Source organism: Polyodon spathula, chromosome 14 (assembly GCF_017654505.1).
Source record: "Polyodon spathula isolate WHYD16114869_AA chromosome 14, ASM1765450v1, whole genome shotgun sequence".
NCBI lineage: Eukaryota > Metazoa > Chordata > Actinopteri > Acipenseriformes > Polyodontidae > Polyodon > Polyodon spathula.
Window position 1 is genome coordinate 9,395,794 of NC_054547.1, and position 115,120 is coordinate 9,510,913.

The following is a 115,120-nucleotide window of genomic DNA, read 5'->3' on the forward strand; positions in this document are numbered from 1 at the left end:
TCATATAACGGTGTTTAGTTTAACCACTACAGCTTTGAATAAAAAAAAAGTTTGTTTAAAAAACTGTACACATTTTTTGTAATTCAACAAAATGTGACATTATTGGTAGGGGGTTAGTACTTCTGCAAACCATTGTGTGTGTGTGTGTATCACCGCTTGGAATAATAACATCCTCTGATTGGTTAAACAGCATCACATGACTGTGAATATATATATATATATATATATATATATATATATATATATATATATATATATATATATATATATATATATATATATAGCATATACCGTGGCTTGCATACTAATGAGCGCTGTTGACAATGAGTTTGAAACCAACAAAAACATACTCCTGTCAGTCATGAAAACTTACAAGTTATCAAAAGTACCCAGCTATTTAAAGTAGCTTGGCATGTGTTTTTCAGGCACAATAAAAGTGGATCAAACTCATGAAAGACACAAGCCAAGTTAGTAGAAACAACTGGGTTCAAATATGAAATGTGCTGGGAAGATGCTCACTCTTCACCTTGTATCATCCAATCTGTGTTTAAGTGCCAGCAGAATGAATGTACTGTACACAGTTCTGTCCCAAGAGTGCCAAGCTAAGCAAATCTTTGCATTTCTAAAATGGTAGATTCAAAATATACTGCAATTAGCACATCTATTTAAAACTAGGCTCATCACTCTACACCGATACAGCTGTTTGAGCTGCCTGTTATGACACGACTGTGGATGGAAGAAGAGGAAGAGAACATTGAAGTGCAAGAAGAAAAAAGAAGGTGCAAATATAAAGATTGCATGTGCTAAAATGTTACCAACACATCTTGTGGCAAGCTGTATAGTGCTCAGTTTTCATATTCACACTGTAGTTTTTAAAAGGCTTCAAAGTTACATTTTTTGTAATACTGTTTATTCAGTTTTTGTTCTTGTGCAGCAATAGAATTTTCATCCCTATTTAGTATCACATCAAACAGAACTAAACTGCTAAGTGCCAGAATGCTGGTTCGTGCAGCTCATTTGTGATTGAAATTAATACTTCCTAGTTTTTTATGCAACCCCTTAATCTTTTGAAAGCACCTGATATGAACTAACTCTCTCTCTCTCTCTCTCTCTCTCTCTCTCTCTCTCTCTCTCTCTCTCTCTCTCTCTATATATATATATATATATATATATATATATATATATATATATATAAAATGGGGCAAAATAACCTACATAAGGAGAAAAGATGTTCTTAATATAATATGTAGTGGGGATAGGCAAACATCTAGTATCTGTGTTTGGTATCCAACTCAAGATTCTTGTCCAGGCAGGTGTACTATCTGCAGTTACTGCAGCTGGTTTGTATTGAGCCTGGTAGTTCTCCATAGTTGCTATGGGGGAGGTGTTTGAATGCAGAAGTTTGAATCAAGAAAAAACAGATTTTGTTAGTTAGGGTTAGGTATATATTAGTCTTTACTTCATTTTATCTAACAATACATCACATTCTTGTTCATATGTAATTGCATTTAACTCGCTAATATGTATTCATCTCTAGTGTCATAAAGCCTTTTTTTTCTAGTAAACAAAAAAAAAAAAAAAAGCCTGGCCAGCGCCCATTAAGCAATTTGAGATAAAATAAAATAAATAAATAAATAAAAATAAACACAAGCAATTTAACAAGTTACAATGTCAGTCATTATCTGAAAACGCATTTCTTTCACAATACATAAATAAATACATAAATAATAAACTGTTGGCCGCTGGTGGGTGTGCTATGATGTACTGTAATTTAAATTGTTATTGTAAAACCATAAACTAAGCCCTCCCACTTTGTGACAAAAACTTCAGAGAAGAACATCGCCATGTCAGATTGAGCTTTCTTATTTAAATAAGCATTTCAGGAGAAACGCTACTTTGTCTTTTTGTGTTTATTTGGCCTACCACATAAATAAGAAACACGTCTTGAGTGTAAATAACACGAGGGAACCACTTCCTGGGCAATGCTGAATGCTGCGTCTCTTTTTTTAGGTTTTTTTTTTTTTTCCTGAACTGAGTTGACATTTTTTTTCCTACCGGTGTTTTCTATTTTTTGTCGAGGAACGCGTTCATTAAGCAGGCTATCTTTACTTATTTCATCTTGCAGTTTGAATAATTGTGACTATGTTTCAGATTGTAAGGAAGTTTGTTTTCAGCGATGCGTCCTGTGCGGGTGTAGATAACGGGAAGAGATATGACGATCTCTTTGAAAAGCTGGATACCAACAAAGATGGGAAAGTGGACATCTGTGAGCTGAGACAGGGCCTGAAAGCGATGGGCTTGGGTTTTGGTGAAGGTGCAGCACAGGTAATCGCAAAGTATTCTACTACTATGTGTGTAAATAATTATGTTTAAAGTTGAGTTGTCACCACCTATACGTCTTCCGATGAGCCCTACCTAAATCAATAATTTATAGCAGGCTAATTGCGTACAAGCAAAGGTTGAGAAGTTAAATATTAACAAGTAAGGATTTATAATTGGGAGGGGCGGTTTCTATGCAATTTGTAGAGGATCCTGTCACGCAACTGGCATTATCCACTCATCTTGTTTCCGTTTCTTAGATATTGCAATAGCATTAATTTTAGTAAGTTTAAAAACAAAAATACTGCAAACAGGTCTTTAAGAAAATTCCCAGAACCCTTTGTGCAACATTCAAAGGGGTAAGAGGTGTGTTTGGTACCTGCTCCGCCCACAGAATCTTTTAAAGTTGATGTCCAAGTGAACATTTAAAAAAGGAAAGCCAAATGTGTAGAAAATATTGCAGCTGCAAACTCGATACTATAAACATTTCAAGTGAGAAGATATATATATATATGCCACAGTTTTAAACATAATGGCATATCTATCTATAGATCTATTCTGGCAAAAAAGAAGAAAAAAAAGCACGAATAGGTACTATATGAACTGTGGGGCAAGGTAAAAGCCACATCATCATTAACAACTTTTTATCAACGCTGACTTTGGTTTTATGCTTATTCTGTCTGTCACGTGAATGCCTCTCAAAATTAAACTACTGAATTCAATACACTGAAACACAGTGCGATGTTTTGGACAACATTAGCTTTTTGAAGTATTGTACAAGTTGCCATACAACCCTTAAACCTAAATCAAAATCATTATAAGAAGCCTTCATAATGTTTTTTCTAGTTACCAATTAAAAAATAATAATAATAATAATAATAATAAATACATCTTGTTCTTAAAAAAAAAAAAAAAAAAAAAAAAAAGTCCCCTGTTGGGCGACACAAATATATATTATATTATATATATAGATATATATATATATATAATATATATATATATATATATATATATATATATAGATATATATATATATGAACTTAGCCACATGTGCTGCACCAGAAAAGACTCAGAAAAGCTGATTTTCTGAATTGAGGCAGGGAAGTATATGATGCTGCACACATATCCATATATGAGTGCATATTCACAGCAGTGTGCTACACTTATACCCTTCCCCCTCCAATCAGCCCCAGGATAAGCATATGCATTGTAAATACTTTCCTAGTGGAAAACTACAGCAGACAACACATATACTAACCATGTAAGAAAATAACTATTGTGTACATTTGGCTAATGTGAAGAACCTCTTAAAATGGTTTATATAAAGGGTTGCTTTTATATAAGGTTGGAATACATAATCACTGGGCTTCAACAAAGGGTTCACTTTAGACAGTTGGTCCTTCTGTACAGGATTAACTGCAACTTGGTTTATTTAGATTTTTTTTGTTTGTTTGTTTTGCAGTGTAGTCTAAGGAGTGTTTTGAAGGTCTCTTCAACTATAAAGGTTCATTAATTTTTCACAGCCACGAGCAGCACTGACAGAGATTAAAACAGCAAAAGAATGTCCTTAAAAAGTAGCTAGGAGACACATTCACTGTTAACATGAAACCTTTAAAGCTACAGTGTCCTACAATGAATTTCATTTGTATACTAAAATATAATTGTTTGTTGGTTTACTACTACATTCTTCTACAGTTAAAAAAATAAATACAAATCTACATTTTTAGAGCATTTTTTATAATATGTTTTTCTAGCATTACAATAAAACCAAACATACATGAAACAGACAGGTTGATACAGCATTTAAAAATTAAGAACATCAAAGTAATTGTTTTGTACATTTTGTGTATGATAAGACTATAAGTGTATTCTGTACTGTGTGAAGTGAGATAGTAAACTAAATTGGACTTTAAATCCATAGCTGGGAGTTTTCGAAATTTAAAAATAGAAGAATCTGCTGTCTGATTTAGTGGTGGTAGTTTTTACTTTGTGTTTTCTTTAGTAGCATACTAAACTTTAGTCACAATATATTTATGTGGCACAAGTAATTTTAAACCATATTCAGAAATAAACAAATATTGAAAATGTACACTATACACAATACTACTGGCTTAACTGGCAAATCATAAACAGAGTAAAGCTTGCTGCTACCTCAATTCAGTAGAGAAGAAGAAAGATTTCTCTGCAATTTAGTTGTGTTTGAACCTCCATTTCTAGAGCATTTTCATATTCACAGAAGTACAATGCATTTGCCAAGTGGTGTTTACAATGCTGTGTGTTTCCAGCTTTCCAGATCTAACAATTAGGCCTGTATTAACAGTTTTAAAGTCGCTCTGAAGATCGATTTGTTTCAAACTGGATTTGTAATGTTCAAAAACCTGCCTGGTGATTTTTCCAGGTAATTTGCAGGGCGTTCCTACAGTGTAAATAGAGCAAAACCTCCAGACATCCCTTAACCATTATTCATGGTTAGTTTCCATGGAAACCACTGCTTAAGGATCCTTGCTGTAATACACTTCCCCAAGCAGAGTATTTGTGTACTGTAACTATTGAACATGCAGTTGTGAAACAGTGTTTTGTAATACTAGTAGTTGTTTCAGACTGCAATAGTTCCACCTGCTGGCCACTTTGTGTATTGTATGTCATAAATACTTTTAACTTTATTATGAATTAACAAAATGGAAAAGATTGCTACTGTACACGATATATAGCTTTGCTGTCATTGAACATACAGGAAAGTACACATTGAAATGTGTCAAAACGTTTATGCATATGATATGTTTCTGTTCTTTTTTTTTTTTTTTTTTAATTTAGTCGTTGCGAATTATTGTTATTTTCTCCCAGTTTGAAATGCCCAATTATTACTTTGACTCAGCTCCGCCAACGCAAAGCCAATTGAGCGCCGCCTCCTGGGAACTCCCGTCCACAGCCGGCTGTGGAATAGCCCAGACTTGAAATGTTTCTGTTCTATGCATGTTCAGAAAAGGGTATTTCAGACCGTATTTTATTTTTCCAGTGTCAAATATATCAATTAAATAAATTACATTTAAAAAGTTATGTTTAAAATGCAGGCACATACTGAAAAACAATAGGATAATGAATTTTGAATACTGGTTTTGTAAAATGTAAAGTCCTCCTCTATAATTCTTTGTAGGGTTATTTTATGTTTTATATAGACTTTTTGATGAAACTTTGGACAGTACTCCCAGTCAGATACCGAGCATTCTATCCACGTCATTCACCATGTTTCGTTGTAGGTACACATGCAAGTGTAATTGGGGTTTATTATCTGTAATATAAAATTAAACCTCAAGTTGATTTCTACTTTAATAAAGTGAGTAGGAGATGTGGCAGGGCTTGGTTGAATGATTCTTCACATTTTCACAAGGAGGGGCGCTACAATAATAACCCATCAAGATCACTGTCCAGCTTCCTGAAAGAGCCTGAAGTCTGAAGAAGCACAGTGATGTGTTCCATGTTTGCCCAGCACTGGAAAGCTGGAAAGTTCCTGCCTTCTACATACACTAGTTCCCTGTTCCTAATCACAGCACCAATGTTGCTAGTGTTCACTCAAAAGCTCCGAATTTACACCCTGGTGCACAGGAGGTCACCTGTCCAGTTTTCATAACCCTGTACTTGGTATCTGGTTGCACTACTGACCCTTGTTATGCAAACATTGTGTGTTTCAAACCTGCATATTTCCAGAATGAGAGATGCAGTTCTTTTTCCTGATTTATTTTGTGGTCTGTGTTTTTTCATCAGAAAATAGTTTCTGCTGGAGACAGTGATGATGATGGAGAGCTGGACATTTCAGAATTTTCACAGTATCTCCGAGACCATGAAAAAAAAATGATGTTGACCTTCAAGAGCCTGGACAAAAATAATGATGGTACAGTTTTTTGTTGTTTCTATTGCAGTTTATTTTGTTTGTCTGATGCTTTGCAGTAGGTTTTGTTACAGTACTTGGACAAAGATTTTTGCTTGAATAATAATTCTCAATGATCTGAACACAGTAATTAATCCCACCATATGAAGGCAGACAGTGGAAGTTAACTTTATTTTTATGTAAATTCTCGATCTTGGATAAGACTTTGTTTTTGGAAGGTCCCAAAACACAGTGCTAGAAAAACAAAAGCATGCTTAATAGAGTTGTGGAGTAAGCAGATAGTGCTGCTGACACTTACTGGCTGGTTTAACAGGCCATTATTCTTAACTTGTCTTTTCTAGGTCGTATTGATGTTTCGGAGATTAGGCAGTCACTTTCCAAACTGGGGGTCAAATTAAGTGAAGAGCATGCGCAGAAGATTCTTTCAAGGTTTGCACACGTACATGTTTTCATTCAACACTGAATCCCATTGACATGTCATGTAATCCCGCACTTCTGTACCTTCTGGCTTAATTGGCTGGCCAGTGGAGAAAAGCAAGACACGGCCTGAATCACACTGACATCCTTTCATCAATATTTTTTTTACTGGGACCCAAAAATCATGACGAATTATAGAGAATGTTGGCATGAAGAGGGACTGGATTCGACAGGTTTTACTGTACGTTTTATTGCAGTAGGATTTTTTTTTTTTTTTTTGAAAGTCTTGCCTTAATTGGCTGTGCCATGTATGATTAAAAAGTCAGTCTGTTGTATTGCTTCTGCAGCTAATCTAATTGGCTTCCTGTCAGTTGCTAAAATGCCTCACACTGCTCTGCTCTCTCATTAAAAAGCTGACAGATAAACAGATTCCTCTGACAAGGAGAGCTAGCTTCGCCTTGGCTCATGTGTCTGTAGGTATCTTTTGAAGCCAACTACAGCTTCGCTCAAAATCTCAAATAGCGTCTAATAATGAAAGGCTGTTTGCAGAACTGCTGTATAAGCAAAATGTTATTCAAGTTATATTAAAAAACAACAAAAGTGTTTCTGAATATTGTCATTAGTCTTTTTTAATAATGCAAGTTATTATTTACAGAAATGTTTTTTTTTATTATTTATTTTTTAACAGATGGGATTGGCACTCGCATTGCCATTTCTGTTAAATGTATAAATATTCTCGGTTTGGAATTTGGACAGAAAAGGCATTCGTCTCTCACTTTTATTTCCTTTTAGTTTACAAACTAGGAGGCCTATAGTAATGATATCTATATGCTAACGAGCAATATGTTTTAATACAATTTAGTGGACCATTTTCATATACGGAAACATCTGTAACAGCCTGCTGATTCTGCTTTCGTTGTGCGTTGCTGTAATGCTGTGCAAAGACTCTTCTGTTTCTCATTTTAAGTGGTTCCAGGAATTTGCCTTTTCATGTTTTATGGTGTTTGTCAGGGGTTGAGACCCCCTGAGTCGCATGCTGTTTTTAAAGTGGATTTGCAGAATGGCTGATAACGCACAATCAAGGAGTTCTGAACATTTATTAAAGTGGGGAGCCACAGCGTATCACATCATATATCTTTCACAAGTAGCGAAATGGCAGTGTGGTTTCTTTTTAGCTGTCCTATAGTTAGGATACACAAGCTAAGACGAGACACTTTTTTTAGTTTTTATATACAAGTATTAGATTTATATATGATTATTTCTAATTAGAATTATCCGGACTCGGGTATAGGGTGAATTTTACCCCCATAAAAAAAATAAAAATACATATCAATGCATATTATTGTGTGTAGCTCCACTAACACATATTTATATAAATAAAATAACATGAATATGTTTAATGTAATGGTACAATAAAACACAGAGACATAATTAAATAACATAATTATTGCATATCTAAATATTTTAATGAAATGGTGGCCATTTCAACATGTGGTGCAATAAATACTACAGTATATTACAAAACTGCAACTCAGGAGTTAATTTAACAAAAATAAATCTACCAACACAGGCCCAGCAGGAATGCTTATCCCATTAGCAGATGGGATTTGGTTTTACAGCAGCGTGGGACTGATGCCAAACGATGGAAAGTAATTTGTTCAGGATCCAAGGAGTTGGCTGGGCACCTGAGGGGATTTGAAACGAGAACTCGTGATATCTGCCCACAGAGTTTGATCATCCCTTATATGACTAGATTTGGATTCTCACCTGGAGCACAGCTTTTTAAAAACCGGTGGCTGATAGGGATGTGGAGGGTGTATTTTTTCACACAACTTGGTTTTGTTATTACAAGTGCAACGTAGGTTGAATTTGTAATTGAACTCCTGCCCCAGCAAGACACTGCTGTGAAGTAGTAGGCTTAGTAAGTCAGTTCTGTTTTATTTCTTCAAAATTGCGTCTGCCTGTCAAGCTGTGCATTACATTTAAAGAATATCTTTGATTTTATAAGCCGTTTACCTACACTCTATTACGCTTCAGTGCCATTTTCTCTTCCCCTGCTATACGTAAGCAGTTTGATCTTAAAAGTGAAAGGAGTGCTAAAGTTTATTCTAGTTAGAAAGGCTTTGAAAACCTTAGTTTATTAAACCTTTTAAGCATCCATTGTATTCCATCTCCAGAAATTAGCATAACAGATATATAATGCCTCCCTCATTTCTTTTACTTGCAGTATCGATGCTGATGGGACCATGACAGTAGACTGGAATGAGTGGCGTGCCCACTTTCTCTTGAACCCGGCCACCAACATTGAAGAGATCATCCGCTTCTGGAAGAAGTCCTCTGTGAGTACTGCCTTTGGTTACTGTCAAGACAGAATCTCATGTGCATGCACTGAATGATAAGGAAATCAATTATTAAGCGCATCATGAATTTAAAACTGTTATCATGGTTAACCTGTTAGTTACCCAGTAACCAGTTAAAGTTTCAAACCCCCGTAGCCATTACATGATCGACTGAGAGAGAAGGTCAGAGGCAGAGAAACAGCTTGTTGAGCAGTTTGGCATTCCATTTGTAGTTGTTGATGAGAAAGACAGCAGGGTTTCTTCCTTTCAATCAAACGTCGCTTCCCTGCAAAGGTACACTAGTATGGCTAACCGGGTATCAAAGGTGTTACCCTTGTATGAGCTTGTTAGCTTTAGTCTCATTTTCACTGCTGCTCATCCTGTGTGTCATTGTGCAGTTAAACTTTTTCTGTATTTCTGCACTTTGAAAGATTTTAAAAGTGTAACATGGAAGAGAGCTGCCCTCTCTTCCATGTTGGTCCACACTTAACGGAGCCCATCAAAAAATGGTAGCTTCATTAGCAGGGTCATGTGTAGCAGCACAATTGTAATTGCACCCTTAATGCTGTTTTTTTTGCCAGGTGTTTTTAAAAAAAAGAAGTACATCACTGACCATCTAACATAGTTGAGTTTCCATGTGGTTTGAAGGCCATAGGTTTTATTTATTTATTTTATTTAAATCTATGTAATCTATTAGAGCTTTGGGAGGAGATTAAAGACTCAAGCAAGCTTTAAAAAGTTTTTCCCGATGCTGTGGTAGCACTGACATTGCAAGCACAGCCCAGGGTATATGAGCCAGCAAACAAGTAGGGTGACTGTTCTGAACCAGGATGGCAAATATTCAGTATGAGACAGGCCAGTGGTTCTTCGTTGACTTTGTGGATGACGGGGCCATGGTAGGTTTAGCATTATGCATAATTAACTCAATTGTTAATGTAACCATGTTGCATGGTTAAATTAAATGTGCATCCTTTTTATACATGTTTGGTTGACAATACATTTACACTGGCTGTTTGTTTCAGGTATTGGATATCGGGGACAGTCTTTCGATCCCTGATGAATTCACGGAGGATGAAAAGAAGACAGGGATGTGGTGGAGACAACTGATGGCAGGAGCGATGGCAGGAGCAGTCTCTCGAACGGGGACCGCTCCCCTTGATCGAATGAAAGTCTTCATGCAGGTACTGCTAATTTACTACCAGTCTAATAAAAAGACTGATGACACAGATGGCATGGCATACAATAATTAAAATGCTGTTTTTGCATATTGTAGGTGCACTCTTCCAAGACCAACAAAATAAGCATTTCTAGTGGATTCAAGCAAATGGTAAAGGAAGGAGGGGTCCGGTCACTCTGGCGAGGAAATGGAGTGAATGTTCTTAAGATCGCCCCTGAGTCAGCAATTAAGTTCTGGGCTTATGAACAGGTATGGAATATTGTTTTTCTTTATTCTTTACTTTTTGGACCTTGTGCTGCGAGGCAAGAATGAAAAATATAAATAATTCAACCACATCTTATTGAAAGAAAAAGAAGAAAAAAAAAACATTATGCTACCTGGACTGCTTAGCAAACTGTCCACTGTGCAGTATTCAATTAAATATAGTATTGTTACAGTGACACTCAACTGAGTTTGGCAATACACAGATTATGCATTAGCATTAAGTTTGTGTAGAAATGCAGCTAAATCAAAATACTTGCTGTGAGCTATGATGACGTGGTAAATTAATCTTCATTAAGAATTAACCCTTTGCAGTCCATTTATTCAGCGCTTGTCAGGCACGTCAGGTACAATTTATTTTCACACGCGCTGTTTATTTTACATGAGCTGTTTAATTAAAAAATAAAAATCCTCTTCTGATCACTCTTTTTATCACCAAACTCCTCAATGGTGTGATCCAAGTTCTTATTTTATTACTATAACATCTCAAAAAGCTCTGTAAATGTCTGTGATATTCTTTCAGCGCTGGATGCGGAAGCAGCTATCTCCTTTATGTGTCTGTGTTATCTCTGTGGTGCAGGGGCTATCTGTGTAGCTCAGATCCGCCCCCTTTTTTTATGGTCTCACTCTGCCATTGAAAGGTTTTCTCTGCTTTTTCCGGAGAAAAAACGACTAGAGACTTGTACTTTATGTCTTTTTGATATTGAACTGGAAAGGGAAAATTTTAATGTCGGACCTGGTCCGACATAGGACTGCAAAGGGTTAAACCAGATAAGGAGTTCTCGAGCAGTCAGATACTAATCTAATGTGTGGGAACGGAATAGAAGCATTGGCTTCAATACAATTCCAGGAGCTAGTAGCTATCCAGCTTCAAATATGCTTTTTATTACATGCATTTATAGATTACTGAAATATCTGGGAAGTTACATTGTGACATTAACCCTTCTAGAACCCTTGTGTTCCAGTGTTTGCTTACAACTGTCTCAAACTTTGTTGTACTCTAATGATTGACTGAAAGGTTTGTGTCATTATTCTGCCTTTTCTTTTCTTCGAATAGTACAAAAAGCTCATTGCATCAGAGGGAGGGACAGTTAAACCCCACGAGAGGTTCATGGCTGGATCCCTTGCTGGGGCAACAGCACAAACGATCATCTATCCCATGGAGGTAAGGGAAGTTATAATTAGCAATGGACGGGAAATGTATCATTTACAACATTATAAAAAGGCCCAACGTGCCTGCCCTTTATTGGTTGATCTCCTCACCACCTCCTTGTGTTTTCACCACAATCCTCTTACCCTCTGTCCTGTAAAGATTCTATTTTCTTGCCAGCATGTATAAAATACATACTTGTACAAATAGTACAATCATTTCCCTAATTATCAAGATGCTTACTATTTAGCCAAGAGTATTGGGGAGCAATTTGGGGAGCTATACTGCACAACAAACACACTTTTAATTAATATTCCAAATACAATTTACAGCAAAACTATTCCCTCCTCTATTGATAACAACATTTTTTTTTTTTATTCCCTGCAAAGTGGGCCAATGAGAGAATGTCCTAATCATGTAAACGGTTTGAGTGTACATTACATCTGTTGGGAATCTTTGATTTCTGTCAGGTCATGAAGACCAGGCTGACCCTGGGAAAGACTGGGCAGTACTCTGGAATGTTGAATTGCGGGAAGAAGATTCTGCAAAGAGAAGGAGTGAAAGCCTTCTACAAAGGCTACATCCCCAACATACTGGGAATCATCCCCTATGCAGGCATTGACCTAGCTGTTTACGAGGTATGTTTTTATGAACGGCACTGACTCTGTGTTGTATTGTAATGTCTACTGTAAGTTAAAACCTTGAAATTTAGCTTGTGTTTGCTAAATATAGGTTGTTTTATTAATAGTTGTTTCATATTGAGTATTTTAGATTTTTTCAAACTTGTTTCCCTTTCTTTCAGAGCTTGAAGAATTTCTGGCTGACACGTTATGCCACAGACTCTCCAAACCCAGGGATACTTGTTCTACTGGCATGTGGAACCATTTCCAGCACTTGTGGACAACTAGCTAGCTATCCTCTTGCCTTGATCAGGACCCGTATGCAAGCACAAGGTAACTGCAGATTTTTAAATTCAATACTGAGCAGAATTCAGTTTATTAGGATTTACTACTACCAGTATGTCAAGCATACTATTAACCATTTCCAGTACATATACAGTACCTGATTGGCTGAGTTGTTAAACGCAATAACCGTTTGAGAACAGTTGGTCAGTTTTTAACCATACATTGACCTCTCGGGGAAACATATTTTACACATGCAGTGGATGTAGGTTGTGGCAACCTACTGACCTACAATACTGACCTGTAATGGGTTATTTATAACCTCAGTATGTTACTGACCTACCTTGTTTATACTCTAAATTGATTTATAGTAATAATTATTTTTAAAAAAGTAGATAAACAAAAAAAACCAAAACAAAAATACAAGTATGTTGTATTTATTTAGCAGCAGATGACAATGTGCAACAAAATGTTTTAATTGTTTTTTATTTGTATCGGTTTCCTTTTCAGCATCTGTGGAAGGTTCCCCACAGCTTTCTATGGTCAACCTTATTAAGAAAATTGTTTCCAATGAGGGCTTTTTTGGACTGTACAGGGGTATAGCCCCTAACTTCATGAAGGTTATTCCTGCTGTAAGCATTAGTTATGTCGTGTATGAATACTCGAAGACAGGTTTGGGGGTCTCTTCTAAATAAACACAACAGACAGCATCTGTTGATAATTGATGATAAACCACCCTCCCAAGAAAAGGCTTAAGGTGTAAGATTTGCCCCAAAGCCTCTCGTTTTAGAGACAAAGGTGATTTTTTTTTGATTTTTTTTATTTATATAAATCACAGACAAGATAAGTTTAAGGTGCTTTTTAAAATCATTTTTTACACATTGTGGCATTATGGCATGTTTTTCTTCTTCTTTTTTTTTTTTTTGTAATCCATTCCCACTGCAAGATGTGCTCATTCATCAAGCAGTAGAGTTATAATTTCAACCAAACCATCTGGTGACTGCTAGCAACAAGGAGTAAACCTTCAGCTGTATTATTTTTTTTTTGCCACTTTCTTTTTTTTCCGCTTTTTAATTCATGTCCTATGCTTTTAGTTTACTCTGAACAGTAAAATGCTGGAAGCTTGAAGTTTAACTGAAAGGATAAACTGTAGAAATATTCTTTATGCTGTATCTACTCTTTATCGTTTGTTTCTACAACTCCCAGAGACCAGCACTATCTGCAAACATAAATAAGAATTTACTTTTGCACGTCATGATAGAAAAAAACAAGTGTTAAGTCACTTGTCTAAGGACAATGTTTTGACATACCCAATATTAAGTAAAACGCAGGAGAATTGCCTGATTTAGATTTAAATCATGACCTTACAAGTAATCATGTGAGGAGCAGTTGTTATTATTCTTAACAGTTTAGAAAACCAAATGGAGTGTTTGATGTGTGCAAGAAATATAGGAGTATTTAACTTGTTTAGACTTACCAGATGCCTTACACTTCTGGGGCCTGAGGAGCTACTTTTTTATAAAACGTTTGGCATTACAAAGATTTACTGCAAGACATATGAATGTTTTATTATTATTTTGATACCAGACCTCTTATTGCATATCGTTTTTTGCTTCAAATTGGTATTCTCTCTCTCTCTCATATATAATTTTTTTTTTTCCTCAGGGGATTTTGTCTGGGATTGAAAATAGCTTTGCACGTTTACATTTTTTTTGTTGTAAAACCTGAATTTTCAGAGAAATGGATAACGTAATTGTTGTGAAATAAACAACTATGGCCAAAAGTTTGAGATCACCTATAGAATTAACACATTTTGTTTAATAAATTTGAATTAACCCTGCTGAATGTTATGTGAACATGTTGAATTAATACCGCTTTGTAGTTTTCCATTTTCTGGCAGCTGCACAATTTGTATTCCATCGGTTTCTGAAATGCAGTATTTGTTTAAATGTTGCTGTGGGAATCTGTATTTACAGAATGTATACTGTATGGAATGTACTTTTAAAATGCAATCTGTTAAAAAAATAATGGATGTCAAAGCAATCATTTTGCAAAAAAAAAAGCACAAACATAATAGCAAAAAAGTGGTTGCTAGTTTACAGTAGTTACTGAATTCAGAAATAATGCAAATTACAAACCTTGTATTCAGTTTAAACAATGTTTGACAGCTCTCTCTCTCTCTCTGTGTGTGTGTGTGTGTGTGTGTGTGTGTGTGTGTGTGTGTGTGTATATATATATATATATATATATATATATATATATATATATATATATATATATATATATATATATATATATATATATATATATATATATGGATGAAGGCTATATTTGCATCCTGAGCCATTAGAAAAAAGGGCATAATACCACAGCAGTGATGTCAAAAAGTGCTCTAAATTCCTCTAGAGGAAAATATACTTGAAGTTTGACCTATTCGACTTTGAGACCGTCGTTTTCAATTCAAACACAAAATATCTCATTTTCAATCACTCCAAACAAATAAATAAATCAATCAATGTATCTCTTTGTATCGCTGAGAAACTGGAGAAATGGATAAGGACGTAGAATGTTTGTACAGCACCGAAACACTACGTTTTAAATAAACAAATAAAATAAAAAAAAAACTATTGCCGAACCTCGTCGTCTTTAATATTAGCATCACAAGTGTATCCATGTATTACAAAAGAAAAAAAAAGATATCCACGTACTCTAATATCCATGTATTTTTGCACTCTTCTTTGCAAGTTCCAGCAACATGGGGTATCTGAATGTTTTATTCTTCCACAAAGCTGGAATTCCTGATAATCCAAGCTAAAACATAGTAAATAAATAAATAAATAAATAAAAAAACGACAAGTTGCTTTATCCCCCTCCCCCTCCAAAAAAAAAAAAAAAAAAAAACCATTATATATATATTATATTTGATTTTACCCCCCCCAGCGCAAGGTGTTACGGACGGCCTGATCGAACGTGCTTTCAGTCAGGACTCCATGCAGCGCTGCCTGGAATGCACCGGGCAAGGCTAGAACAAAAAACAAAAAAAGTTAACACAAAGCTAACAATGACGAATCTTGTGGTGTGTTTCAACTGTCTCAAATCCGGTTCTGGAAACTTGTTCCAACGATGCCCCTTATCTTTGCAAGCACACAGTTAAAAAAATATTTAAGAAAAGTACATTTACCTAAGCACATAAAGACTGGGCAGTGGAAACTAGTTCAGTTCTGTTCAACAGCTAAAGCTCATGACAATTAATTATGCTTACCTCGTGTTTGTGAACACTTCAGGTATCACCTTTTTGGGTGATTTGAGGTTGTCCTTCACTTGCTGAAAGTGTCCTGAAAAAAAAAAAAAAATTTAAGTGCTTACAAATTAATTTGCTTTCTAATATGATGTACACTAAGTAAGCAAAATTTTCATCAAGCTTTTCCTACTGTAGACATTATATGTTCTCTGTAACAGACTCCCACCAAAGCTGTCACAAAGCAGTTTTCAAAAGGAAGATTTAATGTATTTAATTAACTTCAGCTACCCTGTACAAACACTACAGAACACTTATTATATTAAATATGCAGCAAGAAAAATGATTCTATTACTTAGCTCCTTAACCAGCTGCTGCTGAATTAATATACTTATAAAGCATTATTTTTCCCCAAAAATAATTAAAAGGCATTTTAAATTTATGTTTTGTGATATTTCAATAACGTTGTGAGTGCATTGATTTTACTAATGAAGTGGAAGCACAGATATAGCCGCATTACTGATTAGTGTTTTACTAACCAACCACAGCTCTGTCTAGATCCTGTGGGTTCATTCTGTTCTTGTCCTTGAGCTGCTCTATCACATTATCCAGGGCTTTCTCATCTGGACCATGCAGGATGTAATATTCCAGGAGTCTCTAAATATAATTAGAGCTAAGACATAAACCGTCTGTGATGCGACAGTCTTTTTCATAGCTGTAACCTATTTATATAAAATACAGAAAACGCTGAATACGATATATACATTGTACATCATAAATACTCTAATTAGATAACTGCAATGTATTTCATGTTATCTAAAATTATTACCCATATAATTTTTCAGCTTTGCAAAATTCATAAATACATTAAAAACTAACCTTGCAGCAGCCAATGTCTCTGCCACACAGGTATCACTGTTCTGTGTGATTCGAATGGCCTCCTCAGCTTTCTCAAACATTTCTGATTTTCCGGCATACAGCTACAACTGCAGCCAACTTTGTAATGCCATCTATCTGTTCATCGTTGATGCAGCCTATAGTCAAAACAGAAGAATTTCCAACTATCCAAGCTCTTATTTGCCCTTGGTTTGTTTTGAGATAATTTGCCAACAAACATAATAAGTGTGATATGTCACCTCTTATCCTAGAAACAGATGTATGGAATATTTTTTTAGAAAAAATAACAACAAAAGTAGGTCAAAAGTAAATAGCATAACACGTGTGATCTTATTATTTTATCACACTATTATAGCAGCACTTCTCAAGAACTGTCAGGAAAAGACAGATAGAGACAAGCTCCACATTAATCCTTGTTGGTACCTCACATAATCTTTATCAGCACCCACCAGAAGGGATACCCGTTTGTATGTTTATCTTATTTGTTTACAGGCGCACACAGATATACATAAGTCTATAAAAATAAAGAAATTCCACTACAACAAATATATTTCACAGTCATATGTAGCCTACTACTGTTTATAAAATGGGTCTTTTAAATACTCTATCCTGATTGGTCAACACAGCTCACATGGGGGTGTGAATATTACAGTATATTCTCATGGGCTGAAACGTTTTTTCAAAAAGGGGCGAATCATTTGTAGATATACATACGTCACTAAAATTAGAAAAAAAAAAAAAAGGTAGTCACATTTAAATTTATATTAATAAACAAGTCTCACCACATTTAATATATAATTTCAAAAAATTATATAGTATATAAATCGTGAAAAAAGTAATACTGCTAGGCATCAAAGTTACCAAAGCATAGCTTCTGAACATAGAAAAATAAAAGGAGAAAAAAATAAATACACAGAAGTCTACTGCCTGGGCATCGGGTGTCCTTTTCATGCCACTGTTCGAGTATTTCAAAATGCAAACAACATCTTTGTTGCCACTGTGAAACGGTACCGCAAGTCTGACATGGATTACAAAGGACGATTAAAATTAATAAAATAATAATAATAATAATCTTCCCCAACACTGTGACCTGACACTGCCACAGGTCTTGTAAGAAAGGTTTGTTTTGATGTGCAACAAAATGTCCAGACGTGGCAAAGAAGATCTGCCTGATTGTCCTGCTGCACTTCCTCAGACAACGAGAAGGACAACAATGATTCAAACACCATGTTGCACGAAATCGCTTGCTGCAGCTCTACCTAAAAAAAGGGCCCGTAAATCTTCAAAGCTGCAATTTCAATGGCAATGTTCAATTGAACAAAATAGTGCTTCTTGTTTTTAATCAGTTCAACATTTATTAATAATAATAATAATAATAATAATAATAATAATAATTTTTTAACTAGTGCATTTTTGTTTTTTGTTTTAAGGGACTATTTTTTAGGTCAGAGGCGGAAGTATATCTAATAAAAAATTACTTTTTTGTTAAAATTAAAACATGTTTAAGTTTATTTTATTTAGTTAGTTGACCCATTTTATAAGCACAATAAGCCTTGTGACTTACAACACATCCGGGATGTGTGGATATTAGATTAGGGGCCTTATTGCTTACATATACAACGCTATAAACACAAAATATTCATTGACTAACCATACCCTTGAGGTGCATGTACTCTGTATTTAGTTTTAACCATTTCACAAGCTTATCCGTTTCTTTCTTCCCAGCTTCAAAGTTCTTTATGAAGCTCTTGATGCTAGCATGTCTCCAGGGTCCTTCAATGGGGAGCTGGGGTCTAGGACCTTATGAATACACAACAACAGCAATTACTGTACATAGGGTGGATATATTAATATTTGTAAAACTGACCTGCACAATCCAAACTACAAAAAATCTATGTATACAATATGAATATACGTTATGCAGATGCGTGGTAGGCATCAACATGTAAAAAAGTAGTAAAGAAAATAAAGCTACGTCCATTATAATTACTCAAATCTTGTAAGCAATTCTTGTTGTTACTGATAAATTAAGTTTATCATGTTACTGATAAACTTAATTTATCAGTAACCTATCAATGAGACAGCCTTACCTCCCTTGGGATGATCAGGATTATTAACTGGAGTGTCATATTCAGAGCCAAGTCCAAACATCTTGTATGTGCGTTGTGCAAGATCCTCCACATTAAGACCTGATAATGGAATTTTTAACACTTAATGGTGAAGCCCCCATAACCAACGTCCGTACTTTTTATTAGCTTCAGTGCCCCTGTGCCCTTTATCACTGTACAGTTTACATTTCATTTTACCTCCACATTCTGCTAAAGACTCAGCTAAAATGTAGGCCTGATCCCCATAGCAGCTCTGCTGTCCAGTTACCCTACGGTAGAATGGGTTGGCAGACTGAGCCCGGAATTCTGGGCAGGGGCATTCAAACAAGAGGGCATCCAGCTTCTGAAGATCATAAATCCAGTGATGAGGCTGGGCTGTATTAATACAGACATAGCATTAACAGGGCCCTATCAAGTATTTAGAATTGTTAGAATTGTTAGAATTGAATTGTTCAGGATGACAATTTGATTTGATTACAAATTCACTACAGATGCATTATGCTGATCATATGTACAGTAAACTGGGATATTAAATATGCAATACAGTACACACTTTACATAAACTGTTGTTACCTGCTGCATCTGCTATTGCCGCACCAATAATCGCTCCAACAGCTCTGTCTTCAACACTGAGGGCCATCATTTATTATCTTAGGAAATGGTAAACAACCGTTTAAAATCGGGTTTGCACTATCGCCACCAAATGTGACTATTTGCCTCTTTTACAGGTTTCAGGTTTAAACACAGATAATCAATACAGAACCAGAAAAGAAAACGTAAATTGTTGCAAAAGATTGTTGCGAGTTCAGCAATTATGTGTACTATAAACACAGAACTGAAAACACTGTGTACAGTCAGTACTTGGTCTAGTTCTAAAACTCTTTGGCGTCCATGTTGTTGTTACACACAACAAAGCAATGAGTAATATCATACCTTTACTTGTCTTTAACAACCACTAAGAAATACAATTTGAATAGTAAACATCACAGTATAACCCTAATTCTGCTTGTGCTAATCCCGCCTTTTGTCCCTCCTGCCTTCAGTCATCTCCTAGTAGTCCTACGACTAGCAGTGACAGCAGTGAAATACACGCCCATTGATAATGACCCCACCTCCAACCTGATGTGATTGGGGTTGAATGACTGGCCCTGCTACCAATAAGCAATTTAGTTTAACCGTGACACGGCGTAAACAGACGAGGTTCATATGAGTTTACGTTCCAGCAGCTACTAAGGTTAGTTGTATAGGAAATACACTATGGAGAAAAGCTTTAAAACACAATTGACTATAAATCAGCGTAAGACACGATTTCCGTTCCAATGTTACAATCTAGTAATTCCAGAAGTTCGTTAAACAGCACTACGTATTAACTGTTGTAATTTTAGGTGTAGTGCTGTTCCAGGTCACTGTAACCAATTCCGTAAACAGGCATTGTGTTTTAACAACGCCTCACAACAACCAATGCATCGACACAGTAGCACGTGTACCAAGCAGTAAGTATGCGGATGACACATTCTGGTAGTGAAATTTCTCTCGGTCAAGGAGCCAAATAATTTTTTTGGTTTGTTTTACTTACGTAAATACAAGCCGCACTGCACATGACTTTGTGCCAGTAACAATATATAGTTTATATTATGTTGTAATTTGCAGTGTTTTGTGGGGGATCTTCAATGATTTAAGCTTATTATTTTGACAGTGAAAATGTTAAATTCCCTATGGTTGCATTTAAGCAATTACGAATATGTTAGACGATACATTGCCCAGATCTAGGTCATTGACATTTCATAAACAGAAAAGACCAGTCGAACCATTTATGGTAAGTTTTTAAAATGTTTGGTAGCAAGTAACACGCAAATGGATGATTTGTGTTTAAATGAACATGTGTTTCAACTCCACACCCGGGAGGCGAACTGTGTTATCTGGAGGTTATTTTGGAGACACTAAAGATGCTCATTTATGACATGAATGATGGTTACACATGCAATATACTGTACCAACTAATTAACAAACGCTGACTTATTGCATCAAATTCACAAACACCCTTTAAATAACGCTGTTCAAATACAGATCAAAATTATAAGAAACGTGGCTTTTCTTTTTTATATTGGAAAGCACTCTCATAATTATATTGCAATACTGTATATCGCCAGTAGAGGGGTTATGTATATAATAATAAGCAGCTTGTCTGGCACCGAAAAATAAGGTACAGAGAAAAACATGAAACATTGCACAATGCATACAATTCAGTAAAATTACCATTCCTATTAGTTGCACATGATGAAAACTCCTACTATTTGCCTTGTCCTTAGCGTCTCTTCTTGCATTCTCATCTCAACCCTTTCCTGCAGGCAGTGATTTGAACAGCAGCAGCAGCAGCTAATCCCAGTGGGATCCTTGGTTGGTCTATAGTGATAGAATTGAGGCCTGGTAACTCAGTTGAACTGTGAATGTTCTATAAACCTCAAAACATGACTGTATTTAGCCCTATACAGACAGATTTTGGAGCATGACAGTGGTCTATATCTGTACTATTGGACTAAAGTCTTATATGAAGGGGTTACCCTAGTACAGTAGGTGATAGTGTGCAAACCATCACTGTTACTTATAATTTACGGCATTCTTTATTTTGCAATTACTTGAATTTGATCTTGCTGTACCTTCATAACTGCTCTTATCTGTATTTTGATATTCTGTAATGCGATACTTTATCATGCGATACTTTGTACTGTGATATTTTGTGACAATTGTAAGTCGCCCTGGATAAAGGTGTCTGCGAATAAATAAATAAATAAATAATCTTTTAAAATTATTATTGTTACCTAATCTTCAAATGTGTACAGGCTACAGTGCTTTGTCATGGTTTCAGTGCTTGATAGTTCACATGGTTAGTAGGTTATAAGTACCTCCTGCAAGCATTGAAACACGGTGTTGCAGACTGGTTAGCTTCTTTGTGAACATGCTGTGGCTGATTAGGAATTCATTTACATAGCCAAGGGTTGATAGCACCAGCATAATATTTTACTTCCAGCTATGCATCATACAATTAGGGCTATTTGTTTTTTTTTTGTTGTTTTTTTTTAATATTTAAAAATGTGAAAATAAATTTGATTTTCATCCTGATTCAAAACTGATTCTGACCAGTATCAAGGAAGTAATGTTTCCCTTTTTTTTTTAGCAGACATTTTGTAAAGAGGAAGTGAGTGATAATAGATAATACCACTAGTTGTTTAGTTTAGTGGTCCAGTAACTGCTATTTCCAAGAATCAAACAGAAAGTATACCAATAGTGGGTCGTTTGTATTGTGCTAGGATCACTAATGCCACAAATACTGCAAAATAGAAAAATATTAATAGAAAGACTGCTTAAGTCTTTAGCCTGTGTTAAATTGCAGTTGACTATGCTTCTGCAATGTGCTGGATTTACCATGAGTAGCCATGGTCTTTACAGTGCTAGCATAGTTATCTGCAGTTTCACTATTCTTACTAAACTGTGCTCTGCTTTTGCTATATCGGATCATCACAATTGATCTGAAACTAATTTAAACTAATTTGATTCAGTAACTGCATGTGGAATGTGGAACAAGTATTATAATATACAGTAAGAACTTATATGTTATTTATCACCTATTTAAACCTATTTTATACAGCATTTTTAAAAGAATAATGATTCTAGTTGTTTGACAAAAAAAAAATGTTATATTAAGGAATGACAGAAAGAATATCCCATTAAAGTTGTTTTTAAATAATTGGTTTAAACACTTGCTGTTTTATTTTTTCCATATATATCCATATTAAAACAAAAAATGTTTAACGGTATATAACCCCATCGTTTGTATAGGATTCCCTTTCAACTACTATTAAAGAGTGCATTACAAACCACTGCTTGCCTTATGGTATGTCCACTATGCCACTAGCATAAACACTTGGTAAAGCGCTCAAGTTAAAGCTTTGATCATCTGTCATCCCAGCAGGATCGTGCCATCTTGTGCCAACTCTTTAAAATAGCGGCAGAGGAAGTGAAGATTGACAATGACCTCAAACACATTGAGCTCTGTGCTTCCTTTCTGCACTGGTCTGCCTTATCAGGTTTCCTACATACTTCTTCTGACACATTATGGTCCAGTTGAGGCTTGTCACTGGGGATAGGTGAAATCCTGCTTTTCTGTAAGACCCCTACTATATGCTGCTGTGTTTTCCATTATAAAAAAAGGAAACACACGTTAAAGAGATTGCAGCTTTACTGTGGGCGTTTTCAAAAATAGCTAGGTTCCATATCAGATCAAAATCAAAATGAAATGCCAGTTTGTGGAAACATTTTATAGTATCAACATAGGATGTTGCTAAAATCTTGTTGTGAATCGGCAAACTGCTAAAAATGATGTAACTAGCATGTTTAGTTATTTCAAATCAATAAACTTCACAGCAGCATATGCAACACTTCCTCCTTTTGCATTTAGGAGTTGCTCAACATGAGAACGGGATATCTGCCAAATTCCCTTACATCTATTGTTGAGGCAGCCTTGTGTATACAGCATGCAACTTGGACGAACAGCTGCCTTTAATTCTCTTTTCCATCCCTTCACTACTCTTTTTGATAGCTTGTAACAGTAAAGGGGGAATTGCCCCTTCCCGCACCCCAAGTGATTGAGAAATAAAATAAAATGACATGAACACAGTGCAAACAAAAGCGGGTTCACACTTTTAAGTGAAAGTGTCTTTAATAATCACCACTTAGCAGCAGCTGGACCCTTTTGCAGGGTCTACAAAAAATACAAATTTAAAACAACAGTTTAATTAAATCGTGAAATACAATGTAAATGCATACACAGCGGTCCGATTAGTTTCCCCAACCTAATTCTTAGTAAATGATGCCTGGTTTCTAATAAGCCTGGCTCATCTTCATAACGAAAACCTTTTATGAAAGGTTTATGAACTCTCCTAATTAAAATGTGAGTGGTGGACCAGTCTTATAGCAAGGGTTTGGCAAAGGTTAAATGTATATGAGTATTTTAATATTAAAAAGAAATCATGACCTGAAATAAAAGCTTGTGCCATATATTTTTGAAATGCTTGCTACTAAATTTTTAGAATTAAAGCTCAGGATTAGAATGGAGTGAATTCTTGGTTTCAGTGGATTGCAAAGCTTTAATTCTGCTGGAATGTCAGACCTTCTGGACCTGGAACCTTCTGGACAGAAGATCTTACTTTTCTCATACAGTCTGTGTATCTAGAAGTCCCATTTGACAAAAAAATCAGTTAAGAAAAATATTAGGTTGAAAGCTTTATTAAAGGATAGATTTAGTTGGTTGTCTTCTTATTAAGGCTATTATTAATTACACAATTGCTGACCAAAAGAAACACAACGACTAATCAGAACAAGCTTGTATACATTCTCTTTTACTTTATCGGTCATGCCGTTACTGTACTTGTCAGTTTAGTGCTCTGCAAAATGTTCCAGCTAAAAGGTACAAAAACATGTGTCTTCTTTGGCTGCTCAGCAGACAGATATAAGTTATAGTGCAGGATGTCCACAGCGTTAACTTTGCTCTTGACATCTTGCCTTGTCTGGCTATCTTGTTCTTGATTGTAATAGAACAGAGGTTATGTACTTTCGTCAATATGCTACCCCATAAACTGTGTCAATTTTTAATTTTTTTTATTTATTAAAAACGGTACATAAAATGTTTTTATATAGAGTCAGGTCAGGCACATTGCAACCCGGTTCCATGGACGCTTCTTCTGACAGCGCTGTGAGCTCACCTCAGTCCCCATGAGAACACCCCTGGCTTTTCAACCCAATTGAAAAGAAACTGCCAATTGTGTGAGGTGATTCTATGAGTTGCGCTGGCTTCAAACCCAGCTCTCCAGAGTGGAAAGCACAAGAGGCTACTTAATTAGCACTCATCACACCTAGTTCTATTGGGGTCTCCATCATTAATACACACTGTAGTTTATTTGTAAGTGTGTATGAACATGAATCAGCAAAGCAGCCACAACATGCATTAAACTGAATGTACAATGCTATCACAGAAAGACGTGAAATGGTGATGCCTGTTATACAATATTTATTGACACTATGATGTCTACAGCACTTGGTTTTATCTTACATGTTAAAGGTAAACCCTATTGGCACTTTATAGTTAAATCAAATGGGCTTACTTAAGAACTGTAGGAAAGATGAACAGTGGTCCTGCAGCATTTTGTGTACAAAGCTACCTAATCCTTTGTCATGTTTGCCTCTTCTAAGCTTCGCTATTCCTTACCACACTTCATTACTTTATGCTTCTACGATGGTATGCTTTTATAAGGATTTACAACTCCAAACTATTTAACAAACGTGCTTATAAATCTAGAGTGTCATTCAGAGTGATATGGTGATACGGATACATGGGCCCAAGCTGATCTAATTCTCTAAAGGTAAAAATGGTTTTAAATCAGAAGGAAAATAAAAAACAAAATTCCACACCATCATTAAAAATAATTGATCATTACAGCAGCTTGTGACACCATGTCTTACTGAAATACACCCACTCGCAAATGTTCGTTTTTGTTAGTTCTAACAGCGCTACACCTTACTAAACACACATTTACACAAAAAATTAAAATAAAAAACAACTAACACATTTTATTTTAAATTCCTTGTAAAAATACGACCTGTGCTGCTTGTTGGGTGTCTAATGGTGGCATATATATATATATATATATATATTATATATATTATATAATATATATATATATATATATATATATAAAATGCCTATGAGTAACTCATATAACTTCAGAGACAGGTGGTCCTTATACTATAATACAACTAGTGCAGTATTCATGATATGCAAAAGTATTTTTGACAAATCAATATATCCATATAATGGTAACGCTGTCAAACCCAAAGGCACATTGCCTAATTTGGACGCCTACGTTATCAAGGGCCTGCGTTTGTTGATAATTACGATTTTCATACTAGCGTCAGGGTTTGTTCTTATTTTGCCGTATTTCACACCCCTCCTCATTGCAGAACGCTCGCACTCGGAGGAGTCGCTGCTGCTTGCCACAAGGCTCCTGTGTGTATACGAACATGTGAGAGTAACAGACGGAAGAGTCAGACCGCAGCGAGCGAGCAACAGCAGCGAGACAGAAAAAGAGCTAGAGGGGCAGAACAGGCTGTCAGCTGTGTGCAGCTAGCTCGGCGCTGCACACTCATAAATCGATGTCTATACGTTTGTGTGTGCGCGCAATGCAAAACAAAAGTGGGAAGTGACACTGCAGTTCTCTTTTTAGGTTATTATACTTCCACCAGAGAAGACTGATCGCGTAAAACAAACAAAACAATCTGTAAATAACTTGATTTCGAGCTGCATTTATTTTATTTCATGTTATTTTTTTATAGTTAGCATTACATTGAATATAACATGATGGAGCCTTGGAGGCAATGTGCGTTGTGGCTTATCAATTGTAAGGTGCTGCCACCAAACCATCGGGTTACATGGGAGTCAGCCCAGGTATTTGATTTAGCTCAGACCCTAAGGGACGGGGTTCTGTTGTGCCAGCTTCTGAACAACCTGAGACCCCTATCTATCAATCTGAAGGAGATCAATCTGAGACCGCAAATGTCACAGGTAAGGGTTTTACTTAACAGTATACTGTTGGATTCGCTTTGAAAGGAAGGACATCGCACTAAATTAAGCTCGTTTTTGAACTACCATTGTGTCTGCTTATATATATATATATATATATATATATATATATATATATATATATATATATATATATATACACACACACTATTAATCAATGTTAAAAGGTGCCGATTTTCGATTGTGTTTTATTTACCGTACAGTTTTGTGTTTACTGTCTTGTTGATGTGATTACGGCAACACATCGGTAGCAGTCTTAAAAATATATAAATGCAAAAGTTTTACAGTCAAATTATAACATTTCAAAACATGTCGATCGTACGCTAATTCGAGCACTTCTCTTTGAACAACCACAATAGCGTTTGGTGTATATTTTTGTTTTAAGAATGCATCGCTATAATAAGGAAGTTACACTATTCTCGGTCGAGTACCGTTATCCAATCTGACAGACACAAAACGCTGCCCTCTAGGTGCAACCATTGATGTGTGAGGGTATTCTACACATACTGTAGTTGTAGATATAGGGCAGATAGCTGACCTTCAACACTTTTCCCATCAACTTGCACCTGCGGTGTCCCGACATTTTCACCCAGACCTTAAACAAAAAAAGCCCCGTGAGCAACGGCGCCAGATAGCACTAGTTACGTGAATTATTAACCATAAAATATTTCATCCATTTACTGCACTAAGTTGAAAGGACACAAAAACAGGGTAAACACATGTATACTTTATTATATATATATATATATATATATATATATATATATATATATATATATATATATATATATATATATATATATATATATATAATTGTTATAATATATAGTTAAACATAGCCACAAATTCAAAAGGGATATGGTGTAGCAGTACTACATGACAACAACACACTGTAGTTTAATGCAGTTAAATACAATTGCAAGATGCTTTGGGTTTACTATTGTAGCATATCATGAATGAACAGTTCTTCCTGACCAGCTACAGCAGCAGGAAGACAATGTCTGATATCTATCATCCTCCATCTTTTACTTTTAACTATTTATATGCATTTTTAAACAAGTAATATTCACAACTTGCTCCAGATTGAGTTTTATATACTCCCTTAACATAAACATATTTTTTTTAAACCATTGGTTCGAAAATGTACATAATTGGGGATCTAGTAAATTCCAAAATGAATAATTCATTAATTTGGAGACAGCTATTTTATCATCCCATTTTCTAGGAAACGTGCTGGGTTTACCCTGGGGAGAAAACAGCACAAAAGCCTGAAAAAGCACAAATGGACAGTGCTACAAACTGGGATTAATTAACATTTAATTCAGCCTTTACAAATGTCCTATGCAAAGGGCAACCAGTAGTTTAATTACATTAGTTGCTTTAAACATTACTTAGTGCTACTTTTTATGTACATGTATCCATATTAAAAAAAAAAAAGAGGAAGCATCTGAGTTTGGGTTGAGTTTAGCATCCTGCCTAATTAAATGGATTGATTTATCAGAATGGGATTACATCATTGAAAACAAGAAAAGGGCTGCATTTCCTTAGCACAAGGGCCCAGGAGGGTACTGGAAGAGAGGAAGGAGGTTTCTGTTAAATGCCAGGCCAGAACAGAAGTATACTCATATATGCTTTTTATCTGGGTAGTTACTAATTGGGAATTTATACACACAACTAATATTTAAATATAGTGTCAACCTTATACATGCTTTCATTTTAAACATACAGTATAATACGCTACCTGTTCTACAGCACACAGTGCCATTAGGTAATTGTATGTATAGCTGTATATTTTGAGATGTTGTCTTGTTATTAGAGCACACCCTAAATTATGTTGTTACTTGAGGGATGTATGTACACTTTGTTCTGAGTACTGAGTCTGCTGAAAACTTTAGAAGTGAGGTGGGGAAGAGTATTAGCCTTTCACAATTCACAGTGAGTTCAACTCTATATGCTTCCTTTGCACACTTAAGACAGCTGTTTCTGAAGCATTTTGTGCTGGGATAGTTTTTAAGCAAAGCTGAAACAATGATAGAAAACCATACAGCAAACCAAACTCAAGGCCATGTTATGGCATAGCATTTTTGACCTCCCTCTCCCCCTCCACCCTTCCCCTTCCCCCAGCCTGGCCCAAATTATCTGTATCAGTGTGTGTAAACTGTAAACTCATATGGTCTTCAGTTCCTGTCAAGTGGTCAATGAGTCAGGTAACCCTGTTCCATCAAAACTGACTGACTGTGCTGAGCAGAATCTTTGTTCTCTGTCGGTAATACATGAACAGTGTTCCTGGCAAGCCCTTCTTCAATCTGTGACTGGGAGTTTAGAGCACTGCAGAACAAGTCCACTTAAGCTGGAGATAAAATAAAACCAAAATCTGACACTAAAGTAAGAGGATGTTAGTGGTAGTTATTGCTGTGCACATATAGCTGTAACAGCAGTGAACCTGTGGGCATTGGTATGATAACGTTAATCAAAACCTTTTATTAATGTGCAGTGCACAGTAGCATGAGCATAAGGCCATGTTTTGTAGTGCTACTTCCAGTTAGAAGAAAGTTATAGTGAGGTCAGGAACAGCTGACACTGCAGTGATAAAACAATATACAGTAAGTCGTGAGAAGGTGTTAGTTGAGACGGGTAAACTCTCATAATATCCTATAGTGTGAAAAATAAAATCTTATTGCATAATAATTTGAACCATTCTGGGTTTTAGTGTGAGGCCAAAAGGTGTAATTCTTAGTCTAACCCCATTTCACTGAATCCCAAGTGTTTTTGCATCATTACCTAGCAAAAGATGCAGGGCTTCTAAAATTTAAAAATTAAAAAAAAAAAAAAAAAAAAAAAACAACAAACCCCCCCCCCCCCCCCCCCCCCCCCCCCCCCCCCCCCCCCCCCCCCCCCCCAAAAAAAAACAAATTAAATGCCAACGCTCTCAGCGTCCTCTTTGGCTTTCCTGGTTTTCCCTGTTTTACTTCTTTCAGATCAGTTTTTTAGTCAGGGGTTGAATTTGACTTTATAAAATATAGCATTTGTTTTATTTAGCAATTTTGACCCTTGCTTTAACATTTTGGATGGAATTATCATAAGCAATGGATTACCTTTGGTCACATTTGTATACATGCATACTTAAATACAGACATACAGTACACACATACAGACATACATACTGTACATATATATGTAAAATGACCAATATCAAGACTGCTGACACATGTTAAACTGCTTTTAAAACTTTTTGTGAATGGGTACTATTAGTAATATATTCACACAAGAGGAAACATGCAGTGTTGTATGTGACAACATTAACTGTCTTTATAAGGAAGTAAATACTTCCTGGTTACGAATTGTTTATTTTGAGTACCTCTAGTTAGCAATGTGCTGTCAGTTGTTTTGTACATTACAGTCTTATTGCTTTCCCCAGTCTTTGGTCTTTTCCATGTTTTTCCACTCTTCTAATTGTATTTCAAAGCCCATCCCCCCTTCCTTCACCTCATGTACACACACATACAGATGTTTGTGCCCCTGTCAAGAAGCTGAGCACCTTTCTGTCAGTTATTTCCATTCACTTAAAATGTCAAATGCTATGTATAATTAATAATCTCTGCAAATAATAAATGCAAGCAAAACTTTTTTTTTTTTTTACTACTACAGATCAAGGTTCCAGTATGAATGGTAAATAAGGCCACACACACACGCACACACACACACACACACACACACACAGTGACGTTTTACTCCATCACCAAGGAGATTGACCTTCAGTCCTCCAGGGACTGATGCAGAAGGCAATGTAATATCGCGGCGGTTGTTAGTTTCTTAATTAACAGAGCTTCAGATGAAATGTTTACAATTCCACGCACAGTTCAGCTCCTATTATTCACAATACATACACTTTAATCTAATGTTCATTTAGCTGAAGATGCATGTCATATTTAGTGGCCAAAAATTCTAACTGTGACCTTCTAAAGACAACTATCCCAATCTTGTACAAAATCCAGTGGGGAAATGCCTTTTTTTCCAGTCTGTCTGGAGATTAGTATTGAGATAATCTGAATCGAGGAAATCCTGGTACGACAGTTTATATGCAGAAATGTCTTTATTTATACAAGGACACATTCTGATGTAATAGCCATTGACCTAATTAAAGTGAACATTAGGATAGGGTTTGTTATTTACTTGTGTGCGTATGTTTTACTGTTATTATTGCCTAAAACATTAATGATTGTCTTTATAATTCTTATTACATATGTGGGTACATTGAATTTCTGTGAGATATGTCTATTTATCTAAGCAACAAAATCATTTCTAAATAACAGCAAGCTTAACTAGCATTTACAAAAAGATTCACCCATTATTTTCTTAGGGATACAGGTTTATTTTTTTCGTTTAAAAAAAACAAGAAAAATGATTATATATAAAATCCTAGCCAATATGATAATTGTGGTCTTATAAGCAATATTGTCCATGAACTCTTATGTCGCTGCGTCCAGGCATTCACTTAACGATCTGTCAGTGGCTTGTGTTCTTAATAAATGGAATAAATTGGGGACCATAAGGTCCCTGTTTAAATAATCTCTGTGCATTAAAATGGAAAGACCTAAAGATTCGCAGAAAATCGATTTGGATTGTGTGTAAACTGTTTTTTTAAAATTTTATTTAAATAATAATATTACTGAAAAAAAACAAATACCACAAACATGTCTGTTATGATGGAGCTTATCTCAAATTCTCCCCCCAATCTAATGTCAGCCATCTGTTACAAAATTAATACTGTTAAGCAATGACATTGGAAACTGGAGCAACACTCCAAATACTGAGGCTTACAGTACACCATACTAGTCACCCTCGTATACAGTAAAACCCTCTCATGTTTCAATTGTAATTTAATTAGCACCACTGTTTTCAACCCTCTGTAACCTGTCATGTTGTGTGGAATACTCTTCTGCCCTGTTGTTTACTCCAGCAAATTACACACAGGACATCACCTGACCTTTCTAAGACATGAAGGGTGCATTTTCAGAATTCCAGCCCTGGTAGATTTGGAGGTATGATGGGAAATACAACATTTTTGTTCAGTGAGTGTGAGAAGCCACCTCTCTCCCTTGATTTGAAATGCTAATGTATTTTTTAAAACAGAGTAAATATTTTTAAACACTAAAAGGTGTTTTGACAGTTCAACAGCTTGTAAAAATCTCAACAAGACTGCTTGACATACTTTTTTTTTTTTTTTTTTAAATAATTCGATTAAAAAGTATTCTTTAGTTGAATTGGGTACCGGCAGTATGGTTGCTTGATGAACTTAGATATCTTTTTCTTGCAATGTCTGTCTTCCCACATACAGTAAGTGGTTAATGGATTTCCCATGCTTGCCCTTTTATTACTGAAAATGGGTGGTCTACCTGAGAACATACAGCAGAGAAGCAGCATGTCCCATTGACAGTTCTTTCCCATATAACTCACAGTTCTTAGTGACTGTCACTGCAACAGCTTGTGTGAGGAGACCTAACACATTATTGTATTTGTTCCCAATGCAAATCCAATCTCACTGAGGCGCAAGAGGCAGTGTTAGTTGTACCAGATGGACTACTTTCTATGCATTTCAAGAGCACACATTTCTGAAGTTAGATTGTCAGTGCACAAATACAAAAGTTTTTACTCCAGCCTCCCAGTGTTTTATTCATAAACCTCAAGCATTAGTAAGCATTCAGTATCTCTAGAATGGGGATTATTTAAATCCTGTTGGTCGAGTGCATTTGAATCAATTTTTGTCATGGCCATTTTTGAAAATATGGAAAGTTAATTTTGGTTTGTTCTCGTATCCCTCTTGTATGAAAAAGTTTAAACCCAGCCTAATTTGTAGCAAAACTACACTGATACAATAATACATTATATATGCCTACCCTCTTATGTGAGAGTGGATGGGATTTTGTAACATATTTCAGGTATTTAAGTATTATGGTAAGCTTGTCATGAAATTTATTTTTTTAAGCAGTTATTAAGGCTAAAGCAAAGCAGGATATCTGTAACAGTATAAAGCCAGCAAAAAAGACAAATTAGTTGCAGAAAGAAGCAGTTAAATTGTTGTTCTGATTAGCTCCTCTCTAGTTATTGTTAAAATTATTTTATTTCACCTCTGCCTATACCCACTGTGTTTATCATTAATGAAAATCAATCTCCGTAAAATAACTGGCCCAGGTATAGTCTCATAACTGTCCCGCAAGATCTGTTTTTATATGCATTAGTATTTGTTTGGGGTGAATTTTTATATTTTATCTGCAGCTCAAGTGGAAGTGCCCACACATGCAAGTGCCGGCCAAGATACATTAAAGATTAGTATTTGAACCAAGTCAATATCTGACAACCATATCTCAGGTAAAGCAAACTATAGACTTAGCTGGGGCTTAGACTGCTTTGAATGCATCTCTGTTATACATTAGTTACCCTAGCTAGACCAGAATGGGGCATTCCACCCCCCAAGCCAAAGACAACACCACCACACCAATCTGTATCAAGAGTTATCTAAAGTTGAATTCAGAATCAAGACAATCTATTCGTAGATACTTGACACACAAATAATTAGTGCTACTGTATTGTATACTCCTCCTGAGCAATACTGTTTGCCATTAAAGATATATCACTTAGATGTTTCAATAAAAGGCACTTAAATTATATAGTATATAAACCAAGTGCATTTTATCAATGCTGCTGATACATTACTGAAGTCACTTTACTCTTAATTAAATCTGCCCTTAAGACTATTTATAGTGATGGAGAATTGGCAGGTATATTTAATCACACTTCTCCTGTATGTTGACTAAAAAATAAGTAATTATATATTCCTGCAACATCAGATACCAAAAAACGAGCCAGTTTCCTTAAAAACAAGAGTTTACTACTTCTGTTTTTCTTTCTTTCCACAAACCTTAACCTTAACATTTGTAATGTCAGCCTTTCATGCTTAGGTCAGGGGCACTGGAGAGGGCTTTTTCTTTCTCTCTCTCTCCTTCGCTCTCCCTGTTTACTTCCAGCTCAGGCCTAGCGCTGCCGCGGAAACCAACCAGCATAGTTCCGGGTCAGCACTGCTCCTCCCATTCCACCTGGGAGCTCTATCTCTCTTAACTAGCTCTCCAATAGCCTCGAGCCCTACATGCTATGTCAGCCTCCGGGCCAGAGTGGGGCGGGCCGGGGCTCCCCTCTTCGCTGTCCCATCTGTCAGTCACTCCCTATTCTATATATATTCATGAGCACAACTTCCAGTCTTTGACTTACATTTGTTTCTCCTCCTCCTTCCTCCTCCTCCACTTCCTTTTCTATTCAGCATTGCCTAGCACAGGGTTCCCTCTACGGGGGAGGTTTGGCTCACTCCCCTGTCCTTGGGGCTCGATTCAACGCCCTCTGCCGGTGCATCTCAGGTTCTCCCACGGAGTCAGAGGGGACCACTGGCTACAACTGTTCTTTCGCGGCTCATGCGCTTTGCCTCGCCTGCTGGCTCTATCCTAGTCCTACACTTGCTCTGCCTGAGCTCAGTTCCTCACCTCATCTGGCCTTCTAAACATTTCCCTTCCTCAGGTCCCTGTGGGTACCTCACCATACCCAGCCTTAGAAACTGAGCTTCACCTCGACGATGAGGGCGACTCCTGGTGACTACCCTTTTCTTTTCCAGGTTCTACAACCATACTCGAGAATGCCTGTTCCCTCATGGGTAGACCGAGTCTCCCAGACCGACTGAGAATGCTTCTCCAGTCCTCTGAGAGTGAGGGTCTGTCCTATGCTGTCTGTCCCGTCTCTTAACACCCCCTAATAAAAGCCCCTCAGCCCTTGCAAACGCCTATGAATCTTCTATTAGACCATTTACTGTGCTCCTCAGAATAGCAGATTTAATACTGGAAGAAGTAGAATTGTTTTTCCTCTTTTTCAGTAGAACTTTAGATAATATAATATGTATGTAATTGTGACTTTCCGGCTGGTATTCTCACATATTTAGCTGAGCTCAGCAGTCCATAAATTCAAAAATCAAATGTTTATATTTGACCTCTCTCAGATGTTCCTGTCCAGGAATGTTGTTGTAAAGAGAACACAAGTTGGCAAGCTACACTGCATTAAAGAATGGTAAGGTAATTACATCTTTAGCTCAGTGGGAGATAGTTCAGTTAAACTAATCAGTGGAAAAAGGAAAAGGGAAAACTTATTTGAATCAGCACTATTTGGATCTTCATTTAAACTTCAAAGCAATAAACTATATATATATATAAATATTTTTTGTTGCATTTGTATGCTGCACCGTAGCACATGTGGATAAAAATGTATTAGGTGCTGGTATAGACATGCTGTACACAATTTAAAGCTACATCATTAATATATGAACAGTATACCAAATCCAAATTGGGTCTCAGTGGTTCATGGTTCACTCTTTTTTTACATTTACAAAAGCCACCCACTCCTTAGCATATTTCAGAATACATTCACACTCCCTTTCCTCTGTGTGTCGTCATATGTCAATAATAATATGGAAGCAGCCTCTGACCATGCTGCCCTGCACTGCTTTAAAGCTGCTGTCATCAGTGTACAGCATCAGGTAGAAATCAGTGCCTCTTGGTAGGTGTGCTGTTGACAGTAATACTGTATGCATACACTAATGTATTACATCCAACCATTATTGAATTAACCTCTCAGTATTTGATGCTTGGAACTGTCTTTTTAACTTTCCTTTTTCTTAACAGTTTTGATATGCTATTAAAGTGCTGTATGTCGGCCACAAGCAGCTTCAAGTAAGGTTAACAAACTCAAATCTGGCAATAGCAAGTTGATTCAGATTCAATATGGGTTGTGGGCCTTGATAGTTACATACTGTAATGAGATTAAATAGATGTATTATGTTTCCTATCAATTTCAATAACATATGTAAAAGTGACATAACAGTTCATTCATCAAGTGTCTGACTGTTTCCTGACATGTAGTTTGTAAACTACTGTATATGGAGATTTCTCTTCTGGGCTAAAGAGAAAAAAATAGGACATTACCATCTGCTGATTATGGTGCATTGAACAGTAGGCTAAATAGGTGCAATCTGTTTTAATGTAATGTGGGTTCTCATCAAACATTGCATTTCCTGTTAGTACTCATTTCATGTACTGTAGGCTACTGCATGGCACATCCTCCTCTGAACAAGATAAAATCACCCTTTCTTATACTGAGTTCATCTAAGATATGGGGTCATAATTATGCTTTAGCAGCAGTGCTGGAAAGTTTGTTAAAATAAATAAATAAATAAATGAAATGTAATTTTTTCAAATTCAAAAATAAGCAAGCAAGACCGTTGCATCAGCATTACTTCTGAATTCACCCACTTTGTTTCTTACTAGTTCAGAAACCCTACTAGGAAGAAGAAAGCTTGGTATTTCTCTTTTTATTTCTAAGCCTTGTTTTCAAAAGCAACCAACATTCTGCTGTACAGGGTTGCACAGTACACAAGTGACTTCATTGCTAGTGAGCTTTCAGACATTCAAAGAGCTTGTCTCATGTCATGTCTGATTCCTTTTTTCACTACAGCTTTTTGGTCCCTGCATAATTGTTGCCATGAACATTTATTTACACCTAGACCACAAGGGATTACGTAGAACTGCTAAAACCTGAATTCGCTTGTTAAACAAACCTATATGTGGTTCATGTCGCTAGACTGCATATAATTTGAACAGTTATAGTTCAATTTTGTAACTTATATATTAAAAGTCGCAGTAAATAGTCTGTCTACTGACAAGAGTATGTCTGCTAAATTTATCAATAGCTTTTAATTCACTTTTACTCATGATGTTAACTATATTCTTTTCCCTAGTTTTCTTGTTTAGGTTATGCTTATCAGGTTCCTAATAGATACATATGGATTGCGTTCTTTTAGCCATCTAGCACCGACACTATGGAACATTAGAAGCATCCATTCTCTTCCCTTTTTTAAAACAGATATAAATCAGTTTTGTTTGATCAGGTTTTTACTTAAAATTCTTGTAGTATATTGTTTTTTCTCTGTTATTTTATTTTTTTGCAGATTTTGTAAAGTGTTTGTTTTTTTGCTTTTTCCTTTTCTGACTATGTAAAGCGCCCCGAGACGCTCCCCATGTATACGGGGTGCTATATTAAATTTGATTGGTTTGATTGATACTCCTAATCAGCCTGTGGTTCTCTTCTACATTAATAAGATGACTGACGACAGGTAGGATTGGCTTATTGTGACAGTCATTTATGCTTTACTATTCTGCAACAGTTTGTGAGGTATAGCGAAGGCGATTGTGAGCAAGGGAAATTGCCTGAATATTTGATAACCATTGTTTCTGTTAATAACCTTTGCTTTTATGTGATGCTTTTTCTATCTGTGAAAGTTCCAGTGGGAACAGTAATTTCAGAAAGCAAAGCCTGGTTTTGGCAGATTACCTCAACGTCGAAATCAGGGGTCGTTTTTAATATTCTTCTCATATAGAGACAAGGGGAATTGGATGTATCACCCTGATAAAGATTTCAGTTTTTATGTGCATTTTCTTGAATGGATCTGCTTTTGCTGTACTACCATAAACAACATAGTTACCTACATTGTGGATCTTCATTAGGACTGGCTGTGAATTTGCACGTAAAGTTAATTAAGATTATCAAAATGTATTAATCTAAACCTAATAAATAGTTTTCTCTCTAGTTTTATGGCCTTTTCTGGCCTCGTGTTTGAAACTAAACGCGTTGGTGTTGGTCGAAGTTAGGAGGAAATCAGGTGGGTTTCTTGGTCAGTTCCTTAACATTTGAAAACGTAAGAGGTTTCTACCAAACTGAAATGATTTCAGTGGGATTAGTTTCACCTTGGCACTGTTATTGATTGCTCTGTTTTTTTTTGTTTTTTTTTCAGTTCCTGTGTTTGAAAAATATAAGAACATTCCTTTTAGCGTGCTGTGAAATATTTGGGATGAGAAAAAGCGAATTGTTTGAGGCCTTTGACTTGTTTGATGTTCGAGATTTCGCAAAGGTAAGATCATTTTATACATTTCTGTCTCACAATACAAAATGATTTGATACATTTGCACAATGTTGCTGATGCATGTGTAATTGTATATCATAATTACATAATAAACAATTCATATGACAGGAATTTAGTTAGGGTTTAGAATGAGATAAGTTGTGTTGGTTTGCAATATTTGTTTTCAAGAACATTATTCCATTTCCATTATTAACATAACATAATTATTATGAAACTTGAACTGACATAGACGTGTTATTGTTAGCTGTACCCTTTAACAACTTATTCTGACCTTTACAATTGTTTTTTTTTTATACTGCCTTGAAAAACAAAGTATAATTTCTAACACTGTCTGCTGTGTAACACATTACCTTCGTCTACCACCTGCTGGCATTTTAATGAAGCCCCAGGTAAACATTAATTAAAGGTGGCTGTTCTGTTCTGTAAACAAGTTCTCTTTTGTATGTGCCAGTTTATTTGATGAGCATGGCTTATGGTAATACAGACTGGCTTGTGGGAGACGTGGGCTATGTATCGGTTTGATTCCAGACAGCCAGCAGAGAGGTGGATGGGTACAGATTTAAAGGGGTGGGACTGTTTTAAGTGAGCCCATGTGACTTATGAGTTATAGCAGCTTTGTGGTTTGGGAGGACAACAACACTGGCCAGCACAATCAATGTGGTACCCCAGCTGTAGTTTGTAGACTGCCATTGAGTCATACAAATGATTTCTTCATAGATCACCTGTTTCCTATGCCTGTCTGAATGAGGGTCTGTCATACCCAAAGGGGATGCCCTTTGTCTATGGCTGGGCAGATTCATGTACAGCTGGGGCCCACATGTATCAGAAAAACACAAAAACTCTATAAATGGCATCCATGATTATGTTTCAATACTGGACAAATGGTCCTGGATATATACAGTAGAATATTGTTTTAAACATATAGGAGTGAATATTTATTAACATTTTACTCCATACAAGCTGATTATAATAACAATTCAGTTTGTACTAATAATGGCTATCTATCTCAGTTGGGTTGATTTTGCTCTAACTATTTTAAACGACAAATGAAACACATCCTTAAAATGCTGGGGCTTGTAAAAGTACGTTATACTGTAGTTTTATGCTGTCATAAATGTCACATTTTGGTTTTAAATAAATCAAATACACAAATGATGTTTTGAATTTGGTTTTAAACACTCATACATGATTTTTTTCCATCTGGTTAATTTAAAGTTTATACAGAGTAAATGACTGTATAAACCCCCACCTACTGAGTGGAATTACAGATTTCCTGTATTATATTATCAGATATAACACCACCTACTTCAACCTTTCTAAAATATAATTGGTTTCTATTGCAGCATGCTGTAAAACAGACTTGAATGCCAAATTATGCATACATCTACGAATATAAACATTACTGCGGTGCTTAGGAGCTTTAAAAATGAAATGAACTAAAGCTATATATATAGTCATAATTGTTTTGAATCAAATCATGTTTTAATTATTATTATTCTAAGATATGCATTGCTTATATATTTCAACACATTTTTTTAGATTTTAATGCTAATCCACTATTTCAGTGTTTCTTTCAGCTAATTAAGAGCTTTCCGACTATTCCTTTTCATAACAGCCAGCTACAATAATGTGATAGGCTTTATTGGATTGTGATACTGATTTACTTGTATACACTTTGGCACCCTGTAAAACAATTGTTTGATAATATACATTTTAATGAGATGATTGGAGTTTTAGGTATTGAGTCTTTTGCCAGTAAAACTATTGCAAATGTATTTTGAGCAACATATTCTTAATTCACTGCTTTTTTATTTTAAATGAATTCATAGATCTAAATAACTATGGGTCATTCATTTTACAAGTTTGAAAATATTTTCTATCTATATTTTTATACTTTAAAAAAAATGTTTTAAATGAATCAAGGTTGTTTTGTGTTTGATATTCACTGTATTATGACCTTTTTTCAATCAGGAAAAACATTTCTAGTAGCATACATGTTTCTACGTGTACAATAGAAGTAGAAAATGGTGCCTGCCCATGTCCTCAGTTCCCAGTACTGACTACATGTAATGCTGAGTTATGACATTATTTTGCAAAAGAGGCTGTAATCTGCAAATTTTTTTATGTATGCCACAATGTGGCCATATGTTTTCATTCTGAGCATTGTTAGATCCACACTGAATTGAGAAATCTGATCTTGCAGTATGTTCATGAAAATCAGATTGATAATGATGACTCAACAGTGGTACCTGATTTTGTATTTTGGTATAAAAAATTGAAATACCAAGTTTCAAAAACTTGCATGCAGGTTATGATCATTTACATCCAGAAACTTTTTGGCTTGCACATGCACACCTGAGGTGCTTTTTGTCTCTTGGCGTTGGTGTGAACACTGCGTCACCGCTTTCTGCAGTACAGGCGCTTCCCCATCCTAAGCACAAGTCCTTGGCATGCATTGTAATGGTGTTTGATACAGCTTTGCCATACTTAGCTCTGCAGCTAAACAAAGCCAGCTCAGCCAGCTGTTCATCAATACAAAGCTACTTCATGCTTGGGTTCTAGGATTTCCATGGCTGCTCCAACGTGTCAGCTGGTTAAACCTGCATTGGGTTCCATCTGATTAAATAAATCATCATAGACGAGAATGGTTTAATTGAAAGGGGAAGTATGTATGGCAGCAATTCACAGTATGTGCATATAAAAATGACTTACCGTATGACATGGTCGATCACAGTGGATCAGTTACTCTCGAATGTTTTTGTGTTCAGTTTCTCAGGGTATGTGCAGATGAAGTCTTGTTTAACGACCTAAAGGTTATTATTTTCAATTATTCTGTGATAATCTTTGCCAGTATTTGCACAGGTGAATTGTGTATGTTTTTAGACTAATGTTGACTGGGCTTTTGTTTTTCTTTTGGAGATATAGTATATACATTGGGCTCTTTAGCAGGTGCACCTCCTTTGTTATTTATATCACTCTTTCCTTTGATTTTGTGAAATAAGGCAGAGGATGTGAGACAAAAAAGCGGAACTCCCATTGCTGAGCCACAACTGGCCTCTTTAAAAACATTCACCCAGCTATTTGCCATCGTTTTATCCTTTTACTTTTACAAGATTAGTACATATGTCTTCACTCCAGTGGGTAGACAATAGAAAGGCATAGTAATCTACCTCTCTCTCTTGAACTTTGTATAAGCCAAAACCAATAGTGTCCTGACAATGGTCAGCAATAAACATCAATATTTAGCAGGAGTGAACAGTTCAAGTTAATGACACCAGCATTGGCATTTCTGGATCCACAGTGCAGTCATTATTTCTTATTTTTATTTATTTATTTATTTTAATGCAGATCTTGCAACCATGTAAAGAACGAAGCCTTTAAACTACAATATGTTGCATAACATTAAGGGTACTTTAGTCTTGACTACAATGCAAAAATACTTTTTTTCAGAATCACAGACACTTGGGTATTAGTTTTGGTAGTAATGAGCAGAGGAAGGGTCTGTGTTTTCATGGGCCATGTGTTCTGAGGAACTTCGTTGTTTTAGTTACAAAATAAGTGAATGGTAGAACAATATGAACAGAAATGCTCATAACATAAAAACATCCATATGGCCCAATGATACCCTGTGGCAAAGTGCCCGCCTCTGTGCTATTTATTTGTGTTATGTTGTATTCAGTGTGTTAATGTTTGTGTATAGTCATTGGTACACAGGATATAATATGGGTTACGAGCATGAGCATTCAAAATGTATATTTGTATTTAGGCACGAGGATTGCACAGCACTTCATGTGCAGGTAAAATGTAATAATATGTGAGCACAGGAAATTGCACTTCATTAATTCACGTGCAGTTGTACCAAGACTCCAATTGAATGATTGATTAGCAATCGAGTCCCGGTACAGCTGCATAAAAGCAGCATGTTTTCACTCACTCGGGGGGTTGTGTGTTCGTGAGTGGAGAATGGGTGTGGAGGGGAGGGAATTAAAAACAAAGAGAAAGAAAAGTAAACATAAGGAGTGCTGGAAGCACCAGCACCGTACCTGTTTTGTTTCAGCATTAGTCCACCCTGTTTGTTAGTGTCTGTTTGTTTTGTTTGTCTGTTTAATTTGGCCTCAAGTGTCATGTTCTGTTTTTTTTGTTACAACTTTCTATTTTCTGTTTGTTCATTTATTAAGTGCTGAGCGCAAGGAAGTGCTCAGCTTCACCAAAACTCCACGTCTGTCCTGTGTGTTGTTCTTCCGGGTCTGACGTCACCACTCAGCCAGCCTTGTCACATACCCCTTGCCTTTTCAATAGCTCTCCTCCCCCCCAGACTATTTTTTTTATTGGTTTTTGAATGTGTCCAATAGTAATTATTCTTTATAAATGAATCTTAAGATCAATTGATTGTACATAAATATATGCTTTTTTAAAAACAATAGTACACAAACAGATGTTTGTGGAACTTGAATTTTACCAGTGTGTAAACAAAATGAGCAAAAATAGTGTTTGGATTATCTTCTCTAGTACAGGAGCATCTGGCTATAAATACACCACCTAAGTTGGCATTATTTCATATTTCAGTACAACAGACCCTACTAGCACAGTTAGCAAAACCAAAATTGATTAGTATTAAAGCTTTGGAATAACTCAGTTTAGTAACCATTGTTTATTTTATGTACAAAATACATTTACAACAACTGAGCATCCAACAGTTATCTCAATAATAAGCCTTGATCCAGAAATCCTTGCTGCCCAGCACTTGTACATAGAGCATACAACATCTCACTCCCGGTATAAGCTGCAGTGCTCTAAGGGTTAAAAAGTGAAACATCTGCTCAACCATTTTATTTCCACAGTTAAGCATAATGTAATTAGTGAAGGGAGTGGGGGGGATCAATATTTCCTCTTTTGTGATGGATGCTGAGTGCTTTTCAGTGTTCCAGTTCTATGGATGTTTGATTCACCTTTTACTGTTGGATATCTTATAACATATAGAGGGTAATGGATACGTTCAGGAAAACGGGTCATTTTATGTGTGTCAGGTTAATTGAAGGACTGCTGGAAGAGACCCTAATGCTCAGCTATTGGCTGGATTTCTCCAGGCTGATATCAGCAGCAGTACAGAAAATGACAAAACAAAGATGATCCTTTTATTCTGTTTATGCAAAGATTATTCTAGTGAAGACAATGCTATATTGAAATAGGGTTCCACAGGTCTTTTTAAATACCATTTCCAGTCACAATGGGGAAGACAGCATATATGACATACTTTCACAAAGGGCTGACTGTTGACACTCACACATTACTTATGTCTTACAAGGAACAGAATTCAAAATGAAGACTGGTCCATTCTTAAGAATGTTTGTGACTGCATATTTCTATTTCCAACTTGAAATGAATAGAGATTCATGGAAGTGTCATATTCCAAATATAAAGTACTCTGCAGCCTTGTCAAAACAAATCATTGCTGTCCTGGCAGACCATGCTGGCCCTAGACCTCACATATTTTTTCATGTCAGAATTGAATTTTGCAGTTCTTCCTTGATCATAAGAACCAGATAATCGGAGTGCAGCGATGTGTTTTTGCCAGTTATGCTTAATACCTGAGCTAGCTATTATGTTATGGTAACACCTGCTAACCCACTGAAAGCACAGCTGAAATCCTGTCAAATGACTCTATTGCCACATACTAAAAGATATGGCACATTTTTTTTGACAATAAATAGAAATATGGAGACTTTCAAAAGTCTGACTGGGTAGTTGATAGAGAAAATATCCAAAAGGATTAGACTTTCTATAAACTTTGTACTTTATATAAAATAATTATTAAAAGCTTGTGGACGAACTGTGTTGTGTGATTCACTTCTATTACTGATTCTGACTGTGGCCTGTCAGTTCAGGTTAAGAGAACTATATTTGTCTCTTGGGCAGTGGGTATTACACATATTACACATACTGTACACATATTACACATATTGTACACATATTACACATATTGTACACATATTACACATATTGTACACATATTACACATATTGTACACATTAGTTTGCACCCAATCCTTTCCTCTAGCTTTCCTTTAGCTTTACAAGATATAAAGAATTATATGTGTGCTGTGTTTACTTGGCGTAGCAGAGGAAAAAAAGAGAGGTTATGTTTCCTTTTCCCTTTCCTCCAATCAACCACTGAAACCTGCACACATGTGTGTGTCATGGTCTCACTCATACTTCCTGTCACGTTCAACTGGGCAGAGCAAACACCACCAACACATCTCTTTTGCCATATTTTCTTTTATGCTGGTATTAGAAATTGTAGATTGTAATGGTATAGTTTATTGTAACATGCATATTACTGGTACAGTACTTTACTATGGAATTCATATTTCTAGTACATCGTGTAGCTTTAATTTCATTTTGTAATGATTCAGTTTTTGAGTTTACATTTTAGTTATATGCCTTATGAAACCAGTATTTTATGTATTTTAAGGCTGGGCATAAAATGATCGACTGTCTCTGCTCTCCAGGTTGAATTCCCTTGTAAGCTAATTGCCCAGACACTATATTGTTTAAGTACAGTACATGTGGGAACATAGGGGGTACAATTGCTACACGTTGTTTTAACTTCAACCCAATGATTACAACAAAACCAATGTATACATAACAACTTACCCACAACTGCTCAAAAAATAGACAGTTTTTTTTTTTTTTGTTAAATCAGAATGTCACTACTGTAAGTAACTGATAAAAATTAGTATGTGATTACTGGTGTAGAATGTTATGCTAACAAAACCATTTTATTTTTAGTATTGATTAAATGATTGTAGCCTTATGCAAATTGCCCTGCCAGACTAAATTAAACTCTGTGCCAGCTGCTTTTAGTAGATTCTCTGTCCCAGCCTTATCCAGCTAGTATCAACAGAAAAGTAAATACCACATCGGCATGACTGCATGTCTGGCTGTACAGCAGCACCTTATACCAGCATATACATCAGGCCTTCATATACATGGTTTTGAGATCCAGTCTTAATTAAAACCCTTTTGCAAGATTAACTTTTCAATATCTTCAGCGGTTGTCACATACCTATAACTGCCATGTATTTCTACTAGCTACTTTAAAGCACCCAGAGAACAGTGTACAGTACCTTGCTCACAGAAGCATCTCAATGTACCATTAACATCTCCAGTTGTGTTTTGTCATCAAGCCATTTAACATAAGTGGATATCACTGAGTTTGCTCAGTTGTTGGGTTTGATCTGACCTTCTGTGTGTTTTGCACATTTTATACCAAAATAGTTGACACCTCTTTCACCTTTCCCTAATATCTAGTAAGCCATTCCACTATTAGTTATGAATGCACTTCCATGTATTTCCAGTGGACATAAAAACATTGCCCTCCAAGATACTCCTGCTGCAGACTGATAATTCTGTGCATGTCAGGGTACATTAAAATATATCATCATTTTGAAGATACGGTGGAACAATATGGAACAATAAGAGGTAGTAGGGTTTGATTTAGGGGACAATGATATTGCATGTTCATGCTGACCAAAAAAAAACATTTTTTTTAACTTGGTCAGTAACTGAAAGGACTTGTATAACCCTTATCTATTTTCAGAAACATCTCTTAAAACAGGAAATTTAATCTGTTGGTTACACTGCCCAGTGCATCTTAAAGTATCTTCTTCATCGGGACCTGCAAACCACATCTTTAAATGACCAAATGTCCAGCTAAAATGGGTTCACCATGACAGTGCACACACTGCCCTTATAATCATGAACTGAAATGCTCATGCAATTGCTACAGATGTGCATTTGCCTTTTTAAAATACTGGTGAAGCAAAATTGGGGGCTTCACGTGAACCACATCCTGAGGTTGAAAAGTAAATTGAGGATTACGTTAAATAGCTGCTTTTTGTAAATGTTTTGTCCCAATGCACATTCTCAATGGAAATGCATGTCTGTTGAGGTTGCAAAACTAGAAAAAATAGACAAGACCTGACATTTTTGTTACCATTTAAGAAACTTTGGGCCCGTTATTCTATAAGGCACGGAGCTTTCAAAATGACATTATTTGTGCATAAAAAATCACTCTTTGGTTTTGAAAAAAGAGTGACCAGTGTGTTTTTATTTTGCGCACAGATGTGTCTTTTTTTTTCTTTATAGTGCTATTCAAAATTAGAACATTTAATAGAATGTCTAGCTTAAAAATGCAAAATGAAAGGAAAGCAAAACTTTGAATAGGTGAATTAATCTGTGAAAATTTACAACAGCAATAAAAGACACAGTTTCCAGTCGCAGAACACCCCAGATTATTACATTACCTCTGTAGTTGACCTTGTCATAAAAACTGCTTGGATTCTCTACCGTAGATACTGTATACCATTGCACATGTAACTATTTTGAGTGCCAACATCATTTAGTGTACTGTATATAAATTGAATAAAAATTGCAGTCTATTTTACCGTAACAGTGATATTACCTGTATGCATTTCTTTCTAGCACTACGTTTTCATTATAAGAATCGGAAAAAATGACATGAGGAAGGCAGAAATTTCTTATGTTTATAGTAAAATACTTATAACACTAAAAATGAATGTTATGACACTGTCATCTAGAATTGTGGTTATGGTTACAGTCACTGTGTATGGTACCATTAGTTCAGGGATGGGCAATTCTGGGCCTGGAGGGCCGGTGTCCCTCCTTGTTTTTGTTCCAACTGTACCCTAAATTACTTAATTGCACCAATTAAGTTCTTATTATATGCTTTGGTTGGAAATTGGTTTGAACAAGCACCAGAAGGGACACTGGCCCTCCAGGACCGGAATTGAGTTAGTAGATCACATTAATATGATGTTCTACAGTTCTGTAGCCCACTGGCTTTGCTTCCCAATCTTTGACACAGGATGTCAATGATCACACCACTGTATTGGATAACAGGTGCAATATGTGGAACAGAACCCATAAATGGATGCTATAGAAGCCACACCAAACAGCACTGGAAGTCTTGTTTCATAAGGGATTGGGCAGTACAGCTATAGAAATGAGTGCAGGAACCCTTTTTAGTCAATAGGTTTTAAGATATAGTTATATGCTGTAGTATTTTGGGATGGAATGTTCAATGTCTAGCAGTAAGATGGGAGTAATCATAAGCAGCAGTATGCATCTTTATTCCATAGTTTGTCCATTGTTCAAATAATACACATCATTTATAAACATGACTATAAGAAAACTGCAGTATGCTTTGGATGGTTGTATCTATTAATGTTTGTTAAATCAAGAAAACTTTGGATAATAAAACAGTGGGAAAAAAAAAAAAAAAAAAAAAAAAAAAAATATATATATATATATATATATATATTATATATATATATATATATATATATATATATATATATATTATATATATATATATATATATATAAGCAGTAACATTTGTGTGAAAAACTAAAAGGTTGAGGGTGGTATGGTAAAACTATGCCGGCAGTGGGATCACAAAGGAATGGAAATGTTGCTACCATTTTTAAGGAACTATTACAAAATGAAGTAGGTACATCATCATGGGGCAGTGTAATTCTTAACCATGTGATGTGTATACCAGTATACTGCAAAACAAAACATAAACACTGACATTGCCAACATCCAGGACAGTAAATGACTGAAGTACATTCTGATTAGTAGTTAGATACACTAAAAAGGTGTGCACACAGAGCTCTTTATTAACACTAGAACCGACTCGGCAGTCATTTTGACGTTTTTCACTTTTCAAATTTAAATTACTCTGCATGTGTGAAAGATACGTGGTTGTCTGTTCTTGACTTTTCTTAAACATGTGTATTGAATACCCTGATAGTGTTTGAAAGGCAGGATCGAAAAATTTAATAAAAAGTTATAATCCCCTCTACCTAGGACCACCAGAGCAGTCATTTTGACTGTCTTTTACAATACATTTGTTTTTATTTTGAATATAACCTGCAATATTCTATTTTATTTTATATACAAGCCTGTTGTTATCGCTACTGGGCCTGGCAGCCGTCAATTATTTTGTTTTGTACAAGGAATGTACCAGGGAAAATATCAGTAGGAGAGATTTAATTTTAAAGCTTGCCACAGCACTTTGCAGAAACATTTTCATCAGAAAACTTCAAAGCAGCAGCTCAACCTGGATTCTGTTCTGCACCGAGTGACACCCGCAAGAGAAAACATGTTACTTTCGTTTTAAATTAAAAACTACTTTCGTTTTTGCAGTTTTTTATGTACATATACCCGTTTACACCTTTTTACACACTAGCTTATTTTGAAATGTTTATTTTATTATAGTTTTTCATTTTATGAAGTAGTACTTTGTATGTGGTAAGTTATAAAATAAACCCCTTTATGTTTAATTGTTCATTTAAATATGGCATTTCGGGTGTGCAGATGTTTGATTTGATGTACTTGAATAAAACTTTTGAGTTATATCTGATAGTCTTTCATTTTACAATTGATGTACAATGATAAATGCTTTCCTGTTCCTTGAATTAAATGACAAGTGTACTGTAACAATATATTTTAAGGTGTATTAACCATCAGTGTCATCACTCCTATTAGATGAACTGCCACTAGTATTGTTCAGACCTGAAGATTATGTTAAAACATGGCTTGGCAATGGTTGTCATGCAGCTACTGACACCAGCAATAAGACAGATGAGAACTTGAAGAATATATAGAAGCCACTGTTAATCAAGGTCAGGACATAAGGTGTATAAACAAAAATGCTATCCCTCTTCCTTAATTATAGGCTCTGGTACCTTTATGTTTATAAATTAACCCCTTGCCTGGAAATCAAAGTAAAACATCCTAATGACAACAGTCTCTTTGAGGTTTCTACAGAGCACAAGTGCTCTTCTTGACCTCAAAAGTGGGGAACAGGAAGTATGTCATCAGATCAATGGAATCCGGTAAATGTGAGCAAAGTATTTATATTTATAAATTTGTCAGCTTTATGGGAAAACACACTTCCCTTTTTTAAATTCAACATGTATTTATATTTTTTGTATTTCTTGTACACTAGTTTGAGTTGGATGTGCATGTGACAGTGACTGTCACACATAAGTGGGTGGAGTGATAAGTCAAACTAATGGTTTGGCTAATCAGTGTGAATCATTCAGTGCTCATCATACTGAAGTAAGCCAAAATCAAAGCCTATGACTATTAGCGGTCACTAAAGTGCAATGAAACAAACTATCCCCAGATTCATCTCCCTGACCTTGTGGTTAGCTTGGATAGTATTTGTATATATTAAACATACTGTATTACATTTGATCAATTACATTTTTGTTTCTAAAACATTCATGTGCCCTTGTTGAGCTTTATGCACACCCGTTTGTGTCTTGGTTCTTCTGCAATGATATATGTTACACTCAAGTGGAATAGGCTGAACATGGCAAGGAAAACAGTTTGTTGGAGAGAATACTTAGTGGAATAGACCGCGCTTTGATGTGCTGAAAGTGTACAGTAAGGTCAATAGCTGATAAAGGCTTATAATGTAATTTGACTAAGAGACTTCATCCATTTGTAAAGTGAGTACTGACATCAATACCGGACCCTTCAAGTGTTCAGCCAAGTTGTTGTTTCTATACCTGAACGATTGACACGGTCCTTTGAATAGACTGGGGCCTATTTAGTTTACATTGCTGCATATTTTCACTTCACTTAACTGAGTTGTTAAAGAAAGCTTACCATCTGAATAAAGTTAAAGTTGTCTGCATACTTACTTTAAGATAAAGAACCTTCTCTGGTAAACAAATGAATAGTCATTCAATTGTTTTTATAACTTTCATATGTTTCTGTTGAATGCTCAATGTAGTAGACCTTTGGGGATCTTAAGACAGTGGTAGTATTCTTTTAACTCTTCATAGATATAACTGAGTATACATGTAGTGTAAGCAAGTGTACATTTTGGTACATTCATATAGGTACATCTAACCCCAATGCTAGCAGATGAGTTGGGGAAGCATTTAAATATTTCACAACCTTCATTGCACAGTTCATCACCTATGGGCATCAATGTAATACTGATTTGCTTATCTATCTCAATTCAGAACATCAACCTAGAGGAGTCTTTTTGGAAGCATTCTTTGCTGGAGTAGTTTGTAAAGATGGAAGACAATAATCTCATTGATTACTGAGTGAATCCTTTTAAAACATTCACTTAGGACTTGACATAAAACAAAAACAATGTGACTGTCTTTTAAATGCCAATGTGTGGCTAATAGAACAGACTACAGTACATGTAAAGTGTGCCATTCATGAATGAATGACCAGATTGGCTGTGGACTTCATTTTCAGGCAGCACAATAAGGATATTAAGAACCACTTGTGAGAGAAATGTAATGCTGTCATTGTTAGGTCAAATACTGAACTTTAAATAATATTGACACAACAACAGCAATATTTCAAACAAGTGGTTTGAATTTGCAGAACTATTTGACACTTCAAAGGTTATCAAGTTATATATGCATATGCATTTATATAAGATTTAATACATAATAACTCATTTTTCTTGTATTGTATTAAAAAAAAAAGTAGCGTATTTTACTAGCTTCAAATCTCAATGTGAAATTAGAGCAATGTTTTCTGATTTTGAAATCATCTCATACATGTTCATTGATCAGATAATCAATTGAGGGAAATCAAATATTAAAACCACTTCATAGAATGTGATCAGAGAATTATTATTATACATATAATATCCCCCTTCTAGCTCGGGTTCAATATACATTACAGTCTGGAGTGTAATTTATTATAAATGAGATCATTTGGCTTTGTGAGTATTTTGGCATGTCTCTACATTAGGGATATATGTTGAGTGTCCACTTCTTGTCCCTTCTGGACACAAAGCAGCCAAATACATGAGATGGCATGTAGTAGGAATGTCTGTTTATAAATGACAAGCAGGTTTTATTAATATAATTAAAATCCACACATCTGATTTTAAAAAATGTCCTCTGCCCCTGATACAATAAGTTTCTTTACTGATTTTAGACAAATAGAAGATGATACCTTTTATTGGACTAACTAAACAATAATTAATCGCAAGCTTTCAAAGGTCTCTTCTTGAGGTGAAAGTAGGAAAGAGAGGTTGATGTTTTTTAAATGCTTTATTGTTGTTCTATAGAAAATTATAGAGCCCGTACTATTAACAGGATTTGCACTAAAGATATTGAAAAACAACACATCTTTAAATATTTCAAATTAAGTTTGAGTTTCAGATTTTAATTACATTGTTGTATGGCACTGGTCAGCGGTCTAGCTACTTTTAACTGATCCCCAATTGAAACAAAAAGTAAAACAATATTGTAACTAGCTGAAGCATGATTTCAGGTTTCTAAATGTTATGTCTATGTTAAATATATGTCTAAAATATGCCAACAAAGATGTGTATGTTTTGACTTTAAAAGTAATTAAATACAAGTGTTTGAATTGCATTGTTAAGAAAATGTTGAGTGCTGTTCATTTCATAAGGTTGTGTCATTGTCTGTGGCTAGCTTTAATGAAGCCTTGTGGTGAACATGCTTGTGAGAGAAAACCAACCTGTCTGTAAACTTTCTAAAATTAACGGTCTCTTGTTATGTCATTATCTGGTGTACATGATTAATAACTAAGGTGGTTTGGTATTCAAAGTTTCAAAGGAACTAAGATTATTTTCCATCAAATTCAAATGAAGCAATTACTAATTCATGACAAATTCCATGGATCTGAATACAGCGCATGTGAGTTTTTCTGAAATATAAAGCTGAGCATTTGGGTGCTCATATCCGGTTATTATGAATTCAAGATTGTTTCATTGGAATTTAATAGCAGATGATGCTGTAGTTTATAACAATTAAATGTCCCCCTGTCAGCTGCTGTAAAGTGTTAACTAAATAGGTTCAGTCCAAAACAGCTGCTATTTATACGTATTATATATATACGTATTTATATATATATATATATATATATATATATCTATATATATAATATTATATTAAATATATATTAATATATAAGACAGTGGTCATAGTGTGAAGAAAGTAGGATGTATGCTGTATGTTTTATATTTTTTTTATTTCATTATTGCAGCAATGCTTTGGTTCTTAGTGTCAGAGAAAAGTATATTTTGTGTGGAGAGTACTGAATATAAAACAGAAAGCGCCGTTGCATGGGGAAATAAACACGGTTCTTGATGTTGATTTTAATATAGGACCCAATTCTCAAACAGAAATACTTTTTAGTTTCAAAGCTTTTGTTTCAATGCATTTGAAAGTGGTGGCAGATATGCCACTGTTTACCCTTTCACTGCACATTAGTCATTTTCTTAGTGAAAACAGTGAAAAGATAAGAGCAGTGGAAAGGTAAGCAGTATGTAATACTAATATGGTTTTAATACATATAATGGAAAAGCAGCTTACTACTACTATATTTAGAATACAAAACCAGTAACAGCTCCTAAACATACATACATTAACTATCAAATCTGCAGTGCTGTACTTAATGGTATATTTTGCTTTGCAGACTCTGAATTTACACTTTGCCAAAGAGGCTTATAAATGAGGTATATTGACCATTTGGACCTTGTTAAATAATCCATGAAATAGACTTCTAAAAAAGGCCAAAAGAGTAAAGAGGATTCACTGTGGTTACTTCTGTATGCTGTTTTCTAATAAACATGTCAAGATCTGTTTAATCTGTATATATTTTACTATAATCTGGCATAGTCAGCATTCACATTTTTTTATATAAAAATGCTTGACTTCACAATGTCCTTGTTTTTATTGTTGCTTTGAAGCCAATTGCTAGATTGGAGTTCATTGCTTGACAAATGTATTATCCTGATCAGATACCTAATATTTCAAGCACATACATTTTAGACTGCTTGGTGTTGGCAGCTGATATATTGAAAAGCATGCTTTGGTACAAGTTTAGTAATCAGATCTACATGAAAAGAGAACATTTCAGCTGCTTAAATTACTTTGAGTGTTTATCTTATTGATAGTATGTGTGTGGTTAATACAGATGTACAAGTTTAGTCAGTACTGATCTCAATGACATTTTAGTTTTGCTATAGTTTCTGTCTGTAACACTCTACAACACAATTTGTTTTTCTTTACTTTAGCCTCCCATAGGATTGCATTTGTGTAAAATCTGAGGAACTGTTTTATACAAATTTGTTTTCCATTTCTAATAGTAAAACAATGTACCTTAGCTTGAAATTATACAGTATATGATAACTATAAGCTTAGCTGTACAAATAAATGTCTAGTATCTATGGTCCTGCATTATTTGTTGGTGAAGAAAGGAACAATATAGGCAATTGCTTGCACTCATTAAACACACACACTAAAATGCCTTCTCCTGTATTGTAATCAGTAATACTTTGCTACACTGCAATGATCTGAGTTATAAATGCGTGTAGTTGAAGTGTAACTACTTTCAAATACAGGTAACATGTAATGTGATTACATTCTCATTAATGCCTGTGGCAGGGTGCCCAGCCCCTGTGCGTATTTTGTGTTTTATGTTGTATGTTTTATATATATGTATGAGGTGGTGCATGGAGTGTGGGTTATGTAGCACAGGTGATGTGAAATGTATATTTGTGTTTAGGCATGGGGATTGCATAATCACTTCACTTCAGATTAAAATGGGTCTTTGTCTGGGGGGCACGTGCTGTGGATCAAGTGAATGATTAATTAGTAATTGAATCCTGGCACAGCTGTATATATAGATGCACAAATCACTCACTCAGGGTTGGGTGTATTGAGGAGGTACAGGAGAGAGAGAGAGAGAGAGAGAGAGAGAGAGAGAGAGAGAGAGAGAGAGAGAGAGAGAGAGAGAGAGAGAGAGAGAGAATGAATTAAAAAAAGAAAACAATTGCTACTCGTGCTGGCTCAACACCAGCATTATACTTGTTAGGTTGATTGTTCGTTTTGTTTGGTTTGTTCAGTGTTTGTTCTGTTTTGTTAAACCTTTTATTTTGTTAATTTATTATTTACAATAAACAGGCGCACTGACGTCACCACCAGCCTGTTCACAATGCCACATACAGCAGAGTGTTGCCACGCAATCAACAATTATTGAGTGTACTGGTTCTAGATCACCATGCAGCTTACTTGACATATTTCTTACAGCACTGCAGAGGTAATAACCAGGGTCCTTTGAGTCTAGAACGTTGTGTGTAAGCTGCAGCACAAAATGTTCAGCATCTGCTTTTGTAAGTGATATATTAGAGTCTGAATTGCAGTGTTATACATTAACTGAAGTTGAAGTCATCGTGGAACCTGCATTGTATTTATTGGCCCCATTTAGTGAGTATAGAGAAAAGATGGGTTTGGTATATGTACCGTATGCTATTAAAGAAAATTAAGTTAAGCACCGTATTACAAGGTACAGTAATGAGAGTCTAAAAAGGGCTGGAGTCTACCATGACAGTGCTTAACTGAAAGAGATTTGACAATGTACCCTTTCTAAAGATATACTAAGAATTTGTTTTTCTTTTATCTCTCGATTCTTTTTCTTTGTTTTTCTTTTCTTAAGGAATGTTCTGGAATGTATTATTATCTGTTGCAGGCACAGATAAATCATTAGGTAATGCAGTGCACCAGGGATCTGGAAAATATCCAGCCTATTTAAATGAGCCAGATGCTTTCACTCAGAACTGTCAATTTCATTATTTCAAGACTTGGTAAATTCAATGCAGGAGACTTATTCCATAACAAGATTGTTTGGTTAAATAAATTTTAATCTAATGTTGTTTAGACGAAGAAGCTAGAAACATTTGTTTCCTTATTTGCACATGCATTCTACATGTGGAGAGTCACCTCTACGCCAGTTAATTTAGATAACACAGTAACTACATATACCCAAAAGCTTACAATGACAGGACACTCCCAAAACATGTGTAGGTAAGTAACTACTGTCCCCTGAGTGCACCCATGACAGAGAGGATCGGTAGTTTGGAACCGCCTATATGGTGTTGCATAAAATCTGTGTGTAAATCAATTGGTGTGGTAGATTTTTGTAGAAATATTATCCCACATCCTATTCCCGTTGAGACTGACTCCCAGCTTGCCAAGTTCTATATCCCAGGTAATAGTCACTGGGAGGAAATTAGTTTTGTGAGATATAGACAAAGAGAAGGAGATGTGATACCTAATGAAACAATAATTAATCCCAAGCTTTCAAGACCTCAACGGTCTCTTCTTTTTGTGAAAGTAGGAAAAAGAGAAGATGAGACCTTTGATGTCTTAGAAGCTTGTGATTAATTATTGTTTAGTTAGTCCAATAATAGGTATCACATCTCCTTCTCTTTGTCTATCATCTCTGGACTAATATGGCTACCATTTAATCTATCAACTATTATGAGATATGAAATGGCTATATAGCAAGGATACAGGACCTCTTCTAGTTGCTGTTGAACTAAACAATTGAACTACAAGGTGAATGGGCAATGTTACACGCCATGGACCCCCATAGGCATAAAGGGCTGAGCCAAGTCTAAGATACAAAAAAAAAGAGAACCCAGGGAGTGAGTAAGTTTCCTTAAAATTTTGGAACGTGCGTCTGCCTTTATCATCAACAATATCATTTAAAATATGAATATTTCTAGTGCACCAGGGTGGGTAATTAAATAGCTGTGAGCCTTTCAAAAGAAGGAGGTTATTCCAAATGTGAGAGAGTTTATGAAAGTTGAGAGAGATACCAAGGAATCTTTGCAGTTTCTTCCATATGGCTAAAGAGTGCGCAATAAAGGGGCTCATATGCAAGAAAAGAGCCCAGTTTTTGAGGCCAGAGAATGGGAGATCCTGAAGTCTAATTGGCTTAATCATGGTCTCTTCAATTGAACGCCATGAAACCAGGGCACTTGGGTACAGACAGGTTTTAAAAACCCTCAGCTGTACCCAAGCCCAGTAGTAAAACTTAAAGTTTGGCACAGCTGAACCACCAAGTGTTTTGGGGTGCTGTAAAGTCGCTAAACGAATTCCCGGAAGCTGCCATTCCAAATAAAGCCAGCACAAAGAGTTAATTTCTTTCAATTTTTTTGTGTGGGAGTGATATGGGTAGAATGGAGAATAAAAAAATGATGCAAGGAAGGACATTCATTTTTTATAATACAAATTCTACCATGCAGTGTAAGCTATAGGCGAGACCATGTAGCCAAATCAGTTTCAATTTCAGTCAAAACAGCTGTCAATTTGTCTTTACGAATCTGTTGGAAATTAGGGTGTATTTTAATACCCAGATAAGTGAAGCCCGTAGACTGCAACTGAAGAGATGGGGCAGGTTTAGCCGCAGGATTTAGGGGCTTTAGGATCAAATTGGACCAGTTTATTTTTTACCCAGAAAGTGTGCCAAAGTCATCAAATAATTTCAGAGCCTGAGGAAGTGATTTGGAAATATCAGAGAGAAATAACAGTGTGCCGTCAGCATAGAGGGATATGTTATGCTTAGTTCCTTATATATCATATTGTATAAAGTATGTATCATATTAATAAACGAGCAGCCAGAAACAAAACTGCCCATAAGTAATTCCATTTCAAACGGTCAAATGTCTTCTCAGCGTCTGAAGAGAGCACCGTACATGAAACTGTTTGGTGGGGGGCCGAATCTAGGATATGCAGAAACCGATGCATGTTGTCTGCCGCGAGCCAGCCTTTCATAAATCCTGTCTGATCGTAATGTACTAAATGACCTCGGCAGAATTCTAGTCTTTTGCGAATAATTTTAGATCTTAAGTTAAAAAGTGAGAGGGGTCTGTAACTAGAATATTCAAGAGGACCTTTGCCTTTTTTAATTAGCAGTGAGATAAGAGTCGATTTCTGATCTCTATGAAAGGAACCAATTTTAAATGAATAATGAATAGAATTTAAGTTTAATGGACTGACCTGATCCCGTACCTCCAGTTGCAGTTCAGGTGGGATGCTATCTAAACTAGGAGACTTGCGCATCTGCATAGTGAGCAGCATCCTCCAGTTCCAGTGCATCTAAAAGCTTGGGTTAGATTAGATTAATCCCTAATTTTATTCAAATTTGTGGCAGCTTCAGATTTATAAAATTGTGAGTACAATTTTAGAAAAGCTTTGAAGAGTGCCATTATAGTCCTCAATAGATGCTAAGCTTTCAGATTTATTTAATCTTAAAGCCAAAAGTCTGCTAGGCTGCTCATTGTGTTCATAGTATAACTGTGTAGTCTTAAGTAGCAAAAAATCAGCTTTTATCCTGGTCACTTTTTTTTATTCAGCTTTCAAAGCAGCGAGCGGCCTTGTTCTGCTTTCCATAAAGTTACCTTTTTGCTCAATTTCTAGCTGCAGTATATGAGCTTCTAATTGGGAAATGTTCTTATTGAGTGTTTTATTCAAGTTTGAGGCCGAAGAAGTACAGCTTCCTCTAATAAAACACTTTGTAGCCTCCCGTAGGAAATTCATTTTAGGGTCATAATGAAATTCATTTAAATGTTTTTAATTCACGGCCAGATGCTTTAAAAATTATTTGTTCTGGAGCAGAAAAGAGTTTTTTTAGCACAGGCTGTTCCGGGAGTACAATTAAATGAAAATAAAACCAAGGCGTTATCTGAAATCAGAATAGGCAATATATCACTGGAGATAATATACTGAAAGATACTTGGAGAAATAAAAATATAGTCAGTGCGGGAATATGTTTTGTGTGGAAGAGAAAAGAAGGAAAACTCTTTAACACTGTAGTTTTTCAATCTCCATGCATCCCATATATTCAACTCCTGTGCAAAACTCTGAAACTACTTGAAAGTGGGGGAAGGGATAGGTGTGTTTAAACAATGCAATGTAATGGATAGACATTAAGGAAATCTGAAAGATTCAGCCTAAAATAACCCACTCGCCAGAGTATCTCTACAATATATTGTATAGATAGCAGACATAAATAAGAAAAAGGTGATCCAGTTTGCAAACTGCACCAGACACGTAAAAAAACAAGCTAAATGTAGCTGATCATAAAACATCCTACAATAAGACAAATAAGAACCCCCACGTTGTTATATAAAACCCACAAAATTGGGCTGAGCATCGTACAAGCGAAAAACAGCAACAAAAAGGAGTAAAACAATTAAAAAGGCAGGATATTCTGCTTACGAAAATCTGAAACAAAGTGCTGGGCATCTTGAGGAATGTTGTGTATGGTGAACTGGCCAGTGTGTATAAAAAAACTTTGCTGGGTAGAGGAGAAAACTCTGCATTTCTGCCTGCCTTAAGGACGTCTGGATAGGTGTGAAGGCGTTCCTATGCTCTGCTGTGTGGTTAGAGCAGTCGGGAAACAGTAGCAGCCTATTCTGGCCTTGCATGATTTGGTTGTCTGGTTGCTTAAATGCTTTTAGGATAGCTTGCCTGCCATTGTACCAAAGTAGTTTGAAAATCAGCGTGCGTGGCTTGTTTCCTTGGGCACTGGATCCATTGTAAATACGGTGGGCTCTTTCAATCTCAATTGGATCCTTGCAGGCCAGGGAGGGAAACCATTTGGGCAGGTTGATCTGGAAGAAGGCGATTGCATCCTCAGTACCTTCAGGAAGTGACCAGGTAGAGATTAGAATGGTGAATGTGGTCTTCAAATTCAACTAGCTGGGACCGAAGTGGCGTCATGTCTGCAGTAAAATCTTTAGTGCTATCTCTATCTTGCCTCAAAACAGCCTGCAAAGTATTTGTTTGTTTGCCATAGGCCTGTAAAAAAAAGGTAGTTTGGACAGTGAAGCTTTTATACCCTAACTGTTGGTGAAAAAGATCCTTCAGCAGCTCCAACTGAGAATCAGACAGGAACGGCGAATCCTCAATGGAAGCCCCAAAGCAGTTTTCTGACTTTTTTCAGAAGGACAGGGGGTATTGAGGGCCATATCAGACTCCAATCTCTTCTCTGGGGTTTCCATTAGAAGAAAAAAAAACTATGAAAATGCCATCAGTTAAGTGTAGAAGTGTAGATTTTAATAATATGGGCTGTGGGTGTGTGAGTTTAAAAACTACACCGCCATTGTAAGCTGAGTTTTTGAGGATTTTTATAGGCCTATGTTTCAATGTGTACAGACAATTCATGGAAACCCCTAACAGTGGAGTAAACATATATTATATTATGTATTTTAAAGTTGAACTCCATATAAGTAAGCTTAAGTTTGACTTCTAATATTCTAATATTATATAGCACTTTCCTGCAGAATCCTTATTAGCTTTGCCCTTGAAATAAGTCTGACTGAAAGATGCAAAATAGATGAAGCTCCCAAGATTTCAAATGAAAACCCTGAATGTAAAATTAGACTAGAGTTTAAGAGCTCAGTTTTTAAGATCTCTCAGTGTGCCCTTTGGCCACATATTGATTATTTACTAAAGCACAAACAGCAGCAAAGTTAAATCTTACTGTACTGTAATTCCAAGCCTGTCCTGTTTTACTAGAACAAAAATTATGTGCACACTCACTAATAATACTTACTGGTTAATCACTTTAAATTGTTTTCAGAAATAAAATGTACAGTTATCAAATAATAAGAAAATGATGCTTAAATCATATCGTAAGGAGGATGTTCAGGTTCTAAGCAAGTCACCCTACTGTAGGGAGTTTCCATCAATGAGAAAAAAATATTTCTTAAGAATATAAATAAGGGAAGACAAGGAAGAGTTCCAACAACACAGAAAGATGCATTTAAGCAACATGTGTTAATATGTATATGGCTTTAACAATAACAACCTCTTCCATTCCTTGCATTTCCAAGGAATTAACCTCTTTCTGCAGCTAGAGTAGATGGTGCTGAGGTGCTTGGAACTGGTTTGCATCATTTTAATGTCATAACAAGTCAGGAACAGTGATGGAAGTCAAATTCAGGATAGCTTGTGTCGCAGAACAATAAAACAAATTGAACAACAGTTCAATTAAAGATAAATTACTTAGCGGCGGCTTGTGACAGGGTACTCCCCGCCCCTGTGCATATTATATTTTGTGTTGTTTTGTATTTATTGTATTATTATTTAAATGTACTGTTTTATGTATTTAAAACACAATGTTATTGTTTTACAGCCTGGATTGGGTTAGAATGCCCCATCCAGATCGTGAGAATGCGTGGTTAACAGTGAGTGCTTATTGATAAACTGGCTGTTGACCACACATATGATAAAACCCATGCTGAATGTGGTTGAGGGGTAAATTAGGTAATCGATAGCCAGTTGATCCCAGGCCACAATATAAAAACAAGCAGCTTTGGCTGAACTGGGTTAGTGTGTTCAGAGGTGGAATGAGATGTGAGTGAAAGAAAAACTAAAAAGCTTAAATCAGAGCCATTGCTACTCGTGCTGGCTTCACACCAGCACGATACATGTTTGCTCCGTATCTGCTTGTTTTGTTTGTCTGTTTTGGCCACTGCTTGTTTTGTTTCTGTAAAGCATTTTGTTTTGTTCAAATTTTTTATTTATTTTACAATAAACCGGCGCACCAGTGCATTCATTCATATCCCAGCACTGTTGTCTGTCCACTTCCTTCCTGGCCTGACGCCACCAAACAAGCTATGGTGTGACAAGGCTGCATGCAGACTGCTAAGAATCTAATATGTATGGTGCTCAAAAACCCATTTGTTTTCCTGTATTAAGTCACTGTAAACCTACATGACAGACTTCAAACTTCTCCTTTTCACTTGATTGAAATCTGCCTCTAAGTTAAAACTACAATCAGAATGAAAAAGACATTTATGAACTACAGTGAGGCTAATAATATCTTTTGTTCTGAGAATATAGATCTCACTGCCTGACAACCACTGTAGACAGAGTCAGTATCTCTAAGAAGAGAGGAAATTGATACCATAGCCACAGTCAACCTTAACATTAAAAGCATAAGCACAGCATTTCCTATTAGGCAAAAATGTTAAACCCTGAGCTTTAGACTCTGCTGAAATGATATTAATGTGATAATACAACCAGTGATATTAGATTAGGCAAGTGATTATGGTGTTATTGTTCACCTTTTTTTCTTCTGATATATTTACTTTGTAAATACAGTGCTTCTGGTTATTTCACAAGGCATGTTGACATTATCAGCCCACTTCTTTGTGGAATGGTTATTGAAGTTTCCACCAGTAGTCTAAGCCTGGTTTCATCTGATTTATTAGGACTGTTCTACCTGGTTCATGCCCTTATGGACTGACCTTTAGGTGTTTGGTGTTTGACTTGGCAGGCTGGAATTACTGGGTTGGTACAGGAGTGCTCTTCCCTGGAAAGAAGAGAATAATTAATTTGGTGTCAACTGGACCCGTTGAATGAAATATACAAGAACTATCTGCAACTCAGATAACGCCCATGTGCTCTGGTAGTGCCATTACTGTGTAAAACAGGCAGAGCTGAAAAGTGGAAGTGGAACAGTGTAAATGAATTCAACATTTCACTCGGGTATCTCCAGCCAACGCATTCTTTAATGAGGCACTGTGAACAGGATGTGCCAAATGGTGCAATAGTACAAGGACCAGACAAAGTTTTATCGGTAACTCGTTGTATTAAGGTGCTGTTTATTAATGTTTTATAAATATATAATAGATGCTTAATAACTATGGTATAGAGTGTTAATAAAGCATTCTAGATGGTTTATAACCATGCAGTAGCTGTAGACGGAATTACGTTTAAAAATCCGAAAGTCAGTAGGTGGCTAAAAAATGTCCCCTTTATAAAACTGTAATTCCATCTGTGGCTATTGCATTGTTATCTATAATGCTATATTAGCACTCTATAACATAGCTATTAAGCTAAAAACTTATAAAACATTAATAAGTAGCACCTTAATATAAAGTGTTACCGTTTTATCTCCCCAAAACAGTCTGTGTTTATTAATTTTGTACAAAAAGAAAGTAAATAATTTCCAAAAATAAAGCAGGCCACCCCTATACCAACAATGGTATACGGTGGGTTTCAGTCCCAGACAAAAAAATAAACAAATCAAAAACAAAACCCTACGATGGCCACCCTTTCTCCCTACACGAAACTGTGCTGGTGGTGCATGTGGCTGTGAGTGTCCGGTGATTCTCTGTGCTGTGCTGTGCAGTAAAACAACGACTCGGGTGATCGTTGGCTCAGTGGCTGCAGCTCCAGTCTCCTTGGTCCTCCTCTGCAACTGCGAACACAAAAACAAAACAAAGCGCATAGCTGCGTCCCCTTTTTACTATCCGACTCCTCCCTGCAATCAGCTCGGCGCCCCGGTGTAACCAATCACTGCCTGGCCCGCAGAAGATCGCTACGTATGATCAAATACGTGTACTGACAGCTACGTACCTCCACCAAAATGGCCGACTTCGTGTTTCCTCCCTCCATCAAGTCGACCCGTCATGAGGAAGTGTACTCCCAACCTTACACGGCACCCTTTCTGATCGGGAGGGAGATTTACAGCATTGATTCTTTCTCTCTCTAACAGAGGCACATTTAGACTTCTGTGGAATTTCACAGTTGTATCTTGATGCTTGAATGTGAAGGTTGACAATGGGATTCAGCTGTATTTCTGTTTTTTGTGTTTAAAATGGTACTCCAAAGCAGAATGCAGTTTGTACCAGAAAGTGGAACATTTGAAGATCCTGTACTGTAATACACTGCTGATTTCTATATACTTTTCTGTATTATGACATTTGTTGTTAATCAGCAGAACATTATCATCTTCTAACTGGTGATGTTTATTTATTATACAGTGTACCAGATGTGGGGTGGGTTCTATATTCCATGTAATGTGTATTACATTTTAAAACAGAACGCTACTGTAATTCAATTTAAAACAATATAAATATAAAGCGACAAGGCATAAATCAGGATTCATAGCAAGCATTATTTTGGAACAGAAAGTGTACTGTAGGCATAGCTCATACAGTGTTAAATGCATTTTGACAGTTTCAATTTAAACATATTGTGAAGGCTTTCCAAATGTTTCAGCTAAAGCATTTTGCCTTGACACTCAAGAGAATGTGTATTTAATTCATAGTTTGGTGAGTTTGCTTGTTAAGACAACATAAATAGGCACTAGTTTATCACTACAGTCATACTTGTGAGGCGTATTGCCCTGAAACATAAGGCATACTTATCTGTGGAAGAGTATCCTGACACAGATAAGAGATGAACCCAGCGGTTCATATCACCTGAGCTCGGGCAAAACCGCACACTGCAGCTGCAAAATAATCTTTGCAGAAATAAACCACTTTTACTCCAAAAAAAAGAAAAAAAAAAAACTTTTAACACCTGTCTGTGTGTCACTTGTACATGTTTTCATTCATCTAGAGAAAGTTGTTCAGGACATTGTTTAACATAATCTCATAATCCATAGTCACAGAAGTCTTTAGGTATATCTAGAGATGTGCTTAAGGAGGCAGTGTGGTCCAATGGTTAAAGTCCAGAGGTTGTAACCAGAAAATCACCAGTTCAAATCCTCTGCCACTGACTGACTGAATGTGTGACCCTGAGCAAGTCACTTACCTCCTTGTGCTTCGACCTTAGATGAGGTGTTAAATCAATGTCTTATTGTAAATGGCTCTGTATATAATGCACAGTTCACAGTCTACCTCTGTAAAGTGATGGTGGTCCACTGTGAAAGGTGCTATATAAAGATATTAAATTATTATTATTCAATTAGGATGAAATATAATCCTTTGCACAAGCTTTTGAGAGTATCAGAATCTGAGGATATATGATGATATGAAGGCATTTGTCCATCTGCTTGTACGTTAGTTTTTTACATGTGTGCACTGTAAATATAGGTCAGGGAGACTAACATGCTTGTTGACATTGTTATACATATGGCTTGTATAGACCAATAGCATAACAGTAAACAGCTGCGAAGGGGAATTGTATTTCACAGTGGCTATTGGCACAGCAAATACATGCCCATAAGCTGTTGAGTTGGGAGTCTGGGTAGGCTAAGGGTGGAGCTGCAGGTTTCAACAGTGCTGTTTATTTGAGCTGTTGATCTTTTTGCATGACTTGAGTGGCCGGTTATCTGACTGAACCGCCCTCTTTGCACAATTATGTGAGTAAAGAGAATGGAGAAGTGGACAAAAACATTTTTTTTTTTCTTAAACAATTATGAATCATTTTTAATGTTTGCAGACTTTGGTGTGCGATGGCCCCACTTCACTGCCCTTTTTGGGTGTTTTTAAGAGATGTTCATTAAAAGTATGCATCATTGAGTTAGATATTTAATTTTCTATAGTTTTATTTTTAAAATAGCACTGAATATGAAACACGTTATGATAATCATTATTACCCCACCATATTATTAAAACCTTACAGAATTATAAAATAGAGTGACATTTATAATAAGAATTCAGATCCTGAATGGAGGTTTTTTTTTTTGGTTAAAGTGGACCCTAACAGAGCTGAATAGAAATCAGAGGTGTATCTTTGGGGATTTAGCAACAGTGGGTGTTGCCTACTTTAACATGCCTTCCTCTGTGCCTTGGATAATTAGTGCAGTCGGCTATATTTCAGAAATGTGGGCCCCTGTAATTTGAACCACAAGAAAGATAAAGGCAACTTCAATGAGTGTTTCCTTTGCAGTTTCCCCCTTTTTTTTTAGATACAACAGTGAGATCTATACATACGCCGTGTCATATGCTGGCGCCAGTTTTTTTTTTTTTGTTCAGCATTACTGTAGTTCAGTATACTGCGAGCATGAGAGAATGTTGCATGTGGGTCTTTTTTTGCTGACATTTTGATTAAAATAAATGAAATACAGAAGTAGGTAGCATTTCTTGTTCCGTGTTTTTTTTTTGTCGAATTGGTTCATTGAAGTTCTTTAACAGAAAGATATGCAAAAACATAGAATCCCAAACAAGGGAATGAAGCTGTTCTCTAATTCAATTTATGAAGGAGCGGGAAAGCAAATCTACAGCATTTAAGTTGTATAGAAATTATTTTTCAGAGGTTTGTAGCACAGGTCTTTTGAAACAAACTGCCCTTCGTTAAAGTAAAAATCTATACCAAACAGCAAGCATGTCACTGCTGTAGCAGTATTGTATTGCATTAACAGGGTGGATGGGTAGACATACTGTACAAAAACATTCAATATCGATCTTGTGAATCAGTAACCTACTCTACTTCTCATTACTACTCTAAATTCTGTTACTAGTGTGTTTTTATGGACATTTTCATACTGTCTGGAGCTCACTTAAGGATTAACACTGTACTGTTTGTACATGTTATTAATTTAGTGCAGTTCCACTAACAAGAGAGAATTGTTCTTATCTAATTTATTATTATTATTATTATTATTAATATATTATTAATTATTATTATTATTTATAATAAATTAATTAAAAACTTCTCTCGTCATTTCAATTCAATTTACAACCAAGATTTTTTGTGTGTAAAAAACTATTTCCCTGTGTGTGACACCAATTTTTTGATAAAGGGACACACACAATTTTAAGGGGCACTTACTAATTGTTCACAACTTGTACACTGACACATTCATAATTATTATTATTATTATTATTATTATTATTATTATTATTATTATTATTATTATTGCTTTACTTCATTCCATAAATACACCATCCCTTTGTATCCTGTATGGTATTTATGCAACACCCACACATCCAGTAAGTCTTCTATGTGTATCGAGTAAAATGATTGAAAATGTAGGTGTATGCAAATTGATTTCCTTTTTCAAGTTTATATTGCACCCTAAAATGTTAAAGCAAACCTTGCTGGAACTTCCATCAACAAACTACTGTTTAACATTCCAAGAAGAGTAGACTTACATTTGACATTCTGCAGTCATTGAACAGTATTCCAGATTGGTAAGGGTTAAAAGTTCATGAAACCACACAATTCCTTTAATATTGTTCTGTTATGTGAGATGCTACAGTCTGTTATATGGCAATTGAACAGAACTGGAAAAATAGGCAAAACTTAAACCACAAAAGGTAATTCATTAATTTGGTTAACGTATACAGGTTGTATTTGTGATATATTTAACATAAAAGAAAAACAAAAATCACTAGTACACTAAAAGTACATGTAGCCTTACTGCCTTATTATTTGTACTCAATAAATAAACAAACACGTCACAGTATTCGCAGGCCTTAACAGCTTTTATTTTTTTAATTTCATCCAGACTTACATTTGGATCCGGGACAGCCAGTCATTTTTAATAGGAGCCCTATGGTTTTATTGCAACCTTTACAGCAATATTTTTTCATTTACTTTGCAGCCAGCTTTGAGTTACCTTGACTTCATAAGACACTATGCAACCATACTGGCGCTGGAGGGCAGGGTCCCTCTCGGAAAGTGATAGAAAATGACATAAAATACTAACAAGTGCTGATCGCAACACGTTCTAGTTTCAAGGGAATTGCTAATGGCTATTTTTCTACAAATTTGAACAGTGACTCCTGCTTGTATGAGTCTAAAAAGATAATTTAGCATAATAGAATAGAATGGTCATAGTCCTGTGTTTTAAATATGTATTTTATAGTCATGTAAAGAAAAAGGTTATCCTAGGCACATACAGTAAAAATAAATTAGTGAAAGCTGTGAATTCAAAATTTATGCAACTACTTCCTGTGGAAAACAGCTGCCATCCTAGACTTTTGTTTTATTTTAATTGGAGGTTTTTTTTTATGGACCATGTGTTACTAAGCTGGTGAAACATATGTCTCCTGTGAGAAAAAGATGTATTATACATGATGACGATCACTTTCACCTAAATATTAAAAAACAAAATAGCAAAAACAAGTTTATTTTTTCTTTTTTGGATTATGCATGAACTGATAGTGTATGCTGTAGTTAAAGTTTGACTAATTAAAAATGCAATTCAGTCATTTCAGGATAGTAAAACTTGTCAGTTAAATTGATTTTGTACATTAAAAAAATCTGGAAAAGAATGTCAAAATATCGATTTGACAACATCCCAAAGTTCTGTCATCAGTATTCTGCTAGCTTAATAATAATAATAATAATAATAATAATACTAATAATACTACTACTACTACTACTACTACTACTAATAATAATAATAATAATAATAATAATAATACAATTGTATACACCATTGCAAGGGTTTTTAATGGGGATGGTAAGTTCTGAGGCTAGGTTGTTAGCTTACAGCTTATCAAGTTTTCCAGTCAATATGAGAAGTGACATCTAATGGTGCCATACTCGTGTTTGTGACAATTTAATTTTAGAGCGGAGTTTGCCACCTAGTGGAAAAAGAGAAAAAATGCACCTATAGTAAGAAAAATGAGTTTCCCTGTACAACAGAATCCATAATGCTCGTCCCCTGTGTTTAGTAAATTTAATCAGAATTCCATGGAGAAAATTAATACAGTGGGGTTGTCTTATTCCTTCACGTCTATTGTTATTTTCTCTTGTTTTAAAGTAAAGGTGTGTGTTTGTTTTTAAGTGTTGCCATAAAACTGTTGGAGATATATTATTGCAGGTAATATGTATCTCATTTTCTAAGATCAAATTGTATGATGTTTCCTGTCTGCCTGTACAACCTTTTTTCAACAGAAAGCCATTTGTAACTAATATGTTATTAACACATGTGTAATCACCTGAATAATATTCCATAGTCAAAAAATAGAACTATAAAGTAGCATTTTACAGTATTTATATCGACTGCATTTTACAACCCTTAAAAATCAAATAGAATTTTCTGCCATCAACCTTACTTTGAAAACCTGTTAAAACACATCCCCAGTAATATGGATATCCCCAAAACTTGTGATATCTTGTTATTTTCTGCAGTAATCAGTAGAAATGCACATTATGACATTTCGCACAGCTGTTCAGTGGTGTTTTCTCTTTTCTTTAGGTTATTGAGACCCTATCACGACTTTCTCACACAGTTATAGCACAACATACAGGAATAAGGTATGTGTCAACGAATTGTAAGAACAATGCATATTATTATATACATAAAGCTAAATACAATGGTATTTGCGTAAAAATGTAACATGTTTTATGTTTTTCATACATTTATGGTTTAATGTGAATAGCATGTCCTTAATACATATCATGCTGTATTATTTATTTAATAATTGATTTATGTATTTATTACTTATCTTTAAATTATTAATATTTTCATATATAATGTTGCCTACCCATACCAACTTTTAATTCCGACCATTTTTCTCACACACAAATCAAGCATCAACAATAAGATAACATCAATGCCTCATTCATTTTTGTGCATCAGATTATATGTGTTCAGGGGCACAGAGGTTTAAAAGAGGTCTTCTCGAGGTCGAGTTGAAACCGTTGTTTTTTTCTCCCTGCAGGCCGTTTCCAACAGAAGAAAGTGTGGGTGACGAGGATATCTACAAAGGTCTTGATGAGTTAATCGAGTATGTATGAAAATTGAAATTGTAATGTTATCCCTAAAGTAAAAGATTAAAAACCAGATTAAAAACATGCTTTGGTTATATTTTGGTAACTTTAAGGAGACTGCAGTACCCCTCAACCATAACCAGATTCTAAAGAAAACTAATAAACCCTTTAGAAATCCCCATATTCAGGAGGGACCCCAGTGGGTTCACTTTGGGAGATCTGTTGCCTCTTGATACTCACTGTTTCTGATAGATATCTGGATAGAATATACAGGCCCACAGAGCTATAATTGAATAGCTTTGCGTTTATTTGTTTGCAAAAACATTATTACACTGAGATTTTCACTATAATTGCCACCCCATTTGGAATCAAATGGTTTAGGAATAACCATACACTCAATTGCCATAAAATATCAGACATAAATGCTAATCATAATGAAAAGCTTCCCAAAGGTGGAGGGCATTACCCCCCCCCCCCCCCCCCCCCCCCCCCCCCCCCCCCCCATTCTTTTGGATTTGATTAGCTGCTGCCTTTCAGGGGGGATGTAGAACATATTCAACTATTGTAAATCTCTTCAGTGACAACAATCTGTTGCCCTGGGTAGACACTGCTGACAAGGCAGGCCTGTAGCTACTTTCAGCCTGTCTCTGGAAGTTCAGGCTTCTTGGCCGTGCACCAGGGTTCTTTCATTAGTGCCAACAGACAAAGTCAGAAAAGACATTGAGCATTTCCTGTACCTGTTATGTGCCCTGTAGCTCTTTATGATACACCAGGGAAAAGATGGTAGCCACTGAAACAAGTACAGTCTGTTACATTGTGTCATTTCCCTTTGCTCACCATACCCATTTCTGTCTGATTGTGGTGGGTTCGTACAGTACTGTATAGCCAAGTACATGTGCAATTACACAATTAAAAGTATTGTTTGTTTCCCCTCTTGTTGATAAATGGAAAAGGCTTTGGATTGCTGTAGCAGTTTTTTCCTAATATTGACAAAGAAGCACTGCCAGAGGCTGCACTGTGGAGCTGACAGGAGCCTGCCATAATGAAGTGTGATAGATTTGGACTGTGCTAATAGACAGGGCAGCACATTACTCTAAAATTACTTGTTGAGGGGATTTGTCTTGGCTGGGGAATAGAAATTGTGCTGTCTGGGCCCAACTCTTTCAGTAACTGGAAGGGCATGATGAAGAACATTGAACTGTATGTACAAAGCAATACGAAACTATGCAGAATTGTCAGGAATTAATATGTCCCTTTAATGATCTAAGGTGTTTGGCCTATGTATGGGATTGTGAACAAAATGCAAATGCACATCCCCTTTAATGAAACAGCATCATTACAGTTCAGCTATTGGAAAGAGCTATATACTGTTAAACTGTCATTGCAATTACAACTAATAATCTAAAGTGAATGTGACCATATGATTTAGCTGCTTGTGTGGCGAGTGCTAGTTTTGAAATACTGAGCAACAGTACCCCAGTCTTCCCCTGCCTCCCAGTGGTATACCTATGGATTCAGACACTGTTTTTTTCTCTCCTCTAGTGAAAATGGAGTAGAAGATGAGGAAGATCTGTATGACTGTGTTTATGGAGAAGATGAAGGAGGGGAGGTGTATGAAGATCTGATGAAGGCTGAAGCTGCACCCCCGCCTGTATGATGTTTTCTTCTTTTCAGCATTGTCTTTTATAGTACATAAACTGGTCCCCTGCAGTTCCCATGAGTGCCCTTTAGGAGTGCTGTTGTTTGCTGTTACATGAGCATGTACCGTATATTTGTTGGCCAGCAACCAACTATTCCAGTTATACGCTATGACAATATCTGGCCACTAGATGGTGCCAAACTAAAGCCACATATGTTTGTCTGTGGCTGGTAATAATAATAATAATAATAATAAATAATAATAATAATAATAATAATAATAATAATAAATAATAAACACTCTATAATAAGGAAATAATACAGAAAAACAATTTCTTGGTATTTGCAAGAATGATTCCAAATGTAAAAAAGGAAAGTGACACAATTATTATTTTTTTTAATTTGAAGCTAAGAAAATATTGCATATACACACACACACACACACACACACACACACTAAACTTAATAAATAATTCAGATTCTACGCTGGTGAGTTTTACTGAGTCTCAGTGCTTTTTCTGGAGACAAAACAACTTCACAGGCTTGAAATGTGTACGTGCAGAATGAACAGTCTTCTTTTCTAATACAGAAACAGGCTGAAACTGACATTCGCAGCTGCTGTCTTCAAGAAATCAAACAGACAGAAGAGAAATATACTGAGACGCTGGAGTCGATAGAGAGAGTACGTACAGGTTGAAGCCTTTAGGTGTTTCCTTTTTCATTATATGTCTCTCAAGTACAGTTTCAAAAACAAAATTAATATTTCGGATTTTTGTTTCTGCAGTATTTTCTGACTCCGCTGAGAAAATTTGTATCCGCCACAGAGATTGAAAAAGTATTTGTTAACATTCCGGTAAGTATTCTCAGCTGTTTGCAGTGAAATTCTTCAGACTGATAAATCCCTGTTTCCTGAAAGTTTTGTATAAGCCACTCACTTACAAGGCATAAATCAACATGAAATGTACTTAACATTTAGGAATTTACTCACGACAGACTGTAATTTGCCAATGCAAGGGTAATGTCAACACCACATGTTTGTTTTTATTAGGAGCACAATTCCAAATAGCAAGCAAAACAATACATACAACATGGAAAAAAAAAAAATATTTTAACTAATATTTTAAGATAGTATATGGTTTAGCACAATTTATAAAAGCACTATAAACTTATACACAGATTTTGTAGTCTCTTTGTTGGTCCAGCCCTTTCTTAAAATTCGGTTAGAAACTATCTGTGCCTTGGAGGGATACTGTAAGACAGTTTACAGATGTCTCACTATTTACAGTTTACGCTTGTAAACTATACATACACTGTATATAAACTAAATTGAATAATTGTGCACAGTTTGTTTTTCAGTTTTATTTATTTTTTGTTCAGTTTTATTTTTTCAAGGCTATACAGTAAATGTAAAGTTGTTTCTCTAGCATGTAACTGGCTGCAAATCTAGTATTTTGTTGATAGTGTGAGCTCCGAGAAGGCTTTGACGGTAGCCAAGGACAAAAGTCACTCTCAATAGTCATAGAATAAGCTGTGTTACCATCTCAGGGTTCATATTTATAAAAAGAATCCTATATCTCAGATGGTTTGTCGTTGGATTAATGTCTCAGAGGCTTGTCATACACTGAGCACAATGTCAGATAAAATGAGCACAGCGGGTGAATTATACACCTCAGGAAAAAAATAAAAATGTTGTAAGAAAATCAAGGCGGCATAACAGAAGCAATACTTTTGGTCTCAATTTATAGAAAATTGGTTTATAACAGGCAGTGAGACTAATAGATAATTTGCTACATAATTACCATAGAATGAAATGCGCTCCAAGTCACTCAGTCATTTTGATAGCGTTGTTTCTTTTGTTTCCTGTCAAAGGTGCTGTAAGTAGGGTTTTGTAATAGCTTGACTTATCTTTACTTTGCCTCTGTAGGCTTGGACTGCCTTATCCTTTTCGTATTATTATTTTTTGCATCAATTCACTATATCAAATCACTTATTTAACAAGCATACAAATAATTTTCAAAAAGTCTTAATTTGATGTCAGAGAATTGAATGTGCATACATTGCAAAACATTTTTTTTTTTAATCACAGCTCATTTTGTTTCAGGAACTTGTGAAAGTCCACAAAAGCCTAAATCAAGAGATCCATGACTCCATCTCAAACAAGAATTCCCAGAACCTATACCAGATCTTTATTAACTACAAAGAAAGGTATTGAATATTATATTGCTTGTTATTACTATTTAAATGTACTTAAATAGAGAAATACATATACCAATCCCTTATAAGAAATTATAGAATAAATCCTATAATCATAGTATCACAAAACAATCGGTCAGTTTACTTATTTAGCTGTGTTCTCATTTGATATCCAGGCCTAGTAAAGTTGTATCATATATGACTACACCTGTGTTGAATACATTAGTTGATGGCAATAATTATTATTATTATTATTATTATTATTATTATTATTATTATTATTATTATTATTATTATTATTATTATTTGTTATCTTTGTAGTTCTCTGCATTTTCGATAATCAATTGCTTATCATAACACTCAACAGAATATAATGATCAGTAGCTAAAGCGGCCAGTGGAACTATATGCATGCATAACATTTGGTTATCAACAGTGAGCTGAAGTTATGTTGCTTAGGATATATGCACCATCAGGGATACTTTTAGGAGTAACTGAAATTAATGAGAGCTAATAATGAACTCTTAGCCTCATGTCAAGTAGTATGTTTGCATTAATCAATGTAGTATACTAACTCTGAAATAATAATGTTGTCTGTTGCGTAGAAAACACTGTGATTTCACATTTTGAACGGTCTAGTGTATATTGCCCCATTCTGAGGATATTGCGTAAATGTTTTTACTGCAGAATATATTCCTATCTTCATTGTGCTCTATACCGTTAGATTGCTCATCTATGGGAAGTATTGCAGTCATGTAGAAACAGCCATAGTCGGCTTGGACGACATCTGCAAAGAGAAAGAAGATGTTCGGTTAAAACTTGAGGTAATATACTGAAACCAAACTGACTTCAACAAAAATTAGCAGAAGTTGGTAGTTAGCGAGAAGTCTTGTGAGTCTTAAATTGTGATCTCCAATCACCATCATGTGGACAAAACGTGGTTGAGTTGAACATTGTTATAAGAGCCAAGGTGCTGTTTACATCTTTAAAAGAGATTTACGATTATGCTGTATTTACAGTATAATCATAAATCTCAAAAAACTATTCACTTCTAAATCTTTTGTAGTCATTTTTGTATTACTTTAGTATAAATACATGTTAATTTGGATTCATATGTTGTTTTTTTCTGACTTTATGTGAACGAAAAGACACACATTTGACACACACTGTTTTCCCATTGGAAATAGTGATATTTTGAAATATCACTGTCCTGGTCACAAAAGCAAAGTTTGTGGGGATTAATAGCCATTTTCTATACTTTTGAGGCATAAGCAATTAGGAAATAACACTTGTGTTACATTACATTACATTACATTATCAAAGCGGCGTTTAAAGACAGTGAAAGAATGAAGGGTATACAGTATTGGATATGGTTATGATTTTGTGTGCTAGTAGTAATACACTGATTTTCTCCTAGGAATGCTCAAAGAGGGCAAATAATGGGAAGTTTACTTTGCGAGACCTTCTGGTTGTCCCAATGCAGAGAGTTCTTAAGTACCACCTACTTCTTCAGGTAAGCAGTGCATAGTCTACAAACTCCATACTCACAAGCAACAACAAATAAAGTATCACTGGTATTCTTTGAGCCTGATTTCAAATGAAGGCTCAGTTTTATTCATAAATATAATCAATTTTTTTCTGGTACCATTCCTTTCAGTAAATTCCACTAACTGCTGCTTTTACCTTTTTATATAAAATACTATTTTTAAATAAGAGTATTTTTTAAAAGAAAAACACATTAATATTATGCCTTGGTCTTATAATAATGCAACAGTAATTGTCACTGTTAACAGTAGCTGATGCTGTTAACAGATAACAAGACATTCTATTTAAAACGTTTGTCAAAGGAATGTACTTATTTCTTTTTATATTTTAACATGCCCTGCAGAACCAGCAAGACCAATTCTGTCTGTCTGCATTTACATTTTGCATTATAAAATAGATGTTCATTACAAGCTGGGGTAGGACTTTGGCCAGGTGATGAAGTTGGTCAGGCTATGATCTTTGAGCAGCAGCTCCTTTTGTTCCACTGAGCTGAGCACCTGCTGCTGATCCCACAAGGGTAGCACTGATGGATAGGAGCTGTAGGGAGGCTTTCAGCATCATTACTCAGAAGCCAGCTTATATGTACCATGCCACAGGGGGCCTCACAGGTAGTCTGCTCTTTTTGTTGTCAGGGAGTTTGAAGGTTCATAGTCAGTTTTCCAAATTTTCTATACTTCCTATGAGTTGAATCAGTAAACACTTGTCATCGTGTGTTTATTAATTTAACATATTCATTAATGAATGAATCATTTACCATTTAATCAGACGTATAATGTAACTGTAGTTGTTTGATGTACTAGTTTTGTAAAAATTAGCAGGTGTATTTCTCCTTTCAATTTTTTATTTTTTTTTTGTAACTCTTTGGAAATAAATTATAACTCGTTAATTCATCAACTGATTAATATGTATCATGTTTTGGTAAGTGAAATAATACAAATATTAAACATTCCCACAGAAAGAGCTTCAACACAGGTCATGATAGGGCCCATTGCCCTCAAGCAAGCAGATTGTAGCCCTAATTAGAACAAGGAATCTTTTACTGTTTCTGATTCCCTTGTCTGCTGCCTTGTTCCACTCTTCACCACTAATTGGCTTCTGAAAAAAAACAAGCTTCAATACAGTCTATTACAGTTGACATTATGTGTTTGTTTTCATTGAACAGGAATTAGTCAAACACACTCATGATCAAACTGACAAGAGTAATTTACGAAAGGCCCTCGACGCCATGAAGGTAAGAACCCCTGTGTACACTAAATGCAGATTTTTTTTTTTTTTTATGTGCACTGTATGGCCTTTTTATTTAATGTGCCAGCTCTATATTTTTACAATTCATGTCTCTACCATGCTACAACTGCTGATCTGGCCTAATAAATGTCAAGCACTAAGACAAGAAATATTGCTGCTACGTTCTTTTGGAAAGTAACCAATTACACTTTCTTTCTTGTCCATATGCTTTTTTTTTGCTTTTTTTTTCATAACGTATTCAAAAAGTGGACAGTTATTACATAAGAACATAAGAATGTTTACAAACGAGAGGAGGCCATTCGGCCTATCTTGCTTGTTTGGTTGTTGGTAGCTTATTGATCCCAGAATCTCACCAAGCAGCTTCTTGAAGAATCCCAGGGTGTCAGCCTCAACAACGTTACTGAGGAGTTGGTTCCAGACCCTCACAAAAAGTCAGGGTATTATAGAAGTGCACTGATTAAGTTTATAGGAGGGTTTCACAAGTGAAGCTGGTTGTCAGTAGATAAATACTGGTCTTCTGAGCACCTTTTTACTGTATTTTTATTAAGACCTTATAAACACAGTGGAGTACAGCTACATATAAGCCCTTTACTACCGTATAGAAAACAGTTTGCTCTTTTATTTTACACACAGCCAGAACAACCCCCATTAATCACTGTAAGTTAACCTGGAATGCCATGTTCTCAAAAGGGACTGAACAATTAAAGTATATCTTTTAAGTCAAGAAAACCCTTAAGATGCAGTACTTTGGTAGTCCCCAGTCTGCAGTCAATGGATGTTACCTTTCCCTTTGCAGCCTCTTGTTGCAAATAAAGGACAGCTGAATATGAGGTGCTTTTTTTTCCCCAAGGTTTAAGCGAAGTTAATGTAAAATCTAAATATTTACCATGGTTGATACTTGTCTACGTGACCCTTAACAAAGAAAAAAATGTTTTTCACAGCTCATGTCTGCCTCTGCAAAGAGGCTTTAACATGAGTTCTGTGTGAAAAATACTATACCTTGGAGTTAAAATTTCAAAAAGGTCCGCAGGATAAAGATTACTTTTCACAAATCGTCTTCCTGACACCTGTCCAGAATTTCACCTTGGTGCTGTTTATCCCACAGAACTAATTTTACTGCCATGTTGCATCGCCGCATTTTCGCTATAGACAAGAGCTGTAGGCAAGTGTCAAATGATTATTTTCTGTCAGGGTGAAATGCCCTTTGGGGCTACCTGATATTGAAGGTCACCCAGAGTCCTTCAGGGGGACATCAGTGTGAAAGCCCCGCATTCTTAGGTCATACAAAACTTAAGTACAGTATAAAAGCTACTTCACTTGATAGCAATGGATATAGCCGGGCTCTTGTCTGTGCATTATTTTACATGCAGTATATTTATAGATAATCGTTCTTCCAACTGTGTTGAAATGTACCAATTACATTCTTGTCAGTTTTATGTTCAGAATCACGCTGAAAATAAAAGGGCGCCCGTACGTACTGTACAGACTAGACTTGTTTTTAGTTACAAAAAATAATTCCAAAGACTGTATATATACATCTCATGGTGACTTTTTCATGGACTGACACCAAAGCTATATCTTGTGAGATTCTGGTCTCGTTTTCCAAGAATTGTGCCTTTTTAAATTTTTTTAATGCAATTTTGTATATACTGTGTGTGTGTAGGCCATGCTGATCTGCTTTGTCATGATAATCATTGCTCTCATTTTGTATTTGCCGCTATGGAAGGGTATATGTATGTTACTGACTTTGTGAATTGATGCAATACTTTTTTTTTTTTTTAACTCCTGTATTGCAGGACCTGGCTCAATATGTAAATGAAGTAAAAAGAGACAATGAAACACTGCGTGAGATTTATCAGTTTCAGTTATCCATTGAAAACCTGGTAAGTCACAGAAGTATTTTTGTCCATGAAGCTTTAAAACCAACACTTATACACCACTCCCCCTTTTTTTTCTTTTAAATAATAATCCTACATTTGTTTTCAGAATCAGTCTCTTAGAAACTACGGAAGACCAAAAGTAGATGGAGAAGTGCGAGTAGCTTCACTGGATAAACGTGCAAAACAAGATAGGTGAGTTTGTTTTTGTTTGTTTTTATACATAAGGTTTTTTTATTCACCACTTTTGAAGAAGAAGCTTTAAAAAAAAAATGCACGGTATCTTTTTTCTTTGGATCCAGACATATCTTCTTGTTTGACAAAGCTGTGATTGTTTGCAAAAGACGAGGCGATAACTATGAAATGAAGGAGGTGATTGATTTACACAACTTTAAAATCACCAACAACCCAACGACAGACAAGGAAAACAAAAAGGTCTGTAACTGAAATAACTAGGAGTACTGTCCATTAAGATGAAGGCACATGGATGGGGTCAGTCAGTTGGTTGGCTAGTGGGCAGGTAAAGTGAAGTGCTGTAAGAGGGACAGAGATACTGCAGAGCTGCACAAATCCGATCCTCCAGGTCCAGTGTCCTCCAGGTTTGAGTGGTATCATTAAACATTGAAGTGATTAACTGATTGTAACCTGGAAGGTGGTTACATTGGTTTAATGAAGTACTTTATGGTACAAGTGGTACAAAGACCAGGAAGGCTCCTGCAGAGGTGCTGGAACAATTTTTATAGTGGGGGTGCTGAAAGCCATTGAACAAAACTGTAACCTCTTGATATTGTGGAAGCCATCCAAAGCCAAGGGGTGCTACTGCACCCCCACTATCCCTAGATCCAGCGCCCCTGGGCTCCGGATCTCGAGGACCAGAATTGTGCATCCCTGTTGTAGAGTCTGTAGTTTTTAAGTCAGGCAAGATAACATAACAAGCATTATTTTTTCTCAAACCTTGTCAAATGTTCCTGAGGAAAGGTTACTGCATTGCAGCAGAGAACTGTAACAGATTACTTTTTTTTTACATTTATGACTGCAGACTGCGTTAATGGCATCTCCTTGTTAACATCTCAATGATAAAAACAATAACCTGATCTGTGCCCACACAACAGCATGATGCCTGTCAATTCTTTTCCTTCTTAGTGGTCTTACGGATTCTACCTCACTCACATCCAGGGACAGAATGGGTTTGAATTCTTTTTTAAAACAAAAGAGCTGAAAAAAAAGTGGCTGGAACAGTTTGGAATGGCAATGTGAGTACCTGGGAGAAAAGCTATGCCGTTCCTGTTTTTCAGGTCTAGACACTTAACATGTTTTGTGAATGGTTAATTCATGTGCCTTTGTTGGGTTCAGCGATAGTAATAGATAAAGTCACAATGCAACTGTAGAATGCATTCAGAAAAAAAAAGGCTATGATTTATGATTTAATCCTATTAAAATCCTAAACCAATTTGTTGATAAGTAAATGTTTTTGAAGTGTTTAAATCATTAATCCATGCTTTTTTAGGGTTTTAGCTAATTTAATCAGTCTTTCATGTGCAACCTGTGGTTAGTGTACTTGCTGTAAGAAGGTGGGAATGTATATATTTTCTTGCTTTACAATAACAACATTGTTGTGTAATGCTAGATGAAGCTGTGAGGAGGGTAATTCTTTTCAACCGAAACATCCTAAGAGTGTAAATAAACTGTAATTGCACACCTGGATAGGTAACACTGGCTACTCTTCTCTTCCATAATGTAGATCTAACATCACACCTGAACATGCAAATGAGAATTCTCATGAATTTAAAATGCATACTTTTGAGCGGATCACATCTTGTAGTTCGTGCCACATGCTTCTGAGGTAAGTTTACAAGAAGAAGGAAAACTTTTACATGACAGTATGCTGAAGTGTTCCTTTGTGTTATTTTCTTCTTGCATTCTACAGTAATTATTTCAGAAGATACACAGTATAGAACATATGTACTGTATGCTGTCCCACTGAGTTGACTTTCCAGCAGCCCTTTCTTCTGCTGCATCTCATCTCCTGCATCACACCCACACAAGATGACTTACTGTTATTTAATCTGATTCTAGTGAAGTGTTGATTGAATCCAATTTGATTTGCCATGTAATCACCATGCCGACTGCTTTCCAGTATGTGCACATTTAAGCAGTTTAGGATTCTGAGTGCTTTTGGTTTTTCCATCTTCTCAACCCCACACGTGACGGTCCCCTAATTTGCAGTAAATAGATATGAAATAAGCCAGTAAGGTTTATCAGAGGATGCCCATGAGCAAGATCTGCACTTCACTTAAGTCTACTGTAAAAGTTTACTTCATTACTGCTGTTCTGACATAATTTTCCACTCTTTTCCTATGGTACAGAAGATACACTGGTTTGCTTTTATTACACGTTTTATTTTTTGTTTTTAATCTAACAAAACAACATGAAAAATAACTATACCATACAGTCTCTCACATCTATTTCAAACAGAGCCCTTTAACACTATAGTAATGTTAAATGTATTTCATTTGTAGTTGCCAAAACGTTGCGTCTTCTTGTAAAATGTTTTTTTTTTTTTTTCAGAGGAATATTTTACCAAGGGTACTTGTGTTCTAAATGTGGATCTGGGGCCCATAAAGAGTGCCTAGGCAGACTGGAAACCTGTGGAAAAACACACACAGGTAACTGAACCTTCACTTGTGTTCTTGATTTAGTAATATACCATTTGATGATGACAACTTGTACACATTTCCACTGCTCTAGGATTTTTTCCATTATATAAAAAAAGCCTATTAATACAATTAATTAAATACAAATATGTTATTTCTATTTTTTCAAGTTCTGTAGGAGTACATACAGTACAGTAGCATCAGCACTGGTTTTACTGGCGTTTACTAGCGGTTACACATAAGGATCAGTATTGCTGTCATACTGTATATCGTAAGAAAAAATAAAAAAACAAAACAGTACAAACCATGTATATCATTTATGGTTGTGTCATTCTCATAAGTGACACTCAGTTTATCTGAATTAAAATTAAACTTCATTTTGAAGTTAAGATCTAGTCAGCCTGTCATAAATGCTATTTTTGAACTGACAAGTGCTTTTATTATGTGTTGCTACAGCAACCTATTAAAAAGTTCTGAAACTGCAAATCTGCTGCTGTTACTCAGGACAAAGTTCACAGTTGACAGACAGCCAATTACAGATAGTCACTCAGGAGCCAATGAAACATAAACTCCCTGTGAACAAAACAGACTCTGGTCCTTCCCTAAGGCAGTTCCACCTCTGACAAGTACTGTTCTATAGAGCAAAACAAAGCACAGGATTGACTCTGTAAATGAAGCGCACGTACAGCAGCAAGTCTGTCCTCCTCATGAAACAACTTTCATAATGCCAGTTTTCAAACTTATTTCAGATTCGGGGACACTAGGATCTGAGGTAAGGAATGCTTTTATTTTACATTTCAGCTGTTATATGATTTTTTTTTAATTTTTATAACAACATCGATAAATAAAATGTCCTTTATTCTGTACAAGCAGTGTAGCAACATTGTCATGCATATTTTTTTTACCTATGCATAAGCTTTTCCATGTATTTTGATTTTAATTTCCAGTATTATAGGAACAGTACAAGGAAAATAAATCAACAATTCATACAAAAAAGCCATATAGCCCTGGAGTTCTCTAAAATGTTTTTAAGTTTCAGTTTTATATTTTAATTTGAGGTTAATGGTAGTATGCATAAACCATTTGAATATACTGGGAGGGTAATGCCCTCAACTTTTTAAAGAGTAGTAGTTGTTTTTTGCAAGTTCCTGACATGCACAGTCTTGCTTGTTAGTGACCACATGTTGATGAATACTGCTTGTGATGTTGCCAAAAAGGCATCTAAAAAGAAAGCTGGAAATACTAAAGCTTTAAACAAAACTTCAGTGCAAGAATTGGATTTAGAGCTATGGCTTACAACATGTTTTGAAATTGCTGCTTCAGTTAAACCATCTTTGTTATGTCTAGTTCCCATGGAATGCAATGTAAGATAATGCTCGTAAAATAAGAATGGTTTGAAGATAAAAGCAGCATTTGGATAATCTATATACTTAATCAAGTCTTTGTTCTTTCAATAGAAGAAACTCAATGGACCCAGAAGACAGAGTAGGGCCATGGATCCAGGTTAGTATGCTATGAATGACACATTAATAAGGGAAGTGTTTTGCAAGAATTGTACATATTTTGGTAACATTTTATAGTCTGGTAATGTTACTGTGGCAAAGTGGTTTGCAGTGTGCAGGTGCAATGCTTAAACAGATGACAGACAACAAAGTTGACTGTCCAAACAATCCTTTATTGATTTTATAATCCGGGTTGTTGGGCGACCGTAAATAATAATCCCTGGCAGTGTACAGCAATGTGTTCTGCACAGTTAAACCTTGGGGTTCAGTCCCAAAATAATAAACCCAGTATAAACACACACAACAATGTGTACTGCACAGTGAAACCACGATGATCAGTCCTGAAATAATAAACACAGTATAACCACACACAGAACACAAACACGATAACAAGTCCAGAGTGGGTGCTAACGTGCAAGTGGTGAAATACAGTTTATTAGTGAACAGTAATGCAATGCTGTCCGGGTAGCTGCTGGCCTTAAATGACAGCTCCCAGAATGTGTTCGACGTTTAACAAGAACAAACGATTAGAATTAGAACGACAAACAAACAAACAATAAACACTCACGGTTATATCACAGTCCTTCAGTCGTTCTCTCGAAACCATAACAAAGGAGCAGTTCGCTCAGCCACATCCACTTTTGTACTTTCAGCCACGCCCCCTTGGTTAACAAGTGCTAGCGCTTTTCCTTCAATCTGCGATAGCCACATCGCCTCTGGTCTGGGTCGATGACTTGGTGTACTGTGGCCCCGCCCCCTTTCTAGATGGCCGACTTCCACCTTTCCCTGAAATGAATTGTCAGATCATCCAGTCCAGAGCACACTGTTCCCTTTACACAGTGCCCACAGGTCGGGAGGGAGATTTATAACCAAGATTCATTATTTCTCTGTAACAGTTACTTATGAAAACTTGTGCAGCTGTTAAATGTAAACTCCAAACCTAACCTTCATTCATAAAAAAATTATAATTCAACATAGCCATAATGAAAGTTGAGTTAATTTCTTCTTGGTTTTAGTTGTTGCGTAGCTGGGTCAGATAATCACTTTGTTGACAGCTCTTCAGAGCTCTTTATATGCTGGTAACTCCATGCTTGAGTGATGTCTACACTGATGCCCCTTGGAAGAATACCTCTCCCCCAGGCCCCCAGCGGGGCTGGACAGAGCTCATAAGCTCAACATTAAATATGTCTGTGTATCGTGTGTATTAACATATGAAACAAAACTATTTGTGGACTGGTCATACCAATTTTTTTATCACATTTTTATGAATAATAACTTGCTGTAAAATGCTGCCTTTCCTACTTTAATACAATGTGATGCAAAGATACTACAGGCGTTACAGGTTCTGTGCACAGCTACTGCAAACATACAGTAGTCCTACAGGAAGTCTTATAAGATGAACATTCTACGCCTTTAGGATTCTCTTCTAATCATTTGACTCAAGATATGCATAAAGAACTGTGCTTCCAGTCAGAAAACCATTTATTTAGGGAGCCCTTAAACTTGTCTTGTGTAATTATACTTTGGGCCTTCACTCCCTTAGCTCATTGTCCTCTGTGTTAAAAAAAATAAATAAATAAATAAATAACAAAAACAGGCTTTTACGAGTTACCAGCACTTGGCTGACTGTAACTAGATACCCAGTGCAGAACCTTTGCATATTACTATACAGAATACTTAATCCCTCATTTGACATCTTCCATTACAATCCAAACACAATAGTCTATTCTAAACAACACAGTCAGTGGTAATTATGTACTGCATGATATCTTATGAATGTGTGGCCGCTTTTGTCTGTAAAAGCTTTCCAAATACATCAAACCTCTTGATAGGAATGCTGACACCAACATAGAAAGAGTTCAATGGCTGAAAAAAAAAAAAATTCTGCAAGTAGGGTAGCTTTTTCAATCCAAACAAACCAGTCAAGATGAGAGGATTGTAATTCTCTTCAGTATTAACTGTGAACATTTTCCTATTTCCATTTTGAGTAGAATTTTCTTTAATTTATTACTGGTGCATCCAGTTTGTCTCCCTGCATTTTGAATCATCTCCAGTACTTCACAGTGATTCCTATAAAACCAACTGGCATTAAGCTGTGCCCAACTTGGTGCTGTATTCTAGTCTTTGCAGGCTGAAGCTCTTGTATTGTTGTTGATTTGGTTCTGGATAATAGTTTATATGTAATCAATAGTAGAGTATCTTAAGTTAAAGCATGGCAAAGCCTGGTGAAAACCATGATACATGCAGCTGGGAAAAAAAAAACACAGTACACTGTGAAATTACCATATAGATTTGCCATGCTAAACTGTTGCATTATGTCTTTGCTGTTAATTTTTTATTCAAGTTTGTGGGGTGAGATTTAATGAGAGTTTAGAGCCAGATTAACATGTGCCCTCCACACGCAGGAATATAAATCTTTCAAAGGTGTTTTGATTACCAAGTGTTGGTAGTTTTGAGTTCTAGGGCATCGTGTAAAGGTGTTTTTGTTGTTTTAGTTGTTTAACAGTATTATAAAGGGGTTTTATACACAGACCATATCTCAAGGTTCCCAGCCTATCATGAGATACAAACAAGCTTTTCTGAGCTTGTCTATAATGCTAGAGACCTTTTTTTTACAATTGCCATGGACTTTTCCTGACACAGAATCAACATTCAGAGAACAAACACAATTTCATAATACCTGGCAACAGAGATCAGTTATTTCATCAGCAGAGATAAGTTACTACCTGAATCAAGGACTCTGTTCTAACCTGAAATTGCAGCACGGTTGTTGTATTGGTGTATTGGCAAGCAGGGATTCTAGTGACTGGCATTATTCATTTTAATTTGACAGGACTCTACATACTTAATTTGACTTTAAGATATATAAAATCAAATTGAATAACGTAATTCAAACAACAGACATTTAATCTAACATAGGAAAGGAGAACAGATCTTAATTTACAATCCCTGTTTTTTATATTTTTATATGGTGTTTTTTGTAAGAGCAAATGTCAGAATCGAGGGCATTGAGTATAATGTACTAAATATAAAATAAGGACAAGGCAATTTACTGGTAAACACACACACACATACACGCACGCACACAACACACAGTAATCTATGCAGGTAAAATATTTACATTTGAAAAACAAAGGGGTCTTATCAGATGGGGTTGGTGCCAGGAATTCCTGTTTCTGTTTTTGAAAATTGAAATGTGAATTACCACCTACAGAATATATAAAGAAATATCTCCTTTGCAACTGTGGCACAGTTTTTCCCAGAAATCGAGGCAAAAATTCACTCAAAAAACTTCAGTGGCTGATGCAGGAAAGATGTTGTGTTTTACACAAATAAACTTTAATTCGAGTGTGTCTGCATGGCTAACAGGTGTTTGAACCCCAAGATGGGGATTATTTTACTCTGCAAAGACAAGTCTGCAATTTAAGTGAAATGACATTGTCACCTTCTTCTATGATAAATCTTTAGTAGCCTAGATATTGCAGGATCAGAGAAAATCCAAATGCTGTACACTCTGTAATTTACTTAACATTGATGAAACTATAATGAGGATAATTGTACAGAATATCACTTTAATTGCAGCCAGGCCACAAATACAGTTATTATGGTTGCAAAGCAAAACAAATCTGATTTTTCTGCCTTTGTGGATGCATTGTTGATCTGTGAATGTGTTGTGATAGCTGCTGTATACAATTCTGAAATACACAGAAACTGCCTGTTTTGTATTAGTACAGACATGCTCCATGTTAATTGTTGTTGCTTCTATTCACTTGCATGCATTGAAAACACCTAGTAAAGGCTGACAGTGATAACACAGATTCCAGCATGAATTCCTTATGAAGTATTATATAACTAATATAACTAATATATACCATAATGTCATATACTTGTTTGTGCTTGTATATATGCACACAAATAGGTTATTAATGGATTATTTATGTTTTTTTATTTTTATTTATTTTTTTATAATGTAATGGGACTGTCAAAAACAATCATTCACTTTAGCTGGTGAAAACCATTTGTCTCAGAGAAATGTCCCATCATCAAAGTTGCATTAAAACGCAGCTTTATCACATGGACTCGCCACTGTACTTTAAGTTGATTAAGAATGTTTTTTTTTTTCTATAGAAGCAGTTGAAAATGACACATTGACTGTATATTTCACTGGTTCTCTTTTTTCTTTTTCTTTTAGTGGATTGACTATTTTGCATGTGCTCTTTTCTTTGTGTGTGTCCCAGGGTTACCAAAGATGCAGGTTATTCGAAACTACCTTGGGGTACCGACTCCCTTTGAAGGCCCCCCTCTGAACATCCAGGTGGGGGAAATCGTTGAGGTGATCAGGGCTGATGTCCACAGCTCATGGTGGCAGGTAACTAAATGAATTGCAAAATAGACAGCAATCCTAACCAGATGTGAGATTATTAAAGCAGTACTTGATGTTTCCAGTAGTGTGCAGCTATGGCCAAATGTTTTGCATCACCTAGAGTTGTAGGATTGAGACATAATTAAAAAAAAAAAAGCTATATAAACACAATTGAGATATTTAATTTATCATTATGTAATCTAATAAACTGCAAAAGTCTACTGGATGATAGTAGTACAGTAAATGTCACAGTACTGTAAAGGAAAACTACAAAGCAGTATGTAATTCAGTATGTTAGCTTAACATTATTTGACTTTTTGAAGGAAAATTAATTAATTTTATAGGCTAATGCAAAACTTTTGGCCTTAGCTGTACATTACTTCCGCTAATAACAGAGATTGTAATTGGATTGATTAATCAAAGGGATTTATTAAATGACATTTTAAGTCCGGCTGGTCCTCTGTATGACTTCAGAATAAGAACAGACTGGCCCTGAAGGAGTCCCATGTGTTTTAATTCCAAAGAATAAATGCACCACCAGTAGATCTATGAGTCTGCAGAGTTTCAGAAGTCGACCTGAGAACTCAGACACTTTCAGAGGGCTGTCACTGTACATTACACAGACCCTCTGCAGTGATTGGTGCAATTAATGGATTTGTAAAGCCACAACAGTGGCAACTGTTAATTGGAATATTTCCAGTGTTCTATTTTGTTTTCTATTTTATGCAAAATTACACTTCACACTGCCGCTAACATGCTCTTTATAGCCCTGTGGTGCCAAAGGACAGAATTACAGAACACTGAGCATTAATCTCCAGTGTAACCCGGAGACAATTATTTCTGTACTGGTGCCAGAAAAATAAAATCAATCTCTATAATTTTATTTTACCCCTTGGCAGCCATCTGTTTACTCTAACAAATTTATAAATTGAATCTGTATCATGTGCTGATCTGTGGAATAACAAACAGAAGTGTTTTTTAAGATCATCGATAAAATGTTATTATGTTAAATATACCATTGAAGTTTTGGGATATATCTTCAAATTTCATGTGTGCAAGGGGAGGGAGCACACAGTATGTTGCTGGCCTATACAAAGAAAATGTTTTCAGATGTACGTTACATTCTTCTATATGTACATTATTAAGATAGCATTAAGTACCTACTCACACACTAGGCCATAAATGTGACTTCAATTTCTGTGTAGTTTTGTTGCATCATATACAGTGATAGAAAAATTAACAATTACTACACATACCCCCATCTATGGCACATTGTTTCAAATGAAATACATCAGCATTTGCCAGCTTTATACATAGTTTCTTGCATTTGCATTATTTCTAAGTGTTCACTTTTTAAATGTGTGTGTGTGTGTGTGTGTGTGTGTGTGTGTGTGTGTGTGTGTGTGTGTGTGTGTATATATATATATATATATATATATACACACACACACACACACACACACACACACACACACACACACACACACACACACACACACACACCATGGTAAAACCCCCCCCCTATGGCCATTAGAAGTTTTATGTATTTAATTAGAATATTTAAAAAAAAAAAAAAAAAAAAAGCAACTGACTGGATAAAGTGGATTTCAAAAAGTACAAGACGTATATATATATAAACATACCTGTAGGGATATATATATATATATATATATATATATATATATATATATATATATATATATATGACTACTCTTATAGTAATATTATACCCTCTATGCGGAGACTGATTGAAATTAATTAATTAATTATTACAATTATACTTTTATAATTTTCCCAGACGTAAAAAGCCAATCTTGCAAGCTTCAGGTTATTCTGAATTCAAGCGCTCATAGTAAACTAATTGTTAAGGAGATTTGCTGTGGAAGATTTTGTTGTCATAACCATTTGTAATACAATTGCTTGTCATTGTTTCAGGGTAGAATTCTGACAACTAAAGAAGTTGGCTTCTTCCCAAGGGATACAGTAAAGCCTTACTGTGTAAGTACTATTTCATTGTTTTAGGTAACGTAACAGCTTTTTTTTTAACAAAGGATTTCCAGGGATCCACAACGTGTTTGGTGTTGAAACCCTTTTTGCATGAGAGACTCTCAGTAATCTTCCGGCTGTTGCTTTAGTATTTAAATGCTCTGTTAAATTATGTATTTTTAGTTATATTGTGTAATACTGCATGTTAATGGGGTTCAAAGGCAGTGGAAACATTAAAAATAAGAAGGCAGTCCTTATGTTGATATTGGTTGAGGTTGTTTATTGAGGGGATTTATCAGTGTATCTTATAGCAATTTGAGTAAAAAGCATAGTGATAGGAGATAGAAGAATACAATTAAGAAAGCATCTTTTGTGTATATGCAAACATATTTAGTCTAGATATAAATATCCAATCCCTGAATGCATGTTTTTGCCGTCAGCAAAAATATAAATCATGTATGGGAAATCAAGCATTCAGCATTAAGGATTCCGTTTTATGTTAGTTCCTTGGATTTCTAAAAACTGAATATGCAGTTTGCAGGGTGTCTCTTATCATTTCGCTCAGGTTTGCTGCACGGTCCTCTCACCCGAAGTGCACAGTACAATAAAAGACACCCTACATGCAACGCATTAACATAATACTAACCATTTATATACAGGTACACATGCATACCCCTGTTCAATTTGTAATATACTGCATTCAACTAAATAAGGCTAGCCAAAACAATAAGATAGAATATAAGAAAACCATGTCACTACTTTTTTCCCTAATGACAGTAGCAGTATTTTCCTGTAGTTTATAACCAAACTTGACTTAAAATAATACATTTTTCTTTTTTTGTTTTTTTAAATGCAGGTTCCAAAGCCAGTTGACTATTCTACACAGCCATGGTAGGTACAGGTTAATATTTTGAATAAAATTGTATTTTATGTCAGCTGGACCTAATCATACAGATACAAGCATTACGCTATTTTTTTTTTTAAGTCAAATGAATTTCTGTCCATTCTAGTAATTTCCTGAAATTATTACCAAAGAAACCGTTTGCCTTGGTCAGTCCATGAAAAGCATTTCATTGTTTAAAGAAACAGAACCACTTCAGTGACAAATTGATCCATAGAGAATGATGTGTGCTTAATTGTTTCAGCGTAATGGCTAAAACCTAATAAATCTTAGTTTCACTTGAAATAATGTAGTTGATTAACTGTTTGGTCTTGATGCACTGCTTGTCCTAGAATCAATAATGAACATGCACAATGCTGCGTATGGTGTCTTGTGATATAATTGTGTTTGTTAGCCCTACTCTAGCACGGCAGATGTTCTTTTCATGGAGACTACCATACTGTCACTGGTTTAGGCATGCATGATTTAAAGATTTTCCTTAGGACATAACTTGAATGGTAGCAGAGAAGTCACATTGATTCTCTTCAAAACAAAAGAGATCTTCAGAAACAATTGCTTAAGTGATGGTTATAAACCATGCCTATAGGGTTTGTACTTTTTGTCCTTGATGTTATTATATACTGTATATATAGCATGTGTGGGGGTGACAAAATCTGTAATTGCAGTTTCTGAAGTAATACTTTTCACTTGATAACACTTGCAATGTGCAATACCTTGGAGAGGTATTTTGAAGGACATTCATTGAATAAATATTTCCTATTTATTGTTAACAGGGTTTTAACTCACGGTGGCAAAGTTCTGTAAACTGTGGTTTACCACCTGCCATTAATGGCGGGATACAGTGATAGCTGTAAGGATGTGTTGCTATTCAGGTTTTGGAATCAGGGCTGCATTTGTTAAAATCTCCACTGGGTGGTGTTGGAGTTATGAAGTAGTCATGGAAGTCCAAGAAAGAAACTGAATTCAACACCCAAGTTTCACTTTTAATGAGCATTGTTTATTTTATTTTAGTTAATTGATCCAAACTGCACCAAACATAATGAATCCGCATATGAAGTTGTATTTAGCTGTTCCATTTCTATCATGTTAATTTTATTTACATTGTTGCAACACATAGTACTAACTTTTTACTTTATATACTGTGCATCAAAAGAAACATATCACTTATATTTGAGCATAAAAGAAATGTATCACTTATATTTGGATAAAATTCACTAGATGTGATCGAAAAATGACAAACTCTGTTTTAGAGCAGGTGCAGTGACTTTTTATTGTGCTGATTAACAGCTGACATCACGAAGATGCTGCAAAATGATCTGTCGATCTTGGGCAGGTGCTGTGACTCTTGGTCTCCCAGTTCGTGGCCTGTCATTGACAGAGTGTATCTGGTTATACCGTCTCGCCAGGTTTGAAATTGCTGGCTGTGAGCACCCAAGACGTCGAGCCACAGTACGCTGCCCTAGTCCAGCCTCCAACATGCCGATTGCACGAAGGCGCTGCTCTCTTGAGAGGCATGGCATATTGTTTTTTTTTTTCGGTGATTTTCTTTATTACTTTATTCAAGCTTGCAATTCAACAGCTGAAATCACTCCATATCCAGTGTCCAATCAATTGGCTCACTAATTAGGTGATTACGGGCATATGCTTCAATCATATTCACACAAGCATGTCAGGGTCAAGGATGAATGATTGAATGATTAAAAAGAAACCAAAAACATTTCGTCAATGTCCGTCATTTATATACATTGTTTTTTTGTTTTTTTTTAAATAAATGTGTTATAATAGCGATACGTTACTTTTGATATGTATATTTTACAAAAGGTGTATACATGTATTTCATGCAGGTTTGCTGGACCAATGGAAAGGTTACAAGCAGAAATGGAACTCATCAACCGAGGCAACAGCACATACCTTGTGAGACACAGAACTAAAGAATGCACTGAATATGCTGTTAGTATTAAGTAAGTGTGTTTGTCATGCAGATAATTAATTGTGCTTCTAGCGCATTATTAAATGAAGAAGTTGCTTACAGCTTCTGAATTCAAATATAGACAACCCAGAGCACATTGCGAATTCAAGATGGTGTGGTCTAGCCTGTTTGTTTGTATTGAAAATTAATATTATGATAATCTTGTATACCAGGAACAGGTGTTCTTTTTTAATTAGCAGTTTTAGTTTCCTAATTACACTGCCTGTACCAAACCGGGCAGGTTTAAACACTAATGACTATGTCAAGGAGGCCGAATGTATTTTTCTTTTCACTTGACTCTTGCTTGATTTTCTCATCACTGTATATGAGTCAAATGTATAATATTGCATTGTTCAAAGTGTAGGATGTTTCCTATATATATATATATATATATATATTATATATCTCTATATATATATTATTATATATATAATATAATGAAAGCAGGCTTACTAGATTCAGTACTGCTACCAAAGAGTATTTGGGTTTAACATTTTAATTGAAATCTGGCATTACATTTTCAGAATAGACATGGGTGTTATCTGTAGAGTTCTGCATGTCATTTCATAGTCAAAGCAAGTTCAGTGATCAAAATGAGGTTCACACATGAATTAAGCTTTGACATTTCAATTTATAAGAGGCACGTCAATGGATTTCTATAGACAGTATGGATTAGTGGTATTATTAGGGAGCTTACTCATCAGACATCTGATAAGAACCTCATTTTCTATGAAGAGCTATAAAGAAATGAACATGGCAAAGAGTGAAACAAAGAGTAATTTGATTATTTGAGCGATAATTTGACCAGACCATATGGCTTTCCAATTTGCCATTCAGGGAACTATCCATTGCATGGCATCAAATTTACATCTTCAGCACTGTCTGTAAATACAGTTTCTTAATGAGATCCTCAACTTTTATTGACATTGGCATACATTTTGTGTCAAAAATATCCCTATTATCCGGGTTCGCCCTAAGGTCACTCACCAGCAAATTACATTCCTAACTTATTCATTGCCCACAGGTATAACAACGATGTGAAGCACATCAAGATTTTAACAAAGGATGTGCTTTTCTACATTGCAGAGAACAAGAAGTTCAAAAGTCTGTTAGTAAGTATGCTTGCAGTAGCTCTTATGTTTTGTCATTGTTTCTTTGAGAACTTGTTAATTATTATAATTAATATTTATTTTTTTTAGTTTTGACCAGTATTGCTTAACTACGTATTGTTTGATCAACAGGAGCTAATAGAATACTACAAGCACCACTCCTTAAAGGAAGGGTTTCGGAGTCTAGACACAACTTTGCAGTTTCCATACAAAGAACCAGAGAATGCACTCATGCATAGGGGAAACAGAACAGGCAGTAACTGTGAGTACAATAGCATGTAGTTCTAGACTGTACTGTAAGTGCGCTGTTTCCATTAGACACACACTTCACTTCCCGTGAAAGTCACACACCTCTCTTTTCCTGTATTTCCCCTTTGGCCAGAAGATGCTTTAAGCACAAATCACATTTGCTGAGGAAGTGACCCAAATGTTTCCCTCTGTTTCTTTGCTGTAAATGGCTTTCAGCTTTCTTGATCGTAACACAAATTATTTTATTTTCACACTGATAACCCTTCTTTCTATTGCCTATTTTTATATTTGACCCCAGGGGCAAAAGTGTCCCTTGGCAAATTCATCTACAGTACTAAATTACAGCCTGGAATTGAGAATGTACTTATTCTAATACCAGCAATGCAATTGAGGGACTATTTCTAGCACCACAATAACATTTAGAAACTCATTATTTAATAATGCACTTAATTAATTAGTGTAAAAGTAACATCTGGTATAATTTAAATTACAAATTACCGGTACCAAAACATTTTAATTTGCAGAACTTCTGCACACCATCCCCTAGTGGTCTTAATCCTATTGTATTGTAACTAGTACCCTGTCTTTCAATTGAGGAGTAAGGTACAGTATTTGTTTGAAGGTTGCTGGCATATATATTTAAGAAAGTTGTATGACAGCTACTATGGAGAAAAAGCTTTGTGCCACCAATTTCTTCTCATGTTATTTAAAAAAAAAAACTGTTATTGCAGCTGTTGGGAGGAATGGGTTAAGAGAATTACAGGTAGCAGTAGCACACCCCCGGCAAAGCTTGTACTTTTAGTGGGACACAGAATTTATGATGCTTTGCAATAAGCACTAAGCTGTGATTTTATTCTCTGTCTCTGCACATTTCACTGAGCAGAATATTTTTAGGTTTGCTGAAGGTCGTATGCCAAATACACAGTTTGTATAAATTACAAAGCAGCCTGTGTCTCAATGTAAATCTATGCCATGAACATTTGATGAAGTACGTACTGCTTAAAAAAGGGAAATGAAAGGCAAATGGGTTTCTTTTTAGATTCCTAATCAAAGCAAAACTAGTTAAGATGTTTAGCACTTGAGCCATGACATCATATACAAATGTCAGAAGGCTTTATTTCTAATAACAACTGTGTCACAGGCTTTGTTGCATGAAGTAAAAACAGAGGTTATAGCAATCTGCTCAGTTTTGCTTGTAAATGGGATTCAACATATTCTGTTTTTTTATATTCCACACACATCAGTCCTTTTTTATCATTTCCACTTATAATGCATATCTGGTGGAGAGATTATTTATAAGAACTTGATTGTGGCCTTCCACACCAAAATGAATGAACCTGATATAGGCAAATCAGACCACATAGGACAAAAAGCAGCAGTTTACCTTTGTCAAATTTCCAAAGACTACTACTACTACTAAAGACATTGTTATATATATATATATATATATATATATATATATATATATATATATATATATATATATACCAGCAGTTCATCACCAGGTACAATTCATCATAACATTATTATAACACAGCAATTTAAAACCCTACAGGTGAAAATGACCTGTACGGCACTTGTAACCCTAACCTTAACCCTAACCCTAACCCTAACCCTAACCCTAACCCTAACCCTAATCAGTGACTTATTGTATGTGATGAATTGTCATTGGTGATTAGTACTTTTATTAGTATGCAGTCTGCTGGTATGGTAATTGGTATGGTAATTATATGATATTTGAAATAGAGTTTTAACAAAATCCAATTAAACATTCACATTTTGTATTTATAAATAACCGGCAAACTTGGTTAAAAATTTATATAGAAGCTTCTGTTAGTGTCTTTGTGTTAGAATTCTCATAGTTATAACATTTCCTCAAGTACCATGTTTGTCAGGCCAGAACTTTGAAAAAGACACTTCTGGGCAAAGTGTTTGTCTAATTATAACTTATAACTTCCCTGGTTAATTGAAGTGGCCCCATAATTAAAATAACTAGATGGGAAAATGTACTTCATAAACATCACACACCACATTTCAGTAGAAAAAAAAGTATTCTTTGATGGATGGTATACCAAGGCAAGATGTTTCTCAGTATTACTGTGTGGTCCTGAATAAGTGCATGGAGTAGCTTACAAGATCAGGGGGTTCCTACTAGATCTATTTTTGAATTATTAGATGCATTGTATAATATCAAAAATATCATACATAATGAGCATTTAAACTTGTGGCATGCTTAAGAGTCACACTGCATGCAATGAATTATCTTAACATAAGACAGACTAAATGTTAACCTGCAAAGGCATGTATTGGGTTTGTTACAACTTAGGGATATGTGCAGAGTTTGTAAGTAATACCCAGGGGTTAATTTGTATACGGAAAGGTACTGGATGATATAATTAAGGAAGAGGGACGACATTTTTGTTTCTAGACCTGCTGTACTGATTTTAATTTGCAGTAGCTTCCATATATGCTTGAAGTCCCCACCTGCTTGTTGGTTTTGTGCCTTATTGTTGGTGTCAGTAGCTACATGATGACTTTTGTCTAGTCATGTTTTAACCTAATCTTCAGCTTTGAACAATACCAGTGACGGGCCTACTAATCTGATGAACAGGAGCAACAAGCTCTAGGTTTTTTTGGTTTGTCTGGATTAGGAACAAAACAAGTAATTTTCTTAAGGATAAATGTCACGTCCTAAAATATATCATTACAGAATGCTTTTGTCATGCAGTTCATGGAACAGGAAAGTGTTTTTATTGTACATGTTATGTACACAAAGTTATTATTATTATTATTATTATTATTATTAATACATCAATTGCAAACTATATCATTCTCGCCTGTCAAACAAAAAAGGTACTCGATCTGGGATCTGGTGCAATCCGGCACAAATGAACTCCTGGTAATACCTACAATATCAGTGGAGCGATAGGAAAAGGAGTGCTAACCAATCTTTTTTGAAAAGAACCAAAACATTCTCAATACACAAGGACAGCCAGTAATATTGTTAATAAAGCTTATGAGAGGTAAGAAAATGGATATTAAATAATTGATTTGTACTCCTTTAATAGTGAAACTAGTGAGTGTGATCCTCAACAAGCTAAAATGTTGGCTTTATGTACCTACTTACTGTTTAAATGTGAACACAGTGTGTTCTTTTCTTTACAGTAGATTTTATAATACCATGGCGAGTGTATTTTCAAACACTATAAGCAGGTGTTTATAATTGTATATGACAGGAACGCTTTCTATGTCAACTGTATTTTATTGGCCCTTCAGTTAATATTTAAACTTTTCTTTGCTTGTCTCTGTTTTCTTTCACTCTGAAGCCCCATTGCTATGTGGGTTTTCTATCGTCACTCCTCCAGGTTACAGCTTTGTCCCCCCTTCCTCTGCTCCTTTCTGGTCAGGTACTGATTTATACTTCCTTCAGTCACATTTCTTTGCAACCTGAGTACACTTGACTGCTTGTGGTTGTGCACAGCTTAACCTATTTACTGCTTTCCGTCACTCTGTTTGGCAAATATAGCATGCTGTGACCTTCATATAAAATATATTTTAAACAGCTTTTTACTTTTAAAATGTATGTTCCTCCATTATATTTAAATTAAAAAGTTGAAAAAAATAATAATTTAAGCTCTCTATTGTATATATTTTTTTCACATTTCATAAATTAAAGCTTTTTTTTGTTACTTTGAAATAAATTGAGGAATGTACACTTTTGAGTAACAGGCAAAAGAATTAAATAAATCGAGGCTAAAGTGAAATAAATGTTTTCGTTAGTTAAGTAATTACTAGAGCATGTTACAGGATAAGAGTGAAGTGGATTTGATAACGTGAGCTTAAAAGAAAGATTAAATAACATGAATCAGAAAATACAGTGGCATGTAGAATAAGACTTTTTGTAACTTTTAAATCCTAGAGTACAGCAGCAGTTAAAGAGTAAGGAGCGGGGTTCCGAAAAATCTAATGTTACACGCCCCCGCATTTTGCTACAGCTGTTTAAATAACATGTCTGTAATTTTGCTTTTCATTGCTAACATCCGGATAACTTCTTACACTTCTAACTTTAAACTCAGTTTCAAAGCTCTTTTCAAAATGGCTGCTGTAGTGCACTGATAGTGTAATGACTATTGCCCACATTGTCAAACAGGTAACACAGCGATAATGATCCATGATGTGGTACAGAAGAGAAAAGCCCTGTCAACTGTTACATTTTTTTTTGTGTGTGATTTAGAGGACAAGTCTGTCCTCTTTACTTGGTTTCTTTTAACTTTTAACCTAAATTAGATTAAAACAGGTAGAGATTTCTGTAAGATACAGTATTCTACGTTTCTCAGTATGAAACTAGGCACATATAAAACAATTTCCCAAATCACTGTTTACTATTGGAACAGTCCATCTATTTACATGGGAACATCCAATATGAGCATGATTTCAGGTATGTGTATACTCAGTGGGCTTCCATCATTAGTTGTGTCCTTTAGCTTTGTCTTTAAGCTTATCATAAAAGAGCCCTGGCTATATACTGTAATTTTACAAAATGTGAGTTTCAAGTGGTTTTGTGTCAGTTAGCTAATGTTTTAATTATCAGCAAAGAGCATAACAAGTTAACACATGTCTTAAAACCATTTTGTATGGTATGGTTCCTGAAGTTGTTTTACAAGAACATAATGTATGTTGTAAGAAGAATAGTATCATTTTAACTCAAACAATAGGGTACAACATCTACGTCATTTGAAATAGTATGCTTTTATACTTGGTACCAATTTAAAATAATAATAATAATCTTTATATATCGCCTTTCATAGCGGACCGCCATCAAAAAGCACTTTACAAGATACGAGACTAGGGTGTGTGAACTATGCATCAGCTGCAGAGTCACTTACAAGAACATCTCACCGAAAGACGGAGCACAAGGAGGTTATGTTACTTGCTCTGGGTCACACAATGAGTCAGTGGCTGAGTTGCGATTTGAACTGGGGACTTCCTGGTTACAGGATAGTTTCTTTAACCACTGGACCACACAGCCTCCTACAATGTGTATGAAATGTAATGGAATAACATCTCGATAGCCTATACATTGTATTGGATATCAATGAAATACCTGCTATTTTTGTAAACTGTTAATAGCTTGTTTTAAAAGGATCGAACTAGTACAACTTAGATTGTAATTCTGGCTTGATTTAATAAACCAGATACTGTAGCAGCAGTGCTGAAAAGATCTCTTTACTGTGTGACATGTCTTTTTAAGTTTGTGCTGTCTTCTTGTATTCTCTGAAGTACTGAGTTTTATCCTCTTGTATTTTTCAGTGTTTAGTCCCAAAGTAATTGGTATTGCAATAGCCCGGTATGACTTCAGCCCCAGAGACATGAGAGAGCTTTCATTACTGGAAGGAGACATAGTAAAAATCTACACCAAAACGGGAGCGAACGGCTGGTGGAGAGGGGAGGCTAATGGCAAGGTAAGGCTTCACTTCACCTCTGGGGAAATGTTTCGTAAGAACCATTTACTCATTGTGTAACCAGTGCAATAAATGTGTTTGAGTGGGTTCAAGTGGCTGATAAACCAACTGGAGCAATATACAATGCACTTGATGATTGCGACCCCAGGTCACCAGAACTACTATAGATAATAGTAATAAAAAAATTAAGACATCAAAAGGAATAAGAAAAACCATAAAGCTCATGTTATGAAAAAAAAAAAAAGCTTACAGTTGCAGGATACCAGTTTCATTGTCTTTTCTTTGTCAAACAAAAGTTGCCTTTCACACGTCAAATTTATAATACTAGACTCAGTGGTTTAATATAATGTAAATAATGTAGTTCTAAAATGTAATTGAGATAATCTTTTCGGAATTGATACAGAATTATACACCGTAATAACTCATATGCACCAGTGTTACAAACTGAACAACCAATATGAAAAAAAAATGAGTACATTGCTAGTCCTCAAAAGCATTACCCCTTATCACAGAACATTTTATAATTATAATTTAGTATTTTATTTTTTTGCATGGGATTGAGTTGGCTAGGCAACTTGATCTATCATCTTAAATATAGTCTTGAGGGCTCCTTATTTACATTTTTTTTGTTGATGAGTGGGTAATAACAGCTTTATTTCCAAGTGAGCACTTGTGGGTTGAGTGCTTATGAGGCAAAACTGAGCTGACCTCAGCATTATTGAGAGGTCAATGGCAGAGCTCCTACTACTATACTTAGCCACAAGTGCACTGATAAATAAAAAAAAAAAGGTGGAGGGAACAAATCCTTTTATTTCAGTGATAAATGACATTGTACCTGTATCGTCAGCCCACGGATATGAGCTGTCTGTCAGTGAATCAGATAATAGAGGGTGCACTCCAAGTAGGGTTGTGATGGACTGCTGCTAGATTTCATTACCCCAGCACAGCTGCAGCAATCAGATTTGGTATCCCAACACGGTAACCACTTTGCCTAATGTACTGTGAAGTATGTCTCGTCTGCCCTTCTACTCTCTGAAGTTTGTTTTTGTCACTAAGTTATTGCTTGGTTTTGACAGGTCTGAAACAGTACTTGTCCTCTGTCTAAATAACGTGTTTTTTTCCTCCTTTGAATTTCAGGTGGGGTGGTTTCCATCTACGTATGTCGAAGAGGAGGAAGAATAAATCAATAAGTGAATAAAGGAACTAGCTGGGTGACACTGTATCAAAATATTACCGGGGGCTACCGTGAATTGTGGACTTCTGCAGCCATGTTGTAAAAAAAACCCACAACTCTACTGTCTGTCCAAAACCTTGCTAATAGAATGTTGGAAATTCTCCACACAAACTTGTGTTGACAGATTAATGGCTTGCCTGCAGCTTTACAAGCAAGAGCCTGCCAGTCTGCTATCAGTAGGGACCAGCTCAGAGGGAGAACCTCTCCCTCCCAGAGGAACTTCAAAATATAGACAGCTTTATTCTTCTTGTCACTCTTCTTGCAAGTACACATTGTCAGCTCGGCTGCTGGTAAATATTTAAAGACATCTCCATCCCCAGCTAAGGTTCTCCTTGATGAGTCGCGGAAGTCCGGAGCTGTTTCGTTTTACCTTGCGTATCGTTTCCCATTCTGACCTTCCTGGTGTCCTACAGGAACTTACCTGCATTATTATTGATGACTTTATCAGTGGCCATCCTTCTCAAAGTGAAGGCTGTAAGAATATAGGCATTCCATCACATCACCCCTTTCCACACAGATTACAGTCACTAGCTTGCAAATAAGAATCATGATACGGTTACAGTGTAAAGGATAAAGGAACAGAAAAAAAAAAAAATCTGTGCTACACAGGAATAATTGATTAATCTTTGCAGTTCAAATAAAATGCAAATTTTTGCAGTTGGCTTATCTCAATATGCATATTGTTAGTTGTCACTCTTTGTTTCTTTGATATTCAGATTACTAATGTCAGTAATATGCTTCCTATCTGAAATACAAGCTTTTAAACAAAACTAAAGAAAGAGAATACAGCTAAGGACAGTACCAGTAAAATATGTTATGTGTTATGTCTATAGCTCAGTTTTAACTGAAACATTAATTATGGATTATAGTTTGGCAGAAAAAAATTGTAGAAAAAAATTATACTGTAGAAAAAAAATTATATATATATATATATATATATATATATATATATATATATATATATATATATATATATATATATATATATAAAGTAAACCACCTCCCCTTTTACTCCTAATATATGTATGTTCCAGCAGAAGATTTGCAAGCTTGTTCACCTAAACATGGCTAAACTGTTACTGATTAAGATAGACGCTAATTTCATTGATAACACTGATGAAGGCATTAGTTCTGCTCCTTCTAGTTTTATCTCAAAGATACAGCTTGGTGGGACACCACCTTAACTGGGCGTAAAGAGCCTGTACAATATTAACACTGAAAGTACAAAAGCATTCAGTGGTATTTGTAAAAAATGCAGTGTTTTACACATGTCAAATGCATGGTATTATAGAGTTGTGTCTGGCAGTGTATTGTACTTGTATTGTATATTTACTAAAGCACAGCAGTAATACTATATGCTTATCCAAAAGTAATACTGTCCCACTTGCAAGGGAAAGGGTCCAAATTGAATATTTGTATTTTTTTAACAGTATGCATTCAGGGAACTTCCTTCATTGTATTGTCAAAAATCATTATTATAAGGAAGTCACATACTGGAGTTAAGCACTCTTCAGCTATGATATGTACATTTGCAATTCTATTTTTTTTTTGTACTGTGTTAAAGTATGCAGGACTGGTTCTCAAAAAACTGGCACTGAGTATTATCAGCCATATTACTGGCACCTACTATATGTATGGCTTTTTATACAAAATGTTTTTTTTTTGTTTTGTTTTGTTTTGTTTTTCTTAATTTGGGAGATATTTTTGTTACATTAAATTATATCTATTGGAAATGTTCAAGTATTCAGATTTCATTTGATAAGTTCAGTGTTTTCTAAGATTTAAAGTGGTGTTACACTTTAGGCCACTAGATGTCAGCATTAAAAGCTTTTATGTTATTAACTGTTCCCAGTGCTAGTAGCATTAGATATTAGGAAAACATCCCCCTTCTGCATGAACACAAGTGTCTTTAGATTTGAATCGTGTTACCTTTACGCTTGCATTTATTAAATGTTTGCTCTCAGCAGATTAAAATGGGGATCTGATGTAAAAACCACTGAAGGACTGCTAGCATTGGATACTTTGTGTAGTGTGTAACGCCATCATTCCTTTTCTAACGTGTTCAAGTGCAGTGTTTGCCCCACGAAACAAAAATAAACCTAAGTAACTAGACACACCTCAGTGTAATGTAAAATAACTATGAAGAATATCTAATGTGCATATTATTATTGTAGGAATTCTGAGTAAATCCTGAAGTATGCCATGAGAAACAAAATATGTTTTGTAAACTAGAATAATTCATATGACTTTCACTCTGATGCCTTTGGATAAAAAGTAATAATAATAATAATAATAATAATAATAATAATAATAATAATAATATTACCAAAGACATGTTTGTATTTAGTTGGCCTGCTTAATCAAACACCCTGGAAACCTGCAATGTTATACTGCTATTTAACTGCAATCTGAGATTGTTTTAATGTGTACCAATGTACCATACTGTACATATGTATATACTGCACAGTAAACTGTATATTGCTCATTTCTTGTTTTAAGTTACAGACTTGTCAGTGGTGTTTTTTGTTTGTTTGTAAACAACTTTTTAAATGATCTCATTGTTCTTTTATTAAATATAAAATACTCGTCAAATTTGTGCTGCCTTAATACAAAGGTCACTTCATATTGCATTTGAAAGACTGGTGATGGAAATGGAATCACGTAATTACGCTGTTGTAAAGATACAATTGACACTGTATGTTAAGAGTACATCAAGTTCAAAACGTTGCTTCTTTTTTCGTTTATTCTTTTATTAAATGCTGACTTCCGTGGCAGTTAAGTGTGAAACATAACGGATTATTTCATTTTAGCCCGTTCCAACCCCAGTCTGTTTTTACAGGGAACACAAAAAAGATACAATGTCAAAAACAAACAGCTGAAGAGACTGTTTTAAAATAAGTAGGCTTCCATTTAGATGTACTGTAGTTGGTTTTGTTGGTACAGTATTTTCAACAGAATAAATATTTTATGAACAATACGATTCTGAAAATATCACTTGCCAAAAGAGATAACACGTGGACTGTAATACAGTACATACTTTTAAGTCTGGTATGTATTGTCGCGTTATATAAAATTCCCCATTAACGACCCAACAGCAAAGTGAAATCAAAATATTACCCATGCACAGAACTGGGTAAAACGTAAAAGGCAATGCAATTTCGCAAAAGATTTAAATAATAACAACGCCAGTTTCCACAATTAAAACAGTATCCAAAGTCAGTATTCAAAAATTGCAGAATATAGTGCTCGATAAGACCCTAATGTCTCAGTTCATTTGCAAATGAAAATGCACACAAGCAACTAAAGATCATAGATTTTATTTTTTAAATGCATCACAGTATCTAAAACTGTTTAATGATTAACTTTTACATTACCATAGCTTGTCTCGTTCGCTTTGTTTTTACTGCATTTTCGTCATGTGAAATTAGAGGAAGCGCTGTGTAACTGCACAATAAAGACAGACTGATTTGACATACGAGAAAACATAAACGCAGGCTGTGATGGATAAAAAAGTACATTGTAACATTGAAGAGATGGTCTTTGTATCAGAAAAGTGGTGACGGAGACAGAAATCGCGAGTGAGGAGTAAGTGCAATAATTTGTTATTTACATATATGTGTGTGTGTGTGTGTGTGTGTGTGTGTGTGTGTGTGTGTGTATATATATATATATATATATATATATATATATATATATATATATATATATATACACACACACACACACACACACAGTACTGTGCAAAAGATTTAGACAGGTGTGAAAAAATGCTATAAAGTAAGAATGCTTTCAAAAATAGAGATGTTAATAGTTTATATTGATCAATTAACAAAATGCAAAGTTAGGCAGCCTCAGTTGCTTCTCTCTCTTCATGTAATCCCAGACAGACTCGATGATGTTGAGATCAGGGCTCTGTAGGGGCCAAACCATCACTTCCAGGACTCCTTGTTCTTCTTTATGCTGAAGATAGTTCTTAATGACTTTTGCTGTATGTTTGGGGTTGTTGTCATGCTTCAGAATAAATTTGGGGCCAATCAGATGCCTCTCTGATGGTATTGCATGATGGATAAGTATCTGCCTGTACTTCTCAGCATTGAGGAGACCATTAATTCTGACCAAATCCTCAACTCTATTTGCAGAAGTGCAGCCCCAAACTTGCAAGGAACCTCCAACATGCTTCACTGTTGCCTGCAGACACTCATTCGTGTACCGCTCTGTCACGGGTAGCCTCAAACCAGGTATTATATGTACTAAGACATTGGATCCTTTTGCATGGAGAATTTCAGCGGCTAGGGTGCACGGCTCCTCGATTGATTCAGATTTGGTTGTGTTAAGTTTGCCCACTGATGATGAGGAACAAGCTATAAGCTGGGTGCCTGCTGATATGAAAAACAGTGAGTTTTGGCTCCCTACTGTATTCTGGATGAATGGCATCCCTAGTAAAGTGTCTCTGTGTGAACAAAAGGAAATGGATACAAGAAATATGTATAGATCTAGAATGCTTGTGGAAGGCGCAGAGCTGGTTCTGAGTAATGACATGAGAACTAATCCTCACCTTCGAATGTGTGGATGTGATAGATGCAGAGGTGATTCATTCCTGGTCGGTCCTAAGCCATGTCCAGCCTGCAGTGATGTAGCAAGACACTGTAGGTTTCTGTTTGAATATAATAATTCAGAGGGGTTCTCTTTCTCTCATTTGAATGTGAATCCACGAGATGTAAAAATAATTGTATGTATAGATTGTGAGGGAACAGGTCACTTATTAAAATGGGCACATCTGGGCAAATTGGAATGTAAAGAAGGTGTCCCTACTAAGCATGTACAAGTGTCTTGTAGATACGACATCAAGGCCATAGCGACCCACACCTGTGATGCGAGACAATGGATTCAAGGGCCCATTGTCGTGTTCGCTGAGCCTGCCCGAGCTGAACCTGAGACCGAAGTGGAGTCTTGCTGGGAGCGAGCTGAAATCCTGGACATGGATTGGAGAATTTAAAATAAAATGTATTGCTGCAATAATATGTGTTATAGTCTTTTGTAGTGTTTGTATAATCTTTTAGTTTGGAAAATTATGTAAATGTGTAATCAAATGTAATGTTTAATGCTACTCTAATCAATAATTGCGAAAATCATGCGTTCTTTAGATATAAATGATGCAGTAAGAAACTGGTATAATTTGATACATAGCCAGCTTTTGGGGAGTGGCCAATCTTTGAGCAGTTTCTTATCAAGATGGGCTTGATTCCCAGAATTAAAAGACAAGTTTCTGTAGCACTTTTTTACTGTGTGAAGAAGGATGCAGTAGAATTTTGTATAGTATGCTTGCCTTAAGAAGTAGTTTGAACAATAGCCTAAAATGCGCACACATGCTTAAACACTGCCTGTTATGATAAAATACATAAAAACTGTTTCACATTTAAACAACTATGGGGTTTCTCTTAGTTCATCTCTTCCATTCCTATATTGAGAAGTTGGGGAGTGGGGAAGATGAATGGAATGAAATACCTGATGTGCTTACTATGATGTTGAAATATAAAAAAGTAATTTTAAGAAAAGTAATAGAAGATGGGTTTTAAGAAAGTAACTTTATAACTTGCTGTGAGCCTGTCTTAAAGTCGTGCCAGAAAGTGGAGGGATAGTTGGCATGAAGAGCGAAGTTCTCTTATCTAACAGTGTCAAGGTTAGAGTTTCTTCCCACCATAGAAAAATTGGAAAAAACCTTGATTATCGCTGGAAATTGGAAAGCTAAATGCACAGCTAGCAAACTGGTTTTAGCTGGTTTTTGTGCAGCTGAAAAAAATAAGAGATCATTTGCAGTTCAGCTGAGTTCATCTAACTGTTCTATGGGTATTCTTAGCAGCATTAACTTAGCTAAAACTACTGAATTCATGCTGTTGGAAAGCTTATGGGATAGTATTACACTTGTTCCCTATAATGTCTGCTAGACACACAAAGAAAGAGGGAAAACTAATTAGCAGAAATAAAATAAGAAAAAGAGATACTTAAGTAACAAGTTACATATAATCAGCTTATAACATTTGAGACACTTTTTGAAGTATGATTCAGACCTGGGAAATATATTAATTCTAACAGATATATCTGCCTGTAATAAGACAAAATAGTAACTTGCACTCACATTTCAATAGAGACCTTGCAAATAAATAGCCAAAAGGCGAGACAGGTCATTGATCGAAAAGCAGTGGGTTTTTCTCTGTTACAAGCTGTCCTCCCAGATTATAATAATAAAATAGTATTAATAACACAAGTACCTTTAACTAATAGTGTTGTATATATTTTAAACAACACTTATATACTCAACATAACATTAGTGTTGTATATACTTCAAACAACACTCATATATTCAAAATAACATTAGTGTTGTATATACTTCAAACAACACTCATATATTCAAAATAACATTAGTGCTGTATATACTTCAAACAACACTCATATTTTCAAAATAATATTATTTTCTTTGTTTAACCTAACTTTTTAGATAGAGGAGGGGTCGAGGCATGAGCTGGTGGGATCATGATCGGATGTGTGGACCAGGTGTTATATTTTAATTAATTGTTGGCACAAGACTCTAAATTTTTAGGCTGTTGTGTGCCAAAGAGATAAGAATTGGACTTGATAAGATTCTCCATATATTCCTATGGAGACGAATCCTATAAAAACTCACACTTTTCGCAAAGGGGTACCACAATCCAGACCTTTGCTTGACAGGGTGAAGTAGTCCATCACTTGCAGATCTCCACCAGACTGATTCCTTTGTTCACGCAACTTTTTCCTATAATAGGAGGTAAGCATATTACTAACATTGTTATATCTTACATGTATTGGTTGTATTGCTATAAGGTTTTGAAACTATGTTTTGGTTTTAAGAGAGTGTTATATTGAATGAAACTGAAATATAGAAGTGGGTGCTTGTAGACCGTATGTATTGGAATTTGGTAGTCTGATGAACCTACCTTTCCAATATTAAAAGCATTTTAATAAACCGAAAGAGCATTGCTCTGATTCGTAAAACTTAAAATGAATGAGTCTTGAGTGTCTTTCTTTCCGATTAAATAAAGGTTATATGGAAATACATACAGCTCGTCCAGTGCTCGAACATAAACCACTAGGAGTTTATAACATCTCTGTCCTCCTAACGTCTCCCCTGAGTTAAGAGTGTGTGCAGAGTAAATAGAAAATAAATAAGACCGAATAAAAAGAGTACGTGAAAATCTGCGAAACGCAGCAGACGTGACAGCTCTCCAGCCCTTTGGCGAACAAACTGCCTTCTGCTACAGCCAGATATTTCAAATTTTGACCCATCAGTCCAGAGCACCTGCTGCCATTTTTCTGCACTGTTCCTGTGTTCCTGTGTTTTCATGCATAGTTGAGTCAGTTGGCCTTGTTTCCACGTCAGAGGTATGGGTTTTTTGCTGCAAGTCTTCCATGAAGGCCACTTCTGACCAGACTTCTCCGGACAGTAGATGGGTGTACCAGGGTCACACTGTTTTCTGACAGTTCTGAGCTGATGGCATTGCTGGACATCTTCCGATTGCGAAGGGAAGTAAGCATGATGTGTCTTTCATCTGCTGCAGTAAAATTCCTTGGCCGACCACTGCATCTATGGTCCTCAACGTTGCTCGTTTCTTTGTGCTTCTTCAAAAGAGCTTGGACAGCACATCTGGAAACCCCTGTCTGCCTTGAAATTTCTGCCTGGGAGAGACCTTGCTGATGCAGTATAACTACCTTGTGTCTTGTTGCTGGGCTCAGTCTTGCAATGGTGTATGACTTTTGACAGTAAACTGTCTTCAGCAACCTCACCTTGTTAATTGAGTTTGGCTGTTCCTCACCCAGTTTTATTCCTCACAGAGCTGTTTCTGATTCAGTTAATGGTTGTGTTTCAACCTACATATTGAATTGATGATCATTAGCACCTGTTTGGTATAATTCTTTAATCACACACCTGACTATATGCCTACAAAATCCCTGACATTTTGTAAGTGTACCTAGAAGAATTGATGCTGTTTTGAAGGCAAAGGGTGGTCACACCAAATATGGATTTGATTTAGATTTTTCTTCTGTTCACTCACTTTGCATTTTGTTAATTGATAAATATAAACCATTAACATGTCTATTTTTGAAAGCATTCTTACTTTACAGCATTTTTTCACACCTGTCTAAATCTTTTGCACAGTACTGTGTGTGTGTGTGTGTATATATATATATATATATATATATATATATATATATATATATATATATATATATATATATAATGTGGATTGGTTTTTATTCTTAATTCTTAAAACACACGGCTGACGTGTATCTGGGTCACGGATATTCAAGTGCTGACTGTAATAGACTCCCTTCTCTCTGCACACTTGAACATGATAAGACACATGCAGCGGTTATAGAAAGTACGGATTGTTCAATCTTGCCTTGTTAACGCTCTCACTCAATTGTGAGTCCAGTTTTGGATTGAGTAGTACTTTAACAGAGTGTAGTCAGCCGGCTGCAGAGCTATGTTTTCTGCAAACCTTCAAGCCATTCAGACATAAATGCGCCCCTGTCAGCTTTTATTGCCCCAATAATCAACTTGTTCAAATCACCCTCTTCTGAAAATCATTTAATTTAGCTGCAGGAAATAACAGACTTATTGAAACTTAACCTAGTGTTAAATACATTGTGATCAATACTATACCAGGGCCAGATTGTTTGAAAACAGAAGTAAAACATTCTAAATACTTGTGTAAAACTGTACAGAGACACATGCTTTGACACAAGAGTTTTATTCACATCTCTTGTGAATAAACTCAAAGATTGCTGGTGCCCCCCTTATTTTAATCCAGTAAATTACTATTTTTAGATCTGAGAAATTTTCTACACTGCTTGTTTTGAGTGAATGAGTGAGATGGGTATTTTGACGTTATAGATGCATTAGTGGTAGCTTATTCCATACAATAGTTGTCACCCTTGAATTAATCACTCTACAGGAGCCTGCTCTGGGTTTGCCGTCTGTGCTTCCCAAGTTGAAATCTTAAAACTGTCAAGTGAATGCAGTTAAAAATGGAGCCACTTGACAATCTCTCAAATTCCCAATCGCCTGCTTCTGCCTGTGGCAAGCAAGGCATTTCAGGATTCAATAAAATAAATACCTTATCTGAACTATAATATATAAGTGCGTAAGCTTCACCCAGACCATGCTGTCCTAACAAATGCTGATTTCATACAAACTCTCTATTGATTTTGTAACCTATTTGGATAATAATATTTTTTGTAATCCAGATTTAGAATAAAAAGCTAAGATACAAAGTATAAATACTTAAACTGAAAATATTTAATCTATTATTTTCACAAAGTATAAGAATATAGGTACTTTAGTAATACAATAACAATATAAACTTTGTAAGACTAGTTAGAAAAATGTTGATTTAACAGGAAGGTGCTAGCAAATACATTCACATTCCTTGTTGCTTCTTACTAGTTTATAAAATTTAACATTTAATAAAGAAATGGAGGCAAACTTGTACTGGTGCAGAACAGAAAATAGTCCCAAACGTACTGTTTGTCTCTACCTCTTTGCATATGACGCACATTAGTATATAGAATGTAAAGCTACATGGCCGTTTAACAAACCGTTTTTCTGGTTATTTGTGCACGGTCCCAAGGGTTTCTGCTTCCAAATCTCTTCTTGTTTGTCATTTTGAAATCTGTTGTTGTCAGCTATTCTGTCCCTTCTTACTTCATGGCTCAAGTGCTTATTGAAGACAGATTCGGCTGCTTTATCTTGCCTTTATTTGTCTGATATGACATGGTGGTTCTGGTAATTACGTTTCCAGTTATTTCTGCACTGCTTCATCATAACCTATTAATTTCCCCCTGGCCTTGTGTATTCCTGTAAGGAACTCATTTTATTCAATAAATCTGCATTTCAGTACTGTGTATGTTATCTTTAGCAATTCCGTTCTGCTGATACTGATATTCTGACTATTGTATTTACAGGCTTCCAATCTATCAGGTTTAATGCTGGTTCGGTTAAAACATGTGCATGAGCTTATCAGATTGGAGTTCATATGCTTCCCTAGTTCTACATCACCACTGGGATGTAAATGTGAAGACCCAACTGAATTCCAAAAGTACAGGGAAGGCATGTTAAATCTCTTAAACAAAGGCATACTATAAGCATGGAAAACTGCACAATTAATGTTTTATGATGGGAGTTAGAAAATCAAATGTAATACATATATTATAATGTAGCCTATTCTTAAAATACATACTAAGATTCATAAGGCTGCCATCAGACCATACAGTTTTACCATGTTCTTTTAAATTTACCCTAAGTTGCAACATTAACAGATTTTGCACTGGTGTCAAGGTGTAAAAACTATGTTGTTGCAAAGAGACTTTCAGCAGTAGTAGCATCCTGACCAATAAGAGACAAATGTCAGCATTGTGATTACCCATGATTTTTGTGTGCTCTATCCGTAATGTGTTCAAGTTCATTGAGATTTGTTTTACGGCATTCTGAAACTGTGGAAATAAACCTGTGCCAAATTGATAAGTGTTAATTACCGAAATCAAATAACACAGTGGAATAATACAGTACATTTATGCAAATATTGTACTCTTCCCACCTGGAACTCGCAATTAAATCCAATGCCTCATTGTTTCTGATCAGATGGGTGTAAACGACTCCTGGGGGATAAGTGTGGCTGCTCTCAATGCACCTGTTGCTGCTTGAGCTCTAAACCAACCAGATTGAAGCTAATTTACCAGGTGAATCATTCTGAAATCCATTAATGTGATCATCTACCTTTAGGAGCTCTTACAAGTTTTGAATCAATTTATTTCTTAATATGTATTCATAGACAGGGCCTTATTCCCTTATTAAAAATGCAGATTATATAAAGGTCATATGCAAATGTTCCCATTACATCTAATTAGAAATCACTTATTGCAGATAGAATTCTCTACACAGCTTCCTTCATGGACAAATAGACCTTTTTGATTATTCTTTTGCTTCACAAAATGATTGGTTAGCATATCCCTTTAATATGGTTGCATGCTTTGTTTGAAAAATGCATCAACTTGTTATTTAGCCTAATGCAGAGTGTCCAGGTTCCATCATTTGGCAGTTTTTTAGATGCTAAATTAGTATAGAAACTGCTGCTGTGTAGGAACAACAATGCTAAACAAAGACACCTGGCAGGTGTAAGAATTCTACTACAATGGTTCCTAGGGGAGGCTGCAGTCTTTACCTGTGATTTCATTACCAACTCAATACGCCTGCCCCATTCCTCTCGTGAACAGCTCCCTGGGATAACACTATCTTTTGCCTCCTTCGACCAGGCTTCTATTTAAAAAACGGCACAGGAAGCACCTTTCATGTGGACACCGGCCCTCTATCAAAATACATCTGCTGTCATGTTCATTATGTTGAAATGCAAAGTCAGCAGGGTGATGGAGCTTTAAAACATTACAGGTCAAGGATTTGAGTGACAAAAAAAAAAGAATCCAGTAATGGATAGCCCTTTTTTTGTGCTTGTTTATTTCTGTTGAAGTCTGTTTGTGCTGTCTTAATAGGAGCCCATTGTAAACCACTGTCTCAGCAGGAACTCTGCTGGTTAAATAAATAAGTGCATAAATAAATAATAAAATCGTGTCTGGTTCCAACGGTCATGCTGTGGCGAGATAGCCCTCGTTGACAGATAAGCTAATGATCATGCATAGCCACAACTTTATAGACAGACAAACAAGATAATTTCAGATAGGGGGTACAACCTGGATGCTGATATGATGTAACAATAACAAATGACAAATACTCTTATCAGTGCATTCAAGGCTTATTTGATATTACAGATCAGATATCAGATCAGCACAATGCCAGGTTGACAGTAACAATAAAGGCTAATGTTCCGTGACATACTGTAGCCCCCTATCCAGTGACAGGCAGCTGTGATGCATCTCATTAATGCTCTAGATCTTTTTTTTTCTGACCGTTTTTTAAATTTCATATTTCGGACCAATGTAACCAGTTGGACAATGTATATTAAAACGTGCAGAAACCCAGGTTTTTGAGGAAAAGCCCATTAAAAACTACTCCTCAGCTGTAAAGCCAATCCGAGCTGCATTTGAAACAGAATATCTATTAAACAGTCGGGTAGTGTACGAATTTTGATCCAACATAACAGGAAATAAACTGAATTATTAAACACAGATCCTGACTAGAACTATTATTATCTAACCTGTAGAAGCCAGCATTGAGACTCTTAAAACACCAACGAAACACAACACACCAAACGATATATATATATATATATATATATCTATCTATATATATATCTATATATATAATATCTATATATATTATATATATAGGATTTATTGATCGTTAATTTTTTACGTATTTACGAATGATAACGTTAGCAGTTAATACGGTTAATGAATGAGGTAAAAAAAAAGAAACCGTCTGGTTGATTGAAATTCATACAAGAAAAACTGAATATAAAAACATAAGAGGAACACTGGAATTCTCCTTAAAAATATTTGCTTTGTTACACAATTTGCACACCAGAGGTCTCTTTTGAACGATGTCAAATATAAACAATAGCATAATTAGAGATTAGTATTTGAGAGATTTGTTCCACATACCCCCCAAAAAACATTGTAGCGTGCCAATGTGTGGGTGGTGGCTGAGACTGACACCTGTGGTGTAAATTAGGTAGTGCAAATAAATCAATACTGTCAGGATCTTTCAAATATGATCTTGTCCTCGGTAACATGTGTGATCTGTATTAAAGTGAATCGGAGGGATCCAAACTAAGACGGTGGCTGAAAGGGATTAGTGTACATATTGATTCTTGCATTTTGATGCCTTAACAGAAATAATAATAATAATAATAATAATAATAATAATAATAATAATAATAATAATAATAATAATAAAGCATGTAGTCAGCAGGTCACAAATAGATAGAAATGCCTGATGAGCTCCTTTTATCCCAAAATGCTTATTAATGTTTAATTTTGTAGATGTTGTGTGAGTGATCACATGTTCATTTTCTATAACAGCTTTGTGTTAAGGACAAAGGAGTACTAAACTTCTGCATCCTATGTGTCAGCCTCCACAATCAAAAGGCTGAAATCACCTCATATATGATAAGAAAAAGCAATAATATCAGTTTACAATGGGTTACATTGTCAAGCCTATTTATAGCATACAGTACTGGAATGAATGAAGATAAATCACACATTAACAAGCAAAGCACGGCAGCTTAAACACTTAGATGGAGCCTGAAAATCTTCACTTTCTTGTGCTTCAAAAGTTTTGCTTAAACTTTCTGTCAAATACTGTGAATGTTTCAGTGCTGTGTTATAGTAACGCAAATGTGGAGCCAAAAAGGACGTTGACTTTTTAGGTCGATAGCTCCTGGCTTGATAAGGTGCACTGCCTTCCAAAACATTGTATGTTGATTTTCAACATGAGGATCTGCCAAATAAGATTAAAAATCATGCCTGTAAAGGCAATGATTCAGTAAATAAAAATGCTGCCCAACTCTTCAAATGCTTTCCCAAGTATTCCTAAACAAGCACAGACAGTCTTTTAAAGACATGACTCAAACAAAAGGGCTGATGCAGTCATGTGTATTCTTTTCTCATTTTGATAACATACCATAGTTATGGAGCCTAGTTATAATTTCTAGTACATATCCATTAAAGAGCCCATGTTTTTCTGCTGAAGTTTAAGCTATTTTTTATCCCTTGCCTCCAGGAGCATCAACACATACAACCAATCTTAAATGATAATTTGACCCTAGATTTTTAACTTATCCCTAACCTTAAAATCACAATCAGATTTCAGAATTGCTTTTCAGTCCCGCAGCTGGACAATAGGCAGATGTTATTCAAAGTGTGGAAATACCAGAAGAATCAGCAAACTGCTATTCATTCAAGGTAAAGAGGTTATAAAAGACTAACACATGAGAGATACTATATGTCACAGGAGGAATCCGCCTTTTTTTAGATCCTCATGGCTTATCTTGGTCTGTTTTGTGTTATTTTGTCATACATATATGCAGTACTAAGGTTAGGTGTGTAATTTTAGTAGCTTTCTTAGGGCTGTTGATTCCACCTGTAACTGCAAAGTGTACAATAGCAATTTTACAAGTTAAGTCAGAAAAGAAGGAAAATGAAACAAACACCAGCTCTGAAGCCAAAGATTGAATACATTGAGCTCTGCAAGACAGTAAGAAAGCACATTACTGAGGATATAGGGTTGTTCAACTGTAGGTTGGTAGAGAAAACTATTGAAAACAACCGAAGCATGAAGAAAGCAAAACAAAGACTAATCGACAGGGAAAAAAATGATTTTAGCAATCAAACAAGAGGATGGGGCTGTAATCAAGAACCACAAATTGATTTGAAGAAAGTCAAAGACTTTTACAGAAAAGTTCCTGACGTTATACCGGAAGAAGTGAAGCATGCTATCAAACACATGAAGACAGGTACCCGGAGAAGATAGCATGACATTATGAAAGAAGGAGGTGAAGAACTGACAAAAATACTGTTGTGTATTTTTTTATTTTATAAGCAAAGGAAGGTGCCAAACGACTGGAACAATGCAGTTGAAAGAAAAGAGATCAAGAAGACCTGAAGAACTACAGACTTATTAGCTTACTTCCTATAACCTACAAAATTTTTACAAAGATACTCACCAACAAACTTCAAGGTAAATTTGACTCGGCACAGTCAAATGAACAGGCAGGATTCAGGCGTGGATTCAGCACAACGCCTCATCTTCAAGTTGTATGGCAAGTGATTCAAACCAGCAATGAGTACGAACTACCACTTTGCTTGGGATTTATTGATTATGAAAAAGCCTTTGACTCTGTTTACACAAGATCTGTATTAAGCTCTCTGAAAAAATAAGGAATTGAGAAAATGTACAGAGGCTTAATCTGCACCATATACAAAAATGCAACATCCACAATAAGACTCCATCAAAACATCAACAAAATCAAGATTAAAAAATGAGTTAATTTCCTTGGGACAGATGTATGTCCTCACCCTTTGATAGACTAGTTGGTCACAGGCACCTGTTCACGAGGGGCAGTCTCAACTATCTATGGAGACTTGTTGAAACAAGTATGTAATATTCTACCAGTTAACAAAATTTGGGAATGTGAAATGGAAAAGCTGGGTTTCTCTCCCGATTGGGACAATGTATGGAACAATAGTTTATCAGCTTCCAAGAATCCAGCTCACCAATTAATACACTTTAAACTCATTCATAAAGTGTATGCTACTCCATACATACTTCTTAAAATGAAAAGGTCCCCTAGACCGCTCTGTGCAGTTGTCAGACTGGTGTAGTGGGCACATACCTACACATGTTTTGGGAGTGTCCGACTGTGGTTGCGCTCTGGGGCAGTGTAGCTCAAAAGATTACTGAGCTGATGGAGGTTCAGATCATAAAAAATCTGGTATTTTTAATTGAATGATGACTCCTCCTTGGACCTATCTCAATGCCAGAGCAGCCAAGAAATCTATTTCACGGCTCTGGATAGACACTACTCCTCCTATGACCACTACCTGGCTCTCAGACTTCATAAGCATTGTTCTTTTAGAATGCTCTACAGCCAGGATTAATAAGACACATCTGACAACTATACAGACATGGAGTGCAACGACTGCCGATCTGGCTATACTGATGATTAAATGACTTGGATTTCCTTTTTATTATTTTTACACAAATTTCTAATTTTGGTATGTAATTTGGTTATATTTATTATTATTATTATTATTATTATTATTATTATTATTATTATTATTATTATTATTATTATGTGCAAGCATTGGGACTGTTGTAAATAGTTTTATATATTATTATTTGTATTTGTACTTATTTTTTAGTTTGTTTCTTTTTGTTTTTGTGTTTTGTTTGTGATATTAACCCTTTGCGGTCCAATGTCGGACCAGGTCCAACATTACAATTTCCCCTTTCCAGTTCGATGTGGGACCCTGACCGACATCATCAAAAAGATATAACGCACAGGTCTCCAGTCATTTTGTCATCGGATGCGAAACCTGGACCTTCAGTGCAAAAATTACTCAAAAATTACAAATCAACAGAGTATAGAAAGATGCATGCTGGGAATAATAAAAGACACAGGAAAAGGAAGGAATGGATAAGAATGAAAACAAAAGTATGCAATGTTATTATAAGAACAAAAAAAACTGAAATGGCAGTGGGTCGGACATCTAGTAAGAAGAACAGACCATCACTGAACCAAGGAGATACTAGACTGGATCCCAAGAGATATAAACGGCCAAGAAGAAGACCTCCAGGAAGATGGCAAGATGAAATTAGGAAACACACCAGAGCAACATGGATGAGGGATGCAGCAGACAGGCTTTCATCCAGCAGTGGATTGAAAAAGGCTGAAGATGATGATGAGAGATATATCCATTCCTACCCTGTCATCTAGTCAGATATGATTGAATGTTTTCTCCTATCATGACTGCCTCAAGCTTTTTGTAAATAATTTTCAACATGGAATCTATTGGTTTTTTGCAGTGAAAAATACATGGGAAGCATGCCACTAATATAAAAGATGTAAGATCTATACATGTGTAATAAAAAAAAAAATACAAAATTGGTGTTATGAAATAATATAATAGACTTTCTGAAACATTTCAAGCTGTAAGTTTTTAAAACCCACATGTTCTTCCAGTTCCAGTCAATGCAGAGATTGTAGGTAAAGGAAGGCAAGGCCCTTGTGGAAAACAACTTATTTTTTCTTTAACTGCCTCCCATGTTGGCCTGTCGCACTGCTTTAAATAAGTCATTTTTCAATTGAATGTCATCTGTGCTCATGCTCTGGAAAAAGTCTAAACAATGCATCTTCCCCAATTTTTCATTTTATATTGTTCTGGATGAAAATAAATATGCCTTGTTACTATGCTGCATGTGCACTGTCACACTGCCTGGTCGGTAGAGATTATTGACATTTTAAAACAATATGTTTGTTGGCCAGTTTTGACTGTGAACATTTATAACAAAATACAACTATGATGAATGAATGTAATAATGCTTGGTTTAATTCCGACCCAAGAAGACCTATTTGAACTTAGATCAGTATCCCTGAGATGCAGCAGCCTATTTCTACCGGGTTTATACCATGGTTCTGACTGGTGATTCAGTGGTTTGGAATTTAAAAGATGTGATTAAACACAGCTACAGTAATACCATTGAAGTTGTTTAAAGCATCTGGCTACCACTTAAAAGAAGACAAAAAGACAAAAATAATGCTTGGGTGTATGTGTGAGTGTATAGTGCAGATTTGTAAGTTTATCAATTTGGATATTTTATAGTTTAACAAGTTCAGTTTAATGGCCATTGGCTTTTAAAATTTGCAGAGCATGTGATTCTAGTTTTTTATTACCTTCTTTCAATGTATGGTGACACTGAAATATTCCTCAGGGGTTAAAAACAGCTGTATATCTTCTGTACTTCATGAACATTAAGAATTGCAGTTAGGTTTGATTTATACAGGACTGTG

At 35.7% G+C, this 115,120-nt stretch overlaps 3 protein-coding genes across 5 annotated transcripts; 2 read left to right on the top strand and 1 right to left on the bottom strand.

Moving 5' to 3' along the window:
* Window positions 1-1,786: 1,786 nt before the first annotated feature.
* LOC121327020 (calcium-binding mitochondrial carrier protein SCaMC-1-like) lies at window positions 1,787-14,291 on the top strand. Of its 2 annotated transcripts, none has more exons than XM_041270774.1 (10): window positions 1,787-2,325; window positions 6,082-6,208; window positions 6,547-6,634; window positions 8,850-8,961; window positions 9,984-10,142; window positions 10,235-10,387; window positions 11,457-11,564; window positions 12,020-12,187; window positions 12,352-12,502; window positions 12,962-14,291. In XM_041270774.1, the coding sequence occupies exons 1-10, from the start codon at window positions 2,143-2,145 to the stop codon at window positions 13,144-13,146; spliced, it is 1,434 nt and encodes a 477-aa protein (XP_041126708.1). In that variant the 5' UTR covers window positions 1,787-2,142; the 3' UTR covers window positions 13,147-14,291. The 2 variants fall into 2 exon arrangements, with proteins under 2 accessions (XP_041126708.1, XP_041126709.1); XM_041270775.1 differs by having other exon boundaries at window positions 14,117-14,291.
* A 468-nt stretch (window positions 14,292-14,759) lies between these two features.
* Window positions 14,760-21,445, bottom strand: selenoj (selenoprotein J). Its single transcript, XM_041270883.1, is given in 10 exon segments — window positions 14,760-15,311; window positions 15,383-15,490; window positions 15,714-15,786; window positions 16,229-16,344; window positions 16,569-16,667; window positions 16,669-16,725; window positions 18,296-18,386; window positions 18,677-18,775; window positions 18,893-19,069; window positions 19,268-21,445. Coding segments are annotated over 10 exon segments (1,041 nt in total). The 5' UTR covers window positions 19,338-21,445; the 3' UTR covers window positions 14,760-15,160.
* Window positions 21,446-25,720: 4,275 nt separating this feature from the next.
* Window positions 25,721-98,433, top strand: LOC121327207 (guanine nucleotide exchange factor VAV3-like). Of its 2 annotated transcripts, XM_041271087.1 has the most exons (28): window positions 25,721-26,309; window positions 37,210-37,326; window positions 67,122-67,180; window positions 67,588-67,653; window positions 69,179-69,287; window positions 69,864-69,956; window positions 70,059-70,127; window positions 71,376-71,479; window positions 72,191-72,290; window positions 72,884-72,979; window positions 74,174-74,242; window positions 76,053-76,139; window positions 76,243-76,328; window positions 76,436-76,568; window positions 77,277-77,386; window positions 77,875-77,976; window positions 78,702-78,799; window positions 79,537-79,559; window positions 80,245-80,290; window positions 84,528-84,658; window positions 86,588-86,650; window positions 87,495-87,529; window positions 89,384-89,500; window positions 90,533-90,620; window positions 90,750-90,879; window positions 94,193-94,273; window positions 96,177-96,328; window positions 97,466-98,433. In XM_041271087.1, the coding sequence occupies exons 1-28, from the start codon at window positions 26,103-26,105 to the stop codon at window positions 97,508-97,510; spliced, it is 2,616 nt and encodes an 871-aa protein (XP_041127021.1). In that variant the 5' UTR covers window positions 25,721-26,102; the 3' UTR covers window positions 97,511-98,433. The 2 variants fall into 2 exon arrangements, with proteins under 2 accessions (XP_041127021.1, XP_041127022.1); XM_041271088.1 differs by lacking the exon at window positions 94,193-94,273.
* The last annotated feature ends 16,687 nt before the right edge of the window (window positions 98,434-115,120 follow it).

Bases quoted from the DNA above. Each gene is read 5' to 3' on its own strand.
- LOC121327207 (XM_041271087.1), top strand. From the start codon at position 26,103: ATGATGGAGCCTTGGAGGCAATGTGCGTTGTGGCTTATCAATTGTAAG. The intron at 72,980-74,173 runs GTAAGCAGTGCA...TTCATTGAACAG, and splicing joins AGTACCACCTACTTCTTCAG to GAATTAGTCAAACACACTCA. The intron at 77,387-77,874 runs GTGAGTACCTGG...TCCATAATGTAG, and splicing joins GAACAGTTTGGAATGGCAAT to ATCTAACATCACACCTGAAC.
- LOC121327020 (XM_041270774.1), top strand. From the start codon at position 2,143: ATGTTTCAGATTGTAAGGAAGTTTGTTTTCAGCGATGCGTCCTGTGCG. The intron at 10,388-11,456 runs GTATGGAATATT...TTCTTCGAATAG, and splicing joins AGTTCTGGGCTTATGAACAG to TACAAAAAGCTCATTGCATC. The intron at 11,565-12,019 runs GTAAGGGAAGTT...GATTTCTGTCAG, and splicing joins CGATCATCTATCCCATGGAG to GTCATGAAGACCAGGCTGAC.